Consider the following 144,179-nt stretch of genomic DNA (forward strand, 5'->3'; position numbering starts at 1 on the left):
TTTGAAGATATGAAATTATAATAAATAATTAACAGCAGCAACTCTAATAAAGTAATAATATTTTTCTAAAATCTTTGTTTATATTAAATTTATTAAATACTAAAGCTCTTTATTTATATTAGATTTATTAAAATGTAAAATTTCCTTTTAAGTGTCTATATATATCAACTAAAAAGAAAAGTCTACTACTTCTTTTCTTATTTAGATAAGAAATTAGTAATTTTCAATCTTTTATTATTTAAACTTTATATTCTGACTATTTAATTTAACCTTTTATATTCTGACTATTCAATTAGTAGTTATGGAAAAAGCATAAAAATATGCATATTCTTCCTGTGCACTCACCTATATAAGAGTAATTACAATTGCCCTCCTGATGTTTGATATAATCTATACTTACTTTCTCTAGTTTTTAAACATATGCACTTTCATCTCTCTTTTTTATATATCATTCATCTTAATAGTCCATTCATTAGTAGTCTGTTACCTAACTTAGAATGACATTTTTACTTTATATGAATCTACATTAAATCGAAATTTATTTTAGAATGAAATGTAGATAATTTTTCACTTAATTAGTGTAAAAAGTGCATCACTTTATTTTCTTTTATCTAAAAAAGTAAAGTTTCATATTAAAAAAGTAATAAAAATATAGATTTAGGTATATTTTATTGCTCATTTCAGTAATTTCATATAATACAGAATACTTAAATAGACGGCAGTTAAGACAAGAGAAGAAAGTGCTTATTATCAAAAAATAAAAGATGTAAATGCAGGTTATGCCAACTTTAAGGACGTATTTATAAATTTCCCCACCTATATATATAGTATATTATCAGATAAATAAATAGATTTTAAATATTTATAATATTAAAAAACACCAAAATTTATCATAAAAATATAATAAATTATAATAAATAATAGTAATAGTAATGTAATTATAATATCTGATATATATGAGAAAAAGAAAACTAGCAATGACGAAAAAATACAACAATCTTCCTATGGGTTGATTTTAGCTCGTTATATATATGATACAGATAAATTTTAAATCCTTATAATACTAAAAAAATATAATTATCTTATAAATATCAATAATTGTAACTAATAATAATAATAATAATAATAAGAATAATAAGAATAATAAGAATAATAATAGAAATGTATATATTAAACATGATACATTAAAACTTCGTAATTAATTATTATAAATCAATTTTCTAATTAAAATACTCATTTAATTAAAAAGATTTACCAAAAAATTTATAATACATGTTAACCTAAATCCTTTAATGACTAAAAGTATCTTTAATTTTGATAAATTAAATTGAGTGTTTCTAACTTTGGCCTTTTAAATGCCTTCTATGAAGATTTTAAGCATATCTTAGAAACGCTAAGTTCAACTCTGCCTCATAAATCGTGACTGCCATTAGTTTGTCACGACTGCAATTTTCATATTCAAATGTTGGTTGAACTTAGAGAGAAGATCGCAACAGCGAGCAACAAATAGCACCCATGAAAAAGTGCAAAATAGAGACAAAAGGTATTGCACGCAATGTCGTGATCGCGACCAGTCTCGCAACCTCAAAAGCCTTACCTTTAGTGGATCACAACTGCAGCTATGACCTTGCAACCGCAACATTCATATCCGTTTGGAAGACCATTAACGGTTATTTTGTACTTGGGGAATTATGGAATGTGACGTGAAGTATAGTCGTAATTACTTTAAAAACAACGAGATAAAGAAGTCTCAACCGCAAAACATCAGTTGCAATCGCAAATAAAGTGCAGCGACCGCAACAGTGCTTTAACAGTTTGCACTATCTAGAACTAGAAACAATGGAAAGTCTATGGATCCTAGTGCAACGTTTCTTGGCTTTAAGAGGACATAAATATCACTTTCAAAAGATATTTATGGTTGATTAACAACTTATTTATATTTATTGTTCACTTATTTCACATCTTTCTTATCATATTTTATATGTAATTAACTTTATAGAGGTTGTTGTAAGAGTTTGTATGCTCTTGTAAGGAATTGTAAGGAATTGAGCGTTAGTCTAAACACTTAAAATTCGGTTTGAAAATTAGCCTAAATAAAACTCTTGTAAGAATTACGTGAGCCATCGAAACACAAAATAAAGATTTAGTGTGAGTCTTAAACACTAAATAGGAAGTGAGCTTAGAAAAATTCTATTATAATTGTATTAGATAATAAAATACCTAATTAAAAACTGATGAGTGTATATATAATTAATTAATATCTGAACCACTATAAATTAATTCTATTGACTAACCATATAAATTCGCCAAAGGGTTTTAATTGATAATCATTTATTTTATAGTTAATTTAATTCACAAACTGACAAATTTAATATTATTTATAAGCATAAGTAGTTATATTCTTAACTTAATATTTATTCATAATATTTGTTTATAAGCCTAAATAGTTATATTCTTAACTTGTATAAACCTCTATCTCTTTTTCAAAATAATAGTATAATTTTTCTTTTAATATTTTTTAATATAATAATATAATTTTTCTTTACCTCTATATATTTTTCAATATAATAGTATATTATTTTTGTAATAATTTTCAATATAATAATATAATTTTTCTTTGTGTAAATTTTCTTGTAATAGTAGGAAATCTATTTAATGTTGAATATTAAATCGCAATAATATTAACTAAATAAAATATTAAATTCTAACTATTTAATCACTCTAGTATCTTAACTTTTAATCTAATTTTTAATCTTTAACTCTATTTTTATAAACTCTTAAATATTTTTTATTTTTTTATTTAATTTAATAAATACTTAAATAAATTATATTTTTATAACCTCTTTAATTATCCATTTAAATAGATATCTAAGCTTTATTGTTCAAAACATTTTTAATTATCTATTTAACCAAATAGATATCCAAACTTTATTTGTTAATAAAGTTTAAATATTTGTGATCGCCATAATAAACAATTTTTAAACATTTTTAATTTTTAATTAACATACTAGACAAGTAAGCTTTATTTCTTTATAACATTTAAATATTTATAAACAACATATAAACAACATATTGAATGGAAATCTATATCAAAAAATATTTAAATATTTTAAAAATATAAATTGACTCATCTATTAAAAAATTAAAATATTAAAACAACTAAATAAATAAAATTTAAAAATACAAATATGCATTTGATAGAGAAAATTATAATATAATAATAATTTTCTGTTCCGACAAGGAAAAATGAATACCATTTATCATTAATTAAAAGAAGTTATTTCTAATAATGTATTTGTTCTCTATTCCAAAATTTAGAATTATAACACAGCTATTTTAAAGTTCAGAAATTCAAAGGGCATAGAATGCAAAGCTCCAATAGTACACTGCAACAGATAGCTTGAATAATTATGCGCAAAGCAAAATCCAGTGTTTCTATTGCCATTTTCATTAATCTGAGACACTTGAATCATGTGACTGATGACTCCACTAATCGATCTACCCAGCACCCAAAAGAATAAACAAATAAATAAACTATAATAAGACTTGTTTCTTGGAAAATTATAAGATGGCTGACCGGACAAAAATATGCCACAGCAAGAAGCCCAAATCTAAGCAGGTATTAGGAAAAAAGAAATATTTCTTTTAACTGAGTTTATGTACATTGTAAGAAGTATTGATATTGATCTACCATTTTCTGACTTCAATTGATGATGTGAGATCTCCTGCATCAACCCTGAGTAAAAGAACAAAGCTAAGGCCATGTATTTGATGAAATTATCAGCAGAAGTATAAGCTTAAAGGGGAAGAGAAAAAAAGAAGCAGCAAAAAAAGCCTTAAACAACAAATAGAATAAAAGCAGTCATACATGTGCTGTGATAATGGTACTCGCAAGTTCAGACTTTCCACCACCTTTCCTCTGGTGTGTATCCTTCTGAATTGATTATAACTTCAGTTTGAATCCTACTGATAGGAAATCATCCCTGACAAAAACAACTCAGAATTATGCAGTAATTCTAACAATATTGTACATACATAGGGCAGGCGCAAGTTTGGCATTGCTTATTCCCACCTGCTTTTGATATTTTATTTTTTATCGATTCCGTTTTTTCAAATGCTGGTTACAAAAGCACAAACAATAAAAAAAAATCAAATTTGTGAAACCAATGCCCTCCGGAATGCCAAACTGGCCAATAGCAGATGAAATGATATACTTTCATGCATATACAAGATAAACTATTAAGAGATACCCAGAAAATGCAGTCTCACCTTAGACATTAACTTACAACCCAAATTAAGAATCAAAGATATGCAATTCTATTTCTCAAGCAACAAAGAAATGAGGTATGATAATCACAACATCAACAAGCAATCATAAATGGCTTAAGAAAATGCAATTTTCTCTGATCAAAAGTACTAATGTTAAGTTGATTCTGTTTCACCTCATTTTTGTATTTGTCTTTCTCTTCTCCTTTTTAAGCTTCTGTTCATTTTCACCACCATCATCAAGAGGAACAAGGCTTCCCACGCACATTGCTGCACCAAAAGACCTCGGACCACCCTTCACTTTCACAGTCCTAACACTCGTCTTATTCCAATCATACCAAACAAGCTTATGATCATTCACTTCTAATAGCATATTCTCCCTATCTTTCGAGTAACACAAAGGTCTTAAAAACATTAAATTACTCATTGATTTGGACAGCCGAAACGAAAACAACTTAATCCAAGACTCCTTCACACCATACTCCTCCATCACCCACAAATCAATACATTCATGTCCACAATTACACATCGCACATAACCTCCCTTCCAACACTCCAGCATCAACTTGAAAATTCAACTGATTATCGGACCAATTCGGCTGAGGCACTTGTTGAAACGTCTCGTTCACAATATCAAAAGCAATAATGGAATTATTGACACCCAGTTCAGGCCAATGAGGCATAACCCAATGCAAAGCATTACAAGCAAAAACACCATATCCTCTCCTGTGTAAAACCTGAAAAAAAGGCTTATATAAAAACCGAAGGTAATAAGGCAAACCCTTGATTCTCTTCCAAGAGTCATTTTTCAAGCTATAAACTTGAACTTGATATTCATAATCAAAAGACTCACACCTATCATCTTCCCCAACAAAAGTAGCCATTCTAACAAGTCTATAATCCTCACTAACAGAATCAAAACCAAACCCGTAAAACACATACCCAGTTTTCGAATTCCTATCTGGAGGTTCAATCTCAGAAACTGGCACTCTTTTGTATTTTCTGGTTGCTGGGTTATACAATGCGAGATCTCGCTCCGAGTTTCGCAATGCTAACAACCCATTACACGAACCCACAGCTTCTGTGCCGCCACCTTTCTGTAAAGGATGGATGAGGACATCTGCCGCGGCGGGGGAAACGGAAGAGAGGGAATCGAAATCAAGGGTGTAGAGATTCCAGTCGCGGAGAATTAGGAAGAGATTGGATCTGGTTTTTAAGGAATGAGAGAGGTGGTGGTCGATGAAATCAGGACTGTCGATTAAGGAGCAAAGGGGTTTGGAGAGGCAACGGAAACGGAGAAGAGCTTTGACAGGAAGGAGGAGAAGAACGTCGGAGACAATATCGTCAGGGATTTTTGACATTTTTTGTTTAATTTTTTTCTCTTCTGTGTTATCGGATATGAAATAAGCGTTAATTGTTGGAGCAGTAAATTTGGTTTGTTTTGTTGATTTCTTAGAACAAGAAAACGGAGGATACAGGTGTTCCACTGCATGCGAGGATGATTCCAGAAACTAACATTTGTAGGGATGAGATGGCTACAAAATATATATAGAGCAATTTACACAGGAGAAATCTGGGCCCGGTTATCGCAATGGAAAGGGATCTTTATAAGGGAAAATTACTCTGACATCTCCTGACATTTCCTTAACTACTATTTCTGTTTTTTATTTATATTTTTTAATCACCTGATTAAAAATCTAATTGACTAAGTTTAGTTTAATTATTAAATTTATTATTAACTACAAACATGTATTCTAAAGTTTAATATTTTCAATTGATATAACTCTTTAATAGTTTTTTCAATTACAAATGTTGTTCACATACGTAACATTCTAAATTTTTTTGGATTTAAATAATTTTAGATTTTCATCCATATTTTAATATCTTGATGGAAATTATAATATTTTAATTTAATTTAATAAATAGTATAAATTGAAATTATATATTAAAATTAAAAATTATGATTTGAATAAAATAAAATATTTATCTATTTAATTTAATCATTAAATTTATTTTCAAGCATAAACATCTTCAAAATTAATTAAATTTATTATCAAATATAAATACTTTCAAAATTAATTTACTATCATCTTTTAGTAAATTTTTTTGTCAGAATAATTTTATTTTATTTTTCAAAATTAGTATTTTTAATTGATATAACTCCTTAGTATTTTTTTAAATTATAGATTTTATCCATATATATAACATTCTGAAACTTTTTGAATTTAAATTATCTAATTTTTTTTTACATCTTAAAATTTTGATGAGAGTTGTAATTTTTTAACTTGATTTAATATAATATTAATTAATACATTAGAATTTGATAATTATGAAGAAGAATAAAATAAAGTATTTAATCTTCAAAAAATTTAAAAGTTGCATATTTTTTATTATTTTATACACTTGTTATAAATTCAAAATAAAGTTTCATATATATGCTTAAATTTTCCGACTTGATTATTATTGGTGTTTCCAAGTAGTTAAATTTGAATATAAAAGTGTTCTAAATTATTATATGTCGATTAGAATCTCAAAATAATTTTATTATGTCTATTTGGTTACTTTGTATACTTCAATTACATAGTTTTACATGATCTATTATTCCTAGAGTTAAACCATGTTAACATTTTATATTTTTATCATTTAAAAAAATTATATTAAGAAATTAGAATTATAAATATTATATTAAAAATAAAATTGTGTTATTCTGGATGAGTTTGATATTTACATTATTCTAAAAAAATTAATTTTAAATATTGATTTAATAAAAATTTAATTTTAGATGACTTTGATTGATATTCAATAATAAGTTAAGGACCATATTAAATTTGTATTATCAAATAAGTCCTTTGATCAATTTGACTAATAAAAAAAATAGACAGAGGGTATCAAAAGGTACTAATTCACTTTTGAAAATACAGGATTGAGCTCATAAATTTTGGCAAATCTCAAAAGAGTAAAAGTAATTTTTCTTTCCAAAATACTATTTTTATTATAAAAAATTTTCCTTTCAAAAATAATATATTTTATTAGTAATTTAGTACATATTTTTAAAATTTTATAGTATTAAATTGTTTAGTATATATTTAATATATGTTTATTATCCATTTGATAATACTTGTTACACGTAATTAGTATTTGAAATTGATATTTGTAACTATTTTTTCTCGTATATATTTCATATATATCTTGTACATATTTAATATTTGAAATTAATTTTTAGTTTTTGTTTCATATTTTTAATATCTATTTCACATATTTTAGTATTTAGTTAATATATTTTTAATAATCATTTAATATATTTGATGTACATTTAGTATATAATGAATAAACATTTAGTACATCAATATACATAATACTTTCAAGTAACCTAATCAACTACTTTATGTTCAATCTAAAAGAATGAAGATGGCAGAATTTATTCCGACCTTGGAAATCTAACTCGCCCGAAACCCAATCTGTCTGAACCCGAATTTTAATAAAAATTAAAGACTCGAACTCGAAATGAGCTGAAACTGAAACTGCATGAACCCGAAATGACTCAGACTCGAAGTAACTCGAGACCAAAGTGATATGAAATTTGAGTGACTCGAGACTAAAACAGTAAAGGAATAAAAATAACCCAAACCTGAAATAATTTAAACCCGAGATTGACATAATCCAAAACTTGATAATACTGAAATTTATAATTAACGCAACCCGAATCAAAATTCGAATTGATCCAAATATAACTTTTTATTAAAATAAAAGTTGCATTTTAGTGACATTTAATTATCATACTAATATTTTTAATTTATTTTATTATCAAATAGAATTTTAAGAATATCATTTGTAATATCATCTCTAGATTTTTAATCTTTTATAATTATTAAATTGTTAATTATTAAATAAAATAATTAGCTTGAATTTATGTAATCAAAAAATAAAAACACTAAAAGTAATTAACTAAAATAGTTGAAGTTAAGAATCTTGTTATTTAGTTCAATTTCTATTTAAATTTTTCTTTTAAAAATATGAAATTATTTTATGTTATATTTATGAGAAAAAGAATATTTGAGACTGAAAATACTATACTTTGAGTAAAAAAATTAAATTAATGATTACAAATAGTTTTTCTATAAAAGTCAAGAAACTTAATTAATTATGAAAAGATTAAATAAGATTTCTATATTGACATCATTTTGAATTTAAATTCTTTTAATTTACAACATTCTCGTAAGTAAACTAAATAATTAGGTTAATTATTCTTAAAAGTAATAAAACTTGTATTTTCTTTTTCTTTCTTTAATTCTTAAAGAAAAATTAGAGGTTAATAAAAATGATAGTTCAACAAAGAGGTGGCCATGCAAATATAAGGGAGAAGATGGTTTACCATAATGCAGAAACCTGAACTTTGAATCTTCAACTAAAAAATTTTAAAAAAATTAAATATATAGAATTTTACTGAAAAATTTCATGAGATAAAAAAATAAATCAAATAAATTAATCATAAAATTTATTGTAAACTCGATAGTTTAATCTAAAATCCGATCCGAATTTTGAGTTAACCCGAACTAGAATTTATCTGAATCTGACTTGAACCAAACTCATAAGAATTCGAATTCGAAAAAGAAATAAGGCTAAAAAGACCCAAATTCGAACCAGCCGAAACTCGACCCTATCTAAACTCGAAACTAATAGAACCTAAGAACATTTGAGTCAGAAATTACTTGAACCAAAAAAGACACAAACCCGAGATGGCCAAATGTGAAATGATTTGAAATCCAAAATGATCTTATCCGAACCCAACTCAACCTGCCCATTTGCTATCTCTATAAAAGAATAACCTTCAATTTTTATTTATTATAATAATTAAAACATATGCTAACTGATTATAGATAGAGTACCTTGGAATGTTACTTGCATTAGTATAAGACATTCTCATTATATAACTTTTGGAAGCAATGGAAACTATCCATGTGCTTTTGTCAATTGATTGAACATGTTATATGTTGTAGTTAATAATTATATATATATATCTCTATTAAATATTTTTTAAACAAAATGTGTTTCTTTTCTTGCATAAATAATTATTTAGTGGGGCTACACATAACAAATAAAAATAATTTTTCATCAAGCTGTTATTTTTTTTATCATATAAGACTAAATCTTGAACGATTATAAACTGTAAGATATTTATCGTTACTACATTTATTAATCAACTGCTTTGAAACATAAAAAGTTTGAAATTTTCTTTTCAATTAAGGTCGACTGTATCTAATATCATAAATGCACAAGTATGAAAGGTAAAAAATAGCAAGAAGATTTAAGAACGTTAAGTGGCTTATAACATGGTATTTAATCAACACTAATATATTCTTTATTTTCTAAAGCTACACTATTGAATATGTCTATTGATTCTTGTACTACCTTTTTAACTCTCTCCTAACAATATGCATTTTTCTCATCATTTATGGATAAACCGCCTTAATAAATCATATGCATTTTCTAGTTTATACAATTGTTTAGTTATTGAATGGTTGCTTTGATTTGGTCGTTTATTTTGTTCACTCAACTACTAATTATACTAACAAAATAATGCATCAAAGCTAAACTAACACTATTTATTTAGAACTAAACTCTAAATTCAAAATTAAGGATGTATTAGTGTATGTCTTTATGTGCCAAATAGACACAATTCAAATTTTATTGCGCTTTATAATGATTTGAGAAGGTATACGAGCAATCCATATATTTTTTTGGCTGATATAAGCAAAATGATTAACTGACTATGTCCTTAATGCATGCAATCCTAATTTAGAGACAAAGCTATAACAACATCAAATCATAAATATTATGTGAATTAACATTAATAACTTATCTGTAAATAACATAACTAATTTGCAGAACTAGTCAGAACAAAGACAAATCACATAAATCACCCTTCACAACCACAATATACATTTATTCTAATTTGTTTATGTCTTTAGGTTTGAAGTATATGTGTTCAATGATAATGGCGGTAAAAATAAATTACATTTTGACCGATGAATTGTTGGTAGAAACATCGGATCCCTTGCAAATATGCAATTCAATGTAAGGCAATGTGCAAGCGGCGATGCTTTCTAATTAAAATCTTTATTTTCTTAATTGCTTTTATGCCAATCATCCACCTCATTACATCAAAAATCTTAAAAAGATTCTATTGTCAACTGTTATGTGCACTATCTCTTCTTAATGCCTCATTTTTTTTATATTATTGTTTTTAATTTTCCAATGATTTTCTTCTTTTCCTTGATGAATAATCCATGCATTTCGTTGTAGGTGCCTGCAACAGGTTACTCTTGTGCACATCATACATCCATGAATATAACTTTTACTATATATGCAATCCCATTACCAAGAATTAGGTTGCACCCCCTCCAGCAACTCTAATCTGTAAGGTTATTGCAAAAGGTATTTGGGCGAAGGAGTTGAAGAAGAAGAAAGAACTAATGGAGGAGAGTTTTACTGCATATTGGATAGTATTGGCTCCTAATATGGATTATTATAGTAGTTCTATTACTAGGGTGACTGTTGTTGGGTCAAGGCAGTTGATTAAGGAGATATTATGGTGTGGAGAAGAGAAAGAGGAATGAAAGAGAAGAAAAATGCTTAAGTGAAGTAGAAAAGAAATAAAAAGAGATAGAAAAGTAAAAGACAAATAGAAATATAGTATAAATATATAAAAAAATTGCAGTATGAAATATATAAATTGAAAAAACAGTGATTTATGTAATCTTCTCAAATGAAAATTGTATCTTATGAACCCGAGTTCATGTGGCAATATGGATCTAGATTACTAAACACCAATTCTTATATTATGGATTTAGTCCATGTAGCATTATGGATCAGGATCCATAATATGTAAGGTGTAATTGCATTAAAAGAAAACTCATCATTTTGAAAATTCAAAATTCAAACATATAACTGATCTTCATAATTTCTAAATATTTTTGCCGATTTCTTCATGCCTTAAGGTCATTTTACTCTTTCTCCTCTGGCTTTCTTAAACTTTCTAGAACTATTTTTTGCTTTCTTAAGCTAGAGAGTTGTTGTGCAATCGAGGTAAAAAAACTAACACTTGTTTTTCATAAACATATCATTAGTATTTTTATCCTCATTATTAGTGAGTTATATTTATTTTTTTTGTTGTATGTGTTTCTACAAATTTTATTTTTAGATTTTAAAATGCTCATTCATTTCAAAATTTCATCATTATATAATATTTTCTACTTTATTGTTTGTGGTTTTGTGTGATTTAAAGATTTTTTTCAAATATTTTAAGGTTAGGATTTTAAAAAATAAACTTATTTCAAAAATATGAAGACATCAATAAGAATTTTAGTTAATTTAAAAAAAAATTGATAAATGTATATGTAGATGTGATAAATAAATTATTTATGAAAGATGAATATTTTCTTTTTAAAAATTTATATTTATCAATTTTGTTGCACATATGCTATTTTCGTTTGTCATGACCATAATAAATATTTAAATTTTGTGGTTTATGATTTCGATAAATGTGCTTGAATTTCAATGAATTTGTATGATGAAATTAATAAAAATGTAATGATATTTATTTTCTAAATATTGATTTATTTTTTTATATACATTATATTTATAAAATTATCAACGTAATAATTATTTATTTTATAAAAAATCATGAACATGATGTCCATATTTAATGAGCAATTTAATTATATGGTAGATAAATATTTTGTATATATATTATTATTTATTTTATATATATGAACATCATATCCACATTTGATATATATTTTGATTATTGACGATGAATAATTTATATTTAATTAATGTACATTTTAACCAAAATGCATGTTAGATTATGTACATTTTAATTATGTATGATGAACAATACATTTCTACATGATGTATATTTTCATTTAATGAATATTACACACAACTAATATTTATTTTATCTAAGGAACATTATATCTCTACATGATGAATATTTTATATTTAACCAACGAATAAATTAGTTTTCTTATACAAAAAATATCCTACTAATTATTCTTTGTTCTAAGTGATATCTTGCAGCATTATGGGAAAGAAAATAATTGAAAAATATATTGCTAAGAGAAATAAAAATACTGAAAAAAATAATCTACATCGCGTGATCAAAGGCTTAGAACAACATCGAGTAATACTAGAGCTACATGGAATAAATGGTATGAAATAGAAGAAGGAGAAACCTTATGTAAAACCAAAATTTGGGACCAAACTGTTTCCGATTAGTTTGATGATCAGTAGAAGTAGAGAACTTTTTTTTTATGGTCTGATTTTTAGAAGATTGAAAGAAGAACCAAATTTCTTTTTTGTGTAGTCTCGTCATTTTCTTACTAGTAATTATCATATATTTTCGATTGATTCAATATTTAATTAATAAATGATACTATAAAACTCTTATGCACTTAGGAACAGTACTAAATCAATTAATTTGATGGGTAATTTGGTCATTTCTGCACAAATTTAGTTCCTTATGCATAGACAATAATATTTATTGCACTTCTCTTTTGCATCCTAAAGTTACTACTTTTTACCATTGCATCCTTTTCTCGAGGGCAAAGTGCTCTAAGAAATAATATCGTATTCAATTGATTTTTTGTCTTTCAACAAAATACTATATACACATGTAAATATGCTACAGGTATTATACATATCACTTAAGTCATGTTTACTCTCTCTCTCTATATTATTGTTCACCACTTCTTTTTCTTTCTTCCTTTTGAGATTTTTTGCATTTCTCATTTTCCTTTCAACTCTCTCTCTCTCTCTATACTTTTATGCACCACCTTCTTCTTTTCTCTACACTTTTGCTCTTGAGTTTTGATTTCAGAAACAGTAGATATTTTTTGTATTTTTTATCTGAGAAAATATTGTCTATCTTGCTACCGAAATGAAGAAATTTAATCACAAGGTTCTTTTTTTTTTCTGTAATTTGAAAAATTATAATTTTTTAATTCAAGTGGTTTTGCTTGGTTAGTTTTATTTAAAATTTGTAAAAATGAAAGATGAGTACTTGACTATCTTTTTCAAAAACAATGCAAGTGAAAATCTTAAACTATTTTATATGACATTAATTAACTGAATTAAAAATAGAAAAAAGATCGACAGAGGCTGAAATTTTAAGAGGATTATGATGTGCTAAAAGGAGCAAATTGATAACTTGAAAATGATGATTAAGTTTACTATTTACTTTAATCTAATTTTTTTCTTTTCTTTTTGTAACTTTGAAGTTACTTTCATTATTTTTTTTTTCCTTTTGTAGCTTTAGAATTGTTTTCTTGAGGTTTTGAATTAAAAATAGCTCATCATACTAATATTATGATTATAATAGCATGAGCAGAAATTATTTATTGTTGATATGCTTATAGCTTTCTAACTATAAGCTCATTAATTGCATGGAATTAGAGAGAGCTAAGCATCAAGATGACACTTAATTCTCTAATAGTGGATGTTTAACTACCTCAAAAGACATAAAATATAACTCTGTAAATTAATTATATATTCCACATAATATTTTTCAATGTAGCTGCCATTCTAAATAACTTTTTCTAATTTCTTTTATTCTTTGCAACAATTCATGATTCAGGAGTGATTTATCCCATAACCATTAACTCAAACATATATAAGCTTCTTTTCTATAATTTTGGAGGTGCTAAATTTTTTAAGAAAGATTTTCAATCTTCAAAATTTATTGTAAAAATTATTATAAGAATATATAAAGGAAGAAAAATAACGAGGTTTGTGTTTTTTTTGTTAGATTTTAAAAATCATCAACAATTTTTAGTAAGAAACATGTCTAACATGTATATAGTTCCAAGACGACTAATATATGTGAAGAAGTTTGTGACCACGTAAAATTTTAATTTTTATTGATAATTGATATTCGTTTGGTTTTTGTTTTTATTTTTGGAATGATAGTTATTTACTTTTCTTTTTATAAATGCCGATTGTGAAAATCAAAACGAAAAAACAACAACAAGTAACATGGAGAACACTGTGACGATGTCATTACGAGAAAGTCTTATCACATTGTTTAAACTAACGTTAAAGTTGATCCCATCAAATACTGGATACCCTATTTTATTCTCAATTCTCTAGGTTTAACTGCTATTTATAAATTATTTAAAGTTTTTATAAGTTTCTATTTTCTTTCATATAATTAGTGTAACAATTAAAGATGGCTTTTCTTATAGGATATAATTTGAGGTTGAACTTGACTGATTTTGTTTTTAAATTTGATTTGATAAGAGAATTTTCTATTTTATTTGCTTTCTCTCTCATTTATCTCTTTTAAGAATTTTTAGTTCTGACTGAAATTTCAAGTAAGAGCTAGCAATTTATTTGGTTATGTGTGGTTTAGCTCAAGTATTGCATAGTTTGGGTTTGAATTATTAATGGTTATAGGTATGTGTTTTTCTTATTTGCAAATGTTGGGAACGAGTTGCTTACGACTTAAAACATATAAATTTACATCGTTAAGTAATTTGAACAGGGGAATATTGTGAGTGTTTATGAAAATTAATCATTTGAATTAATTATACCATGTGGTTAGATTCTTCATTGACTTTGTTTAATTACTAATTACTAAAAAAATAATTTTTTTTTTATCTTCTTTTTGGACTAATTGTTTCTCTATATTCCCTTTGCATTGGTATATGGTCCTTGAGAACACTAGTTGATGGATTCACAATTTTTTTTTAATCTTAGGTATGCTTTTGGTTTTTTTTTTTTCAGTATTGTTTTAAACTAGAATTTTTTTATTTCTTAGCTCATGTTTTTGCATCTATCTTAGTTTAAAAATGGGTATATGATCTGCAAATATTTTATCACAGACTTATGGTTTTTTTTTTACTTTCTTTTGATTTCAAGGGCTTGAAAGTCTGTTTTTTCTCTGGATATAAAGCTTTTGCCTTTTAAAAAAGAATTGCCCAACAACTTTTAATTCCTCTTTTGACAAATGTGTTGTTTTCATCTCTTACAAAGTGTTATTTATATAGTTTTTACCTATGTTTTTGGAGGGTCTTAGATTTATTTGCCAAGTTTGCCATTTTTTTTATTTGAACCACCCCCTTTTTCTATATTACTCTTCTATTTTCTTTTTGTTATGACCACCCTAAAGTGAAAAAATTGCCTTACATTTATAAATATCTTTTGTTGGACAACCATTTTATAGTTTACTGCGTATCAGATCTACTAATAGCATCAATAATTTCTTTTACTTTTCAATTATACTAATCCTTTGATTTTATCGGTATTTTCATTTGTGTTGCATGTATTAAAGAGGATTGAGGATGTCTATTTCTCTTGCCACTCATGCTTCATTGTAATTGACTCAAAAAAAAATTTCAGTATAATTATTCATTTATGTTGTTTTTATTCCATAATTTCTATTATTTTGAGATTTTCCTTTTGTGATTGGGTTGTTATTTGCATGTCTTTATATTGTTGGTTTGGCTTGTGCTCTAAGCTTATTATGTTTATGTTCAACCTTATTTCTCCTTCTTTCTTTACAAGTGATCTCTTTCAAGATACTCTAGAGTGTATTTTGGATTGTGCTTTATAGCAGTTAGGCTTGAGTTTTGCTACTTTCTTTTTCAAAGTTTTTAATAATTTACGTCAATTCTTTGTATTATTTGTTAATAGGTTTTACTTATGCCTGCATTCGCTTCGTTTTTTTTTTTTTTGGTACTTTTTGGCTCCTACCTATTTAATATGAGGTATGCTTTTTGTGTAAGAAATGCCAACTATATTTTTAAGTGTTTACATGTATCAAAAGAAAAATTTGATGATTAATGATATTCTATTTTAGTTGCCAATGATATGTCCTCTTTATTAAAATATTTATTTTTTACTATATTTATAATTTTAGTTGTATTTTTACATATATAATTTTATAGATAATATTATGAGCAAAATTAATATGAAAAGATCTCGCAGCATCACGCGAGTAATCTTTCTAGGGAACAAGGTTCTATTTGGCCATCAAACTTTGCAGTCATATTCGATTTGATTCTTTTTAACTTTTACGACTAATTTAACCCCTGAATTTCTCGAATAGATCTGATTTAGCCTTTTTCTAAGCGAATTCGTTGCAAGCACTATAAGAAGAGTGTGAAAAAATAGCCAAACTGAACTTGACTGCAGATTTTGAGGGCCAAATTGAACTCGAGTGACAAGTTGAAGGGCCAAACTCAACTTTATTCTTTTTCTAACTTAAAAATTAAAAAAATAAATATAATTTTTTTAAATTACTCCAAATCGAGAATTACTAACATTATTACTATAAAATAAATTCATATATGACATCTTATAATCTAACACCATCATCATCAACACTTTATTAGCCTCCATATGAATTCTACCAACTATTTTAAAATCTAAAATATATAAATTTAATTATATAGTTAAATCAATTACAATCCAAATTATTTTTGATGGTCAAATTGAGCCGCACAAAAAGTTGAGTGGCCAAATTGGATTCTATAGCACGTGATTTCACTCTCTTAAAAAAGGATTACATTGTACCTATTAAAAAGATTTTAGGGGTTAAATTGGTCGTAAAAATTAAAGATGGCTAAATTGAATATGATTGCGGAGTTCGAGGGCCAAATTGAACTTTTTTTATCTTTCTAGTATCTAATATATTTATTGTTTAAAATTATAGTAATCATTAGTTTATATGATGAAGTTCATCATGACTTATGATTACTAATTTGTGTTTTGCTTTTCATTTTTAAATAAACAACTTTCTTACTTGGATATCATTAAATTTTAAGGAAAAGTTGTTGACAAAATTTTGGTTAGTATTATTGAATTGGGATAAAAAGAAGTTATTTTGCGAAGAGTGAAAAAATGAAAGAAAGTTCTTTAAAAAAGAGAAAGGTTGTAAGAGCTTTCAAAAATGTCTTTTCAACAAGAGAATAAGAAGCCAAAGCAAGCATATAAAGTTATTGGTCTTGAGATCCATGATGTAAAATCACCTGAAATTATAAATGATGTGAGGAAGATTAATGTTCATTTCATTAAATTATAATATTTATCACGGGTTATATATATTTATTCATTATTGTAATATTTAATATTTCATGATTGTAGAAGTTTGTGGATAGAATTGATGCTACCTTGATAAAAATAATAAGTGCAATAGTAGAATTTAGAGAAGCAATAAACAAAAGTTGGGAGGATGAAACTAGGAAATGATATTTTTAAAGAAAGCTTTTAATATTGTTTCTGAAATATATAATAACTTGACAAGCTCTTAAAAAAAATAAAATAATTATTTCGAAAAATATATATCAAGATAATGATTTCTACATGATTCAGAATTTCTTAAAGCAATTGGAGAGCTTGAAAATACAATTCCTCAAATTGTAACTGCACTAAAAAGTGTTAACCTTTCCACATTTTCATTAGGGCTCACGCAAGATAAAAAAAATGATCCAAGAGAAGAAGTTTAAGCTCTTGAAGTTTCATAATCTGAAGTAAATGAGCCTTAAACACTAGTTGTTCAACATCCAAAATCAAGAGCAATGGATCCCAATGACTGTTGTTCAAGTTTCAGAATCAGGAGCAAATGAGTACTAAAAATCAACTGTTGAATTTCCAGAATTAAGAGGGAATGAACCCTACACACGAGATGTTGAAGATCAAGCTAGTGATGGAGATAAAAGAAATGAAAAAAACATATGATGAGAATGCTCAATAACTTTATCTATTTTATGTGAATTTTATGTTCTTTCATGTTGTATATGTTGATCATTTTATATTCATATATTTTTTATTTATATGATGTATGTTATTTAATATTTTCTAAAATATTCATGAGTACTATCTTGCATGTTTATTATATTTCTTTACTATTTCATTAATATTCTCTTATATGTTATTAGTACTTTGTTTAATGTTTACTAGTATTCTTTTTTATGTTTATCATATCTAATTTTTTATTTATTCTAGTATGATTGAAGAGCCAAAATCAAAAGTAGAGGATGTTAACAAAAGAGTAAGACTTGTAAGAAAACACAAGATGCTTCCTTTCTTTCTGAGGTCGTCTTTTTAGATTAAATATAATTAAAAGTTAAAATAAGTTACAATAAATGAGAGGTTTATTTCAGAATATGCATTTATGGAAATTGAATAAAAGTGAGATTAATTTCTAACTATTTTACTTTTTTAAATTATAAACATATTACATAATTTAACTAATTATTTTTCTATTTATAGTGAATGTATGTTCAACTATGGTGATTACTAGATTTACCGTGAAGTTTCCAGAAGCCTTTATGGAGAAAAGAAGTTTTAGTTAGTATCTTGGATATATGGTACTTAGAAATAGACACAAATGAGAAAAGTCATCCAAGCACCAAATTTAAAAGATTCTTCTTCACCACACAACTATACGTGAGTAGTTATTTAATTAGTAATATGTTGAATAGTTACAAATAATGTTTATTACTGTTCAATTTTTATTTTTTCGCTTACAATTAGAAATCCATTATAATACATGTTAAAATATTTTGCGAAAAAATGTCGTTAAGAAATTTCAATAAAATGTTTATTTTGAATCACATAGAATAAACTCACAAGATAGATTCATTTCATATATTTTTTCAAAAAGCATGAGTTTTGGAAAGAGTTTCAAAAAGGATCATTCTTACAACTTAAGCTCAATACATCTTATTATATTTGAGGCAATATATGAGATATTTGGATCTTTAATATTCTTTTTTAAGAATAAGGTGTGGTTCTTAAGTATTATAGATCTAAAGAGTTAAATAGATAATAGAACCATTTTTAAAGAGCCAAGGTTTCATCTGTAATCCATAATATTATATTGAAGTATTACTAGTAGAAAAAAGTTAATCCTCCAACAAAGCCATTTGATCTAGCAAGAACATGATCATCATAAGAAAGAGTTTGGTATTGGATACCATGATGATTGGCTTTGATAGTGCTTTAGTGCAAGTGGAAGATTGTTAGAGTATGCTCTAAAGATAAAGAGTTGTCAGAGAGTTTATGTTAGTTTATACATCATAGTTGATGGTATACAATTAATACTGAAAGTATTATTCGATTCTAATGGTACGAGTAGTCCGGTATTATCAAGGAGTAATCGAAACAGTTAGAGATGAATACCATGGAATGTAAACAAAAATATAAGAAAAGTTATAAAGCGAGTTTATAATAATGAGGTTCTCATTAAATACGTTCCTATACTTTGTTCATAGTCGATGTTTGATCAAGAATTAGATATTGATCGTTGGATATTGATTAAACACTCGAGACTACCATATTGCATTATCACTTACTTATGAAGTACGAAATCTGTCTCAAAAGGTAGAGAAATAAGAATTCCAAGATAAGCATATGGGTGCTTTTTACAAGAACAAGTTCATTGAACACGACCTACTGAGTAGTCCATATGAAATTTACCCTAAGTGTCTATGGACAATACTATTGTGACAGTCATATAAGAAGATATCCTTAGACTCGCGATAACATTATATTATCTTATATGAGGATTACTATTCTTTAATACTATCTTATGTTTTCTTATCCATTGAGTGCTCAAGGGATAGTCATTGAGTATAGTAAGAGTCATGTGAAGATAATAAGTTATCAATAAAGAATCATTGCTCAAGGTAATATATCATGAGACCTTATTCTGATGATTCTTGATATGCTTTAATATGGAAAACCTTGGCTAAGTTTGTACTAATGAAGATTATGAAAAGTATTTCACAAATCTTGTTCAAGATGTTATACGCATTTATCAAGAACAAATATGATTAGTTCAATTATAGAGTTGACACTTGCATCCATACTCTATAAATCAATTAGGATAAAAGTACAATGAAAGAATTGAATTACATTGTAAGATTGTTCACTATAAAGGTTTATTAAAGCACTTTAATCATTTCTAAACTTTTGGGTGGTCATAATGCATTGCTAGATGCCAATCTTAACATATAAACATGAGTTAAGTTACATTAGAGAATTAACAGTGAATCAAAAGAGTTTAATTCATAATCCATACTTATTGCCAACATATTAGGAACCTTCTAGATCACACACAAATAGGCTTTAAGCGATGATTAAAATGAGGCTTTAAGCTTTGGGTTTAAGCTCATATATATTGGGCCTAATTAAAGGTTAATTAATTAAGAGCTAATGAGCCTTGTATAAAAATTGGCAAAAATGGACAACCGGGCGGTGTACAACTGATCAGTTATAAGGCAGAGTGGATAGACTCTATGGTTCCTCAGGCAAGCTTCGACCGATTTTGATAGTTCTGCTCAATTTCAGGTGATTTTGGACTCTTGAAATCCCAAAATTTTATACACATGCATAAAAAATCAAAATTGATTATTAAAATATTAAAATTAAATAAAACAAGGGAGGAAATAGAAGGTTAATTAATTAAGAGCTAATAGGCCTTGTATAAAAACTAGCAAAAATGGACAACCGAGCGGTGTACAACTGATTAGTTGTTGGGCAGAGTGGATAGACTCTATGGTTCCTCAAGCAAGGTTTGACCGATTTTGATAGTTCTGCTCAATTTCAGGTGATTTTAGACTCCCGAAATCCTAAAATTTTATACATATGCATAACAAATTAAAATTGATTATTAAAATATTAAATTAAATAAAACAAGGGAGGAAATAGAAGATACATGCTCTAACATGTGAAAAACAGACAGCTGCAACTTTAATCCAATTGGAAAAGAAACTAGATTAGATCATATATCATGCTAAATTAACTAATATACATTCGAATACTAACGATAAGAAAAATAGCAAACCCTAAAATATATTGATAATTAAATAAACATATTAGAGAAATTAGGCAGATTTTATCAGATGGGAGATACAAATAAGGAAACTATCCTAAAGCATTTTTGAATTACTTTTTCATATTCAAAACAAATAAGCATATCCTAAGAAGGCATTAAATCTAATTATGGAAAAAAAATCCTATCATAATTTACAGATCCTAAATATGCAAATCTAATAAATCATAACAAATCTATACCCAAATCAAACAAAGCTATCAAATTATATCAAATAACAAAAGCAGTCATCAGAATAACATGGGAAAAATAAACATGACAAGATGATTGTGAATGAAAACCTCAAGTTGTCACCATTTTGAGCAATCTCTCGTGATAAGATGATTGTGAATGAAAACCTCAAGTTGTTGCCATTTTGAGCAGTCTCTCGAATCTGAGGAGCAAGATAAGATATAGATTCAAAGGCAGGGTAGGGATTAGTATGATTTAGAGTGTTTAGGTTTTTCCAAAATCACAGTACGTTCTATGTAATACCCGAAATTTTTTCTTTAATAATAATAATATTAATAATAATTAATAAATGAGTTTTTATTAAATTAACTTTTTTTATTTTTATTTGATTTAATTGGGATGATTAAAATAGAATTTTAATGCTAGACAAATAAGAGAGTTATTTTCTATATCCAATTAGTTTGATTTTTAAGAAATTAATTAAGTAAATTCTTTGGGAAATAAATTATATTTTTTGTCATTCAATTTTTCTCCAAAATGAATATATGAATTAAAATTCTATATTTGAGAGTTATGAATGAATTAGTAAATAATATTTTATAAAAGAATTATCGGGGAATGATAAATTTTAATTAGCAAATGGTGTTAATTTTAATTGGAAAATATTTAGCAACTTGATTAATTAAATTGTCGGCAAGGACTTTTTGGCAATCTTATATTTAAAAGCAAGGGTAAATAATTAATTATATATTTTTAATAAAATTCTAATTTGACCCAAATTAAATAGTTAGGGACTTAATTGAAAAACTAAAGAAAAGTTTAAGGGTTAATCATAAATTTTATAGGACGAAATTGTTGTAAATAAAAAAAGTTGAGAGACTAAATAGTAAAGAAGAAAAGTTCAGGGACTAAAGAATGATATAAAGAAAAGAAAGAAAAGAAGGAGGAGAGGATCAACGTGTGACGAGGGGAGAGGGAGAAGAAGCTCGCTGTCGTCCATGGCAGGCGGAGGAAGAGTCTGTCTGGGGCGTCGTGGAGCCAGCTGGCCGAAGAGCTGATGTCAACGAGTCCAGCAGCAGAGGCGGCAACGATAGTTAGCAGCGGAAAAAAAAACTAAGCGTGAGGTCGGTCTTGCTCGGGCGTTCGCGCCAATGGTCATGAGGTCGATCTTGAAATGACCGGTGAGTTGAGGGCTTCCTTTTAGGAGTAGCGGCGTCAGCTTTGGTGGCCGGAGGAGGGAGTTTCAGCGAGGTGTTGGTAGCCGCATTTTCTGGCTTTTCTGGCAAACTTCGACGAGCTTTAGCTGATCGGAGGGCATATCCGGACTCTCCTCAGCTCAAGCTTTCCAATGGCACCGATTTCGTGGCAATCAGACTCTGTTTAAAAATCGACGGTCGAGATCATCTGTAAATCTTTCCGGAGGATCGGGGGTCGGATCGAAAGATCGGAAGTTGGGATCATCATCAGCGCGTCGTTTCGAGTCCGTTGGTGCATTCGGATTGTCGATTGGACTCCGGCAGCTGAAGGCGAGTCGACTGAGCGATCAAGCGTCTCGGTAATTCTCTGGCCTGTTGATTTTAGAATTCATTGGTAAAATTTATGTGTTTATTGAATTGTGTTGAGCATTAGAAAAATATTGTGAGTTAAAATAATTAATTGTCGGACTGTCTGCCGTTAGTCGTGATTTGTGATGTGTGGCGGAGTCGGAAAAAATAATAAAGTCTTGGGGACCCGATTCCTGTTAAAATAAATTGTTGAAATTTTTGAAGTATTTTCTGGCAGGTCCTAGACCCATTTTACGGGGGGTAAACGTCTGTGTTTAGGAGAGGTTCTGCCGAATTTTCGGTAGAATTTACCCGAGTCGAATTTTTAGACAGTCAATCCTAGGAATCTAGACCTAGGGTTAATTGTCAAATATTTCAATGTTATTGATTAAATTATTTTCCGTGATTAGATAATCCGTCAGTTCGGCTAGCTCCATCCGAGACATCGGAGGACAGCTAGGAGATCGTCATATCTGTGAGTTAAAGTCATATATATATTATGCATGTGTCATGCGCAGATTTTAAATAGCAATTGTGATTAATTGATTATAGGTTTAAATTATTCATTTAATTACTATTCATATATATCATTTTCTTCATCATTGATTTTATTATTGCATGATGACTCGGGATGGGATGTCAGTAGAACATGCTATTGATGAGTTACACCGGTATGAATCAGAGACAGAAAATAAAGGAGTAAAGGTTTGTAAATTTTCTTTAAAAGGTAAATTTAGGACTTGCGATGGTTGAGCATCGCTCTCTGAGCTGAGTAGAGTGAGTTTGCCACAGTAAAGGTCCCTGGTCGGGCATTGCTCTCTAGGCGCCGGCTTATTTAGAAACCTAAGTGACCAGACTGGAGTTAAGGACCCTGGTCGAGCTTTGCTCTCTGGGTCCTAGTCTTATTGGAGTAAGAGAGCCTAAAGGCTAAAACTGATAGTGATAATTAAGTGACTAGACTGGAGTTAAAGACTTCGGTTGAGCTTCGCTCTCTGAGCTCTAGTTTTGTTGGAATGAGAGAGTCGAGATGTTAGTGTTGGGATTAGGGTTCTACTGAAGTACTCCATCCCATAGTATATGAAAGTTATTTTTATTTAAGCATGGAATGACACGTATATTTTTGCATGACTTAATGTTTATTTCAAATTAAATAAATGTGTTATTGAAGTGTTTAAAATCGTTTTTGGATATATAATTTTAACTCACTCTCGAGACTGACAGTCTCATTTTCAGTGTTTTTCAGGTGATTGTTAGTCTTCCTGCAGTTCTTATCTAGCAACCTGACTCATTCATCATCGGGTTGATGTATTTGATTTTGGTATATTTGACTTGTAAAATTTAGATTCTCCGTAGTAGAAATTTTTAGACTTATCAGTTTGTAATCTTATATAAGTTCAGATCTCGCCTAACTATGCTGGCGGACTGAATTTAATTTATAGTACTCGTTGATTTAAGATTAATTATGGAAATAGTGGAAGACTCTTGTATGTACGGTACTCCTTTCTTCTGCTATTGGTTAGTCAATACTCGAACCTTCCAAGCACCTTCTTCCTTAATTAAAACCCAGGCGACCAGTCGAATACATTGTCAGTAGATATTCATCCGGAGGTCTCATAAGGAATGCTTAATACAAAACAACTAACTATAAGTCAGCAGACCAGTAAGAAAGGCCATTGATGAAGCTAACCTAGATTCCTTATTATGTAGAAATTTATTACTGAATATGGGTAAGAAGCTTCATCACTGTCTGAGAAAAGAAGGTAAATCTCTCTCGATTAAATATTTAATTACAAAAATACCAAACATACAAATTTTCATTAAAACTCCATATTAATAAAATTATATTTTAAATCCTTATTCTAAAATAAATTTCTAATTTAATCCTAACACACAATTAAATTAACTTCTTGTGATGCAGCAAAACTATGGCAATTAGGATCCCAAGACGCAGCAAGCCCTATGATGCAAGGAATAATGGACTTACATCATGATATATTTTTCTTTCTCATTCTGCTCCTCTCAATGCTCTAATGCCTATACCGGATATGGATCGAACTGTCTCATAACGTTTTGAACCCAGCTCACATACCGCTTTAATGGGCGAACAGCCCAACCCTTGGAACATACTACAGCCTCATGAGGCAAAAAGCCGACATCGAGGTGCCAAACCTTCCCGTAGATGTGAAATCTTGGGGAAGATCAGCCTGTTATCCCTAAAGTAACTTTTATCCGTTGAGCGACGACCCTTCCACTCGGCGCCGTCGAATCAGTAAGGCCGACTTTCGTCTCTGCTCGACGGGTGGGTCTTACAGTCAAGCTCCCTTTTGCCTTTGCACTCGAGGGCCAATCTCCGTTCAGCCCGAGGAAACCTTTGCACGCCTCTGTTACCTTTTGGGAGGCCTAAGCCCCATAGAAACTATCTACCTGAGACTGTCCCTTGGCCCGTAGGTTCTAACACAAGGTCAGAATTCTAGCTCTTCCAGAGTAGTATCTTACTGATGGCTCAGACCCCCCCCCCCCCGCGGGAGGGGGCCTTTTTCGCCTTCCACCTAAGCTGTGCAGGAAAGGCCTAAAGCCAATCCCAGGGAACAGTGAAGCTTCATAGGGTCTTTCTGTCCAAGTGCAGGTAGTCCGCATCTTCACAGACATGTCCTTTGGATTGAGTTTGGATTTTAATTTGTTTGAGTTAGTGAATAGTCAAGCTTACTACGGGATTTGGTGGCCTTAAGCTTACCTATTCCCTAGTGCCGGTCACGGGCCCATAGATCGGGTCGTGACATTCTATATCTTTTGCCAAAAGCTTATTAATAATTGTCAACCCCTTAGGCTTAGGGTTTATCTTCTATTTATAGGAAAGATGAGGAAGCCTTAAGAGCTAAGATAAAGGCTAGTTTGATTACCAACAATTAAAATAATTAAATATAACCACCAACTTATCAAATTTGCTTCTCAAGTGATAAATATATGATTTTTCTTTAAAAATTGAGATAACATCCAATAATTCTTATATGATAATTGATAGAATTAAAAACGTTTAAAAACTCAAATATTATCAATAAAAATCAAGAAAATCTCTTTAAAATCAAATATGACAATTATGGGTGTTTAAAATTCTAAAACAATAGATAAGTACCTGTGAAAAAGTAGTTTACAGCCAATCAGCTGAGTGCAGAGCCGATTAGCTCTGTATAGAGCCCATTGGCTCTATGTATAGCCGAACAACTGTATATAGAGCCAATTGGGTATACAGGCAGGCATAATCTAAAAAAACCCATTTGTCTATGATGTTTTGACCATTCAACTAATTTTGATCCAATCTTGACTATTTCAATCAATTTTTCAGAAAAAATTCTTAAAATAATATTTTTGGCTCGATGAAACATAATCCTTACTGAGAGTTTGACCTTCCAGACCTTTGCGAGACTCGAGAATAATATCGATTTTAAACATTGGAATTTCTGTAATTCCCTCGATATCTAAATTCAAATATCTTGTGCTTACAATATGTTAGCTATATATTGAAGAAAAAAAAATTATATGTTTACTTTGTGTGTGTATATATATATATATATATATATATATAGTTAATCTAGACCGTGCTGTGTAGGACCCATACGAGTAACAAAGCACTACCTCAAGATTTTTAAGGCAGCATCATACCCAAGATCCAAACTCGAGATCTTAGTTAAGTTAGAAGAATCCTACCATCTCATTTACATGCTCTTAGGTATGTCTGGTTATTTTTAACATAAACTAAATAAAGTATATGTTGATTTTAAATCATGTACGTATGTAAATACTAATGATATGAAATACCTCTCTTTCAATATTAAAATTTAAATGAATAATTTAGTCAATATTTACAGTATTGTAGTGAAACATTATAAAATTAAAAAAAAGTAACAGCAAAATGTATATATTTAACAAAAGATAGTAAACATAAGTATGGTTAGGTATCTCAACATTTTTCAAATAAAAAGAATGCAGACTCAAAAAAGTTGATCAACAAAAGGTATATGTTTGTGAAGTAATAATATATCTTAGGTATTTGAAATTTTTAAAATAAAACATAGTACAACTTAGAAAATATGCAACAACAAAAGGTATATGTTTACTAAAATATGGTATACGTAAGGTATATGTTAAGTATCTAAAACTAATTTTCGCTTTATTAAAAAAAATCCATTTTGACCCATGTATACAACTCTCTCTTTCATAGTTTTCTCTCTCCTATGATCATTTTTCTCTCTCCTTTAGCCATCTTAACCTCCCAAACTTTGACCATACGATCTTTCCAACATTGCCAACTCCTTTTCACCTTTTGTTTCGCCGGAAACGGCCTAGATCAAATGAATCGGCGGTGCAAGAATTTAGGTCTTATTCCTCTCTCACTGTCATTATTTATTTAACTACCTATTGACATTCTTTCCCAAATCGGATGCCAAAAATGAACTCCCCAACTCAAAAACCCTTGCGTGAGTCATAACAATATTTGGTGTCGCCATTTGACCATATAACCAATGATGAAGATGAAGAAATGGTACTTTTGAAAACAACAACGGGTAATTTTGAAAAATAAAAAAATGGTAGTATTATTGTAAATATTTTAAGAAAATGGGTAACCAGTGAAATTTTCTCTTTATTTTATCACCTTCTAGAAGTAAATCGGATACATGAGTCATCAAATAGCGTGATATTGGGCTTTTTTCAATGGGCTAGAAGCCCATTCTCTCATACTCATAAATAATGGAGTGAATAAAAGTTTGATTGTAATAAAAAAAGGAAAAACCCATATTTGGCCCCTTGTACTTTTACATTTTTTTTGGATTAAGCCTTTGCACTTATGATTGGTGACGTTGAACCCTTGTACTTTTTATTTGGTTTTAAAAGTTAGTCCTTCTAATTAAGGCACGTGCAAATAACTAGGACTTCCATTACCAAAAATCTACGTCAGATTTCCACATCAGTTATAAACGTAATGTCATATATCCATGTAAAAAAAGTAGATATGTTAGCTACTCCATGTCAGCTTTTTAATCATTGAACGGGTTATCGAAACCCTTCAAAATAAATTACTGATTTTTCTAAACTAACTTGTAGAAATAGTGAAACCAGGTCGAATCCCAAGGGAACCAATGTGGATAGCTTCTCAAAGTAAAATAAAAAGGGGAAATTTTGAATGTTTGAATCAAAATTACAAATAAGCAGAAAATAATGAAGGTTGAATATTAAAGTAAATAAAAATCAATCTTAACAAATTTTCAATTCAAGAGTGCTAATTCCATCCAATTGTAATCATGATCATAGGCTAAAATATCAATTCTTCTATTCAAGTACTTAGTCTACTTATTCGAAAAAGTCGCAACAAGTATAATTCTCCTAATACAATTGACTCAAACCCAACATCCAAATCAAAACTTACCATTAGTCAACTCGGTATGATAGCGTTCCATATCAACTTAATGATAGCATTAAGAACAATGAGAATGATTAAACCAACATTAATTAATTGAGATAACTGCAATTGAATTAACCCTATTCCTTTATTTCCCTAGAGCCTATCATGCAATATTTTTTCACGAAAAGCAAACATGAGATAACAAATCCAGTCTTTCACTAAGATTTCGAATAGCTGTCCCGAATTCAAGTTGATTATGTTTCGCCCCTTCCTCGGAGAAAGACGATCAAACAATTCCTAATCATGGTCCTTGCGGATCGGATCATCCATATAATATACAAAAAGAAACTCCAGATATTTGATATCTTTTTCTTTGAATGAGATCTCAATTCCAGCGACGGTTTCATTAGATATCTTACAACTAGCATCCCTCTTTTTTCCGATCCAGTTCCTCCACCACCGCGAACCCCAGTTAGATTCAAACATGATACACTTTTTAGTTAATGGGAGAACCCAAGTACTCTCTTTCGGATACAGGAAAGAGCTCTTAGAGATCTTTTTTCCTTTTAGAAGATACATGAGCGAAACAATCAACCTATTGATATTGGAAGACCAAAAGGATTCTTCCAATGTGTCATTTCTAGGTCCAATAGAATTCATAGGTATAGGAAGAAGCCCTATCAAATAGAGATTTTTTCTTTCGACCATTTTTCGATTGTTAATACGATATATAAGGACCACTACTACAAATAGTACTACACCCTTGATCGTGAAATATCGATTGCTTGTTGAACCCTGTGAATTGCGTGAAAGTAAGATACTCCAAATTCGGGAGTCCAAGAGTTTTATAAAATGTTCTTGATGGAAAAAATGTGAATGAAAGATCCCACGGAATTGAATTGGGTCCATGAATCTAAGAAATAATGAGAATTCTTGATCTCTCTCAATATCTCTCTCAATTCGAAAATCCATGATTTGAATCAAGCTATGTAATTCGAATAATCCGTAATCACACACACATGAGCCAACTCCTTGCTACTTGTGTCAATCGTTCATGACAATTACGGATCACAAACTCAAAGTTTAGCAATAGAAAAATCAATATCAAAGTTGAGTCGTCAGTTCAATCAATATCAATAATTCATAAATAATAAGAACAAGAAATAAAGAAGACTTGAATTAAAGAAGAATTCTATTAAGCATAAAGCCTCACAAAATTACAATTGAAATTTATTCACTCTTGGATTAGAAACTAAAAACTTAGCCACTCATAGTGGAGTAAGAATTCACAAGAATTGTAGAGAATAGGAGAAGAATAAGAATATGAATTGAATAAAAGTACTTCCAACTATCCTTATATAGTAAGTAAAACCCTAAGCCCTAATAATAGAATCCTTATCAAAAGGAAATAAGGTTCCTATTTAATCTTATCCCTATAAGGAAGGATAAGATTAAGAGTGATCTAAATAAATTAAAATTCCAAATACATGGAGGAAAGTTCTCTTAATCCAACAGTTCCAAAAATAAAGGAAATCAACTAGGGATAGGTCCATCACAAATTAATCTTTAAAAATTTTGAAGCTCTCTTTCGCATCTTTCAGCAGCTCATGCGACGCAAGGCGTGGTCACGCCTTTGTTGACACTAGTCTTCTGCACAGATTTCTGCGGAGCTCATGGGCTGTAAGGCGTGGTCACGCCTTGTCGACAGTGATCTTCTGTGCAAATTTTTGCATCTTCTTCAAAAGACTTGGTTTTTGACAAATGATGACTTAAAACATGTCTTTAGGCTAAATTTTGCTCCATCCTTAATATTTCATCACCTAAGTTAGAATAAACAGAATTTCCATAATTAAGTGCATTATTCAACCAAATTGCAAGGGAATTAAACACAATAAATATAACTATTTGTGACCTATCAATCATTTTATTATTTCTTTCCTTGTCTAGGGTTTACTATTTCCATTTTTTTCTCTAAGTTGTGGAAGTATATGCAAATGGTAGGGAACCTACTCAGGGGTATGGAAATTGAGTAATATTGCTAACGTCTAATATTGATCAACCTAATAAGGAGATTCTACCAGTCTTCTTGCTCAAACGCTAGTGTGATTCATAGTTTTGGTTCTTCAAGTAAGTATATGTGAAGCTTTATTGAGCTAAAAACGAGTTATGTTTCTTATATTATGAGATGTAGGGTCAAGAATGCAACTTCTTTCGATGGTATGATAAGGAGTACACTGATTACCAATTGATTTATGTCAATGGATAAAGGCAACAGTTAATGAACTAAGGAGTGAAAGAAATGGAGCTTTGATTCAAACTGGTAAAGACCATGCTATTAATGCCACTAACTTAGAGGAGGTTGTGGCTCTTAGAATAGAGCTGAAGGTAATGACAGAATTAAATATTGGTTTGAGGGTTGAGAATTAAGTGCTAAAAGAAGATGCGGGGCTTCCATATATGGAGATTGACTTATTTCAAGAGAAACTCAATGGGAGTAATAGCAAATTTAAGCAGCTGGAGCAATCAAAAAAATGTTACATGCTAGGCTGTAGGGCTGTTGTTGTTAGCATTACTAGTCTAGCTTTGCACCGTTAGGTAGTTGTGGCCTTGTTGTTGCTTAGTATGAAGTTATAAAACTATGGGTTTGTCTTTATTTTGGCTATTTCATATCTCAGTTAATATAGCTACTTTACAATCTAATTTACCTTATTTTGCCTATTTTCTATCTCAATTATTTGTTGTTTGTGTGAAATTATTATGTAAGTAACTAAATAAAATGTGTCACCCAAAATAACTACATATTAACTGACACAAAAGCTAATGCACTCGATAAAGTTGGATCAAAAGAAGACTTTGCCATTAATAAAAAAAAAAGCTTAGGACATGACTCTCAAGTTTGACAAATTTGAGATGCAGTATCTGCAAACTCTAACAAAAATAACTAAATTTATATAAAATAGTTCTAAAATGTATCTTATAAAAGTAATTGGAAATAAAATCACCATTCACAAAATAATCATTAACTTCAAGGTTTTCAAATGGGCTTGTCTGTTGGATTTGATATATTATTTCTTTCAGTTCGCAACTGACTAAGAGAGACTGTATGTGTGCCATTCCAATGAAGTCCTCTAGCTTTAAAAGTAGCATCTAAGTAATCCCTAGTCAAGATTAGTGAAGCAGCAATACTCATCCATATTTTTAAAGTTCATATATAAAAAAAAAACATGAATTCTATAAGATGGATCAAACCTAACTTTGGTCTTAGAATTTCTTAAGGCATCATCACCACCTCCTTTATATATTTTTGTATGATAATTATGACATCAAAGCTACTATAGTAAACACTTCCATTTCCATCACTGCCTTCACTTCCCTCATCTACCTCATAATCATCATCTACTTTTTCCTCATACCTCAAAAGTCATATCAACATGCACACTCTCACTCCCAACACCACCATTTTCTTTTTCTTTCATTGTATCTCTCTTTAATTTGTTCCTATATCAAGACTCTTTAACCTTATTCTTAGTTTCCTGTAACTCATCATCATCATCATAATCATCATCTGTGAGACAAGCTACATTAACACAAATTTTATCAAAGGTTTGGTGTTTGACAAATTCTGTTAAACCTTTTTCTTCATCTGAAATTTTCTCTTCAACCCCTCACTTGACTCATGCAGAATGATATTGTTAAGTGCACTAAACACTGTCCCTATGGTACTATTCGAAACATGGACAAATGGTTGGGCATTAAAACCCTTGGCATTTTTATTACTACTGTACTCAATAAAGAATTCCAGTTTGTTCCTATCCCTAAGCTAGCTAACAATCTCCATCATACTTTTGTCATTATTAATAATAATAAAGTCCCCACCGATTCTTTTCCTATAATACACTCTATTAATGCTACTATACCTTAACTCATTGACATAGGAAGTCACATTTGAAAATGAAAGCAAATCAATATCCTAGCATACTCCATTGTCTGATTCTTACTTCCAACATATTTGCTTGATTTTTCCTTAATTATCGAACCACCATGATGAATAACCAAATCAACTTTAATATCTACCATATCTATACAAAGTAATAAATTTACATGAGATATAGTTATATGGAAATCCAACTAAAAACAAAAACCACAAACAAAATTGCACATATTTTTCAAAGTTTAAGTGCATTTAAAATACCTAACCACAAAAAACAATCATGAATGGAGGACCATAAAGCACGAATTTCAATAACAGAAAGACAATGGAATATCTCAAAATAAAGAATCACCGCGTACTTGAAACAAAGCTCGAAGGTACATCACTAACCCGGAACTTCTTTTTTAAACTATTCTAACTATGCTCAACGTGTCTTCCAGAAACTCAACTAAAGGACATTGCTAAAGACAAACATAACATTTTTGAGTTGGGATTTTAGTGTGAATCTATTTTTGATAAATGAAGATTATGTCTTTTACTTTCACAGATTAAAGATCTGCACATAACAAAGAACAAAATGAGAATTAAGGATTCTATTTGGAGTATATTGAATATCCATTTTACTATGAATCTTTTTATTTTATTACTTTTTAATAAAAAATATGAATTTGTTAAATAGTTTCAATTAACACAGCGTACAGTCCAAACTCGATAGTGCCTTAACAAAAGGACTAATTTATAACGAATAGAAAGTACCACGGTCCAATATCACCAATTAGAAGTGCAAGGGCTTAATTAAAAAAATGTAAAAGTATAGACGCCAAATATGGGTTTTTTTCTAAAAAAATCAATTCTACTGGCTTCGTCTATAAGTAAGCTAGACTCGGCCAACAATATGAACAGCTTATGCTGCTGAACTAGTGGAAAATAAAAAATAAATAAAAAAACCATGGTCTAAACTAAACTATCACATATTTCTATAATCATTTAATCATGGTGCATATGATTACATGATTTGGTTCCTTCCTCAAAACGCTACCGTAACAAATCGTAACCGTTCATAATTTTCGCATGATGCCATCACTACACAAGAAACACATGAACAAGTCCACACCTAACAGAACCTCAGTACATTTTTATTTCCTTTTGGGCAAAAGATTATAAATAAAAGAAAAAAAATAGCGTAAGATGACAGTCTTAGGTGATGACGGCTCTGCAACGAAGAGACAAAAGGAAACGAAGAAACAAAGAGCGTTCTTTTCTGTTTAAAACTCATCACCAAACAATAAACAGCGTGTTAGGGTTTTTGTTTATCTGATCGTTTTTGGCTTCGATTCCATGCTTTCACCCCCACCGTAGCGGGCGGGGGGTTTCCCAGGCCACCGTCAAATGTCTCTAGTTCAATCCCCAACCGTTGATTGCACCACCACGGCTGTCAACGGCCACGATCACCACCGTGTCTCGACCAAACGCAAATTTGACGATTACGCTCCGAGTTTGGACGACGATGACGACTTCAATTTCAACGACTTAGTCTCCGTCAGGATGCGAAAAGACGAGTCTCTCGCCGTCGATTCATCTTCCGCCGGAAAGAATCAATCTTCTTCGCCTTCTCCGTCTGCTCATCTCGATACACGTGTCTCAGATGCGAAATCTGCACATTTCTCGTGCTCCACCTCTCCCCCAGGTCCCACTAGGTCAGCCTCTAGGGTTCAGTTTTTTATAAGAATGATTTCCGATGGTAATCATATTGTTATACATGCGAATTCAGATGATACAGTGAAATCAATTCACGAGCGGATTAAGATAATAACTGGAATTCCAGTTATGGAACAGAGGTTAATTTATAAAGGGAAGCAACTTCAGTGGGAGCAGTCCCTCGCTCAGTGTTCGATTCAAAATGACGCTGGTCTTCATTTAGTTGGCCGGATGAGAAGTACTAAGCATCCCCAGACTTGCCAGTTGATTGATGATATGGTCTCGTTCATTTCTCGGCTTTGCAAAGCTGGATTACCTTGTTATCCTTATGCATCCAAACACATTAAAAGTCTGATGAATGAATTCTTTAGTTTAACGCCTAAAGATGATAATGAGTCTGCGATTGGTCATCTTCAGATTTTTATGTTATCGTCCGCTCCAGCTGCTTTAGTTATGCTTTATGTTTCAAACATTAAAGGGAATAAGGAGTGCGCTGAGAGTTCAATCAGGCATTTTCTGAGTTCGTGTAGGAGTTCCTTGCCCAAATCTTTGCATACGCAATGTGCACCTATAGTTTTAGAGTTTTGTAAGTTGCTTAGGAATGTTGCTTATAATGACCCCTTGTATCTCTGCTGTCGGAGTAGTCTCGGATCTTTGTTGGAGAGCATGGGGGTTTCGCGAGGGTTGGTGAAGTATGGTTGTGGTGCAGAGGATGTAAAGGGATTGATAATACAAGATATTTTCCCATTTGTCAGTGAATTAGCTGGTAGGTTGTCTGCAGAGCTGGAGTCAACTGTGAAGTCTGAAACTAGTTTGGGGCCGTTGGCAAGTGATGTTCGGGACTTTTCGGCTTTCTTACTACCTTTGCATACTACTATTAGAGAGCAAGTTGGTTTTAGAGGTCCTATTTCCATGCCTTTGGACAAGAGTGGTTTTAGTCATCCATTATATGCAGAAGAAATTGAGAATCTTTATGATATTTTTGTTGATTTAATGATGAAGATGGACTGGTGTCTTACTAAAATGGAGGATTTCTTGCCTATGAAACCAAATGGAGAAGGCGAGTCTGCTTGCACAAGATGGTCTCAGTATCTTGCCATTTTGAAGGAATTGAATAACATTGCCAAACATTATAAAAAAGCTGAAGAAGAGTTTTGGTCAGTTTTAAAGCGTACTAAGGCTTCCTTATGTGTTCTCATTGTTAAATATGCAAAACGAAATGATGATAATCAATGGCTTCTTCAGCATAAAGATGTGACTGATTTTGAGTCCAGAAGACATCTGGCCATGATGATGTTCCCTGAGGTGAAAGAAGATTATGAGGAGCTGCATGAGATGCTGATTGACCGATCACAATTGTTGGCAGAGTCATTTGAGTACATTGCACGTGCAGAACCTGAATTACTTCATGGAGGTCTATTTATGGAATTCAAAAATGAGGAAGCTACTGGTCCAGGTGTATTGCGCGAGTGGTTTTTCTTGGTTGTCCAAGCTTTATTTAATCAACAAAATGCCCTCTTTGTTGCATGTCCAAATGATCGCAGAAGATTCTTTCCTAATCCTGGTAAGTATCTTCTAGCTTTTCGATACGTGCTTTCTTAAACCTGTGCTTTAGTCTTCTTCACGGTTGTACTTATTTATGAGCCATAATATTTGTTGAACTGAATATAGCATAACCTAGTGTTTAAATATGTTCCACGGATAACTGGAATAGAATGAAAAACACTAGTTTGCTAAACATTCACTGGAAAAAGAAAATGTTATGGAGCTCAGAGTTCCCATCAAATATTTATGCGAGATTTATTTAGTATGTTTAAGGTCATATTTTTGGCACAAAAGTTTTAACTGGATTCATTGCTACACCAATATCTTAAACATAAAACTGGAAATTTAATGTTATGTTCATTTAAATATCTAATCATTTTAGACCAAAATCACAAAATATATATATTCGTATTTATTCATTATGCTGGTTTTCCTCTGATCAAATAGTAGATGGCTTGAGTTGAGGGTGGACTTCAGGGTGATTCTAGTAACTTTGTATTTTGTTGCTACTACTTTGTAATTTAACTATGAGGCTCATTGAAGGGCGAAAGCCATGCTTTAGTCCTTAGTGCTTTGGTTGTAGATTTAAGTCTAAAGTAAGGAAATTAGTTAAATAGTGAGGATTGATTACCATTGGGGAATTTGCTACTCTCTTATTTTACAGTTCTATATTTTAGTTGTTTCACTATATAGCAGTGATGTAGTGCAAATGCTGTTCTATTTTATTTTCCCTTTTTCTTATTATTGAATAATTACAAAATGTCGTAAATTTATCGTGCTTCTTTGCCTTTGGTCAAAGAGTAGATGGCTTATGGGGCTCATCGAAGGGTGAAAGCCCTGTTTTAGTCCTTAGTTCTAGTGCTCTGGTTGTAGGCTTGTCTAAAGTGACGAAATTAGTTAGTGAGGGTTGATTATCATTGCCGAATTTGCTAGTTTCTGATTTTACATTAGTATATGTTAGCTGTTTCACTGTGTAGCAGTAATGTGATGCAAGTGCTGTTCTATCCTTTTGTGGTTTACTATATTTTGTTGATACTACTTTGTGATTAACTATGGGGCTCATTGAAGGGTGAAAGCCCTGTTCTATATATTCTTTTGGTATTGAATGATAACAAAATGTAGAAAATTTAGCTTTACTTGCTCGTGAGCCTCATGGAATAGATAGCATGACTGCCCTACTCCTTGGCAAGGTCATTTTCTTTTACCAATGGGTAATAGTAGAAAGTTTACCTTTCCCTTTATTGAATCAAAATAGCATCTTTTTTAAAATGATTGTAAAACTATTTTATCCCTAATTCTAGGCAACGAGCAGGTAGCTTATAAACTTCAGTTTTCCTCATGGTAAAAATAATCAAGAGGGAGGACAAGGAATTATCCTCTAAATTTGAGAAAAGGAAGGTAAATGTACTTCTTACTAAGTGGCGTCCTACAGTCTGCCAAACACAATGCTTTGAGAATCCCTTTGAAGCAGAAACCAGAATGAAGATTGGATTCAAATTTACTTGATAATAAATTAATAATTATTCACCCAGATAATTCAAATGCAAAAGTTGATCTTTATAAGCCTTAGCATTACTACAGAGGTAAAAATTTATCTATCCTAGCATGCATATATATTGGAGAGAACAAATTATCGCAATTTATGCTTGATAAGGGATCAGGTCAAAGTTTCTAAGGCCACATTTGGTATGCCTTGGAAATGGAAATGAATTTCTATATCCAAGGAATCCTATTTGAAGCTTATTTTGAGAAGACTAAAAAAACCTGACAAGATCCTAAAGGAAATACATATATTCAAAACTTTTCCAAATATAAGAATATCATCAAAGAAACTTGGAATCCTATCTGTCAAACTAGAAACTGGAATCATACTCCAGGTTTAGCAACCTCAAGGTTTGATTTGGGGTTGATTATGACGTGAAATGCCTACTGAAGTTGAATTAAGTAATGTTGTTCTAGGTCCCTATTACATCAATATAGCATGGGTGTTTTTTTTTTTTTTTTAACTGTAGTGGAATGGGGTCAGTCTCAATGCTTTTGGGGTTGCAGTTTCAGAATCATTGAAACCCTAACTAGTTTAGGATTCATAGTTTTTTGCTGTTATTCTCGAAGTCCTAGCGTCCCATGCTTTTGGGAAATTAAATTCTTGCAAGCTTAAAATTTTTTCTATGAGATAAATCGCAGTAGCTGCAATCCATTATTCAATTAAAAAAAAAAAAGAAAAAAAAATCAATAATTGGGCTTCTTTGTTTGGGAGGTTTGTTCCTTTCTCGATAGACCAAGGCTAATGCCTTACAGTGTTAGGCTAGCATTATTCTAATTCACCTGGCTTATGTACATAATCTTTATATTAAATCTGTTCTGTCATTGTTCTTTGAGCCCTTAATCTTCTAAACTCTCTATCATACCCTTATTTTAACCTCCATCAGATTATTTTACCCCTAATTTCAAAAAATAGACTTACTCTTGGCATCCTATTTTAAAGCTACAACCCATTTATAGGAAATAACCTTAGTCTCACTAAAACTGTAGTATGTGGCTTATAGGAGATAACCTTGTTACTGTGTTTGGTTAACATTGAAAGATTTTTAAGATAGGTAAATTTTGACTATGCTTGGCTAGCAGTTAAATGGAGGAGAAGGTGAATAAATGGGAAAATCCCCATAGTGTATTTGGTGTTCAAATTTTTCTCAGGAGGGCAAAAGAGAAAGAAGGCTGACCATGTCCTTCATTTCCCTCCTTAAAGGTGATATTCGGTGCACCCCAATTTGGGGCATTAAAAATTTCTCACTTTACGAGAAACTCCTTTGTTTTTTCTTCTCATTTTTCATTTTTACCTTCATTTTAACTTCCCTCTCCTTTCTCTTCTCTTGACATTCTTAATTTAATTTTGTAATATTAAATATTTTCAGATACAAATTCTATTTTACCCTTGTATATAGATGATTATTTTGCAATCATATATCATCTCATGTTAATATGCGTTAATCCCAAATTGGTTGGGTTTTGGTTGTTTATTCTTGTTTCCTCGTTCCTCTTGGTTTATGGCTATATAATTTAGAATTAGAAAAAGATCTAGTTAGGTTGGTTGAGAGCTACAATTTTATATATGATTTTGCATCATATGAAAGTATTTCATGCTTAGACATGACTATAATTGGTTAAGAAAGAAATGGTTTTAATTGGTTATTAGTACTTATTGATGATTTTGGGGCATTTTCATCTTAATTGTTGTGATAAAATAGAACAATTTTTCATATAATTTATCTCATGTCTTAAACCTCTGACAATATGAGATTCTTTTCTTTTAAAGTACATTTTTCATGGATAGAACAATGTAGGATTAATAGGTTTCGTGATTAGTGGAAGTTTAAGCCACAAGGATCTATTGTTCCTGCCTTAGATCCTTCTAATCTTTTTCAGGAATATCTCCTAGGTGTAACTTATCAACATATTAATTGCAATTTCTGAACAAAAAGATTAAATGAATGATTTTTAGAAAGAGTCAATCCCCTAAAGAAATAAAAGATCCTAGGCTCACACCATATTTGAAGTGAGTAAAAAATAGACCTCATTCTAGGGATTTCCAATATATCTTGAAGTAAGGTTTAGTTCATGTTTATGAATCTAACCTCTATTCATGGAGATAATAAAGTAAAAAAGGAGAAATTTATTATCGAATCCAAATGAATTTCAAATTCCTCCATCCAGATGCAACATTAGTTCCATTTAGACGAGGAGGGTTGAAATTGAAGAATTTGATCAGGTTTTTATTGGAACTTGTATAGGTCAAAGCCTGCTTTTAGAAAGTGCACGTAAAACTAATTCTTGGCATTAGTTGTTGCAAATTCACATAGACTATCTAAATTTATATTAATTGACTTGATTATCTTTTAAAGACTTTGCCCTACCAAAAAAAAAAAAAGGAAGCCTGTACTTTGTGAAGCACGAAACTAATAAGTCAAATTGAAGTGTGTGTATAAATATATATCTATCAAAATTAAGTGATTAACTTGCATCCTAAACTACTCTTAAAGCCTGTTTGAAATAAGATAAAAGAAACTATGCTTACTCTTTGGACAAGACCTTGGTAGAAATTAGGTCTAAAGCCTTTTTACCCTGAATAATTCCTGTTTTGCATGTGAAACAAATAAAAAAATTGAGGGGATTGCAACTGTTACCCAAAGACATGTTTTTGGTACTATTTGTTTGACATTAAACTTCACTGCTATCATTGCTTCAGTCACAGGAGCATTATGTGCTAACACTTTTTCACACTACAGATTGTATGGGAATATTTTTATGGTGTTGTATTGCTTTTCCTGCATTAACACTAGCATTTAAAAGAATCCTCTACCTTCCTTTTCTACAAAGAACCATCACGTTAGTAGCATGGTAACTGCCAACTCTAAATTCCTTTTACCGAGCGTGAGAACGTTTGGCTCAGACCACATTATTTTATGAACCTCCAAAAACGTTTTGTAGTTTACAGTTTTTACTTTATGCTGCAGCATCTAAGGTGGAGCCTTTGCACCTTGATTATTTTACCTTCTGTGGTCGAGTGATTGCGTTAGCATTGATGCATAAAGTGCAAGTGGGAATTGTCTTTGATCATGTGTTCTTCTTGCAATTGGCCGGAAGGCATATTTCTTTGGAAGACATACGTGATGCAGATCCATGCTTATACACTAGCTGCAAGCAGGTTCTTGAGATGGATGCTAATTTTATTGATTCAGATGCTTTAGGATTAACATTTGTTAGAGAAGTTGAGGAATTGGGATCCAGGAGAATTGTGGAACTTTGTCCTGATGGGAAGAGCATTTCTGTAACTAGCAAGAACAGAGAGGAATATGTTAATCTTCTCATCCGACACCGCTTTGTCATATCTATCTCTGACCAGGTATCTCGTTTTGCACGTGGTTTTGCTGATATTTGTAATTCAGGGCTCCAGACATTCTTTTTCCAAAGTTTAGAGCTTGAAGATCTTGATTGGATGCTATATGGAAGTGAAAGTGCAATCAGCATTGAAGATTGGAAGGCGCATACCGAGTACAATGGCTACAAAGAAACCGATCCTCAGATATCTTGGTTTTGGAAGGTGTGCGCTTTCAGCATTTTGTATTAATTTGTTTTGAAGCATACTTTGCGCCTCTCCATATTTCTGCATTCTCTTTGTGCTTTATGTTGTTCTATGGTACGGATGATAAATGTATTTACAGGAATAAGAGCAAAGTATTAAAAATAGCGTATTTATGTGTGGAACAGTTTGGGGTTTTGTTCACTATGTGGTATCTTTAGCATTGAAGCTAACCTAGAGCTTTAGAGCTAATTATATGAATTTTTGAATGTGGAACTGCTTAAGCAAACAGTTATCAGAATTAATTTCTTGTGAATTCTTAGCTTCATCACTGTTCTCCCACCTCTCTCACTCTGGTATTCTGAGGTATGATTAGTTTAATAGCAAAATTGTGGGTGAAGTACTATTTAGGCTCTAAAGGATATCCAATGGGAGTTTTCAGGTTGGATTGAGATGATCCCTTATGGATTTTTGAAGGTTCCATAAGATTGCTTATTGAATTAACAGTAAATTTTATGATTGAATGACGAGATAAGCAGTATGTTCTTGTCATAGTTTCAGGTTTTAAGACCGATTAGCCACTGCATCAGCAATCAACTATTGGAGAAATTGCAACTGTTTGTTTGACACAGCAGTTAGGTTAAGGCTATCTATGAGTGGTTTGAATATCACTGGCAATAATTAACCCTCCTCAATTGTCATGTGTTGAAGAAAACAATTCAAAGTTGGATCTCCTTCTATTATCTTGCCAAATACCAAAAACCTTACCCTGTCTTTACTGACTGTCAAATTGTGCAAATTTACGCACCATGAGTCTATGTTTTGAGATCATTTATACTAAGAAGAGAATATCAACTTCTAGTTTCCTAAGAAAATATCAAACTGGAAAAATTCTTTAATTACTTGGGAGAAGCATGAAGTTTCAGGCCCATGTAAATATGATGGGGCTTGAGTGTAGAGAAGCAGTGGAAAACATAAGGGTGTAATATTGTTTTTTAATGACTAAAAAACAAGAGGACTGAATAAGCAAATGAAAGGGACTTGTTAGTCCATAAGCAGCTCGAGAAGCTAGAGGACTATGCAGCTATTGTCCTTTCATGCTGCTATTAGCTGCCTGAGAAGCTAGAGAACTATGCAGATGTTATCCTTTCATGCTTATCATGTTGATGAAAATGAAAGGTAGAAGATTTACCAGAGTTTATTTGGCATGTAGAAAGTCCAGATACAAATTTATGTTTAAAGTTTAGTGCTTCTAGTAGGTACATATGAATATAGAATAGTTTGATTGAAGGTTTTGCGATGACTTGTCATCATGTTTTACATAGGTGAACGGTATTTCAGTTATAAATATGTTGCATAGTTACTGTTGGATGCCAGCTTTTGGGTCTGGATGATGCGGAAAAAAAAATAAAAATCAAGAAAACAAAATTCAAAGAACCAAGAGTTTGGTATGATATTAACAATTTCAATATCCAAGGGTATTCTTGTAATTTCTAGCTTTGCTTATTTTAAGTCTGATTTAGGTATTTAATTGGTTTATTATTAGTTTGTAATTTTTCTAGTTTAGGATATATGATCCAAGTAGTGTTAGGATTATAACTAGGCTTGTAATAGTTGAGAGTTCAGATTTCAGCTTAATAAAAGTTACAGCAATGATAATATTTTGAATTGTGCAATTTATTCTTCCCTAAGTGTGATCAAAATTCAGCTTGTAACTAGGCTTGGTTTTGATTTTCAAGAGCTTCTAGGTGCGACCCTCGTAAATTTTCTAGTTTCTCTTTGCTCATCAAAGTAGTAGATCTCAAGTCATGTCATAAATATCAGATTTTCAGCTTTTAACTTCTCTATTTTCTGCAAATTTACCTGTAGAACAGTTTACCTTAAGTCTCTCCTAAGTCACTGGATGTAATATTGAAAGAAAATATAAGGTAGGATTATGATTCTTAAATGTTCCCCCTACTTGTAATTGCAGAAAACCTTATTAGACGGGTATGTAAAAGCTCTGGGTTGCATTGTGTGGTTATATCATAATTATTTAGTACTTGAATTTGTTGCAGATTGTTGGGGAAATGTCAGCAGAGCAGAGAAAGGTTCTTCTGTTCTTTTGGACTTCCGTGAAGTATCTACCTATCGAAGGCTTCCGTGGTTTGGCATCTCGACTATATATTTACAAGTCCCCGGAGCCGCATGATCGCCTTCCTTCATCTCATACATGTTTTTATCGGCTGTGTTTCCCACCTTACTCCTCCATGGCTGCAATGCAAGACCGTCTCAATGTCATTACACAAGAGCATGTTGGCTGCAGTTTTGGTACTTGGTGAAGTGGTAGTTTCTGGGGGTTACATCTGCCTGTGGCATGAAAAGTGGGGTTTTTCTTAACTGCACATAGATTTGTACTCAGCTTTGTACAGATAGGATCTTTGTCATCGATTTTCATTAGACTTATATTATATGTAAGGAGGTGCTTTTAGTTTATTTATGTGTCCGTCTCTGTCAAAAAGGTCGTGATGTCATTGCTCTTTTTGCCCAACTGTTCATATAGGTATAGCGTAAATAATGTTGGAGGCCAGAAGGAATAAGATTTCTCTGCTTCCATCGTCTTTCCTTCTCTAGCCTTCTCTTTATGACCTGTAAGTACACAGATTATGCAATGACATCCAAATTAATAGAAAGATTAATTGATCTCTCACACATTATTATTATTATTATTATTATTATTTATCATTGTCATTATTCCTATTATTATTATTATTATTATTATTATAAGTGTTAGTTGATGCTAACATAATTTCTGCTTCTGTGCCTGTCTCTGAGCTCCAAATCGGATTTGAATCATTTGGAGCTGCCTCTTCACCAACAATCTCTTTTAGGTTCCTTGGGATCTTTTCAAAAAAAAAAAACGAGCAGGAGAATAATCATTTCGTATTAGCTTTGTTATTTCATCGAAATAACATGTTTATTTCGGCCTACACTTCTAAGTGTATATACCGTCGGGAATTACCGTTACCAATTACTAGAAGTTGAAAAACAGCTCAAAGTTTATTCTCTCTTTTTTATTCTTTTATATGAGCTGGTAAGTTTAGGGCCTCAATCAACATTACAAGATCATTATGTTTCAACAAAACTAATAACCAAGATATGGAATCAAAAGGAGGCTAGAGTTTATTATTTAATGCTTATAAAGAAGATAAACGAGCTTATATAGACTTGCAGATTGTAGGAGAACTATAGATCCTTTTGAAATTATAGAGTCCATTGATACGGTTATACGAAGAATTATTCGGATGCCCTAATGCTACTTAGAGTTAGAATAAGGAAGGGTTTTTTATTTTTTTCATTTACCTTTCATCTGTTCCTATTTATATGGAGACATTAGAGTTTTTGGAAATTTTTTCTAGTTTTTAGCTGTTTGTTACATCTACTTACTTAAATACTCGAGAAATCTTCAAATTTTGCAATTTATTCTATGCCATTGTTACCATAGCCAACATACTCATTTGCAGAAAACTTCTACCAAGCAAGAAAAGATTAATAATTAAAAGAGGAGAAAGAAGCAGAACAAATTATAATATTATTAAGAGAGACAAAACAGAAAAAAACTAGATCGCAACATAGAAGGCGATTGACCCTAATGGAACCCATGCTGGAAAGTATGCTGACTGAAGAGCATCTTTACTTCAAAACCATCCAAATCCATCATTTCTTTGATAATAATATGCTAAATTAATGAACATTAAATTAACAGAAACTCGCCAGCTTTGACATGCACACATCGGCACCTTTGTCTAGTAACCCTTGTTCACTTATATAATGGGAGTCCCACTAATTTACTCCTCAGTCTTCTCCACAGGAACCTCAGTGCTGCCTTCCTTCTCTTCTTCATCATTTTTCTCTTCCACAGCAGGAGCTGCTGGTGCTTCGTCTGCCACACTCTCTTTGGTTTCATCCTTACCATCACTCTCTTCTGTCTTCGCCTCGGGAGTCTCTTCTGACGCCGCTGGTGTGGCCTTCTCTGTCTCCACCTTTGCTTCTTCTGCCACGTCATTGCTTTCATCCTCGGCAGGAGCTTCTGATTCCGCTGGAGCCACCGCAGGTTCATCTGCAGCTGGAGCATCAGCGGATACTTCCTCTGATTGCTTATCAGCTACTGGCTCAGGGGCAGCTGGTGCAGATTCTTGGGTTACCTCCTCCTCTGTCTTGATCACCTCTGGTGTCTCATTCTCTGGCAATGTTATTGGAGCGGATTGAACCTGCAACAAACCATTGTATATATTTTTTAAAAAAAAAAAATGAAAATAGAAGATACATATTGCAGATTTATTTTTATTTGAATCATCATTTGAAGCACATTACCAAATACCTAAACAATAATATGCAGGCAAACATTTATATCTGAAAAAAAATCTTTACACAGTAAAAAGATGACATGACCATTAGAGCTTCTGTAAAGACCATAAAGGGTATTGTCAGAAGCATAATGATCTCAACTAGGTTTCATTTGCTGATTCAGCAAGAACAGTGCCCTTCCGAATTTGACGAAACAAAACAAACTCTGCTAATGGATCGGAATCATCTCCATCAAATATACTTCATAAGTAACACAAATATTAAGCATGGAACCACCCATGACTTGTACTAGAGCTAAGTACAAACAGGTTGTTAGCGAAATACAACAAATTGCTAAATAATCATTAGTTTTCCTTTTCAGAACACTTGAAACATGGTATCTACTCCTACTCACGTGGCATCTTATCAAATATGCGAAAATGAAGGGATAAATATCTTTTCTGAATAATAAAACTGCCTTTCACAGTGTTTGAGAAATGTTAATATAAAAAAGAAGTAAGAATTAAAACACAATTCATCACATTCTTATAAAAAGAAGGTATCCAAACACAAGATGAGAGAATGATCTACTCATCTGGAGCTAGACTCAGACGGTTTCTGATAAAATAAAGCATAACATAAGTGGAAAATGCAGGAATTGTTCCAGCTGAGTTACCTGAACGCTGGCCATCTGGACAGATATATTCAATAAGGTTGAAGAGTTGCTACTAGGAAAAAGAAGAAAGTGATTTTTAAGGTGAGAGTGTTTGGGAGTGAAGTGAAGAGAAGATCAGAATGAGAGGTATTTATAGAGATGTGGAATCCATAGGTTAATTAGAGAAATGCATCATGAAGAATCTTTCATGTGTCACTCAGTAATTATTTTTGTTGTATTTTAAAAGCAAAAGTACTAAGGACCCATTTGTTTGAAGGCATTGAATATCGAGAGAAATAAAAATGAAAGCCATCATCTTTTATATATTGTTTTGTTGAATATGAAATGCGGATTGAATTTCATTTAAAAATAATTTTAAATTCTTAATATTTTTAATTTATGATTATCGTATGCAGTGAATATATAAAAGTATCGTAAGTATAAATCATAAATTATTATTTTATTTATCTAATAATTTATAATTAATTTGATTTAATTTATTAAATTCATTAATCTTCTGACAAAAAGAAAAAAGAATGAGTGGTTTCTATCTCAATTTTAAAGTGATTTTTTATAAACCAAACGTTAATCATTAAGATCACATTTGCCATTCGATTGCTATTAATCACTCCGAAATTCTTTATAGGAATTATACATTTCTTAAGGTTCTCAATAAACAAGAAACTTTAGTGTTAATCTTACTGAATCCATAATATATCAGTACAATTACACCCAACAAAAGAAAAATTAATTTCTGAAACAAACGCAACAAATTGGCAATGTCAACTGTGCGGTGCAGTCCAACAATCCTTACATAAGCATCGTATCTTTCTTTAGTTTCGGGTTTTCTATGTGCTGTTTGCTGACTAATTAAGTTTGCATCATGTCGGATTTCTATTTGATGAACTGTTTCACAATATAATTTATTAAGATTGAATACCTTGGCATTTTGTGTAATGAAATATATTTGAAAAAAATGAAATAACCTTAATACATGGTAAGCACACATGCATTATGAGAACTATATATATATATTAATATGTGTATATAATTGTGATATATATGCATAGTGATTAACATGTATCAATAATTTTGACATATAAGTATAGTGATGATTTTTGATATATATGTCTATAACTTTGACACATAGGCACAAAGACTGGGATATATTTTAGTAATTTTAAGATATAATCATACTGATGTTTAATTTTTATATTTATTATATAATTAATTTATTAACTAATATATTACTTTTCCAATTAAACTAGAAAATAATATGTTTAATTATATTTTTATATTATGTTAACTAAATAATTTGTTTAAAATATTAAAATATTTAGATGAGCTTATTTTATATTATATTTATATTTATGATTATAATAAACTGTACAATATATAGATAAAAAAACCACTCATATGTAATGTGAATAGCAAATATATTTTAACATGTCTTTCTAAAAAAAAAAATAGAGAAGTTCACATGGCAAGCAATACCTATGGATTTCTCTGGTACAAGAAAAAAAAAAAAAAACATCTATGAAAAACCTAGATTGTACCTCTATTTATATGGATTTTGTCATTTGAGAAATTCCAAGAACACGCAAGTTAATAATGAGAAAACCCTAGCTACAATTATACCTCTCTCTATATTTTGTTTTCTTTATTTTCAGCCGCTGCTAATTAATATAGGTACATGCATTTTAGCTATTCCTTTCAACCGTGAATTTGCACTTTTTATTTCTTTAAATCGATAATATTTAGATTTTTACTTTTTTTTTTATTCTTTGCTAAAACTTTATAAGATCTAAATTTAACGCCTACTATTAAAATATTTTTTTGCTATCTTATTATTAAATTAAAAAGTAAAATTTAATAAATTACTGTGTAATTTGACGCCAGAACAAATATATTATTTATATCAAATGAGTAATATGTGTTTTAATATATTAGCATTTTCAGATACATTCAATTTATTTTCAATTTGTTAGATTGTAACTACATAACATTTTTTATGTATTTTTAAACAATTTAGCATTAAATTAGATATTTTTTTATCATACCAAATTGTTAAAAGCATAAATTTTTTAATTACATTTAAGAAATAATTTTTTTAATATAAATTTTTAATATATTTATGAATCCTATGATGCATTATTAGATGCTACTTTACTTATAAAATCATAATCTAGTAATGGTTCTTATTAAATATATGTAAACTAGGTAAAAAAAATATTGTATCTAAAAAATACTAAGAAAATAAAATACGTGATATTCTTTTGATACAAAAAATTTCTCGATTTCTCAACAAAATCCCTTTTGGGACTTTATGTTATTTCAAAGTATTTTCTAATTATGAGTTTAAAACTCACATTTGAATGCTTTCATAATATTAACGTTTTATAACTAATTATTTACCTCTTTTTAGAAAATAAAAGTCAAACCAATTCATGCCCTACTTAAAACTTAACTTCATATATATTTAAAATAGGTTAGTGAGCTGAGCATAAATAATATAAGATTAACTGAAAAAGCTTGCAAGTGTAATTCTTTTTAATTTCTTAGAGTTTAATATGTTTACTGGCAGAGCTTAATTATATAATTATTTCAGTTCCAATCTAAGATTGTTAAAGATTATCATGTAAGTAAATAAAATTTAATTTGGATTTTGATGTTTATTAATATATTCAAATTCTAAGAATAAAGTCTGCACCTAATATCATCATTTGTTTACTTCGGGTGAAAGACGTAATATCATCATTTGTTTCTTCTTGGGTAGATAACAATTATTTATTTATTTCATTCTACTAATCAAATCTTTTTTTAATAAGATATCTTTAGCTTTGAAATAATAATAAAAGTAGTTATTAAACTTTCATAATTAAATATTTAAAATTTTAAAAGTTATAAATTTAATGTATATAATTAAAAAATATTATTAAATACAAAAATATAATCATCTGTATAAAAAAATTGAATAATTATAAAATAATATATAAATTTATTAAAATTTAATCATTAAGTGTTTAAATATTTAAAAATTATAATTAAATATATCTAATTGGTATTGCAATCTTAAAACCTTAAAACATGTCATTGGGTTAGATAAAATAAAAAATAATATCCTCCTTAAAATGTATTTACTTTTAATACTCTGCCTCTGCTATAACTATTATTATAATGTTATTATTTTATTTTTATCAATTTTTAAAAAAATTTACATCCTAACATTGGATAATATTTTATCTTTCACAACAAATAAAACTAATTATTATTTAGAATAATAATTTTAATTATAATTCTAATTACTAGTATGTGTATTTATGAACTATATAGTATTATTTATATTTATTATTATCTATTTTTGTGATTTTTAATGTTTAGATGAAAAATTTATTTTCATAATATATAGATTATTTTTATTATAAAAATATAATAAAATTTAATTTATTCGCATAAATTTCTTTTATAAAATAAGTGGTTTTATATATTTAAATATTAATAATTTTTATTTTATATGCTAAAATATAATTTTTAAAAATTTAAAAATTTATTATAATTTTAATAGATTTATACTTTTAATAAATATCTTTAAAAAGGTCAATGAAATAATTTTTAATATGTTCATAATTTATTACATTTAATTATAAAATATTTATTAAATTTATAGAATGAATTATAATAATTGAAATATTTAATTATTAAATTTTAATAAACTTATATACCATTATTTTATAATTTGTTTTAAAAAATATTATAGTTGCAGGGAGTGATGATGGTCTCGCCCTTTGGAGGTGTGGAGGCAAACAAAAGCCAACAAGGAGTTGAGGCCGGTGGTCGAAGTGGGGCCTCAAAGGACCAACTATGCATGATCATTTCATTAACATAAAGAATGGCCCCACGCCTATTTGAAAATCTGATGCTATCTTTTGCCCTTTTGCCTCTGGTTAACCGTCCATTTTTAAAGATGAACCTATTGTAGGCCCCGTTAGTACATGCTATCCAGGTAGGTATCTCGTGAAATGGGACCTGCTTTAGCAGCCCACCTGATACTGTCACCACTTACCACTCTTCCTGTCCGCATAATGCCACACCATCCTTCCATCATTTTCATTTTCCAAAATCCGTATGACATATATATATATATATATATATATATATATATATATATATATATATATATATATATATATATATATATATATATATATATAAAATAATTATTATTTGGCTTTTATATTTTTTTATATTATATTAATTATTTCTAACATTTAAAAAATATATATTTTTATCTTTTTATTTTATAATTTTATACTAAAAATTCTTTCTGTTAAAATTTCTATTAAGAAATTATTAATTATGATTTTTATATAATATATAAATTTCTTTTATATTTTATTTATTGCACTAAATTTTTTTGCATTTTGAAAGTTAATATAAATAAGGATCTAAATTAATAACATAAATATAATTTAATCTTCAAACTTCTTATTAAAGTTACAATTTTACTATAATAAAATTAATAATAATAATATTATCTATTTATATTAACAATATAAAGTTAAATTATATAAATTCTTAATATTTTGATTAATATAACTACTTTTAAAATATTTATATTTTACTAGAATTTGATTATGCTAAACATTAAAGTAATTAAAGAATACTAATTAATTATTTTTGTACAAACACTAATATTGGTTTTTGTATAAAAATTAGACAATAGGAGTTTTAGTATAATAAATAAACTATAAGGGACAATTTTATATTATACCACAGATCAAAGGTAAATAGTATAAAACCAAATCTAATTAATGATTATTTAACGAAAAGTTCGACGAACGGATGGGGGTTTTTAGTATAAAATTATAAAAAAGAAGGATAAAAAATATTTTTTTAAATGTCAGGGGTAACTAGTATAATATGGACAAATACAGGGGGTAAATAGTAATTACCCCTATATATACATATAAATTTCTCTCTAACGATTCTATATAAAAATAATTTCTATATTGAAATTACTGGAAAAATAAAAGATAAATAATTACAATTTTAATTTGAGCCAGTTATAAATAATTTTTTTTATCGTAATAAATTATAAATTATTTTAAATTCCATCTTAAGAAGTTTCTCTATATAATAATATTTGTATATATAATTAATGTATTGTATTATATTATATTTTACTGTAGTATTGTTTTATCTCACTAATCTTATTTGTATAATATGATAAAATATTTATATATCTTATATCTAGTTTCTATCATTTTACAAATAAAATTAAGTATTAAGTCCAAAAAAAAATATTAGTACTTAAACCTCTATTAAGTTATAACATTTTTATGATCATAAATTTTATTTGGTCTAAATTGTACGACTATAGAGAAATTTTACTGTATATTAAATATATATATATCAAATGATGATGTTTCATGATTTAATGATATAACAGAAATATTTATGTTGGTATGGAATTTGGACATTTCAAATTTGTCCCATCTATTAATGTGATTCTTTCTAAATATAGAATATAATATTAATTATAGTCTTTTGTATCTTTTGGCTGGAATGCATAAGCCTATCTAATAACTAATGATATCTGAAAATAAAACACAAAATATAATATTTATTCTCTTTTATTGATATTTTAGTTTATGTTAGAAAATTTTATAAAAATTTCTTAAGTGGAGAAAAAATCACATTAGATAATCCCTATGTTTAAAACTAGTATTTGAACCAGTTTTGTATTGTCTTAAAAACCTTTAATTGTATAAATCAAGTGTAAGAATATTTATTATTTTGATAATATAACACTCGGTTCCATATTTTTATATAATCATGGTAAGTGTATATTGGAGATATATTTATATTTTAAAAGATTTTAGTTTATGCAGATTCATATACAATCTCTACAAAAGATAATATTTAATATAGTTAATTTAGAAATCATAACCATAATTTCTAGAATCTTTAAAATTATGCATTATAAGTATAAAGTTTATTTCTATAAGTATGGCTCCGTAATATTCTCTTATTTTTTTAGAAAGTATTCTTATAGATGCATGTGATTTATAATGTATTTTCTTGCTATATGAGTAGGATTTTTGGCTAAGTATTTGATTTCTATTGTTACTATATTTTTATTAGATAATTCTATAAATAGAAATTTTTTATTATTTAGAATAAAAAGAGGTCTATAAGATCGTACTGGATGTGGGATAATATATGATGTTATAATGTTGTGCTGAGGATACAATATTATAGGATGAAATAAATTGTATGGTATTATATTGTAAAGTGATTACTAAAAAGTTGATGATGATAGTGCGATTAACCTTGGATTATATGTCGATCTCATTTCTTTTCTTCAAAAATTCTCTAGTTAGAAAATCAAGCAATGAATTACTTCACTCTTTATATATTCTATAATAAAACTAAGGCCGACAATATAGCTTGCTTACGAGCAATTTGTTTAGAAGCTAAATATCTACAAATAGAGATTTTTTTTTTCTTTTTTTATTTTAAGAAAAATAATAACTTTTCATTTTCATAAAAAATTTGTAAAACATGTTTACTTGCTATTATATAAAAAATATTTTATTTTCTATTTGAGCAATAATTTAAATATAAAGGGTAAATTTGGTATAAATGAAGTGAAAGCTCCTTATTTTAATTTAAAAACAAGTGACTTCTTATATAAAGAAAATATGGTAACTTGTTTTCCAAAGTTTAGTTATAATTTTAAAAATATAAAAAAATATTTTCTATTTTTATTTTTAAAAAATAATACAAGTAAACACAAAATATATTTTCTATTTTCGTTTGAAATTTTTTTTAGAAAACTGATATAGTTTTCTATAAGTAAACATTGCCCTAAGATTATCACATATTTTTTATAAAACTTCTTTAGCTGCTTTATAATCGATTCTTAATACGAATTCTTGATTAATCAAATCTCCTTCAAATCCTTTTATTAATATAACTAGAGCTATGATTTTTCTTTTTGTATTAGAATTTTTTTCTGAGCATCACTCCATATCCTAGAAATATATCTAACTAGTTGATCTATTTTTTTATTCTTTGTTTTAATATACCATCATATCATAATTCAAATGCATATGTCTCAACTATTTTATATGAAGAATGATTAACTATATTTACACATGATATTTTCTTAACTTTCCTTTTTATAATCTTCTACACCCTGAGTATGAACATTTGTCCAATCTAGAGGATTGTTCTTTAATCTGTTATATAAGTGTTTACAATCATTTCCTACATTCTTATAAAAATCTGATATATTATTTAAGCTTCCTAAACTTCTTTGTCATTGTCTTTTATCAATAATGCTATCAGTAAAACGAATTAACCTTTCTATTGGTATTATTATGCCTTTATATAAATTATGACCAGAAAATTTAACTCTATTAGCGAATAGTTTCATTTTCTGAACTAATCCAATTTTTATAATAATTTTTCTAAATATATTCAAATGTCTCCAATGTTGTTCTATAAAGGGTGAGTATACAAGTACATAATATTTTAAAATTTAGATGGTGCACTCTTTAATTAAAAAGGCATCACATTTAATTCATAATGTTAAATGGGACATTCAAAGTAGTTTTATATTTATTATTCTTAGCTATTTGTATTTGCCAATATCCATACTCCATATCAGATTTGAAAAATATTGATGCTTTATATAAGCGATCTATAAGGTACTTTTGATTAAGAATAAGATATTCGATCCATCTCAAATCTTTATTTAATCGTTTATAATTTATAATGAGTCGATGAACTCCTCTTTATATTTCTATCTTTTTTATTTACATAGAAAGCAAAACAACTCCAACGAGAATAATTTTTCTTATTAATTTTTATTTTCTAAATTTGAAATTTCTTTTTTACAATGTTCAATTAATTCTTTTTTTTTCTTTCATTTGAATAGGTCTGACTATTATAAAAATCAGCTTTATAAAGGAGTCATATAATTTCTTTTTCCAAAGGGCATTAGAAATATCAGCATATACTTCTTTTAAAAAAAAAATATGAATGATTTATGTCCTTCTGTAAATAGGAATCTTTTAATTCTTTTCTCTATTAATTTATGATGTACTTCTGTTTTAAATGTCATTAATTTTTTTTTATTGGAAGTTGAGTTTACAATTGATTTATTAAGTTTTTTGTGATTTATTTATAAAGTTAAAAATAACAGGTATTCCAAACTTGTTTGTACTTATACATTTTTCATCTAACCTTTCTATCAGATAAAGGCTACATAGAAAAATAGTTCCTAATATGACTACTTTACCAATATCTTTTATTATTATAAAATATATACATATATTATTATTAATATATTGCAACATTAGGTAATTTATATTTGAAGACTAATTTGTTGATTAGTCATTCTAATAATTTGGGTAGCTTTCTCAAAATATTTGGAAGGCACTAATTTATTTTATATGCAATTAAAGCCAGCTCCTGAATCTATAAGGCTACACATGAAAATATATGCCCCTATGAGCTTTTGCAATGTTGTTGATTAATTCTATAATAAAAACTGTTTTACCCACTCTAGATCCCTCGAATAGTCTGATTTTTTCTCCACGACGATAAGGGGCTAACAGATCTACTACTTTAATTCATGTCTCAAAAATAGTTAATTTTGTATCTAACTGTATAAAGGCAGGTGCAGATCTATGAATAGGGGATGTTGCGCGAGTTTCTACAGGACCTAAATCATCAACAGGTTCTCCAAGTACGTTAAAAATAAATGACATATAAAGGAGTTCAGTGGAAGAAAATACCTCGTCAATGGCCGAAAATGACCTACGGTTGGCTAAAATGGGGATTTCCTCCCCTTTCACAAGCCCAATGTCATTTTGACATGAAATCGGTGGTGAAAAGTCCCAATCTTGTGGGACTGGGGTGCGCCCTGCAAATCTCGAAGAAGAATTGGCCATTTCAGGACAAGTTTTGCAAAATTTAGCTAAGAATTGAAGAAGAAATCAAAGAAAGGGTGTAGATAGTTTAGAGAAGAAGTAGGAAAGAATGAATAAAGAGAATGGATAAGGGGATATATATGTATGTCCTAAGGATGGCAAAAGTGTCATTTTGTCCTTAAGCTCAAAAATTATATTTTGGACCTAAACGAGAAAATTATTGGTTTATGGAACAACCCAAAACCACATCGGCCTCACGGTTTTGTCCCTTTGGCGGGTTCGAGAATTTCCTAGGAGGTCACCCATCCTGAAATTTCTCTGAACCAAGTACGTTTAACTTTGGAGTTTCTAACTTCACAGCCAAACAACCAAAAGGCACCTTATGTGATTAGTTTCAACTCTTTACATATATGTTATCAACTATTTCTCGCCTAATTTCGATGTGCAATTTGATTCATTCATGTACCCCCGTACTTTAGACTGCTGCCATCCTAGAAGCCTGCCAGAAGTCGCTCCTTGTCCAGGCATCCTATCCTTGCCTAAGTGTCCACTTTCAGCCCTCATCGGACCGCTTTCTAGGCCAAATTGTCACAATTTAGTCCTTGGAGGACAAAGATCAATCAAATTATATCTTGAAGTGGAATTTATAAATCCAAAATGGAATTCAAGACCCGAAAGTGGAAATCAATCAAGCGAGCGTAGTCCTTTAATCAAGCAGGCGTAGTCCTTTAATCAAGTAGGCGTAGTCCTTTAAGCAAGCAGGCGTAGTCCTTTAATCAAGTAGGTGTAGTCCTTTAATCAAGCAAGAGTGGTCCTTCAATGAAACAAGTATGGTCCTTTAATGAAGTAGGTGTAGTCGTTCATTCAAACAAGTGTAGTCCTTCAAATCTCCGAATGGGTATAATCCTAAAAATTCAACGAGAGTGGTCCCTAAATCAAAGTTGGATAGAAATTTTGCACTAGTTTGGGCCTACAAAGCGTGATTTTTGTAGCTCAACATCATATCCTTTTCTTAGTATCCTTAATATTTATGATTTATCTCGATTTATTTAAATATATTTGTATTTATAAATCTTGACAAACTGGGGGCAAACTGTCAACACCTGGGTTTCGAATCTAGATATCAAGAGAGTTACGAAAAATTTGATAAGGAAAGTTACTTTCTTTCTCGAGCCTCAAAAGGTTGAGGGTAGTCGAATTCTAATTAGGGTTGTGAGTAATTTAACTAAAATCATTTTTCTAAAATCAATTTATACTAAATTGACGGGAAAATTTGAGGGGTCAATTTATAGATTTTAAAAATGCAAGGACTAAAATATAAAAAAATTTAGAACTTCTTGGCTCTTGAGCTAATCGGCTCCATGTATAGTCAAATCGGCTGTATATAAAGCCGATTGGTTTAGCATAAAGCCGATGGGCTCTGTGTAAAATCAATTGGCTCTACACAGTTTCGATTGTTCCTCATTTTGATTCTTGATGTCGTTTTACATGTTTACTCGATTTAAAATGCCAAAATATATCTTCTAGAATCTTTTATCGATAATATTTATCAAAAGAACATCTCGATAAATAAAAAAAGAATTCTTTTTAATTTTTAATATTATTATATTCCTTAGGGTTTCTTATATCCTTCTGCTATAAATAAAAACTGAGGCTCTAAGTTTAGAGTTAGTACTTATTAGCAATTATTAGCACTTATTGGTATTTATTAGCAATTATTAGCATCGATATATAGTAACTCAAAACTCCATTTTTGGCAACTTTTGGAGAATGACAATAAAGCTTTTCAAAAGCAGTACTTATTTTTAAAGATCGAACACTAAAAAAACCCCCAAAACTCTAGGTTCTAATCCCATATTACCTCTTCCTTCTCACCTAGGACTCGAGGATCTGCACAATATGGTGACAACTTGAGAGTTTCTGAATCCAGCATCGTCAACAACCTCTTTACTCATTTCTTCTAATTTTATGTTATTAGTAACATGTTAGGGCTAATCTATGTTGTACATGTTATGTATGTTTAGATCTGGGATTTTAGCAATCTTTTATTGTTTTATGATACATATGCTTGTTGGATTTTAAATATGATAACTTTTTTTTTTTCTGGATTTTAAATATGATAATATATTTTTTTTTTCTCTAGAATTCAGGTTTATGATCAAATGAGTAGATTAACATTTAGAAGTATTTTGCCTTGATTTAGGTTTACTAACTTTCCTTTATTTTTTGTTTTATTTTTGCTGTATTATGTAAATGTATGTCAAAATATCTTATGGTTGATTGAAAGTAAACTTGGACACCTAGACCTAGATTAAAATTGAACTTTGCATGTAAAATATAGTCCATTAGGTTAAATATTGATATTTTGGGCCTAAATTAAAATCTGTATAGATTTAATGGACTTTTATCATGTTTAAAATCAATTAATGGACTCACTTATAATAGAAAAACCTAATCCGGCCTTAGCACGTAAAAATGGTCAATTTAGATTAAGAACTTGGCAATTAAAAAGCATAATATGTAATTGGGCTAGATTATGTGGACTTCATTTATAACTAAGTAGTAAGAAATAGACTAACAAAATAATTTGGGCCTAACCAAAATGAGCTAAACTTAGATAGATCTCAGATGCTGTAATGATTATTTATAGAGTTATAATTGTTGCGTTTATTAGGAAATAGCCCGTTAAATAATAAAACTTAAAATATAGATAGTCATTATTACATCAACCATTTTTAACCTATTAATTTAAAAAATAACATTAATAATTTATAAAATTAATTTATCGTATTCTTATAAATAATTCATTTATGAATTCTAATAGTAAATTAATTTTATAATTAAAAATTAATGTTTAACAATAATACAAAATAAAAAAATTAATATTAAAGGTAAAATAATAATTTGAATTTAAAAACTTTCCCATCATTTACTTTATATAATTTCCAAATAAAAAAAAGGGATTCTTTTCGTTTTTTCTTTCCTTCACTTTTACATCTTTTTAAATAAAAGTGGAGAAAATAACTTTTTTATTTATTTTTACTCAGTTATCTTTTTCCATCCTGTTGTAAAATGAAGAATAAGAATAAAAAGTATTGTAAGATAAAGAACAAAAATAAAAAAAAATAAAGAAAGAAGAAAGTAATTTTTCTATATGTGTATATGTATGTATATGTGGTTATGTGTTTTATTCCATTGATTGTAACACCTATTTATAGGTATAAAGGGTTACAGAGATAGAGTTCTATTTACATTAAGAAAATCTATCCATAATGATAAACATCCAATATAACCCAAATACTTTAATATTATCATAGCATTCCCCCTTGGATGTCTATTATAATAAATATGTCTCATTAAAATCTTATAAAAAAAATCTTGTGGAATAAATCTCAATGAAAGAAAAATAGTACATTATTCATGTAGAAGCTTACGTCATAATACTTTCTCGTTAAAAATCTTACTAGGAAAATCCAATGGGACAAAACTTAAGCTAAGAAGAAAAAGAATACAATGCTTCAAAACCTCTCCCTTATGAAAACATGGCTTCTAATAAAGATCTCTTAGTCAACATATGCCAATTTTGTTCACTAACTTCTCAAATATTGTTGTAGGGAGTATTTTATAAATAAATCTGTCAAATTATCAATAGATTGAATTTCATGAACATTTAAAACTTCTTGTGTTTGAAGCTCATATATGAAAAATAACTTTGGTGAAATGTGTTTGATTCTATCTCCTTTAATATATCCTCCTTTGAGTTGTATAATATAAATAATATTATCTTCATATAACACTGTTGGGCTTCTTTTATCAAATGAGAGATCATATATTTCTTTGATATATTTGATTATAGATCTCAACCATATGGATTCTCTACTAGCTTCATGCATTGTCAATATTTTAGCATGATTAGATGATGTGATAGTTAGAGTTTACTTAGTATAATGCCAAGATATAGCAATGCCACCATATGTAAACAAGTAACCCATTTGCGATAGAGTTTTATATGGATCATATAAATATCCAGCATCTGCATATCCAATTAATTCCGACTTCAAGTGTTGTGGATAAGATAAGCTCATATATGATGTACCACATAGATAATAATCAGTTTTCCTTGAGAGCAAGCTGAACATGAGAATTCATTAGATTGAAGGATCTTCTGATTCTTCAATGGATGGACATAAGAGTTTTCAATAATTTTTGGCATCATTGTTGATCCAAGATGACCTAATCGTTCATGCCAAATAAGAAAAATATTTGGGTCAATAAACTTCTGGTTTATTATTATATTTGTTTCAATAGTACACATATATATGAAATATAAGCGAGAAGAGAAAATATGTAATTTCTCTAATACATATTGCCTTTCCATTGTGAGGGTTGTAATATAAAGATATTCAATATTTTTCACATTTGTAGTTTCAATATGATATCCATTTCGGCGAATATCTTTAAAGCTTAATAAATATCTATTAGATTCTGGAGAGAATAATACATTTTAATAAAAAAATATGTACTTCCAAATAGTAATATATTTGCTCTACCGGAACCTTCAATTATTCTTTTACTACCAGATATTGTATTGATATAAGTTTCTCTTATTGTTATGTGAGAAAAATATTTATTATCTCTTAATATGGTGTGCGTGGTAGCACTGTCTGCAAGATATAATTTGCATAACTTGTTCTTAATCCTAGTAATAACTGAGTAGAATCCATAATATTTTACCTTTCTATATAAAAAAAGATAACACGTCAAGCCTAATATATTTAGTTCTTCAAGAACATAAAATATTAGTTCCTTAATAAATTTGGATACTAAATTTCAAGGTACTTAGTTCTTTAGGAATTTATATCTTTAGTTATTTATTTGATTAGTTCTTCAAGAACTAAAACTAATATTAGTTCTTTAGGAACTAAAATTTATAATAAAAATTCTTCAGAAACTAAAATTTATAATACATATTCTTTATGAACTAAAATTTATAATATAAGTTCTTCATAAACTACTAGTTCTCCAAGAACTAAAAATTAATTAATATTAACTAGTATCAAATAGTATATATAAAATAAATAGATTAAAGTAAGATAGAAATAAAATAAAACAATGATCCTACAAAGTATGCAGATAAAATTATAATTGCAATATAAACTAGTATTTGGCTAAAATAAAAGAATTTAGTAGAGTTTCAAAAATTACAAAACTAAAATAAAAATAGGTATTATATATTTAATAGGACTACCAAAATAGATCCTTGTGAATTCAATAATGAATTCAATACAAATAGAGTATAGTCTCGTGTAATTTTTTTTTAAAAATAAATATAAAAAAATTAGCTCTGTTTTAAATTTTATTTTAAGCAATTGTGCTAATAACGTGTTATAAAATAAAGAATAAGAATAAAAAGTGTTGTAAAATAAAAAATAAAAACAAAAAAAAATAAAGAGAGAAAAAAGAATAATTTTTCTATACCGTATATGTATACATATATGTTTACATGTTTTATTCCATTAATTGTAACATTAACTTATAGGTATAAAGAGATGGAGAAATAAAATACAGAAATCTATTTATAATGATACACGTTGAATATAACAAATATTTTGATATTATCACGATACATCTTACTTTTTCTCCAAACAAAGTGTTAAAGAAAATAGTCTACTTTTATCTTTTGAAAAGATTCAAAGTTTGAAAAAGAAAATATAGGAAAGAAATGAAAAAGTCAAAAGCAGAATAACCAATATCAAACTCGCTATTGAAATACTGGTCATACCTAATGTGACCCCATCAATTAGCTTCCGGTCAAAATGATACAATAGGTGGGCCAGAACAAGCTCTACACTTGTCATACTTAATGTGATACCAGGACACATTCTTTTTCCTGCACCTAATGGAATCAGTTCGAAATTAGTTTTTAATCAATCCAACTATTGAGAAATCTTTCCGGGCAGAACTTTTCAGCTTCAATCCAAATATTAGGATCCCCTCCAATTGCCCATACATTTACAAGTGCTTTAATTTTGGGATATATATCATATCCATCAATCTTGGTTCTTTCCCTGCATTCTCTTGGAATCAATGCTCCCGACGGATGTAATCTCAAGGTTTCTTTGATAACTAGCTTCAGGAATTTTAAGTCATGAAGGCGTGCTTCATCAACCTTTCCCGCTTCCCCAAACCTTACCTCTTGTTGTGCTTTCTTCATTGCTTTTGGATTCCTCATCAACTCTGATATTGCCCATTCCTTGGTACTTGAGGATGTGTCGCTCCCAGCTGCAAACATTTCCTGAAATATAACAATGATTAGTTGTAGAGAAAAGAAGAACAATTAATTTTGAAATATATACTAAGCGTACTTATGTATACTGACCAGAATAGCTGCTTTGATGCTGTCGTTTTGTCAATGGGACTTGAAGGTTTCCATGTTCTTGAAGATCCAAAAGAACATCTAGAAGATTATGGGCTTTGCTCTGATCATCATCGTCATCGCCACCATTAATCTTGGTGACTGCTTTGGCTGCTTTGTGTTCAGTTATGACGCCTTTAAGTATCCGATCTGTTAATTGATGTAACCTCTCCAGTCTAAATTTCATGCCGGTGATGACATGAAGGATTTTCAAGGAAGGAAACACATCGAGGACACTGAAACCTCCACCTATCTCAATTATTTCGTCAATAATACTTAAGAGGGCTTCTTGGTTTCTGCATTTCTCACCTATGGACGTTATTGCCATGATAGAATTTGTTAAAGCGAAGAGCGTCTTGGTAAGGTTAACTGGCGTTCCAGCTCTGCAATGAAGGAACCTGACGAAATCGGAAAGCTCTTCTTTCCTGACCTATCTGAAGGATTGAACGCGTTTGGCACTAAGAAGCTCTAAGGTGCATATTTTTCTCATTTGTCTCCAATGGTCACCGTATGGCCCAAAAATAATGTCCATAGGACTGTAAAGTACAATTTTTGCTGCGAGTACAAGGGGTCTGTCGGCGAACTGGACATCCTGAGTTTTCAGCGCTTCTTTGGCTCCTTCCGCTGAAGAAATGATGACAGCTGAAACTTGGCCGAGTTTAATACTCATCACTGATCCATAACTTTTAGCGAATTCTCTTAAGCGGTGATGAGGAAGAGCATTGACTAGCTAGTGAATGTTGCCAACGAGAGGTAGCTTCCATGGTCCTGGAGGTGGAATGGAGCTGTCCGTTTTCTTCCATATCTTCAATACCAAGAAGATTAAAAGAAGAAAGCTTAAAAGGACCCGGAATGGTAGAATGTGCTTCTCCATAGGGATGAATGTTTTGGTTCAATTCTCAATATTGGCAGCCGAAGTTATAACATCAATAAACTCAACTTTCCATCCTTTTATTATTATTTTTTTGTGTTCTATATATTAAATTAATAGATAATAAAAAAAAATATTAGATAATAAAAGTTCCGAATTCTAACTTTAATTATACAGCTACTTTAAAATTCTTAAAGTAGTGTTTTGCCATCTATAACGATCATATCCGGTACGCTCCAAATTCATTCAAAATACATATCCACTAGTCTAACTGTCAATGTAGTTGCCACAGTATGGTTTATTTCTTTAAGAGAAAAAAAAAAATTGCTACTATAAGTAGCCACTTGTTGTTTTTTATTTTTTTTAAATGATATAGTGATAGATAAAAATAATATTTTTTAAAAAATAATATAACGATAAATTTAGAACAATAATTTATTTTGATAAACTTTTTCATTAAAAGTTATATATGAAATAAATTTTAAATTTTTTAATTGAGAATTGATAAAAAAAAGTAAGTAGTTTATATGTTAGTGTCCTCTAACGTGTCCTCATGTACCACAAGCCGGTTGTCTTTCTTTACATCTCGGTCATTGCCTTCTAAATACTGTTTCGATTAATCTGCTAGGCTTAACCTCCTTATCTATGTTGTTTCCTTCTTCTTCATTAGGACCCTCAAACGATGCACGGCTAAATGCTGGACTTGTCATATGTGACGATGTCATACATGGAGAAGGGGAGTGAAACCATTGTCTAAAAGGTCTAGCTAAAGCCTGGTTAGATCCAAAGAAAGGGTTTGCTTGTGATAGATTAGAGTATTGCTGGATGTGTGAAGAGTGCCCGTGGGATCTAAGTCATGTGCGAAGAATATGGAGAGTATGATGTCCTACCCTGGGATGGCCCAAGAGTGTCAGATGTACATGTATGCGATGGCCCAGGACGGATGACTATTAACCATGATATGCAACAAGTAGTGGAACCGGCACACATGTAGTGGAAGGGGGAATAAAAGGAACTTCGTGTCAGCGCTCGAGAAAATCCCTTGCTCGAGTCCAGGCCATGGTGAATTAATGTCTACTTCTTCACTGATTGTAGCATTTGAAAATGGTGGTTGAGGTTGTGAAGGTTGGAAATGATATTAATAAAATAATTAAAAAGTATTTTTCATGATCCTCGTACGGTTGAAAATGAATTAAAAAAAAGTTGACCAGTGCTCCATATACTGCGAATAGTAGTGGAGGTTGTCTTCTACTGCTCCAATAGAACAAATACGTTATAATTGTGTATTCCACATGTCAACCCATCTAGAATGCATCCCCAGATCGCAAATCAGTAAAATGAAATTCATCGAAAGCGTTAAATTATTTATAAAATTTACTATATTTAAAAATAAGAAAATATTAAAAAAGTTTAGACATAAAAATGCAATAAATTATTTACATCTAAAATAATTATTAAGTTTTTTTATAAAATCATGTAATAAATATAAAAAAATCTAATTGAAATAAATTTTACATATAAAATGAAATATACACATAATGATATATTTATTACGAGGAAATATACATTTCAAGGCATACCTCACATATTTCAGTTTATGCATCTAAATGAAATATCCCATATAACAAGTACATCTATAATGAATACTACATATAAACATCACAGAAAAAACAAACCTACATATACACATATAATATACAACATATTAAATTTCATGTAATAAAAATTTACATAGCTCACGTACCCCTTTGCTTTCTTTTTTTTATTTTTTTTATTTTACAATAATCAACATCCAAATAAATATAAAGAATCAAAAGATTAAAATATATTATATATATATATATAATATACAAACCTCACTTACGCAGTTTGTTTCTTTCTAACTCCACAAATTTTCCTTTTTTCTCTTTCTTTTTCCTCCCTTCTTTCTCTCCTTTTTCTTCTTTCTTCAAAATTGTAAGGGAATTTGGAGAAGTTGGAAGCCAATACATATAGGAGTAATGTTCAGTTGTTGGGAGCATTTAATAAACATTTATCGCTAGTCACAGCAGCGATCAATTTGTCATAGGCTTGTCCCATCCTTGCAATCCTTTGCAGAACCCCTGAGATTCTTCTCTGCATGCGTGGTTCTCACCGTATGATCGACACTATACACAATCACACTGGTCGAAATATCAGCCAGTGAAGGTCTGACTTCAACCCTCTCCACCTCACAAAAATCAGCATGTGGGAGGAAATAACCCATCTATTTATTTATTTATATTTACTTACTTAAATAAAAAAATCCAATAATTAATACATATTTAATTTAATTTATTTTAATAATAATGAGAGTCTCTGTAAAATATTCAATTTATTATTTAATTAAATAAGATTATTTCATTAATTTTTATTGTTTTTTTAAAATACTGTAAAAAAAAGAGTTTAAACTGTGAATCTAATATTTTCCATTAATATATTTGAGATTATTATTTATAATTATAAGATTATAATAATAGAATATGTAATATGCTAATAAATAATCAATAATCCATTGCGAAAAAAAGCTAGTCATTTTAGTTATTTAGTTGGAGTGATTCTGCTTTCTCCATTCACTTGTTAATAACAATTGTTTTTTGAAATATCTTTTTTTTCTTATAAAGAAAAGGTATGGAAGGATAATTACAAAAATAATATTTAAATTTGTTAATATTTGATAATTAAATATTTATTTAAAAATTATAATTTGATGTATAAACCTATTAAATATTTATGATTAAGTATATATAGCAGGTCAATAACAATTTTATAAGTTATCTATATCGGCTAATTACAAAATGGTGTGTCAACTTATTAAAATTTAATAATCAAGTATTTAAACTTTTAAAAGTTATAATTTAATGTATAAAGCTATAAGTTATTAATATTTGAGTATATAAACCAGTCATTATATATATAAAAAATTTAATATGAACAAATAATTCTATTATATTTTCATAGTGAAATATAATATTTATGTGAGAGATTACATAAAAGAGGGTAAATCTTTCATATAAACAATAAAAATTGTAAAAATACATAAAAATATATAAATAAATATTATACATGTCATAAGAAGATGTATTAACATTATAATTAAAGTTATCATCCTCAATAGTGATTGATTTGTTTTATATGTTTACAGTAATGGAGCTGAAGAAGATAATTTATAGCTCAAAGTTGGATAAAGATTTTTTTAAAAGAATTGATGAAAATATAGTGAGAACTGTGTAATGATGGTGGTAGTAAAAATAATGTATTAATTTATTAAAAGTATATACTATTTAAAGATTTTTTTGACATTTTGTTCTTTTTAGTCTACTAAGTGGATAATATGTATTTTAAAATTACAAGTTGTTATTGACATGCTATATATACTCAATTGTAAGTGTTACTAAATACATACTAAATTGTAACTTTTAAAACTTTAAATACTTGATTGTCAAATTTTAATAAGTACACATGTAATTTTTAAAATTATCTACTTTTTTTTTTTATATAGGCGACTGATTTCATACACTTAAATATTAATATTTTTCAGTTTCACACGCTAAATTATAATTTTTAAAAATTTAAATACTTAATTTTCAAGTTTTTATAAATTTACACATCATTATTGTAATTATTCCTTCTTTTTTTGACTCTTAATATGTTTGCCTCCTGTCAAACTAACGATGAAAAGGAAATTAATGGATAATCATGCGGAAACAGAAAAATGAACTTAGATGATTTTGTTAGCCGCATATGCTTGACTAATTTCAAATAAATAAATTAATAACTTCGGCAGCTTATTTTCACTTTGAATATCGAGAATATACTTTGTTAAACTCTTTAACTTATAGCTTTATTTTATAAAGTTCTTTAATATTTATTTTATTTTATTAAACTCTTATATTTATATTTATATTTTTATTAAAAATCTAATAGTATTTAATTAAAACAAAAATAATAATACAAAGGTCCAATAGAACAAATAAAAATCTCATAAAATATATATAAAAAATTTTAATAAAGTCAAAAATAAAAATACAAGAATTTAATATAAAAGCTAAAAGGTTTAATAGAATAAAAAAAAAAAGTTTGAGGACTTAATAATGGGTTTTGCCTTGAATATTTACAGTAATCCCACTAATAGGATAGGGTAACTGACTAGGATAAACTGTTGGGTGTTTGACTTACAGTTCAGTATTACACATCACCTGGAACGGCTAAAACCCTAGGATCGAGCACTAATACTTCAGGTATCAACAAAGATCAGCTTAAACTCCAAACGACTCGAAAAGCTAAGGAAGTAATGTAAAATCTTATCATGACGTCACCAAAACGTAGACTATCCATGCATCCGTACCCCTAGGCAGTTACAACATAATTGCGGGGTTAGAAATACCTTTATTCCCTTTTCAAGTGACCACGCCCAACAGTCAGGTACATATATCCATATCCTGTATGCATAATCTATGTTTTTTTAGATATTCAATATAGTTACTCTGCTAAAATCACCTTAGATCACTAATTTAACCATCAAAGAGCCATTCTGGACATAAGGTCCAATAGCCTATTGACCTCTTCTTCCCGTGATTTAACAGGGAGCCCAAGAGATACATCCAATAGGTTATAAATGATTCCATCAATTGGCACTGTCTATGGAAATAATTTTGTGTTCTTGCTATACTTTGAAAATTTCTATTATTTGGTTTCGTGTGGAGCAACAACAAACCTAGGAGACAGTTCTGGCCAATACCTACCATCTTCAAGTACTCAAATCACGACTGGGTATTTAACCCCACCCGCATTATCTTTCCTACCCTCAGGCTCAATCATAAACCCTTTCACTATTAATTCCATGACTACAATCATCCTTACTGTACCCAAATTCCCTAGCCTCTCTAACGTGGGTGCATCACCTTCCTATGTTGGAACCTCTATCACAGCTGCAGATACTGTTATCCCATTCAGAGTATTAATCCTGCCACTAAATTCATCCATCCTCTCTACTTCCCATAATCCTCAGGACATGATTTTATGAGCGTCGCAGGCAATGCTAAGCCAGTTCTAATCGCAGCTCACTCAACTCTTGGCAACCTACATATGGCCCCTACCAACAAATCAAATTCCTACCTTAAACCCAAACATCAACTAGAACCAAACACATGTAAACAAAGTTGTTTCACAAAACCTGAATAATTAGAATCCAAATGGGCTAGAATGCTCAAGAAGAAGCGCGAGTCCTGCCTTGAAAAGATCACAAGCGATCCCCATTAGGACCAAGACGAAGAGGTAGCAAAATCTCATGCTACTCTAAAGTTTAAGGAAGAACAAAACCAAACTAGCGAGATCTACAAGCAAGTACAAAAAGCTTTAAGGAGAAGAGAAGCGGAGGAAGTAGTGGAGTAATACATGGACTTAGGATCCCCTTTGGTTAGCTCCATACTAGCAGAGAAGTTCCCCATCAAATTGTATCCATCGCAGTAGGATACGTTCGATAGAATGGGAGATCCTAGGGTCCACATGTCTAAGTTCAAGATAACGATGTAGTTATTGGACATGCCCGATGTAATTTTATACTGGATCTTCCCGAGCACGCTCATGGGCTCAGCTCAAAGGTGGTACAGGAAGCTAGGCAAAGGCATAAATCTATCATTTAATGAAATACAAAGGTCATTCATCTTGAAATTTATCATAAACATCCCTAGGCAGCATATGATGTTAGAGCTTTACTCTTGCCGACAAGGGGAAGATGAGACTCTGAGGTCCTATATAGAGAGATTCAATGTTGAAGCAATCCAAATAGAGAATAATAGCATACAGACCACCGCCATGGCCCTAAAAGAGAGAACCTGGTTCGAGAAGCTCATAGACAAACTTAGAATAAAAATCCTATAATCAATTTTTGAGCTAATGGCTTTAAGTCGGAAGTATGTTGATGTGGATGAAAGAAGAAGAAATGATAGGAAAATAGAGTAGGAGGAGAGGGCCCGGAAGCTGGCCAACATGGAAAGGCAAGACAATCGACCCACCCAAGGCTCTAAATCCTCAAGAGACCAAGACCACCACCGATCGTAGAGATATTCTAGTTTCATTAATGACACTCCTCTCAGTAAGTCATGAGCCAAAGTCTTAAATGTGGATCTAAGAGAATAAAAAAGAAGTAAAATGGCCCCACCAGATTAACACCTACAGTATGGCAAGTCGAGACAAGTCAAAATACTGCAATTTTTATAAAGATTTTGGCCATGACACGAGAGCTGTTGGGATATCAATAGAAATATTGAACACTTGATATAAATGAGTGCCCTTAAGCACTTTGTTGCAAGAAAAGATGAAGAGAAAGCATCAGAAGGAAAATAGACTCAAGATTTTGTGCCCAGTTGATTAATAGTAAGTTTGGTTTGGATGTTGGGTTTGAGTCAATTATATTAGGAGAATTTACACTTGTTTCATCCTTTTTCGAATATGTAGACTAAGTATTTGAATAGAAAAATTGATGTTTTAAGCCTATGATCAGAATTACAATTGGATGAAATTTGCACTTTTAAATTAGAAGTTTGGTAAGATTGATTTTATTTACTTTAATATTCAGCTTTTATTATTTTCTTATTTATTTATAATTTTAGTTCAATAATTCAAGATCTCTTATTTTTATTATTTAACTTTGAGAAGCTATTCACATTGATTCCCTTGGGATTTGACCTAGTTTCACTATTTTCATAAGTTAGTTTAGAAAAATCAGTAATTTATTTTGAAGGGCTTCGATAACCCGTTCAACAAAGCGGAGCTAAGCGCTAGAGGTGAAGTCATCAAAAGTCATGAGAATATGAGAACAAGAACAATCATAGGCAAAGAGAATAATAACAAGAAAATAGGAAAGCAAAACACGCAGCACAATCTCACAAGGAATATTTAAAAACGAAGACGGGAAACTTAAAAGCCAGGTGAAAGGTGAAAGGACTTCCAAATAACCAATTAATGCAGACGGTGATAGGTCACTTAAGAGAAGGTAATATTAATGAAAAGTACTAGTACATTAGGAAAAGAAAAGTAAACAAAAAGGATATCTTTTGTGGATCGGTGGATTAGCTCAGCCTCGTGATCATCCAGGTAGTCTCCCACATTCAAAGGAGGATCCTGCCCTGAGGATTGGCATCCCCAGATAGGTCCTGAGGTGTCAACCCCCTTAAAGGCTCATTGGGGAGTGGTCGAATCAATGATGTTAAGATAAGGACAAGAGTCCACAAACTTCTTAAGTCGGACCTCATGGGGAAGAGGTCATTGAGATGCCTCATCCTCAGCAGCTACATGGGAACATAACTCGATTAGATCAATAGCATCTAGGAAGGAAAGGATTGTGCTAGGGAAATTGGCAACAACAACGACACCAATTGCTTAAACATAGGCAGTCAGAAGCTTGCTAAACAGTTGTTGCATCCAAGCCTTTTCGCATACAGCCCGATCCTGCAGCGATTAATTTTCTAACTCCAAGCCTTAGCATTGCTCAGAAAGAAGCGAAACCATCTTATTCTCCTTGAGCCTGGCTTAAGATCAACCTTCATTTTTGCCCAGGACTCATGCATCTCCTCAAGCCTCTTATACATCTCGGCATTAGTCTTGTGAGACTTTCAATAAGTAGCCTCAACCTCACACCGATCTTTCTCGATCATAGCAAAGCCTTATAAGGCTTGCATATAATACATGATGGACTTGCAATACTACTCTTGGCCCATCTCCTTCCAGTTGGTGACATCTGCCTCCAACTCGAAACAAGACATAAGGTGACCGCATACCTCAGGATTTTGGAGTGCAAGGCTTTAGATTATCGGTCATCCACTTAATAATATTGCAAAATCCTGGCTTCATCTTCTTCGGCATACCCCCCTTCGGTGCCCTCTATAACAACCTTCCCCTTCTCAGTCTGGATCGACTGAGTTGTGCGATTATTCTTAGGTGGAAGGGGAGGGGATAAGTCCTCCTAGTGGATTCCTAAATGTTTGGAGTAGCTATAGTCACAAAAGAGCCAGCACTAGCAACTCTGCCAACTTTGATTGCTTAGAAGAAATCCATTTTTTAAAAAAGAAATAAATGATGGTAAGTCGAATACAATAATAAACATGTATACCTAGAGAAAAAGTGCAAGAAAAGTTAGCATTGTTAGCGAGGCCAGGTCAAATGGAACATCCAACCCGGTTAGTAGCAACACTAATAGGAGAAATTTCAATGCTCGCACAACAAAGGCGCCCCAAACCTTTGAAAGCCTGACCGCTAAAGAAGGCTCATCCCTAACCTTAGCCTCTCTACCTAAGAAGAATCCCCCTCATGTACCTCGGTTGGAGCATCGTCCTCTGGGTCCTCAACATAATTTTGGTAATTTTCCTCCAACTAGGAAAATGATGAAGACAAAACTCGAGATATAATGGGACCCTCAACACAACACTCATCCATAAATGCATCTAGCATACACATGTTCTCATGGGATAAATGGACCTAGTTTAGACCAAAAGGATTTGCCCACAAGAACATCAGCCCCTCAAAAGCAGTCTCGAGTGCAATGCAAGAAAATCTGTCTTTCCACTTCTTAACGGGGTAAGCAAGCTAAACACCACGGTTTGCCTAAAATTACAAGTTAAAGATCTTAATAACTTGCCCCTATGGTGTACAAGAAGTGCAAGCGGGGAAGAGATAATAATTCCCCTTTTATTCTAAAAAGCTCTATCAAACTAAAGAAGACCCTTAGGTTGTTCGGGTGGAATTGAGCTAGGGGAATCTGATGATGTCTCATAAACTTAACAAGCAAAGGATGCAAGGGAAAGCGGAACCCAGCGTCTAGTTGCTCCTAAAACACCACTTATATATTAGGACCGGGGTCCTTACAAGCCCTAAACTCCACAACGTTGCTCCTTAGAATATAGTCTTTAGGAATTCTATGACTTCTTTGAATAATGAGAAGGTCATCATCATCAATTAGGGAACTCAACTCACAAGGACAGAGTCAGCCATTAAAGTTAAAAAGCAAAAAGGGGAGAGTTTACCTTAAGAAAAAATTTGGTAAGTGGTTGTAATGAAGGAAGCGAGATTGATAGAGCACAAGTGATGAAAGTAAGCAAAGTAAGAAACGTCCAAAGCAAGAAGCACTGAGACCTTATATAAGGAAGTCAAAAGACACCATAGGGCTTAAAGGGAAGAAACCAATGCTAACAAGCTTTAAGGACAAAAAGGTAACTACGAGTTAAGGCAAACTATCCCTGCATGAACTCCTAAAAATAGGAAAGTACTGGGAAAGTTGATACAGATGAGGTCCTCTCAAAAAAAGGTGAAATTTTTTCCTTTTCCCACTTTTAAGCATTAGAGATAACCGACATAAATGTCAGATTCAAGTACATTTATAGAAAGGGGGACTACTGATAGAATAGGGTAACCGATGAGATCAACTATCGAGTCTTTGACTTATAGTTAGTATTACACATCAGTTGGAATGCCAAAAACCCTACGACCGAGCAATTATACTCAAGGTATCAACAAAGGATGGTTTAAATCCCAAATGGCTGAGAAAGCTAAAGAAGTAATGTAAAACCCTATCATGACATCACCAAGACATAGACTATCAATGCATCCCTATCCTCTAGGCGGGTATAATAGAATTTTTAAGCTGAAAATACCTTTGTCTTCTTTCCCGAGTCACCAATCCTGATGGTCATGTATATATACCCTTATCCTGTATGTATAATTTAAGTTCTTTTATATATTCAATACCATTTCTCTATCAATATCACTTTAGATAACTAATTTGACCATCAGAGAGCCATTCTGAATATAAGGTTCAATGACCTGCTGACCTCTTCTTCCTGTGATTTTACAAGGAACCCAAGAGATACATCCAATAGGCTTTAGACAACATTAGAAATGAAGACAATGAACTGAGAAAGAACCATGAGAAAGAGAAACACAAAATAAAAGAGAAAGGTTGAAAATGAATTTCTAAAAGAAAAGAAATGAAATAGTAAAGAAAAAGAAAGTTGATAGATGTAGATATTTTATTTGGTATGTTTGAAAAGTCAATAAATATATTATAAGTAATTTTTTGAAAAGGTTATATCCTGTCCACATTATCAATTAAATAAGTGGTGTTTATTTTTAGAAACAATGTAATCAAAAAACACATTATTTTTTTGCAATAAATATTATATTTGATAAAAAAATATAGAGGTATAATTTTGATAAAATGAATAAACATTAAAATTATATTTGAGCATTTTCCTTAAAAGAATTCTTTTAAGTTTAGCAATCATTCAAACATATTGTAAATTTAACAATTTTATGATAGTAATACAATTTCAAAAGTAAAATATAAGTTAAATTTTGAAAATATAACAAATTAATATTTGTTAATTTTAAAAAGGATGGAAAAATATTTCAACATAATTCAAATTCAATAAGGATAATCTAAAAGAAGATATTCAATTTATAGCATGTTAGAAAGATTTCATCTTGATGTCGTCAATTATATTTTTATTAGTTTACTATTATATGTACATTTAATTTATTGTTAGTCATATATTATATATTTAAGTTTTTATAAATAAAGAAATGCGATTCTAAAAAAGAATATTATTATCAAAATAATAGCAATAACTCGTATAATATATGTATTGATAACTAGTTAATATTAGATAATTCAATACATTACAATTAAAAAATAACAAATTATGAAATACTCATACCTAAAGGTGGCAAAGTTTGATTCGTAAAATCATCTTATCCAATCTGTTTGAATCCGAACTTTAATAAAAAATTAAATATATGAACTCGAAATGACCCAAGAGTGAAATTTTTCTAAACTCAAAATGATTCAGATTTGAAGTAATCCAAGAGCGGAATGATCTAAAACCCAATTGACCTGGGAACAAAACTATTAGAGCTCGGACCAGTCAAAAATGAAAATAACTCAAACTCAATACCAACATAATCAGAGACTTGATAATACCCAATTTTATAACCGGAACAAACCGATTCAAAATCTAAAATGACCCAACATGTAATTTTTATTTAAATAAAAATAACATTTTTGTGATATTTAATTATCACATATAATTACTTTTCATACTAGTTTTCTTAATATATCTTTTTCAATTAAAAATTTAAAAAATATCTTTTGTAATATTATCTCCAATTTTCTGACCTTTTAAAACTTTTGCTTCATAAATTAGTTTAATATATATAAGATCAACAAATAAAAATATTAACAAGTGATCAAATAAAATAATTTGAGTTAAAGAAATATATCTTTACATTTGTAATCTTATAATTTAATTAGTTTAAGTTTTATTTTAATTTTTCTTTAAGAAAAGAAGAAATTTGAAATCTTTTATAGTATATTCATGAGAGAAAAATTTTGAGACTAAAAATAAAATTATATTTTGAACAAAAAAATTAAATTAGTAATTTAAGAAAAATTAAATTAGTAATTTTAAACATTTTCTTTTAATAAAAGTAAGAAACTGATAATGAAAGATTAATTTAGTAGATTTTTGACGCCGACACCATTTTAAATTTAAAGTTTTTTAATTTATTGATAGAAATACTTTTATAAGTAACTAAATAATTAACTAGCTATTCTTAAAATTAATAAAAGCTTTTCATTTGTTTTATTTAATTTAAAAAAATGGTAAACAAAATAATAGTTCATTAAAAAGGTAGCCATGCATATATGAGGTAAAAGATGGTCCACCACTAGTATAGTAAATCTAAACTTAGGATCTTCAACTATAAAATTTGAAGAAATTTAAATATATAAAGTTTTACTAGATAAAATTCATGAGATTAAAAAATAAAATTAGATAAGTAAATCTGAAAATTCAACTCGAATCCGATAAATTAATCCAAAACCCGACCTGAAATCAAAGGCAACCCGAACTAAATCTTGTCTAAACCCAAAGAGGAGCTAGGCCATAAAGACTTGAATCTTGTCCAGCCCAAACCTGAAACAAATAGAACCTGACATTTGTCCAAACCCGAAATTACCCAAACCCAAAAGAGTTCAAACTCGAAATGACCAAATCCAACATAATCCAAAATCCAAAACGATCAATATCCTAATCCGACTCGACCCATCCATTTACCATTTGTACTCAGACCCTATGTCATCCACCTAAATTTAAAAGGATTATATCCTAATCCGACTCGACCCATCCATTTGCCATTTGTACTCAGACCCTATGTTATCTACCTAAATTTTAATATGCATACTTACAATTGATAGTTTAAATTGTCAACAACTTAATTAAGGTTTAAAATAGGAAAGAAAATCTCATATTATATATATTTAGAGTAGGTATATCTTATTTCATAAATTAAATGGTAAAGTAATTACATTAGGATTTTAAAATAGGAAAGCAAATCACATATTACTATAACTTACCAAGTAAGACAAAAGAATATCATGTTTTTTCAACCACCAAATATGCTCATATCTATGTAAAATTCACAAGAGGTACAATTCATGAAAGCTTTAACCTTATTAACTTTTGAGCTACTTACGTTCAATGTATTAAACGAGTAGTGACAATGAATATATATACATGTCAAAAGAACCCTATAAATAGAGCAACTGGCCTAATGGTAGATGCACCAAACAACAAAACTCAAAAGTATAGAGTGCTAACTTAATTATCATTTGATTATTATTTATTTTGTCTAAAGAGAATAAAGAAATGGAGAAGAAGGTGATGATGAAAATGAATATGGAGGCAGTCCTTTTGCTATTTCTTGTAAGCAATACAATTCAGAGTGTGCATGGTGTCACATGCACAGAAGCCATATCAACATTGGACCCATGTCTTCCTTTCTTGATTGGGACTGAACCAGCACCTACTGAGCCTTGTTGTTTGGGCGTAGAAAGACTAAGCAATGAGGCTTACACCAAGGAAATTCGAAGGGAGATCTGTGAATGTTTCAAGAAATATGGTCCTCCATTACGTGTTGAACCTGAAAAGGCTAAGCAACTTCCTGGCCTATGCCATGTTGAAAACCCAGTGCCTATCGACCCATCTATGGACTGTAGCACGTACAAAAACTACACCCTTTTCTCCTTTTCTCCTCAACTTTGAACTTCTTGCTTGTTCATTACATAATTGTTCTTGTAATTTGTGTTGTGCAGGGTTACGAAGAATTAAAATATTTTCTGCAGACTCTACATTTGGCAGCTAAATGATCTCAACAGAAGGCATTGCTTCGATACTTTTATGGCTGGAAACTATTGTGAAGTCTCGCAAATATCTTTATGCGTGCATGTGCCAGGATTATTTATAATAATGAAATATATATGTCCGTTTTGTTAATCCACAATTTTTGTGCATCTCTCATCTCTATATTTTTCTCCAAACAGTGAGAGCTCATAAAGCTAATTGGTATATGGTTATATTAGTAAAATTTCTAACTACCAAATAGCCTAACTATATCTAACTGTATCTATGAGTGATAATAGGAAACTAAATGAGAAATAAATTATTAAAAAATGAGTAATATTACATAGTCCATTATTTTTTATCACACTTGTTGCTTATATAATATGACATTTATTACTTTTATAAAACTATCTCTTAATATTTTAAAATTAAAAGATAGTTTTATAAAAGTAGTGTATGCTATATCAAACGAACAAGAGATGAGATAAAAAATAATAAAATATTTAGTATTTTGTTTAAACTAATGATGCCACACGCACGATTTGGTGCATTATTATGTTCCGAATCAATGGGAACTACTTGACCACATTCCTTTTAGGACCTTTTTCTTTCAACTTCTTTGTCCTTTATTTTGGTCCTTAAAAAGAAAATTTTTCTTTTCTAGATTAGTCCTTCAAGTTTTGAATTTATTTAGAAAGTCTTCCAAACAGAAAATATTTTCTACGTAGCCTTAACCAAAGGCTATGACCATTTAGAGAGTCTGCTCTTAGTACTATAGCGGACTCAAAGAGCTACTTAGAAATCATCATGCCTAATAAATTAGTTTATAAATCTTCTAGGCTCTTTCAGCTTCTTCCACTTATTGAAGTATCTAGAGCCAGTAAATAATCTAACAGTTCTATAATCTTAAGAAAATAATTGTTAAACACGCTCTGCCTGGAAGCCATTTTTTCTAAATGATTAGCAAAATTACTTACTCAACTATTTCAGATTTTCTAAGATGTATGCAAGGAATTAAGTCGATCAATGATAGATTTTAACAATCGCATCCTTGGATTCTTGCCTACTCCATAAACTAAGTAAAAGCAATCAAGATGATAACAATAATTGGCAATTAATCAATCATGCAAATGATCCAAGCTTTTCAAATCTTCCAATATTAGCTCTTGTCTATCATTTCTTTTGTTCAAACAACATAAGATCTTGATCATGTAGTCTTAAATCTCAACTAAATTTTTCTCTTCTAGCTAATCCTTATATTCATGTTACTAGAAGATATAAATAAAATTCATTCGTAGAGAATATATTCAAAAAAGAAATTCTGTATATAGAGACACACCCTTTACTGAAGACAAGCGCTGCCTACCATTTTCCAGTTGTATACTAATATAATAATTTAAAACTTTCATTTTTTCTTTATCTAAAGAGATAATATTCTTATCCTTAGTAGGGCTAATGATACAAATATTTACTAAATTTTGCATTTAATTTTGCTTTAGTCATAAAATTTTTTTATTTTATTTTAATCATTTAGCTTTAATTGTATTCCAATTTAATCACTTTATAATTAAAAAATTGACCACTATTTTCCTCTTTTGCCTCTTAATACAAAACCAACAAAAACTCTCCCTCTATATATTTTTTTTACTTTAACACCTTATTACCTTAGGTTACTTGCCTCTTTTTCTTTTCTTATTGTTGCCACATTTTCTTTGTCTTTTACTTTTACTAATAATAATTTTAATTGAAGCCTAAAGAGTCTATATAGTCCCTTAAGTTTCAATTTCATGATAGACTTAATTTCGACTTTTTTTATAAAGACTCATAACTCATGCATTGCTCGTTCTATATGATATGCATGTTGTACAATTAAATATAAATGAATAGGTAAGTGTTACCTCAGTAACCATTTATATTATTATTTTTCTTTAGCATGATAAACATAAGATACATATGAGTCTTACGGTAGTGATGTTGAAGGTCACTCCATCTGATAGTAGGTAACAAGCATTGCCCAATTCTATGATATCTTTATTGTTTTGTTCTTAGGTTGCTTCTCTCTTTCCGTCTCAAGGAGCTTGTCTTTGTGTTCAGCTAACTTCTTCCAAATCTCAAAAGTTTCAAATTTGAAATTCAGACTAGGATCTTTATCAACTAGTCTAATAAACAATTTCTTTGATTTTTCTCATCCATTGATAAACTTCTTACATTCACTGATTATGAGATTTTTTAGTCAGATGTTTACAAGCATTCTACCTAAGGCTGAGCACGGATCGGTCCAATTCGGTTATTTATAAATCACCAGTACCACAACAAACCTCGGTTATTTTAAAATTGAAGGTACCAGTACTGTACAAAACATAAAAGGATCCAATACCGTATTGTACCAATTTTACGGTTCAATACAGTTCGGTTCGGTGCTATTTTTGGTTCTAAGAAATTTAAAAAACACAACTTTAATCTCATCTTTAATCAAATACATTTAGAGAAAATATGATTACCAACCTAAAAAAAGTAGCATGAAAATCTGAATTAAAATTGCAATCACATTCTTGAACAACCTGTTTCGCAATTCAGTCACTTGCAAATATAATAATTCATTCAATATTCAAATACAAACCATTAAAATATATATTACTGCTAGCATAAAGATATTTTACAGATGGCAATCATTAAAATAAATAAATTTATAAATTTTATGTAGTACTAAAATACATGTCCAAAATTAGCAAAGGAATGTTATTACCTCCCCTTAAAATTAGCACTCCACATTTAATCTTGGCATAAGGGACTTACCAATCTCAGGATCTTGAATAATTTCTACAATAAAAGTAAAAAATTACGTCAATAAGACTTAGCAGCATCAATAATAAACAAATATATGTAAGAAGTAAAGAAGTGTTACCTAACTCTATGCTTTCAATATCCTCTATTGATTCTTCTAGTTGGATAGGTTTATTTGAACTTCTAAGCCAATATTGACAACAAATAAGGACCTCCGCTATTGTAGGAAGTAAAGAACTTCTATATTGATCTAGAGTTCGTCCTCCAGTACTAAATGCAGATTTAGAGGCTACTGTTGAAGCTTGAATAGCCAATACATCGCATGCAACCTTGGACAAGATAGGATACCTTACTGAATTCACCTTCCACCATGCTAAGATATCGAAATCAATGGTGAATTTTTCTGCAAATTCTTCAAAGTACCTATCTAACTCGGATATCTTAGACAAATTCTGCTGCGCTTCTTTCTCTAAAAAGAACTCATCAATCTCTTTTTCTGTTTCCGTATCACTTGGCCCACTATCATATGCAGATTTCTTTGAGCTCCCTACAACCCCACCCATATATAATTGATGCTCAATTATCTTGTATTCATCCACCATCAACTCTAAAGCTGTTTTCACCTATTTTTCTAAATTTTTTGCCTCATCTTCACCATAATAAATGGTGTACTTAGCTTTCAAGTACTTTAATTTGCACCTAGGATCCAAAACAACAGCCACAAATAACATAACATTCATTTTATCTAAAGAACCCCAATATTTGTCAAATTTAGCTCGCATTTCAATGGTCATTTCAATTAGCTCACTATCCTTGCTAATTTTAGAAACATCTAGTTCTTTTAAAATCTTTATCACCTTCGAAAAATAAAGATTTGAAGTAGAGTACAATGTGCCAGATAGTTTACAAGTAGCATCGTAGAATTTCTTTAGAAACTTTATTAGCACCTTAGCTTTAGTCTAATCTACTTCACTAGGTAAATCATCACCAAAATCAGCCAGGAATTTAGAGTCTATGTCCTCTAACATATCAAAAGCCTTTTGATAGCCCAAAGCACAATCTAACATCAAATGAGTTGAATTCCACCTAGTTAGGGGATCTAACTGTAAAGAGGACTTATTCTTTAAATTTGCTAACTCGCAAGCCTTCTTAAATAGATCCATTCTTTGAGGACTACTTCTAATGTACTTCACAACATCTCTAATTTTTTTAATGGAAACTTGAGATATTTGAAGTCCATCTTTCACAATTAATTGAAGAATATGAGCAAAATACCTCATATGAAATGCATCTTCACCCAAAATAAATGCATTTTTCTTTAATAATCTTTTCTTCAACTATTGAATAGCAGTGTCATTACTAGATGCATTATCAACAGTTATGCACATGACCTTTTCTATACACCACTCCTCCATACAAGCATGTACTGCATTACCTAGATCTATACCTCTATGACTCTTAACAACACAAAAATTCAATATCCTCTTATGCATATTCCAATCAGCATCTATAAAATGAGCAGTCAAACAAAGATAGCTTAAATTTTTCACACTTGTCCAAGTATCAGTGGTCAAAGAGACTCTTTGACATTGTGTTGCAATAATGGCTTTTAATTTTTTTTCTCTTCAGCAAACAAAGTGAAACAATCCCTCACAATGGTGAATCTAGAAGGAATACAGGTACAGCAACTTGAATAAATTCTCTAAACCCTTCCCTTTCCAAAAATCTAAAGGGTAATTCATCTTTAATTATCATTCGAACTAATGCTTTCCTACAAGCTTCTTAATCAAAACACCAAGTTCCAATCTTAGGACTTTATGTATTTATGGACTTTAAGAATGTTAAGATCTTTTGCGATTTGTCCTTCTTAATTTCTACATCAATCAACTGTTGTTTTTGAGGAAATCTTTTACAGGTTACTCGCAAGTGTTTTCTAAGACCCGAAGTTCCCATGACACTACCACCTTGGTAATTCTTACCACACCATAAACACCTAACTCTACTCGTCTCTTTACCATCAAAGTTCTTAATTTTTTCAAAATGCAACCAAACAAATGACCTAGTTTTACTAGGAGGGGAAGTTGGTGGATTAGCGGTGTTAGTGCCTTCATTAGTGTCAACAGTCTACATTTCTTTTTCTGTTGGTGATAGACATGGATGTTTACTTGAACAGGCAGCGGTACTATTATTGCCAGCAGATGAAGCATTATTTTCCGATGGAGGTGAAATTAAAGCTAAGCAAAAGCCATCAATGTTTGAAGAAGTAGAATCAATTGTTTTCCTCTTCTTAGTGTTGGATAGTTGGCTAACTCTATGTTTTACAATCTTTATAAATTGTAAAATATAAGATAAAATTAAATTAAAGCTTAATTGCTATAGATAAGTTTGGCTCTCTATAAATAGACATATCTATCATATTATATAAATTATTATACTTTTGTTACTTATCACGTATAGCTACATTTAACATTTTGGACCTCATTGCACTTTCCTGCTCACTCAATGTCTAGCATTTTAAAGGAACAAATCTTTATTTATTGACAAAACATGTTAATAATCCCTTAAGCATGCAAAAAAACAAAATAAAGATTATGTACATAGTTTTAAAACATAAGTAATTAATGCCTCTAATCCAATCGATAAATTAAGTTTGGCTGATCCTAGTCCTTTTAATATCCATCTTATAATGATTTAAATATAATTTAAATTCTTAGTTCAAATATATTAACATAAAACAAAAGCTTTTCTCATTATTTTATATAATGCATGAGGGAGTTGGATGGTAAATTATATTTTGCCAACTGCAAATCAAATTCTTGTAATGAGTACAACCCCCCGACAAGCATATCAATAGAATTGGCAATATCTCAATTCTTTATGGGCGTAGGCAAGCATAAGTTATAATTTAAAAATGGTAGCACTCAAAGAGTATTTCATCATTAACATTTTTAATTGATTATATTCTGGTAAAGAGGAATGATTACTTGACAACTTAAAGACAACAAAAGAAAAAGTCAGGTTGCATAATTGAAGAGTTTTTCACCATACAAACAAGCATAATAAGATCAATAACAAATGCACTTTACATACTAGAGTTCCTATACTACAACAAGAACCCGTCCACATTTGACACAGCATAGCAGCATTCCGAAATACATAGGTCTATGGAGTTCTAGTACTCTTTTAAAAGAAAAGGCTCTAAAAGAGCTCAGAAAACACTAATTTCCTTAGAATGAAAGGGAACAAATTCCAGGGCTGCTACCCTTTTTCTTTATTGGCTGTCACTATTTTTTTTCATTAATCTGCTATCAGATTGAAACAAAGTCTTTCATTACAAATAAAAAGGAACAACAACAATACACGAGAGAAGATTGGATCGTGGAGGCGCATTGAACCAAGAAGCAAAGCAAACAAAAGGTAACGGCAGTAGGAAAAGGGAACAACAGCAGCAATAATGGGCGACGCAACGATGGGTGACGGAATAGCGACGATGGGAAGCGGGAACGAGGCGGCAATGATGGGTGATGGGAATGGCGTGAACGATAAAATCCCTAACTTTGTCAAAAGATGTTTTGACAATTTTTTCTCAAGTTTTGTTTGATCCTTTTCAAAAAAAATTAAATTTATAAATATAATTTAATATATTTTTATATATTTTAATATTAATTTATAATATTTTAAAAGTTAATAAATTAATTATTTCTAAATATTTAATTTGTTGAGTTTTATTATTATAATAATATAAAAATTATTTTTAAAATATTTATTTATTAATTTTAATATTTATATAAATTAATACTTTTAGTATAATTAATATTATTATTTTTAAAATAAAAATATTATATAATTAAAAATTAATTTATTAATAAATATAGTGTAAATAATATTATACCTTATATAATAATATCTTTTTATAATTTTTACTAATTTATATAATTTTTTATTAAATTAAGTAATATTTCAATTAACTTGTCAAAAATTTCTAGATAGTAGATAAATTTTAAATCTAGTATTATAGTATGTATACTAGATTACTAGTATCAGTATACTATGTGACATATTAATATATATAACTTATATTTTTTATAGAGTATAAAATATATTATAATATTATAGTTATTTTTAATATGTATTATATTTTGTATTTCAATAACAATTGCTTGAATTATATAAATGATAAATATAAAATAATTTTTTATAGAGTATATGTATTATTTTTTTTAATATGTATTATTTATATAATATAAATAATTATTTATAAATATATGTAAAAAATTCGGTTTACGGTTTGGTCCGGATCAGTACAAGACGGATCGGTTCTAGTACGGTTATGGTACGATTTTTACTAAAGAACCAGTACCATACCATAATAGTAAAAGAATTCGGATCAGTTCAATTCGGTTATAAAAACTTTCGGTTTTTTTCGGTTCTAGTACTTTTCGGTACGGTTATTCGGTTTAGGCGGGAATCACCGAGATCCATGCTCAACCCTAATTCTACCGTCTCCAAGAATATAATAATCTTCATTATTTGCCACTTTCTCCAAAATAACTTTAATTTAAGAAACTTTATATGAAGTGCTTTACTAACAAGGATAATTTCTTCATAATTTTCCATCTTAATTTCTGATTTTGACCATTAGTTTTGTGTGCTTCCACATGTTTTCTATTGGTTACAGTTGTAGATCCTAACTTTGATATGGATAATGGACTTTGCCATCTCCCTCACATTCTATTATTTTGGTAGCAATTTGAAATGTAACTGTAACACCCGAAATTTTTTTATATATTTAATAATGAGTTTTTATTTAAGTTAATTTTAGCTTCATTATTATTGGGTTTAATTTGAAATGATTTAATGAAAAATTTAATATTAATCAAGTAAATAAGTTATTTTCTATACCCAATTAGTTTGAAATTTTAAGAAATTATTCAAGTAAATTATTTGAGAAATGATTATATTTTGGTTATTCAAATTTTCCCAAGAGCATATTTATATAAGTAAAATTATATATCGGAAAATTTTGGAAGAAATTATAAAGGATGTGTTTATAAAAGAATTTTGGGAAAATTGGTATTATAATTGATTAGTAGTATTAAATTTTGAGTTGGAAATTGATTATTTAATTTAATTGTGTGTTAGGACTAAATTGGAAATTTATTTTGGAATAAGGATTGAAAGTATAATGTTATTTTTATGGGGTTTTAATGGAAATTTGTGAGTTTGGTATTTTCGTAAATAAATATGTCAGTCAGGGGTATTTTTGTAATTGTGTATTTCGAATTGGATTTGGCCCAAATTAAATAGTTAGGGGCTTAATTGAAAGGCTAAAAAGAAGTTTGGGGGTCAAATTGGAATTCGCAGGATAAAATTGTAAGTAATTAAGGAAGTTGAGGGACCAAATTGTAATAAGGAAAAGTTCGGGGGCCTAATGTCGATATTGAAAGGAAAGAAAATCGGGGAAGAGGAAGAGGAAGAAAGGGAGGAGAGAGAGGCGTCGGCATCCATGGTGGACTGGAGGCCGAGGGCTGGCGTCGGAAGGAGCGCACGTCAGCGAGCCCGATGGTGGCGGTGAGGCGGTGGAATCGCGCGGTGGCAGCTTCTAGCGTCGTTCGGCCTTCCCCGATCTCGGTGGCGATCAACTCCCTTGGAGAGCTTCCTTTGGCGGCCGGTTTGGTGGGAGGAGAGTTCCTGGAGGCAGCCGCGTTTTGGGCTTTTCCGTGAGCTCCGGCCGGAGGATGGATGATCGGAGGATGTATCCCGACTCTCCTCGGCTCAAGCTTCGCGATGGCACTGGTTTCGTGGCGATCGGGCAAATCGACGGTCGAGATCGTCCGCAAATCTCTCCCGGATGATCGGGTGTCGGATCGGAAAATCGGGCGGGATCGTCATCGGTAGCGTCGTTGTGAGTCCAATGGTGTGTTCGGATCGTCGATCGGACTCGGAGTCGGCCGAGCGATCGGCGTCTCGATAATTTTCTTTGGCCCGTTAATTTTAGAAATTCTTGGTTTAATTGTGTATATTGGATTATATTGAGTATTTGATGATTTTTGTGAGTAAAAAATAATTGTCTGTCGGTTTACGCCTCGTATTTTGTCTTTGTGGGAAATAGTGAAGTTTGGGGACCCAACTCCGTTGTTTAAATTGTTGGATATTGGAAGTGTTCTTGGCAGTCCTGGACCTGTTTACGGGGGGTAATGTTCGTGTTGTAGGGGAGGTTCTGGGATTTCGGTAGAATTCTCCGAGTCGAGATTCTTAGGTAGGAGTCTAGACCTAGGATTAATGATCGATTGTCTCAGTATTGATAAATTGTTTTCCGTGACTAGATTGTCGGTTTATTCGGCTCCTACCGAGGCACCGGAGGCGAGCTAGGAGGTCGCCAATCCCTGTGAGTTAAAGTCATTTAATCATTGCACTATTGCTAAGTCCGATTTAATATGCTATTTTGAAAGTTCATGCATAATATGATTATTAGTATCGCAAGATAAATGATTTCACTTGATTATTAATATTTGAAATAATATAAATATTATTATTAGTATGTTATAATAAGATAAGTGTTATTATTTTTCCCTCACAAATTGCACGTTGTTTTACCTTAAATCTTTAATCTTTATTTCCGATATGTGTTGGTTGAGTTCATCGGATAATGATATTTATTATATGTGATGATTGCGATTTGGGAAATGTGGCTTGTAGAACATGCCACTTTGATGGGTTACATCAAGTAATGATCCTGGATATAAGGTTATTATGGATTTGTTTGCCCCGATCGAGCATTGCTCTGGCCGAGTTCGATTGATCACGGAGTTAAGGTCCCCGATCGAGCTTGCTCTCCGGCTTATTTGGAATTCAAGTGTTCAGGCCGGAGGTAAGGACCTGATCGAGCTTGCTCTCTGGGGCGACTGTTGGATTAAGAGAGCCGAAAGGCTATTAGAATTGGGGTTAGGGTTCTCTTGAGCCACTCGTCCCGTAAAAGTAAAAATATATTTTTATTTATTCATTTATTTATTTATTATGGTATGATTATAATATGGATTGTATTTACGTGCATGGTTGATATTTTGATTCGAATGATTAATATTTTATGTGAAGGAAATAGTAGGGTATGATTATAGTATGGTTTGATATACTGATTTGAATAATCTATGTTTTCTGAGAAGAAGCAATAGTCTCTAGATTATTTGATTTTAACTCACTCTAGACCGATGTCCTCATTTTACCGCTTTGATTCGTGATCGTTAGTTCTCCTGCGACTCTTATTCAAGAACTCCTTCATCATCGGGTGATGTATTTGATTTGGTATGTAAATTGGTAAATCTTAGATTCTCCGCAGTAATAGTAAAGGTATAAGTTGTAAATTTTCCGAGCCCGAGGTCTCGCCTAGTTTTTCTGGCAAACCGAAGTATTTATGTAGAGTGTAACTATTAAGATAATTTGTGGTTTTAATAATATTAATTTGAGATGAGATTTGTTTAAATCAGTGAGTGTCAGGCTTACTACGGGTTTCGGTGGCCTTAAGCCTACCCATTCCCTAGTGCCGGTCACGGGCCCACGGGTGGGGTCGTGACAGTAACAAACTTAGAAGCTTTCTTAACATAATTAATAGCATTCTGCATAATTTTAGGGAATAATTAACATGCTATGTCCAATTCTTTATCGATGTTAGACTTCCATGAACTTCATACTTTTTATTGCGATGTCTGATTCAACTTGCAGACAATGGCATCCGTAAGACGAACAATAGATATAAGGATATAACATAGAATACTCCTGAAAGGCAATTTATTGAATTAACTATCTTCTTTTTGATTGTATATTTTACATCGGGAAGTGGTTATGGGTTCATATTTTCAAGAAGCTTTTTCCTCAAAGATATGCTAGGAAATATTCTTCTTCTCTAAGCAAAAATAAGATTCTAGACTCTGAGTATAGGTGATAGCTTTATTTGTAAAGTTGGTCGATTTTTGAATGTCCTCCTTTTTTGAAGTCCTCCCCATAAATCAGCACCGCCGATATAGATCCATATTTTGAAAGACCAACACTATGATTGTCATTGCAATAATGTCAGGTTTGCTAGACCTTAATATTTTCTAGACTTTCTAGAAATTCCCTAAGATTCACCTCTATATTCTTTATCATAAGCTTTCATTTCAGACGATGCTTGTTTTGGTTTTCAATACTTAACCTTGAATTCTTATTTTCTAAAGGGCTCTCTTTGGATATCACAATTGGTTCCTGTGAACGATCGTGCTCACTACATCCAGGTACCACAGAGTCTGTTGGAAAAACACATACAGTGACGCAGCAGAAGCTCTAAACATTTCACATCTCATGGAAATTAAGGTTACAAGTTATAATTGAGGATATAAGTTTAGAAAAGGAAATAATTTTTCTTTTATGAATATTTTTTCACACAAAGAAAAAGACTACAACCTTTGAAGAGTAGAATTCGATCTTGATTGTTGATGATGGTTCTATTAGAGAATCAAATACATATTCGTAATTGCAAATCCTCTAGATTATCTCACACAACCAACCTCAAGCAACGATATCCAATCCTTGAAGATGAAGAACTCCTTCTCCAGTCTCAAGTTTCCTACTATTATAACCTTGTTATGATAGTAAGTATGTCGATTATCTCTATTTTTCTCCTGATAATAGGAGTAAGAAACTCTCTTATATAGTGTTAAGAATTCATAATCCTTAACAGAGTTGTACAAACACATGTCATTACAAAACTCTTTTGTGATGACATGTGTCAAGCAGTATTGAAACATCATAAAACTCTTTTGTGATGACACATGGCAAGCTATATTGACACCATGTGTCAAGCTACTTTCTTATTACATGTCATCATAAAACCCTTTTGGTGATGATACATGTCAAGCTGCTTTCTTAACACATATCATTATAAAACCATTTTGTGATGACACATGTCAGAATGTTTTCTCTATACATGTCATCATAAAATCCTTTTATGATGACACGTGTCAAACTGCTGTATAAATACATGTCATTACAAACTCTTTTATGATGATATGTGTCAAGCTCCTTCAATATATAACACTTATATATTATACATTATCATTAGTTAGACATTTACAGACTTTAATTTTGAGAGATACTAGTGTTCCTATTAAAGGTACAAGTCAAGTCCATCGCCGTGCTTGAGTTGATCTTAAAGTGTGTGACTTTCTAGGTTCATTATTAATTGGCAATAAAAATTTAATATTAAACTCTTTAATATTAATTATAACACTTTATTCAACTAAGAAAACAATTAAATAATTGTCTCTCAATCGTTCCCATAAATTATAAGTGATATCTAGCAATATTTTATAATTATCCAATTAATAATATAGGCATTGATTGTCCACGAACCCTTTATTTATGATTACCATATAATTAAATCCTTCCATTGAACAATATCTCGATCAAGTGAGGATCGTGGAATAGTCAAATCCACTAGCTTGATTCTATGACCAAATCCATGGATACATCTTGACTAAATATGATTAATGCGAAAACCACTTTTCTATTAATCATAATTAACTCGGCTAAGAATTTCTTAGTCAAGATGTTATCAAATCGCATAGGATATTCTCCTTATTTACTCAAGACAATGGATTTCTTGTTGATGAACACCTGCTTCCATGCATATGCAACTGGAGCCACTATCTGCAAGTACCCATTTTAGGTATGAACGGATACCTAAAGCATAAGCAAATTCCAATTACATATTCATGAGACAACTCTGTCACCTCAAGTTTGAGAATTAGTTACACCATCATAACTTAATAATGAATCAGTAACTTAAGTAAATCATCCATGTGATTCATTATTTCTTCAAGTCATGTTCAGTCCACTCGTCTCACAAGTGACCCATAATGATTAACTTAGTAACTCATACTAAATGACATGAGACTTGCCATCCTATATATATTAGTATCTCATACTAATTATAGAGTTAAATGCATTATGCTGGTCTTTCGGATTAAAGATGTCTAATATTTAATTCTACAATCAAGAACTATTTTATAATATTTATTCTAAAAATAATCCATTACTCGTATTCTCGACTCTTGAAAATGGAGTCTTTAATAAAGATTATTGGACTCATTCAATACTTATATTACTATAAAAATGAATGATAGACAACTGCCATTAATAAAATGGTATTCATTACATAATAATATCATAATGTATGAACCAAAAAGTAAAAGATCCAATTGGCTTTTAGGACATACATCTAACAATCTCCCGCTTGTACTAAAGCTAATTGGAACAATATCTGAAACCCATCTTCTTAAGATGGCGATCCAATTGTATTTGCATCATAGCTTTGGTGAAGGGATCAGCTACGTCCTGTTCCGATTCTATTCTTTGCATTGTTATATCGCCTCTACCAATAATTTCATGTATGATATGGAAGTGTCTTTTGATATTTTTGGATTTTTGATGAGACTTAGGTTCCTTAGCTTGTACAAGAGTCCTACTGTTATCACATAAGAGAGGTACTACTAACTCGATTGTTGGAACCACTCCAAGTTCTATCACGAACTTTTTAATCTAAACTGCTTCCTTTGCTGCATTAGATGCAACAACATACTCGGCCTCTGTAGTAGAGTTTGCAGTAGTATCCTGTTTGGAACTTTTCCAACTTACTTCTCCTCCATTACATATAAATACAAACCCTGAGATAGACTTTATATCATCCACATCTAATTAAAAATCAGCGTATAACCATGTAAATTCAATTATCTTGTACCATATGTCAAGAATACCTTTTTAGTCCTTCGCAAGTACTTAAAGATATTCTTCACCTGCTTAGTGCTCCTCGCCTAGGTTAGACTAAAACCTGCTAGTCACAATAACAACATAGGCAATGTCTGGCCTAATACATAATATAGCATACATTAAACTTCCAATTGCTGAAGTATATGGAATCTTGGCCATCTGTTCTCTTTCCCCAGATGTCTTTGGACACATGTTCTTTGAAAGATGAATACCATGCTTAAAAGGTAACAATCCTCTCAGGATGTTGAATTTCTTCAACACCTTGTCTAAGTAAAGACCTTGAGAAAGGCCTATCGTCCTTTTCGATCTATCTCTATAGATACGAATTCCTAAAATATAGGTTGCTTCCCCTAAGTCTTTCATGGAGAAAATCTTTGACAACCATACTTTTGTGGAAGTCAATATGCTTATATTATTTCTGAACAATAATATGTCATCTACATAAAATACAAGAAAAGTGATAGCATTTTCACTAACCTTCTTGTACACACATGGTTCATCCATATTTTTTATGAAACTAAACAATTTGATTGCATCATTAAAACAGATGTTCCAACCCCTTGAAGCTTGCTTAAGACCATAAATGGATCTCTTAAGCTTGCATACTTGATTATGAGTATTGGATTCAAAACCCTTAGGTTGGTCCATACAGATATCCTCCTCAATGTATTCATTAAGAAAGGCTATTTTGACATCCATCTGCCAAATCTCATACTCATAGTGTGCAGCAATGGCTAAGAAAATCCTAATGGATTTAAACATGGCCACGAGCGAGAAAGTTTCCTCATAGTCAATTCCTTGCCTTTAGCAATACCCTTTCGCCACGAGCCTAGCTTTAAAGGTTTCAACCTTCCCATCAAAGCCAATCTTTCTCTTATAAACTCATTTATTCCCTATAGGTACAATACCTTTAGGAGGGTCTACAAGATCCTAGATTTCATTTTTATACATGGAATCCATTTCTGATCTCATCGCCTCATGCCATTTACTAGAATCAATATTTGATATTGCTTCTTTGTAACTAGTAGGATCATCTATATGATCTGTATCTCCATAAATGAATAACTCTTTTACATTCCCATGGAGCATGTCATATCTCTATGGTGGATGAGAAATTCTACTAGATCTTCGAGGTAATTTAATGACAGGGTTGATAGGCACTGGTTCATTGATTGGTTCTTAACTAATTCGTCATTTAGATGACACTTCATCGAGTTTTATCTTCCTTTTGCTCCCACTATCTTGAATAAACTGTTTTTCAAGAAAGAGAGCATCTATCTAATAACGATGGTCATATCAATAGGAAAATAGAAATAATATCCTTTTGTTTCTTTAGGATATCCAATAAATCTCCCTTTAACAGATCAGGCTTGCAATTTATCCACTTTTAGCTTTTTCACAAAGCTAGACAACCCTAAATCTTAACATGTTTAAGATTGGGTTCCCTGCCACTCCATATCTCATATGGAGGTTTAGGAACAAACTTGGAAGGCACTCTATTCAAAAGGTGTAACGTTGTAAGGAGGGCATATCCTCAAAAGGAAGTGTGTAAATCAATAAAGTCCATCATCGATCGTACCATGTCTAACAAGGTAGGATTCCTCCTCTTAGATACACCATTCAATTGTGGTGTTCCAAGTGGAGTTAACTGTGAAACAATGCCATGTTCCTTTAGGAACTGATCAAACTCACTGCTCAAATATTCACCACCTCGATCAGATCGAAGGGCTTTAATACTTAGGCCTATCCGATTCTCCACTTCAGCTTTAAATTCTTTGAACCTTCTAAAGGATTCAGACTTATATCTAATAAGATACAAATACCCATACAGTGATAAATCATCAGTAAAGGTAATGAAGTAATTGTAATCACCACGAGCCATAATGTTAAAAGGTCCACATACATCACTATGCATCAGTCCTAAAATATTTGCGGCTCGTTCCCCTATCCTATGAGGGTGATCCTATCATTTTTCCTTGAAGACAAGATTTACATGTCGGATATAGTTTAGGACTAATGGAATTTACTAATCCCATTTTAGCCAACTCAGTGATTCTTTCTTCTAAAATATAGCCTAATGTAAGATGCCACAAGTATCTCAGATTTAGTTCATTAGTTGCTTTGGCATTTATGTTCACATTATGTGTTCCAATTTTATCTGCATATAAATTTTAATAATAGAGACCATTAATTAAAGTACCATATGCAATACATTCATTTCCAAAATGAACTTGATAAACATCATTTGGAAACCTGACTTCATAATTCTTAACTACTAAAGCAGAAAGTGAAATGAAGTTTTTGTATGCATTAGGTACATATCAGCAATCCTCTAATATTAATTTACATCCCATATACAAAATAACATAAGCAGTTCTTATGGAAACTACTACAACAATTGCTTTATTCCCAATTTTTAGAGCTATTTGATCCTTTTTAAGGATCTTATTTCTTACCAGATCCTTCACCTTTCTTGACCTTCAAAGAATTCATATACTCAACTTAGTTGCGTAAAGAATTGAGAACTATTCCTAAATTCCTAAGCTAGTCAATGAAATTCGGTCTAGTCAACCGATTAGCATCAAGTATGCTTGCAAGTGGATTGAGGGGCTCTTTTAACTTTATAAAGAATAGTAGATTATTAGTGACTTTTTATGTAATTTCATTTTGATTTTGGTCTTTAAATCAAAATGATGACTCCCACTAACTTGGCGAATCTCACACTTCCTAGTGAGAAACGGAAATCCTCATTGGTGAATTTCTAGTGGGTGATTGGTTTCTTACCAAATTTTAGTATCCTTCACGTTTCGTCGATTATTGGGTTACTAACATTTTATAAGTAAATATCTCACATTATATGTATCTCATGCATGATCCAATTAGTTCCACTTCGGCTCCTAGTATTTTGAACCTTGCATTTAGTCGATTATTGGTCCATTGTACATAGTTAAGTCAAGCCCAATATCCAATAAATATAATTGCAATATTAGAACCTCATCATGAGTCGACATATTAGCCATTAATAGCAATTATACTTATAACATCAAATGTTTAATAAAATTCAATAGATTTATCATATGATCTTTCATAACCCTCGCAGTTTGTCCATAATCGATTACTAAGACTATAAAAGTCTTTGAATCTTACATAGTGGAGAGTCATGATATCGATTTTCCAAATCATACCATTTATCAACTTAATATTAATTGGAAGATTTTAGTCTTTATTAGATTTCACCATCAAACATCCGTTTTAAAATACATCCCATGCATATTAAAACAGAATTATTTATAGCCATTTAGTAGAGCATTCAAATAAGTTGTGGTTGAAAGGTATTTCTAAATCCACAAACGTTTGGTTAGAAGTCAAAAGCACAAAATCTAAACACGGTTTATGTACCACCACAAGTGACACGCCCTCGAATCCAAATCAGAGCCAACAATTTCATATCATTTTAGATTTTGAATCAAGTTTGCTTTAAGATTTAGATAGTTTTTTATTGAAATTATTATTTTATTATTATTTTAGATTTAGTTTTATTCAGTCATTCGAATTTTAGATCACTTTAATTTCAGATCGCATCGAATCTGAACCATGTAAGTCTTATGCAATGTTAATTTTAAATCATCTTGAATTCATTTTAACCTTTTATTAATTTTAATTTTAGATAAATTGAACTTTCAAAAGAATGAATCGAATTTTCAAATTTAGGTCGGACTCTGAATTCTTGAATTTAAATCCGACTATATCATCTCAAAAAAATAAGGTTTGTTTTATTTTAAGAAACATATTAGCAATCAAAGCAGCCGGGAGAGCCTGTCATCAAACCGTGTGATTACCCCGGCCTAAGCTAGACAGAAGGAATGATCCTTTACAGCCTTTGATGCTTCGGAAGGACCATCCAACCGTTAATCACGCTTTGATCACATAATCATGATTCATCCACCGGAGTTGAGTTCATGATTTCATTATCTATTTAATATTTAAAATTCCAAAAAAGAAGAAAAAGAGTATTATCTTCAAGACTTTTAAGAGAGTTTTTTAAGTAGTCCTAGGTTCAAAAAGGCAACCCTTAAATGAAATGAACGGACATTCATTTAATTGCCTCCAAAAATTATTGTCACCACCATATTTCTTTCTTATTTCATTAAACAATTTACATAAGATTTTATATTTTTCTTTCACTTAATAAATTAGATTGCCTATTCAATCTAAAAATTACAATTCACTTCCATGCTTATCATTTTTCTTTAGTATGGAGTTTAAATAATTTTTTTAATTATTTCTAACATATTATATTTTAATATTGAATGAATAATATATATATATATATATAAAATGATATATTATTTAAAATATTAAAAAAATTATTCTTTTAAATATAAATATTTTAAATATGTATTATTTATTTAATAATTAGATAGAATACAATTAAACTACTGAAAATTTTCTTTTAAGAAATCTCACCATTTAAGGTTTAGAAAAAATATGTCATTTTGGTAATACGGTTCATAGAGAAGTGGTGTGGCATTAAGTGAAGAAATGATCAGAATGATGAGTGTTATCAATCGTGGGAGATCAGATGGGTGCAAGTGGGTCCCGTTTGACGAGATGTCTACCTGGAAAGCAGATAACATGGGGGCTCTCCAGAGTCTCAATCTTTAGAACTGGACGGTTCACAAAGGCCGAAAGAAAGAGGGCTGAATCAAAGGGAAAGAAAAGAAAAAGAATCGGATAGGTCATTTTGGAGGGTAATGATCATGTACAGTTGGTCCTTTTTGGGTCCCACTTCGACCACCGGCCTCCACTCCTTGTTGGCCTTTTCGTTGCCTCCTCAGCCCCACGCCCATACCTTCAATTCTGAAATAGTTTTTAAAGTTCAGATACCTTAAACAGAAATCTAGCAAATCAATTGACTTCAACAGTAACACAAAAAAAAAAAAAAAAGGAAAATAAAAGAAGAAGAAGAAAGTTTTTGAACTATGAAATCAGACATTTATACTTAATTTTTGCCCGTTCTGTGAACTATGTAATGCAGACACATTGGTGCTAGTTCTGAATTTTATATAGTTACATTATTCAATAAGCTTAATTATCATACTTAAGCATGAAAATAAACCAATCTCTTGCGACATTTTTTATAATATTTGTTTGTTTTATAAATATATAAATGCACTCACACACTTAACTTGATAATAAACAGATATTTAAATTAAGTTAAATTTCAAAATTGAGTCTCTCTTCTCTCATTTGTAACTCAAAATAGAAACATACAAATGGATACTATTTTAAAAAGTATTTTTGATAAAAATAGCTTATAAACAATAATAAAAAAAAAGAATTCAATCTCTCAAAAGTAATTTTAAATTTATTTTCGGACACTCAATAGTAATCCAGCACATACTCAAAAATTTTAAAATATCTAATGAAAAAAATTTTAAAAATTCATAATTTATAATTCTAATTATACAGTGAGATTTTGTGGTTAGATTTTTTTTTTTAGTAAATAAGTATACAAGCATATTACCAATTTGGGCTAGATTGGTAAGGAACTTTTTTTAAAAAAATTAGAGGTCTCAGTTTTAAAATTTTTCTTTATTTTCTTTAAGATTAATTTTTATGAAATAAATTTAGACATTATCACCGAAAACTAAATACATACAAAGGATTAATATATATATAAAGAATGGTGAATTCAATTAAGACTTTTAAAAATTATATTTCTTAACTAAAAAAAAGAAAAGAACGACTATACTAATAAAAAATAGGAATAGAGGTATAATCTAGGGTTTGAATATTGTGAAATTGCGTGGTTGGCTCTTGATGTTCTCAAATGACAAAGTATTTATTGTACCCAAAAACTACAGACATTTAAATTAATATAATTTTAATTAATTAGTTAATTATATATATATATATATATATATATATATATATATATATATATATATATATATATATGTCACAATGCATGCTTATATGTATTGAGGTTAGGACCTGTGGTTTTGGTTGCCTATAGTACAAGGCTGTAATTCAAATTTTAAAAACTTGTAAAAGCAAAATAGAAATTTTGGAACATGAATGCATCATCATATTCAGGCAAAACACAATCACAATGAGTTATGGTGCTGATTTCAAAATTTATAGTGTTTCTTTTCTTTTAGAGTTTGTTTTTGGCTATTTTCCAATATATTTTATTGAATGGTTGAATAAATTACTGTAAAATAGTTATAAGATTTATTATATATATTACTCTTTTATATATATTGTTTATCCAATATATTTTTAGTTTTAATTATTACTTATCAATTTTTTTTGGAAAAAACTTTTTCCTGACTATTCTTATATATAATGATAAATGAGTGAAAAGTATATATTAATTTTAAAATTTAAAATATGTATCATTTTTTATTATCTCGTTATAAAACACTAAAGTTAAATAAATCATAAATGATTCAGATGAAAGTTAATTAACATTTTGACTAAATTACTTAAGATAGAGGTAAAATATTAATTCATTAAGTCTCATCTGAAATTACAATTCGTAAATTATTATAAAAAAAAATCTTTAAATTCTTAAGATTTTAAAAATTAGCAGGTAGATTAATTTTTTTAAAATAAGTTAAATAAAATAACTTAATAAAAAATTAAAAAAATTTAATTTTGTAAATATAGGACTTGAAATCTCTTTTTAATATCCAACAATAATTCCAATTTTGCTGGCTTTGCCGTCTCCTGTACTGTATCCAAAAAAAAAAAATCAATCTACTGATCAAAATAACTATATAATCTATTAAATTATTTTCTTATAGAAAGAAATAAAAAGGTTTTATCGTCCATGGTAATTAACTCAACTCTTCACTTTTTATACTTTTATCTAATAATCTTTTTCACTCATAATAAAATTTCAAATTATATTCTCTTTCTATTTGTATGAGTTTATCAGAACTGATAAATTTTGATAATAAAATTTATTATATTTTTTAACAATAAATTTGAAAAAACAAATGACTCCTATAATTGACCGCGCATTTTAGTATAATATTTAAAAGATGAGACTTATTTAAAAACTTGTAAAATGATTATGACTCCAATTTGTAGGTCGATATAGTTACTGAATAAAATATATTTCTTAACGATGTGTCAAACACACTCGAGATTCTGTATATAATTCCTTCATTAATATAATCAATAAAGTTTAAAGTAAAAATTTATTTTTATAACAAACTTAAATATAGTCAAATTTACTTGCATGTTATAAATTGTAATTATTATTAACGGAAGAATCAGTTTTATTTTTTTTTAAATAATTCCAAATAATTCCTATGTCTCTTGCTAAAATATCACAAAATAAAAATATATAAAATATAGAATTTTTCTTGGGTGTTACATCCTATAAATGGATAAATAAGGAGTATAGAATAAATATAAAATTTAAATATGCATAAGTCCCTCAAGTGCAATAAACCGGAATTTCTGAGACAAATTTTTCTTCATTTTCAGTTTTAGGAAAATAGAGTTGCACTACTTTTTTTCTCAGAGGAAGTTGCACTTATTTCTTTGATATAAGCTTTCAGTTTGTGTCTGAAAGAAAATTAAAACCAATTTAAGAAAAGAAAAAAAAAAAAGATAAAATGGTAAGAACAAATTTTTTAAAAAAGAAAATCAAAATTACAGATGTACAAGTAGACAGAAAGTCCATTGTCAGTGGCACATGCAAGATTCCTCATAATGTCATTCTTTAATTAAGCTTTGCATTTCACATCCCTATAAATACCCCTTCACTTTGGTCATCTCTTCACTCCACTCTCAATTCCAGATAGATTTTCACCTTAAACCCATCTTGCTTTCCTTCAATCTCCATCGATCTTAAAGATCTATTTTTTCTCCAGATGGCCAGTGTTGAGGTAACTCAGCTGGTGTTTCGATCTTTCTTAAGCTTCTTGGTTTCCTGAATCTCTTGCCTTCATATTGATTTCCCACTTCCCTTTTCCTTATTAGACCGAAACCATGTGGATCTTGCTCCAAATGATGAGTTTTATATCATTCGGTTATTTTGAATTAGCAAACACTCTTGTCATGCCTGTTGTAGTTGAATTCTTTTAATATATAATTGCTGAAACCTTATTGTTACGCTTAAAGATCAATCTTATTGAATTTTTAATGAGATACATACCATAATAATTCGACTGTGATTGTGTAGCAATTTCTTGTATTTTGGTGTTTAGCAACTTGGTTTTACCTCCAGCGCAAGTAATGAATGGATCTAAACGGTTCTTGCTCATGGGGATCATTATGCTTTTGATAATCCCCTTTATGATATTTAATGCAGAAACCCTATTGATCATTTCATCTTCTTTCTATTCAAGTTATGATATTGTTTTTACTATATAGTCATGTTTCTCTTGATGATTCAAGAACAGATTAATCTGCTCTACATTTTCTGCATGTCTTTGTACAACTTTTTTTTGGAGTATTTGACAGGAAAAAACACAATTGAATATGGTGTTCTTTCAGGTTCAGTCAGCTCCAACAACTTTGCCAGAGAATGAGACACCTGAGGTGATCAAGACTGAAGAGGAGGAAACCCAAGAAGCCGCACCAGCAACCCCTGAGCCAGTAACCGACCAAAAATCAGAGGAAGTAGCAGCCGACGCTCCAGCAGCAGAGGAACCTGCAGCTCCTGCTGAGGATGAAACCAAAAAGCTAGAAGAAGAAAAAGAAAAAGAAGAAGAAGCAAAAGTTGAGGCTGACAAGGCCGCACCAGAAGCAGAAGACACTGCAGAGGTGAAGACAGAAGAGACCGACGCTAAGGAGGAGACCAAAGAGACTGTAGCAGAGGCACCGGAAGCTCCTGCGGTGGAAGAGAAAAAAGATGGAGAAGAGGAGACAGTTGAGAAAGAAGAAGATAAGGCAGGCAGCACAGATGTTCCAGTGGAGAAGACTGAGGAGTAAAATAATAGACAAATTATATAAGTGAAAGGGATACTTTTTTTTCGGGTTTGCGCATGTCAAAGTTGGGGAGTTTCTGTTTATTTATGTCCATTAATTGATTGCTATCACCATGGATATGATTAAAGCAATGAATGATGGATTTGGATGGGTTTTTTTCTTGGACTAAAGATGCAATACAGTCAGTAAAAGTGAGGTGACACATTGGATCCATGTTAGGGCACTTGCCAGCATTGGGTTCTATTATGGTCGCTTGCCTTTTCTTATTTATGGTGTGAAATGTGATTGATCTTTATTATTTTCTTCTTTTACTTATTACATAAATATAATGATATTATTCTTTTTCTTTTATTATTTTTTTATCTCGCATTTAAAATTAGTTATTTGATTTAGAGTTAGTTTTAACACAGCTATACATTAATGTTCGAATTTAAAATCTTAATTAAATTAAAAAATATTATTCTCATATTATCTATTTGTTGTTTTAATTTTTCTTTTATTTCATCTCTTGTATGCATACAAACATATGCAAGCGTGCACTCTAACATTCATATGTATGTATATGTATGTGTTGATGTGAGTGAAATTACTTTCACAACATAAAGTAGTAAGGGCACAAATCTATCTTCACAAAAAAAGTTATTTATATTAAAAAATAATAAGTTTAATAATTTATATTGTAAAAATAGCATTTACCATATGTAATATAATATTAAAGAACCTCCAAGAATAGACTCTTTCTTCTTCAATGATGGACTTCCAAAATACTGACTTGAAATTCCAAGAATCAATTCGGTTTCCACCCTTAAGAAAGTTAAAATCAAATAACTTATATTTGAATAAGAGAATTGGAATCCTAAAAAGCTAAGTACTTAAAACACCAATCCTTCGAAATACTCCACGAAGAAGTTTAATCTTCTCCTTTGAATATTCTTAAAGCATGTATTTTTTTAAGAACACAAAAATAAAGCATAAAATAAAATATCAAATATCATTTAATTCATAATCTAAAAATACATTGAAATTTGTTCCAGACTTATATAGTCCTAGAAAATCCTAATTCTAAACTAATAAGAAATTACATTTTAAATAGGATAAAGATAACATTCCTAATTAAAAGACATAAGTAAAATAAATTTATAATTAGGGTAAAATATATATATGGCCACCCATCTTAAATAAGCAAACTATAATTTACTTAAGTCATGTACATAGGCCTCAAAACATAATCCAAGTTCTGCATAAAATCTTCATAAGCTCAAATTCAGCTTCTTTGGTCTTTCAAGCCCATAATAGAATCATTCAAGTCTAATAAACTGAATTAGATTAATGAACCTTGAATTTAAATCTAATTCTTCTAGTCTTGATGTGTTCTTATTCCAAATATCTTGAATATGCCCATTGACTTATAATTTAAATCAAACTATGACTCCTAGTTGAATTAGAATTTTTAGTTGCATTAGATTTCCTTTCATTACTTGAACTCCTAATAGCATTAGGATTCGTTGCTGGATTAGGATTCGAAATTGAATTATGATTCCTTATTGGATTTAGATTCCTTTAGCTATTAGAATTTGTATTATTAGGATTTTTTCTTGGAGTATGATTCCTTATGCTAGCTGGGTTCTTATCATTGCCTCTTTCTTTAAAAAGACTCATCCTCAATGTTGCTCGAGATTGTAAAAGAAACAAACATACAATCTCAAAGAACAATAAAAGCTCATTATCAACCTGCAATTCTTTTACAAAATTGGTTAGAGAAATTTTAGAGCAAATATTATCTTTAATGTTAAAAAAATCAACAAGTTCAATAGATTCCATGGCATTAAGTAAAATATCTTCACTAGCTCAAATTTTGTCTCAACTTCAACAACGCTCTCTTCAATTTTGGATTTACTCAAATGTAGCAATTTGTTTTCTTTTTTACCATTTTCAATCATCACGTCTTTAAAATCTTAATTGACTTTAGTAAACGAATTTGCCTTCTCTATATCATCAATATTAGTTTCCAAAAATGACTTAGTTTCGGGTTTATCTTTAAGCTACTTATATTGACTTTCAACCAACCTTTTTAATTCTTCAAAACCATGTCATTCAAAAGTGCTTCTCATAGATTTTAGCTTTGTTGAAAATTTATCACTCTTAACTTGACACAGCTGTCTTGCTTACCTCTTTGGCTTAGGTTTAGTATTATAAAAATTTCGTAGACACTTTGATAATGATCATCATTCTTTTGTACCCATAATTTATTATAAGATTGATAAAAAATATCTCAACATTGTCTAGCAAACTCCTCCTGATGAAACATCTTACAACACAAAACTAACATTTTAATACTCAATCTCTAAAGGTTAAAACAACTAATTACCAAAAAATCAAAGTTGTAACAGCTCAATAACCAATAAATCAAATTTAGAACACACAAGAACACAAACTAAGAGAATGAGACAAGACTTGATGTACAAGATTAAACCTAAATACAATAAAATACATAAGAACAAATGATAAAAGATCTAGGTTTAATGAGTGAATTAAACGAAAAGGATAAAATTAGAACACCAAATTTATTTTTTATAATATATGAATAATAATCAATAAGGCCAAATCTGATTTGATGGAAAACATATTCAAAACACAAGACTTAAACAAGAAACTAAAAAAACAAAGATTAAAGAAAATAAGAAGAAAACATACAGATAGGTGTTAGCACTCGTATTTTGAATCTAGATATCAAAGAAATCACAAAAAATCCGATGATGAAAGTCGTTACTTCTCTCGAGTCTCACGAAATTTAGGAAGGTTAAAAATCCAGTTAGGGTTATGGGTAATTGAGAAAAATATTACTTTTTGAAATCAAATTTGGTCAAATTGATAAAAATATTAAGTTTTAGGGTCAAAATTGGTCAAATGGCCAGGGTCGGGCCAAATTGTAAATTTTTGCTAATCTGCGAACCTTTAGAGCTGGTCGGCTCTACATATTGTCGGTTAGCTTAAAACTCGATTTTTGTGATCATTTCGATGTTTTCTTGATTTTAAACACTTGTAACCGTCAAAATATACTTTCTATAAAGGATTTTAACGATAATTATTTTAATTTTTTTATTCTTCTTATGATTAAATGGGTAGTTATCAATATTATCCTAAGTTATTAAAAAGTCAGTATCTATCATAAAAGAATTTTGATAAATCAGTTTAATTATCTTTAATTCTTGAAATTATCGATAATTATATAGAGAGTATATCATGCCCTTTAGGGTTTTTTCTACTCCTCTATAAATAGAAAAGGAAATCTTAAGCTGGGGGTTGGCAACTAAGTACAAAACGATTAGTAAGATTTTGGTATACATATTGTGATTTCCAAAAGCAAACACAAAAGCCACTAAACACTCTAGATTCCTACTCCATCTTTGAATCAAGTTCATCTTCTACTCCTGAGACTCAAGGATCTGCTCAATTGGTGATAACATGAGGGATTCTAAATCTCATACATCTCATCTTCTTTTCTTCTTTTTTTCTCTTTATGATTATTTTTGTATTCTAGTAGCATGACTAAGATCTATTCATGTGATTTGTGATGTTAGATCTAGATTTGATGTAAATCTAATAACTTCCCATGAATTGGCAATGTTAGGATTTTGAATCTGATAACTTATGATAAGCATGATAGGTTCCAAAATCTGATAACTTCATGAGCTTGCATAAAAGATCTAGGTTTTGGTGTGATTCTATCAAGATTGCATGATTTGGGTATTGAGTTGATATTTTGTTATCTGTTTTGAGTTGTTATCATATTTGATTAGGTTTATTTATTATAAGTGTATTATTTTTATTCAATCATATCATTTTTTCTTAAAAGATGGTTCAATTATGCGTTTTGGTGTGTTTCTTATATGTATTAATCATGTTCTTTTTATATTTCTGTGCATGTTCTATGGAATTCGAAGCATCTGATGTCAAAATTGGCCTAGGAACCTCCCTAGAGCCGATCAACTCTATGCATAGTCGATCGGCTCTGTGAGACAACCAATCGGATGTTCGTTCGACAATCGCCCATTTTGCTGATTTCTACAGATTTTTTATGATTTCAGCCTTTAATATATATTTTAGTCAATTTTGAATTATTTAAGTTGTAGGAGGGTTGTAATACCTTAGTAATTTTTCTATTTTCTTTTATTTTACTCTATTTTTGTAATATGTGATGACAAATGCCTGCTTAACTTATTGATAATTAAAATTGATCACCTAGAGTTAGGTTTCTAATTTAGATTTTAGCATGAAAATTATAGTCCATTAGGTTAAGAAGATGGTAATTGCGCCTAAAAGTAAAATTAATTAGACTTAGGTAAGCTTTGCCATCCTAATAAGTAATTAAGTGAACTAAAAGAGGCTTTGACATGTAAAATATAGCCCATCTAGGATAAAAGACTTAGAATGAAACCATAATTTGTAAATAGGCTAGACTAGGTGAGCCTAGACCTATTCATGGGCTTGGGTACCCGCCCGGCCGGCACTCTTCGGGCCGGGCTTGGACAACAATTTTTGTGTACAAGCCGGCCCGGCGTTTAGTTTAGTTAGAAAAAAAAGAAATGTCATACCTAGCACTTGAACCTATGACCTTCAACTTATAGTTAAGTGTTATATACCACTTAGTTACCTATTGTTATTAATAATAAATTGGGTTTAAATTTTGAATATTTGTGTTGAAATTGAGTTTAAATTTGAATATTTTTGTTGAATTATCGGTCCCCGACCTCTATTTACAGGTTTAATAATTGGTCGGGCCGGGCTTTTTAAAAACTTTCAGGCTCGGGCTTGGGCTCAAAGATATTAAAAGATTATCGGACATGGGCGGGCCCGGGCTTGTCCAAAATCAAATCAGGCCCGGCCCATGAACAGATTTAGGTGAGCCTCCTTTTATATAATTAAATAGTTAATTTAGGCTAATCATATAAAATGAGAATTGGAGTAAATCTAAAATGGGCTAAACTTAGGTGGACCTCACATTACTTGGTGTATAAAATTTTTTTTATACTGCATATATAAGAAAGAAATAGACTATTAATTAATAAAATTAAAAGTAAAAATACACAAAAAATATTTTAAAAAAATTTATAATTATCTGCCAATTAAATTATTACACAAACATATTTTTATTATCCGCCATTTGATGGATAAAATTTTTTAAAAATTATTTTTTTTAATATTTTCTTTTCCCCGGTCTTATCCACCAGGTCTTATATTTATTTTTTTTTCCATCCGCCGGTTGAACCAGTGCAGTGGACTGCACCTGTCCGCTGGTTGAACTAGAGGACAGCCCCATTCGCCAGTCCAATTGATGGACAGTGTTCCCGTATTTATTAAAAAAAATCCTAAATTAGAAATTACTTCTCAAACTATCCAAAAACAGAATTTTTTTTATTTATACCCTAAATTCAGAATTTCTTTTCTTAAATACCTTAATTAAAGAAAAACCCCATTCCAACATAGAATAGTACCTTTTGGGCTTCAATTGCGCAACAGTAGGTCCAAATATGTAAAAGAATATACACAAAGTACAACTTAAAAGAAAGCATGCCTTGAAACAACCAAAATCTGTCAAATAACACAGTACAATAGCTGTTCTCACTCCATGAACTTTATTTCTAAAAAAACCTGAAATTTCTATATCTAAATGTTTAACCACACAGTACAAAAGTATTGTCCAGTCTGGTTGAAAACACCAGATTGCTGCCAGTTTCTAGGGTTGAAGATTCAGTTAAGATTAAATGTCAGCATAAATTTAGGAAGGAAAAAATGTTACCACAACCTGCAAAATGCAAAATATTTCTTCAATGGTTACAGCGAACTTGAGGACAATCTCAATACTACAATGGCAGATTTTCCAGTTCTTAAACTTGTTACAACTGCAGTCTGTCTTCAAGCTGCAGCAGACCACCAATTGATAATGCCAGACCTAGAAATACAGTGCAATAACCTATATAAATGTCAGTTGCTATTGCCGGTGTTCAACTCACAAGTTTTCTCAATACTGCTTCGGCACGCTGCTCAAATTTGGGTAGAGCCCATTCATGCTGAACTATATCAAGACCATCTTTCTCAGCGCTCAAGCTCTGAAAATATTGGACAATAAGAACATAGGTCAATAATGTTGCAAAATCCTTTGAAGGCATTTTACATATGAGAACCATATATCATGCTAATAACAGGTTAAAGCCATTTATGCTTCTGAGCATGCTTAACGAGATCTTACATGTGTAAAATCCAAAACTAAAATATTTCTTTCACAATATAATCTGAAATTCAATATGATTTAAACTGGGATCTGAAGTTAACAATTGTAAGCAAGAGTATTTTCAAAAGTCCCATCAGCAATATTCTAGACAAGTATCAAATATTCAATTATTTACGGGGACAGGTCTAAAGTTAAAGAATAAAAGTAAGCCATCCTGTTCATGAAAGTTGATACTCTTTATGGCAACATGGTTAACAGCTTAAAAACAAATAAGAGCAGACATGATGAGGAAGCCCCACATGATGCATGATAACATGGACCTATGATGGGAGTAGCATGCTGGCACCACAAGACAAATGGAAGAATGAGTAAGGTATCATGGAGAACCTACCAAAGGAGGTGGTGGCAATACCGTTTGGAGAGAAGGGGCATCAGGGGAGAGAGAGAGAGAGAGAGAGAGAGAGGGAGGTAGAGAGGAAGACAGCTGAACTGGTGGGACCAATCATTCATAAAATGCAGTAGGTTGTTCATTTATTAATATTGGTGAATTAAATATCAATGTCAAAACCATTACCAACTAAACTAGGAAGTGGGTACTATTGTTTCACTCAACAGCCATTACTCTATATGTAGTTGTTGAAATACAGTACCCACTAGCAGAGATAAATGGATGGGTACATTCATAGTTGTTCCTATATCTGCATATGAGGAGAGCAACCAATTCAGTGACAAGTGATTAGAGGCAGAGGTGCATATCATATTAGGAAATTTACTACTACATTGTCTTCTTGATTACTAAATTACTATTAACCTTTTAATAAATGGACTTGAACTATTAATACCAAGAGCTGCTGATACAGTCTCATGCTTATTAAAAAGAAAAAAAAAAAAAAAAAAAAATTTCCGATCAGCCTACCATTGCAAATGCAGGCCACAACATGAATGAATCAACAGGACCTTTTGGGACTCCTATGATGTCATCTCCTTTTTTCAATGCCCTTAAGATTCTCAGAACACAATAGTCTTTACACAGGTAAAGATGGCATGGGGCTGCCTGGCTCAAAGTTTAGGCCTGATGGGACTAGGCCTAAAGATTCTGACATGATCAAGAATCCAGGCTGGACTTGCTCCAGTGAAAATTGAGCAAGGACTTAAAATAAATTTAACACTAAATTTTGTGAACTCTGCAAAATTGCATATCTCAATATATAAAATCTGAGTTATTTTTATAGATATATATATATACTACACTAATAATCAAGCAGCCTGCCCATGCAGGCATCATAAAATATATTTATCTGTATGCTACGCCATGAAAAATCAACATGTATGTTGCCCAAAAACAAAGCTATTAGTTGGACCAAAACGTCAACATGTAAATCATGTCCAGAGAAAAAGCCAAGAAAAGGAAACAAATGGGCGAGAAAACACAAATAAGAGAGAGATTTAACCAAAACCTATAAAGATGAAAAACTTTGAGAGGAGGGTAAAAGGGAGAAGAGGGACGAAGGAGCTGCTGATGATATGCCTCTAACATTGGTTGTCAATAATGCTTTCCAACATTGAAAACAACAATAGTAGCATGCAGGAGCAAAGAAGTGTAAAGACTCAAAAAAGTCTGCACCTTCCAAAATGTGAATGGCCCAGTATAGTTATATTCCAATTCCTTAGAATTGTAACAGAGAAACTTCTGTCTTTTTTCAAGCATGCAACCAAACTGCAGAACTTAGAATTAATCACCCCAGTTGCAATTCAACGCCAGCCAGCTATTCCCTAAGAGAATTATGAGTTCAAAAAGGGACCATTAAAAGGCTGATAGTCTCTTTCAACTATATGGTAAATTTAGTTTAAATCAAAAAAGCATTTTCAAAATTTACAGCAAACCAATGTGATATCTTTCTCTATCTTGTGCTCAATATATGTCTACAGGACAGCAAGGATATAGAACATAAAGAATCAAAGTGTCCACAAACAGATGCAGGCTTTAATAAAGAATTTAAATGGGTTAGAAACATGAAAAAGTTCAACTATTTAACTTTCAAAAATAAGCTTCAAAATATTCAGAAAGACAAATGGCCAAATAGGATTAAAGAGAAAGAATCCTGTCTGCAATATCTTGTTCCACTCAAACACGATCACCACAAAATCTTGCCAATGATTTGATAGATAAGAAGCTCACACACAGCAGTTAAGCTGTCAATACTCCACCAGTGTTTTAATCAGAGGAGAGACTGAGATCAAGTTAGCATTGAATTGTAAGACCAAGTTCAATTCTCAAAGACTATCTATAGTTTTCTTTTTTTTTTTTTTAATTGTCTTAACATCTCCAACCTACTGGTTAAGTTAAATGTTTCAGCATATATTTTTGCTCTCTTTTTAGCTTCTAGAGCCCATCTTAAAGGATAAGAAAATAAGGATACAGATAAAAAATAAACTTCAAAATAGGAAAATATAATCAAACTATCTTAAATATCATTTTTTAAACAATTTTAACGATTCTTAATCACAGTTTTATGGTGATTCCCATGATCACCTGATTTCATAAAAACAATTTGTTTTTTAGGGGTCTTGACCTCGTAAAAATAAAGTTGACTTGCAAATTTTACAACCAAGTTGAGAAGTAGATCTTTATACAAATCCTTATAATATACATAGCATTAATAAACTTTTGAATTCCATTCATACCTGTAACATAACAATAGACCTTGTTTTTTTTACAGACCATTCTACTTTAATTGGTTTACCTGCAAGAACTCCAAAAGTAAATAGAAAAGCTAATTGGGTGCAAAACAAACCTCCTGTTAGGGGATACATCATAAAATGCTGCCCATGGTCCAGAAAGGGTACTTGACAAAAGGAGGGCCATAGTCAAAGTATCCGCACCAGGATCTCAATAGGCCAACACGAATTCATGCTCATAACAGACTATACGTACACGCTATCAGTTCATCCTCAAACTCATTAAAAGCTTTGTTGATCTTGGCACCATTAGCATATCAGTTACCGGAGACCATGCTCACTCAGAGCATGAGGGCAAGCACCTCTAGGGCGCTAGGAGGGACTCCATCCCTCCAATGTGCCTCTATGCACCGAGGCACATGCCTTAGGCGCATGGTTAGAGACTAAAGAAAAAGGAGGAATATTTATTAGTTGATTTAACATGCAATGTTAGATGTTTTATTGTATAGCTTAATGATTTATGTTAGCCTTCGGATGGTACTCTCTATGCTGATAAATAAGCACCTGGTTTTCCAATCGCAAACTGGAATTGCCACTTTCCCTTCAAAAGAAAGGAAGGGGCTAAATTTAAAGGGGAGTGAATGAAGAGAGGAAGACAGAAAGAGGGAGAGTTTGAACAAAAACAGCACTTAGAAATATGTTTTGTGATATATGCTTAGTGGTAGTTGCTATTCGTTTGCATTCTTGCTCGCACATGGCCTTTGTAGAACTTATCTAGCATGTAGTTAACTTATACATATGACCAAAATCCACCTAGTTTAAGTAGTTTTGCTTCTTTATAATATTCATGTGTTATTATGATTTTGGAATGTTACTAAAACGTAATAAAAGCATGTTATAAACATTCTTCTAAATGTGCAACTATACTTTATTTACACCTAGGCCCCAGATACGTCCCGGGGCTTTGATGCCTTTTATACCTGACACCTATGCTTTTAGCCAGGCGTGAGTTGCCTGCCCAAAACTTCTCTAAGCACACCATTTTAGCTAAAGCAAAGGTATCTAACACTGCCCATGGAGAAATACAGTTCTGGCATACCATGTAGCTAGTTTTATCATTAATCAACACAACCAAGGTTTGACTGAAGAAGGAATCAGTTCTAATTGAGAGCAGATAAGGAAGTGGTTCACAAGAAACCCCAGTCAATAGCTAATCCTATGAAACAATAGCTATAATCAATACGCCTAGGGTGATAAAATATTTGTTGACAGAAAAAATTGAAGCAGGCAAAGCATTATGAAAAAAATACTCAAAGAGGAAAACAGCACAATGAACAGTTATAACTTGAAACAATCAATGCATTTGAAGTCCAAAATGATCAATATAGAAGCACTTAAATCCATACCTTTGATGGATCAAAGCCAAAACCACTCATTTGCATCATGCGCTGTGTGTCATCGACAGCTGCATCAAAAATATTATACTTTAGGCTTTAGCATGCAGATCTAAGTTAAAATATATAGCACAAGTGCAGTGCATAAGTGACACTAACCATTTTCTTCACCAAGAATTAGACTAAATAAGCCCCTTAATCCAAATAAATTAAGGAAATACCTGAGGAAACAAATAAAGTTGAGTATAATAAGAGAGAGTTTACTAACTCGATACGCAAAATTTCAAGGACAATACTTATTCAATGGTTATTGCAAAACATAGCTTCTTGCTCAGTAAATTAGATAAGTACCATGAACGACTACTGACATAACTAACATCAACAGTGCTCAAATCAATCCCATTTTGCAACATTGACCTAAACCGCTGAGTTAGTGGAAAAGGTATCTTGGCTGGAAGGAACAACAAAAGAAGGAGCCAAAATAAGAAAACAAAGCTGTGAAGCCAATTAGATAAAAGTTTAAATTAGCAAGCTAATAGCATAACAAAGAAAAAGAAACAAACCGGCAACAAATCCAGAGAAGAAAAAGTTGACCCAGGCAAACGTCAGAGTCTGGCCAGCAGGGAAAATAATACATAAATCACTCACAATGGGAAACACATAATGCACCCAAAAAGAACAATCAGCATGCCATTGATTGATTTAGTGATACCTGGGGGATAATCATAGAAAGGTTTTTCTTCATCATATCCATTGCCATATTTGGGTCAGAAAACATTTGTGCTTGTGCATTTTGCGCCTGTCCCTTAGGAACGTGTAACAATCCATCTTCCTACCCAAATCCAATAAATAAACAGTTACACTCGTACGCAAATCTACTCAATTTCAAGTCTTAATTTAATCAAATTTATATTCTGTTAATTTCAAGTCTTAATTCACATGACTAACAATTAATTGAACTATTAAAAGAAAAATCCAAAAACCAAAAAATTGGCAAACCTCGTTGCTGAAATAAGCCCTTCTAGCACGAAACGACTTAGGAGGTATAAAATTAGCCCCAGACCGCAAATACCGAGCCCTCAAAATTACTTGTCTGAGAAAAATGTTAAGATATTAATATATAAACATATTAATCAAGATAAAGAGATTGGGGCTTAGGTTTAGAAATTGACCCCTCCTTGACGATCTTGGCATCGGGGGTCTGATAGGAACGCATGAGCTTAGAGACGAAGTAGCGGAGGACTCCAATGAGAACCATAACTACGGATAGTGGAATCAGTACCCAATCTCTAATCGCCGTGTCTAGCACCAAATCTTCCGCCATCACTTCTCTTTCTCTAGCAGAGGGTCGGAGTGTATTGGTTCTTTTGAAATCGCGTGGTCTTGATAAAACTGGCCGACTGTTGTGTTGTTATGAATTGAGATAAATGGGCTTTTGGGTGGATTCAGCTCTTCAGTTTGTGGCTCAATGCCATATCGGTCTAAAATTAAGGTTTTAGCAGTTTTTTTTTTTTTTTGAAATAAAGGTTTTAATAATTTTCCTAAAAAAATAAAGGTTTTAATAATTTAAACACAACATTTTATTTAACAGCTCAAACAAGTCCACGTTATAAGATGTTGATTTATATAATTTCTAAAAGTAGAATTTTGATTTTTGACCAAAGAAAATTTAGAATTTCATTCTAAAAAGAAAATGCTTCAACGTCTCACATCTCTAAATCATAAACTCAGAATTTGTATCTCTAATAGATATTAATCAATTATATCATTTCAATTTTTTTTAAATATATTGTTCTAACTATTTTTTTAAATTTTTCTAATGAGCAGTCTGATGTGGCATATCCACTAACACAAAAAAAAAAAATTTAAGAGTGAGTCAGCAAAGAGCTACGGACTCACCTTTTTCCAATAAACACTCCATTTTATTAAATAGAGAAATGGGGAAAACATAAAGAAAAATCCTCCTCCTTTAAATTGATATCTAGGAGTTTTAGAAGAAAAAAAGAAAAAAAGGAGATCAAATACATTGAATTTCTGAACCATACAATGTCGAAAGGAAGCAACACAAACCCTAGCTTTTCTTCCATTTCGCCATTACCCAGGGCTCTTTGCAAACATGGTCCATGTGTTTTGCTTATATCATGGACCAATAGAAAACTGAGGTCGCAAGTTTCTTTGATGTCCTAAATGGCAACCGGTGAGTTTCTTACATAGTTATTAAGCTGAGAGGGTGAGAGAAGCATTAGTTGAGATGGTGAGTAAGAAGCTTATTTTCTTATGAGAAGTTAGAGGTTAAGGAAGCTAAGAATAACGTGTTAAAAGAGAAACTAGATAAATTTAAAGTTGAAAGTCAAAGATTACTATGTGAAATCTATGTTGCAAATGAAGCTAAATCTGTGATAGAGATTGTGACAGCTTGACCTGGAGAAGCAATCCGACGAGGGCGAAAAGTGAACGCAGGGGGAAAAATAGGATGCCTGGACAAGGAGTGCCTTCTGGCAGGCTTCTAGAATGACAACACTCTAAGGTACAATGGTACATGAATGAATCAAATTGCACATTGAAATGGGGCAGGGAATGGTTGATAACATATATATAAAGAGTTGAAACTAATCACATGAGGTGCCTTTTAGTTGTTTGGCTTTGGAGTTGTAAGAACTCTAAAGTTAAACGTGCTTGGTTTCCTAGGAAGTTCTCGAACCCACCAATGGGACAAAACCGTGAGGCCAGTGGGGGCCAAAGCGGACAATATCTCATGTGATCTGGTTCCGGGTCGTTACAAATAGTATCAAAGCAGGACCCCTCTAGTAGATGTGTGGTTCGAGGATGAACCAGGTGGAAGCTAGTGGGCATGTGACAGCCTGACCTAAAGAAGCGGTCCGACAAGGGCGGAAAGTGGACGCCGGAGCAAAAATAGGATGCTTGGACAAGGAGCGGCTTCTAGCAAGCTTCTAAGATGGCAGCACTCTAAGGTACGGGGATAAATAAATGAATTGAATTACACATTGAAATAGGGCGGGGAATGGTTGATAATACATATGTAAAGAGTTGGAACTAATCACATGAGGCGCCTTTTAGTTGTTTGGCTATGGAGTTATAGGAACTCCAACGTTGAACATGCTTAGTTCAGAGCAATTCCAGGATGGGGAACCTCTTGGAAAATTCTCGAATCCGCCAAAGGGACAAAACCGTGAGGCCAGTGGAGGCCAAAGCGGACAATATCTCATTTGAAATGGTTCTGGGTCATTACAGAGATTGAGTAAAACGAATTAATAATTGAAATGATGAATCTAAGGTATCATATGGAGAAACTGAGGATATTAGGTATAGCTAAAATAATAATTATTAGGTTAGTAATAGTTGTTATTGGTTTCTTAATTAGTAGGCTAGAGAGAGCAAATCACAATGTACTATTTTTGCCATTAGCAAATGATAATGTAAATCTACCATGAGCATATGAATCTTGTTTATGAATATGCACATTTTACAATTAATGTTTGGTTGTGTACCTATGATTAGAACAATCATGAATACAAAATAACATACTTTATATAACTCCTATCATAATGCCTTAAAATGTTAGACTTACAAGTGACATGAAAGTTGTACCAAAATAATACCTAAAAAATGTTTAGCATGAAAGTTATACCAAAATAATGCCTCAAAAGGCAAACATGCTTCAAAATAACTGTATGGTTAAGTACAAAATGTTGTTAACAAGATCTATAGATATCGAGTTGACTCATTCAATATTAGCAGGTTCAGCTTCATCATTCTTTATCACTATTGATCGCTGACTACTTTATAAAGTTGTCAACCAGAACTTAATATGAAGAAGATGCTCCATCTGTTGCCTGAGTTAGAAATAACTATCTAGCCGGTTGTCTTGGTGGTTGGAAGCTTGATTGCCTTGAACCTTTTTGAGGTGGTGGGACTGCTATAGAAGTAGCAACTGATACTATTGCTCTAGTACCACTCATAATATTTGCCCTAATTTAATTAGGCATATACAAGGCAATGTAAATAAGCATATTGAATAACACATATATGTATCAAATGACAACCATATTAGGTTAATAAAAAAAATCCTTACTCCTATGTATACATTACTAGAATCAGTAAAAATTCTCACACCATATCCCTGCCTAGTTAGCATTTTTTTCTCTAAACTCTGCTGCCACTTCAGGATCAACTAGCCTCCTAGGTTTTCTTATTCTTGGTTGGGCCTTAAGGTTGCTCTTTTGGTCTTTTTGATATTGGTTGTCCCTTCCTTTTTTGGCCTTCCTCGTTTACCCTAGGAAAACAAGTAAAAGGACATTTTTAAAACCTTATCAAATGGAAAGCACTGGAAACTAATATATGTTTACACCTACTATGAATAAAGAAAGTGATCACCTTTAGTTTTTCTATTCCAACAGCTTATTGTGTTAAAACAACCTTGCAACTTCTCTTATTATGACCAAATTAAAATCATTTTTAGATTTCATCTTTATCTAATTTCTTAGTATCGTGTGTGAATTTCTTTTCCTTTTTCAGATCCTTTTTCCTATTTTTATTTGGCCTACCAAGTGCTTAACAAACACTAGTGGCAAAATAGAGATTTTAAGAACTTTATACCACTCCTTTTAACTATTAAGAGGGGCTAAGGCAAAGTTGTAAGGCTACATCTATGGTTATTTGAAATAGAATCCATTACATTCTCTCCAGGCTACATGTATGCAAGCTTCAAAATCTTTCCATACCTTATATTTTCTTATCATATTAGTAATGTCAAAATACCTTTATCTGTTTGGGTCACGGTTGTCATAAAACTCTACATCCACTCCTTCATATGCATGACCTATTTTATTATCTATAAATATGTCCTCCATGATATAGTTATATAGAAAACCAATACATATTGCATATTTAAACCAAAATCAGTTTTGCCATGACCTCATATTCTCTATTATTCTAAAATTTCTTACTTATTAAATTTAGTTAACGAAAGTTTAATGTTACTATTTCACTAGAATATTAAAATCCTAGAGTTGAAAATCCTAACTACTTTGTATTGTATACAACAAAATTAGAAACATACCTATCCAAAGTAGTTGAACATGTGCTTTGAATGTTAGGAGATTTATTTTTCTCACAACAAACAATGATGGTTCACTCCTTCTTCAAATCTAACGATTAGTATTAGCAATATCAGGGGACCAAAAACCCTAATTTTGACAACGGACTCCACCTTCCTTAAAGAACTCCTTTTTTTTTGTCTTCTTGTCTGTGATATACTGAAGTTAGGGTTAGAATCGATTTCTTTAAATAAGCAAAAGTTAGATTTTAATTTTGGTTTTTCTTTTTTCTTTTAATAAAATTGAGCGTTATATGGGAAAGGATGAGTCAACAGCTCTTTGCTGACTCACCTTTTTTTTCTGTGTTGGTGGATATGTACGTTAGACTACTCATTAAAAAAATTCAAAAAAAGTCATCGAAACATATATTTGAAAAAAATTGAAACGATGTGTAGTGTTTTAGAAAAAACTGAAACAAATTGGTCTAAATTGTTAAAAATTGTAAAGTTAAAGATTTATTTAGTAATCGAGCTTAAAATAAATTTAGATGAATCTTTCAAATAGTCTAGCATTATTTTAATTTTATCATGCATTATGTGTATGAATTATAATTGTTGCATGTATGTATTATTAATTGTGATTTTTTAAAACTCAATTTTACGAAAATTATTTGCATAAAAACGTAACATTGAGTGAGTATTCTTGTTCATAAGTATATATATCAATGATAAAACATCAAAGAACAAGTATCCTTTGATGCTCTTACACTTGTAACGTATCATAAAATATTATTGGATCAACATAACATTCCTGCTTTATATGCGGTTAAGTATATTATATTTCTGATTAGACAATTTTTTTGGACCTAGCCACCTTGATTCTATATACACGTAATAACCATATGACTAATATAATTTTTACGCACTAATTTATCGAAATTAGTTTATTTTTATTATCTTAAACATTTATTAATTAGTGAACTTTTTTATAGACTTACTTTAGATACATGTTTTGAGTTTGAAAAATCAAAAGATAATTAATATATTCAATTTTAAAGTAAGAATATAACCTTGGAGCGAAGTAAGAAACCAATAGGTGATGTATGCAATAAGGTGCTTGAAAATGATATTTTAAAATCTCATCACCTGGTATTGATGGATTTAAGGTATTTCTATTATGGTTAAATTTTTAGTAAACCTCTCCTTTCCATAATGCATCACGACTCGCCATAAACTATATTTGGATGTTATTGCAAGTCATGTCGAGAAAATTCTATCTATTACAGTGGATCACGACAAAATTACGTTTATTAGTCTACAATGTGAATTTGACACTTATCTTAACTAGATCTTTTAGGGCTATTTTTGAAAAGGATTATATAAAGAACAAAAAAAAATAGTGAGAAATGATCTTTTACTTGGTGGCTACTAGACTATTAACTATTCATTTTTCTAAAATATCCAAATTAAAAAAATAATTTTATTTTTTATTTTTCTTTTCTTAAAGATTCGGATTTCGTTTATTGTTAGCATAAAACTACTTTTGAGTGATAATTCTTATTAAAGGTCTTAAATTTAAATATCATCAATTTTCAAGAACCTTTATAGAGATAACATCCAGTAGAGAGTAACTTTAGTTTTATTATTTAATTTTTGTCATATTTTTGCTTAGTATATATATATATATATATATATATATATATATATATATATAGTCATCAATAGGCTAAGCATTTTATGGGTATTTAGTTAGCTCGCTATTCCGGTATAAATTGTACTCTATCCTGTTTGAAAGTAAGAGACTTTTACACTTTTCAATGTTATTATTTTAATTTCAAGCATTGATTATTATTTGGCTATCAATGGCTATTTTTGAAGTGAAGATCTTTAGAATTAAGTTAATTGTCACAACTTAAATCCAGGGCCATGATCGACATTAGGACTTTAGAATATCTCAACTACCAAAGCTCATAGTAAATCTATTTTTAAAATTTTATCCACAATTTGGAATTCTAAATTTCACTTCTACTTTTAGATTAGCCATTTATCCTCCATCTAATAAAAAAATTACATTTATATTGAAATATGACCAATAAAAGGTACATTTTATTCATATAATAATCAAAATATTTAATCTTAGTTTAAAATATACAGTTATCCATTAGTATCAATTCTACAATAAGCATACAAAGAATTCTAGAGTCAATATAATATATTCATACAGTAAAGAGACCGTATGGAGTAGAAAGGCAGAGCGGATACCAAGAATGAAATTCAAAATCGGTAAGCTAGCCCACACAACATTCAACCTAAGAAAAATATTAAGGTAGTAGTGAACGCTGCAACTTAGTGAGCAAATACCATTAAACATATTCTATACCTATTGTATCATGCCATAGCTATATACAACATGCGTGTGTGTGTGTGTGCGTGTGTGTGTATATAGATTAACAGTCTCAACTTATTTTTTCCGATGATAGATAGGATTTACAACTTGTAATTCTTGTGTCACGACCCCACCCGTGGGCCCGTGACCGGCACTAGGGAATGGGTAGGCGTAAGGCCACTGAAACCCGTAGTAAGCCTGACACTCACTAACTTAAACAAATCTCATCTCAAATTAATATTATTAAAGCCACAATTTATCTTAACAGCTACATTCTACATAAATACTTCGGTCTGCCAGAAAAACTAGGCGTGACCTGAAACTCAGAAAATTTACAACTGATACATCTACTATTACTACTGCGGAGAATCTAAGATTTACCAATTTACATACCAAATCAAATACATCACCCGATGATGAAGGAGTCAGTTCTTGAATAAGAGTCGCGGGAGAACTAACAGATCACGAATCAAAACATTAATGGAGATCATGAGTCTCGAGTGAGTTAAAATCAAATAATCTAGGACTATTGCTTCTTCTCGGAAAACATAAATTATTCAAATCAAGATATCAAACCATACTATAATCATACCCTACTATTTCCTTCACATAAAATATTAATCATTCGAATCAAAATATCAACCATGCACGTAAATACAATCCATATTATAATCATACCACAATAAATTAATAAATGAATAAATAAAAATATATTTTTACTTTTACGGGACGAGTGGCTCGGTAGAACCCTAAACCCCAAAATCTAGTAGCCATTCGGCTCTCTTAATCCAATAAGATCGGGCGCCCCCGAGAGCAATGCTCGACCAGGGACCTTACCTCCACCGGTCACTTAAGTATCCAAATAAGAAATCTAGTAGCCATTCGGCTCTCTTAATCCAATAAGATCGGGCGCCCCCGAGAGCAATGCTCGACCAGGGACCTTACCTCCAGTCTGGTCACTTAAGTATCCAAATAAGCCGGCGCCCCGAGAGCAATGCTCGACCAGGGACCTTACCTCCGGCAATCAACTGAACTCAGCCCAGAGAGCAATGCTCAATCAGGGCAAATAAATCCATAACCTTATGTCCATAATCATTACCGGTGCGCACGCGGTCCTGATGCAACCCACCAGGTGGCATGTTCTACGAAAGCCACATTTCCCAAAACGCAATCATCACATTTAATAAATATCATTGTATAATGAAATCATTCAACCATATCAAAATAACAATTAACAATTAAGAGTAAGACATCATGTAACTCGTGAGAAAAAATAATAACGTTTGTATTATTATAACATTACTATAATAATACTTATATTATCTTCAATAATTAATAATCCAGTAAAATTATTTATGTTGAGATATTAATAACCATGTTAAACATAAACTTCTAAAATAGCATATTAAAATCAGACTTAGCAATAGTGCAATGATTAAATGACTTTAACTCACAAGATTGGGCGACCTCCTAGCTCTGCTCCGGTGCCTCAATAGGAGCGAGCCGAACGAACTAACAATCTAGTCACGGAAAACAATTTATGAAAACGAAGAAACAATCGATATTTAATCCTAGGTCTAGACTCCTAGGACTGACTGTCTAAGAATCTCGACTCGAACTACCAAAATTCAGTGAACCTCCCTACAACACGAACATTACCCCGTAAAAAGCGGGTCCAGGGACCCCGCCAGGAAAAACACTTTAAATATCCAATAATTTAAACAACGGAGTCGGGTCCCCAAACTTCACTATTTCCGACCTCGCCACACAAAGACAAAATACGAGGCGTGCAACCGATGACAACTATTTATGACTCACAAAAATCATCAAATACTCAATATAATCCAATAGACACAATTAAACCAAGAATTCCAAAATTAACGGGCCAAAGAAAATTACCGAGACGCTCGATCGCTCGGTCGACTCGCCTCCGGCCGCCGGAGTCCGATCGACGATCCGAACACACCATCGGACTCACAACGACGCGCTGATGACGATCCCCGCTTCCGACTTTCCGATCTGACACCCGATCATCCGGAGAAATTTACGGACGATCTCGGCCATCGATTTGCAAACGAAACCCGATCGCCACAAAATCGGTGCCATCGCGAAGCTTGGTGAGAGTCGGGATCGCCCTCCGATCGTCCATCCTCCGGCCGGATCTCACTGGAAAAGCCCAAAACCTCTACCTCCACTTACCGGAACTCTCCTCCTCCGGCCACCAAAACCGACGCCGCTAACGCCCAAAAGGAAGCTCTTCAAGGGGAGCCGATCGCCACAAAGATCGGCCGGAAGGCCGAACGGCCGGAATGGCGCCTAAGCGCGCCTGCACGCCCGCCGCCACCGCCTCCACCGCCACCATCGAGCTCGGCCGTTGATGTGCGCTCCTTCCGACGCCAGCGCCGCCCTTGCCTGCCTCAGGCCCACCATGGACGTCGACGCCCCTCTCTCTCCTCCCTTTCTTCCTCTTCCTTCTTTCTTCTTCCCCGATTTTCTTTCCTTTCAATATCGACATTAGGCCCCCGAACTTTTCCTTATTGCAACTTGGTCCCTCAACTTTCTTAATTACTTACAATTTCATCCTGCAGAATTCCAATTTGACCCCCAAACTTCTTTTTAGCCTTTCAATTAAGCCCCTAACTATTTAATTTGGGCCAAATCCGAATTATTGAAAGTACACAATTACAAAAATACCCCTGACCGACATATTTATTTACAAAAATACCAAGCTCACAAATTTCCATTAAAACCCCATAAAAATAACATTATACTTTCAATCCTTATTCCAAAATAAATTTTCAATTTAGTCCTAACACACAATTAAATTAAATAATCAATTTCCAACTTAAAATTTAATACTACTAATCAATTATAATACCAATTTTCCCAAAATTCTTTTATAAACATCCCTTACAATTTCTATCATAATTTTCCAATATATAATTTTGCTTATATAAATATGCATTTGGAAAAAAAAAAAATTTTGAATAACCAAAATATAATCATTTCTCAAATAGTTTACTTAATTACTCCTTAAAAATCAAACTAATTGGATATGGAAAATAACTCATTTATTTGATTAATATTAAATTTTTCATTAAATCATTTTAAATTAAACCCAATAATAATGAAGCTAAAATTAACTTAAATAAAAACTCATTATTAAATATATAAAAATTCCGGGTGTTACATCTTGTCAGTCCTTCTCTATAGGGCTTTGATGTAAACTCTCTTACTCATATTTATTTTGTATTTAAAATCTAAACACTTTGCAACTAGCGTTAGATGTCTAGCGAACAACATTATATATGTATGTATTAAAATGATTTGGGATATTGATAATTGTGGTGCAACTGTGGATATTGGGAGTTAATACTTAATTACATACTATTTATGAGGTTAGTGCTATGAATTTCTATGGAAAATTTATAAACACCTCCTTGAGGTTTGGCATAACCTGCACTTACATTCCTTATTTTTTTGATAATATGTACTTTCATCCTTTGTGTTAACTACCGTCTATTTAGGTGTTAGTATTATGTGAAATTATTGAAAAGGCTATAAAGTTTACTCAATTCTGCATTTTTATTACTTTTTTAAATATAAAATTTTATTTTTCGATAGAAAAAAGTAAAATGCCGAATTTTTCTCTAATTTAAATGAAAAATGTCTTTATTTTATTCAAAAATAAATTTCAGTTTGATATAGACTCACATAAGGGTAAAAATATCCTTCTAAGTTAGTAAAATATGACATTGTCGAAATAAAAATATTATATGTATCGATATGAAAATATTTGGTATAGGAAGCCATGATCTGGTAGATATATCAATCTTATTATATATAAATATTATATACGTATAAATAGCAATATAAATTGATTTTGTGTCCTGGAATCAAAGAAAGATATTTAAAAAGTATCTTCTATGTCTTTTCTTATAACTTCGAATAAACTTTTCTATGGAGGATGGACACTTCAGTACTTTGACCAACTTAAAATTCATTAAACTAACAGACTACTAATGGAAGGACTATTAAGATGAACAACATAGAAAAAGAAGGGATGAAAGTGTATATTTTTAAAAACAATAGCACGTAAATGTAAATTACGTTGAACCTCAAAGGATATTTGTAATTACCCCTTGAGGATAATTATGCAAGGTCAAACTAATTTTGAGTAAGGTTTGCTACGAGTTTTGGTGGTGTTGGCAGTGGTTTCGGTTGCATACCCAAGTGTCTTTAGCGATTACAACACTACAAGGGTTTTCCATATAATCATAAACATGCTAACTAGTCATGGAGACTAGCGCAAAGTTGGGAGTCGCCACTCGGGTAATTCACCAGGATACTTTTACTAATGAATGACGTTTCTCAATTCCATAAGAAAACTTATGTCACAAATTTAGAGATGGATCCGGAAGCCAACTTCCTTATTTGTGTATCTTTGTCTTTAATTTTATTATTTAACGGGTTATTCCTTATAAATGCAAAAATTATATTTTTACACATCAAGCACTATAACATGTGAGGTCCACTTGAGTCTATCAATCTTCCCCATTGGTATAAGATCCCCAAATTGCAAAAGTTTAATGGGAAGGGAGACCCTCAGCATCATTTGAGGCTCTTGATACTATCCCAATTCGAGAAAATAATGACAACAAAATCTTTCTATTCTAGAAGAGTCTAGAAGGAGATGTCGCAATGTGGTTTGGGAGCCCATCCATTGGAAGCTTCACCACATTTGAAATTAACTTAATTTACTAATCAATTATATACAAGGCTTTACCTAATCTAGCCCAAAGGTTTATTAAGGCTTGAATAGGTGGAAGGGTGGCCTAAAGTCGAATAATGGGCTTGAACATATGTGAGTTATGCACAAGTTTGTTTTGTGCTTCCCATGAAGAATGTTGGAGCTCTTAGGAAACCAGTTAGTTTGGCCTCTTAGTATAAGTTATCTTCAATGCATGTCTGTTGGGTGGTTGAATACGAACTTTTATTGTTCTAGGTACAATGTTCTATTTTTGTACCCATGGCAATGAATGATTTTAAGCCTCGGATATATTGGGTAATCAACATGTCTTGTATGCAGGCAATAAATTCTTTACGACTATATCAACTTGCTCTTATAAGTTAGGACAATTTATCATTTGGGCAACCTTGTTCCCCCATTTTGCACTAAAAGTGGAAAAGGACTTTTCCATAAACTGTTTGGTTGTTTCTAATTTTCACGCTTGGTGATATCAACCTCTGTATTATAATGATATTGCTTGTTGAACTCATTACAGATATTATCTCATGTTTGCGTTTGCTTTTCTTATAGAGACTAAAACCATTTTATGGCTGCCCCTTTGAGTGTTCTTTGGAATACTTGAGCGTGGAGCTCGTTGTCTATAACTTAAGATTTCATTACCCTCACGTAGGTCTTTAAGTGGGTTTTCGGGCAACTAATACCACCAAATCTATCTAAATCTAGGATCTTGAATTTGGGAATTGTCCTTGCATTTGGGAAGAGGATGAGTGACTCCACATTAATAAAGTTCTTGTCTCCTATTAAGGCTTTGAAATTTTTCTCTAGAGCCTCAATGCGCTTTATGAATTTTACCCCCTTATTCAGTTTGGGTAGGTTGTGCTTCTTCTTGGATAGGATCGAAGTCGAGGAGGGCTGCAGAAATGGTATTTGGTGAAGAGTTTATTGCAGAAAGATGATTGTTGGTCTATTCAACATCAAGTGTAGTATTGGAGAAATTTAGGGTAATAATGTTTGGTGGATTTTCAGTAATAGAAGCATTATTCATATCAACAATCAGTGTAGAATTTGAGGAGTTTGGGGTATTGTTGGCATTTTGAATATCATTGTGGCTTTGGAACAGTAAAGCTTTCACTTCATCCATGATAACTTGTTTCTATTGATGGGGTGCTCCTTTCAGCATTTTAGATATTATAGCTTATAGAGTAGACATGTCAATTACTTTAGGAGCTATTTTCCTCTTTGATGCAAAAAAGATATAAGGGTTAAGGGTTTATTTCCTTAGTAAAAGTGTTTAAGTCATGGTAATCCTTAAAGTTAAATATTTTGAGCTTTTGACAAGGTTAAAGTGTAGGGGTAATGGCATGTATGCATGGAATGCATGAATGCAAAAAACAAATTTATGCGTATAGTCACACACAATGACATGATGGAGATTCAACATTATTATGGAGCATATACTCTAAAGGCCATGATCTAAGGTAAATTACTTACTTTTGGTGAAGGTGGTTTAGTCACGACCGTGCCGTCAGCTAAGGCATGATATACCTACCACATGTGATACTAAGAGCATCGCTTAAGTCCAGTAGTACGATAGCTCGTTATACCTCGAGAGTATCGAGGATGCATTGTGAGTTAGGTGCTTTCACAATCGGCAGGAATACCTTAGAAAGCCCCTAGGGATGGCAGTTGGGTGGTTATTTTTAGGTACTGACCAGACCGAACCTTAATAGGATGGATTCGGGTAATAATAAACAAGTTTGAAACGAGTTTGAGATTTAATTTATTAATTCATGTTGGGTTTGGATTTGAACCCTTAGGTATCCATTACTCGAATCCGATTATGTTAAATTTTATTCCATTTTATTTTATTTTTATTATTTAGAACATTATACTAAATTTTAAAAAATGTATGCTTGGATTATATTAATATATTGAATATTTAATGTGAATATTTAGATTTGATTAGTTTATATTTTGTATTTTCTTGTTTATATTAATTTTTGTTAATATATTTTAAAATTTAATTATTGTATACGGATTTTGTAAACGGGCACCGTTAATTACCCAATTGCTTATATAAGTGGGTACGGTGCTTGCTACCCATTTAATAATTTAAATGGCTATTAATTGAGTTCGGGTAGTATGCGGGTATTTCTATTCGGATTTTGGAACAGGTTCGAGTAACAAAGATAATTTTTTAAACAGATTTGGAACGAGTTTAAGTACTTGTCTTTTAATCAAGTTTGGGTTCGGGTACCCTACTTGCCATTCCTAACGGTCCCCACTCGATACTACATATCACAACCCACTAGTTTCCTAGAACTAAGCTTTAAGCATCCACATAAAGCAATAATATAAACACATGACAGTTTAGATACAAAATGATGCATGCTAAAATGAAAATTATAATTTTAGCAATCATATTAGAAACCATTAATTTTTAAAAATCATTTAGTAGCCTTTTATTGGCTTTCTTTATAAAAGAAAAATTGGTTATATCCCTAATGGAGTTCCCAATTATGAGACGTTGCTCGAGCGATGCCCAAAATGCTTGACTTAGGCTGCAGCCTCACCAAGGAGATGACCTACCATTTCGTGCCTTGGTGTAGCAGTTAGTTCATTTTAGGTTTTAGAGTCGCAACCTTTCATTTTTTTAGGAAAATTAAGGAAAACCCCAATTTTGACTCCATTTATATATTAGTGCTTAGATAAAAGCACTAGCTTCAAATCTGAGGGAGTTCAGAGGATAGGTTTAGATTTTTGAAATAAAAACATAAATGATCTAAAATAAGATTGTCAAAATGTAATCCTATTGGTCATTTGCATTATGAGATATACAGTTTTGCATGAATGCTATAAGACATTAATGAAACAAATGATATGCTTTATTAAAGAAACGGTGAATTACAAGTATAAGGCAATATTATATACCTTCTTTGGTGGAACAAAAGGGATGATGCATCCTGACCTAGTCTTCATTATTGTAGTATTTAAAGAAAAGAAAAGAGTGTGTTGATGCCCTCCAAAATTATACTTTAGAGAAGCTAGAATTTTTGATGCAGAAGATCCAAACTATTGGCAAGTGCAGAGCATACTCTTCCTAAATTCCCAAAATATAAGCTTCTTGAGCTTACATAAGAAAGAAAGAACAACTATAAAACACCAAATTTGCTTTGCTTGACACAGTCTGATGAGAAATTAAGTGATGATTAATTATTATTGGTGATCATTGATGTTCTTTCTGATGGTTTGGAAGCTCCTCCACTCATCCTTTTATAGCATTGGAAAATGTGCCAAACCCCACAAGTTTTCATAGTGGGATAAAATAATTTTTTTGTGAAATTTCCATCCAAGCTGCATAACAGTCTTGCGGTGCTACAAGGCCTCTATGCATCTTTACAAGGCTAGTGCACTACTAGCTTGTGTAGCTGCATAGTCCATGCGGCTCTGCAAGCCAACCGCGTACTGACCTTGTGGAGCTGCATAGGGAGCTTGTCGTTTTGCATAGGAAATATGCAATTTGTCCCATAATTTTTTATCCGAAAGGAGTTACCGGGCCTATAAGTACATTTTGAAAAGCTCTTTTAGTGATCTTCCTAATAGACCCATTCTTGAATTCATATGAGATCATTTAGTCTTCCAAAATGGTCCATCTTTCCAAGTGGTTTTTAAGGGTATAAAGTTCAGGTGTTTGCACACAGATATTAAGAAATCGAACATAATATCTTTTCTAGTCCAATTTCTCCAAAACGTATCATAAAGAATTTTAGAACATTTATGAATGCATGATAAATATGAAGCATTTCATACCATCCATTATACAAGTTCAAAATACTATTGCATACCTCAAATTAGACTTAAAGGCAAAAAGCTTTACTATGTATTCAAAATTTTCTACATTAAAGTTAGAAAAGCAACATTTCGAAATCAAACTTAGGCATCAATTTGACTAACACCCATACTTACATTCCTAAATGCATATTTATTTATAAAACTAACATATTCATGAAAGAAAAGATAAAGCAAGTTTAAGAAAAAGAAACTTCAACAAAGCATTCATATAAGAAAAGCTAGACTTGAGAGCCAATATTAAGTAGACCTCAATCAGACAGAAAATCAATTAACCAATGGAAAGTTAGATAATCAATCAGGCAGAATAAAAAAATGTTATAAATCTAATTAACTCTTGTAAATAAAGTACAAAATTTTATTTCTTACTAGTGCACTCTGGTGGTTGATGGCCGACCTCAATCTAGTAGTGTAACGAGCAAGGCTTATTCTCGGGCTAACAACCTCGCTGAGATGGTTCTTGCTATGGGTCTCGGTAGTTGCCTTCCCCTCGGGCATCTTCCAGTAGTCTGTCTAGTAAGCCTAGGCGTCCTTTGCGATACATCGAGGCCGCTTCCCGCTCTTCTTCCAGCTGGTTACCAGGTCGTAGTATCTCTCGACTACCTGCCTATCCCATGCAAGTCGAAGCTGGTCCTTGTACCTCGAGTCCCAAGTAAAAAATTTCTGCAAGAACAAATAAAATAAAAAAATTTTAATATTAATCACTTGTAAATAAAAAATACTGAATAATCATAATATTTATTACCTTCCAGTCCGTGAAGTACAAGTCCTTCGTCTCCTTAGGCACGAACCGCCACTCATACCCCTCGCACTCTATGGTGTTCTTAAAGATCTGCGTGGCCCTCACTAAGCAGAGATGAGAAGGTACCAGCCTGTTGATAAGAAATTTAATATAGTTAATTTAGACAAGAAAATTGAATGTAGTTATAATAATTATCGATATCAAAACAATAATAAGTTTTATTACCTATCATTCTCAATCCATATATGGGGCTTCAAACTCCCCGATGATGATCTGACAAGTAGGGTCCCCTCAGGTGTTGGCATGGGTGAAGTGGGAGGTGGAGCAGCAGTGGGTGGTGAACTGGTGGTAGGTGATGGAATAGTAGTAAAAGGTGAAAAATCTATGGGTGCAGTGGAGGGTGGTAAAGGCAAAAGTGGCCTCGATGAGGGTGTAGAGGTAGGTGTAGAAGAATATGTCTAAGATGTCTCCATGATAAGGGGTAATGGTGGTGGAGTGGGCCGTCCACAATGGTCCTTACAAGGACGTTTGGCTGCTATCTGAATTAATTTATATAGATGAAACTATTTACAAGAAAATATTATTTTATAAAATAAAAAAACTATTTAGTATTACTTTTATTTCCTCAAATATAAAATAAAATATTAATTTGACTTTTTATATTTACTGGTCCGATCTTTTTTTTTCTATTCTAATTTTGATTAATATGTTTAAGATTATTAATTTGTAGTTCTATTGAATTAAATTTTACAAATTAAAATAATTAAAATTTAAAATAAAATTAGAATAAAAAGAAAAAATACAACAAATTTAGTTAAATTTAGGTATTTTTTTAATATTTTAATTTTAATTAAAAAGATATTTAAGCCGATTCAACTCTACACAAGCACTATGTACATCAAATTCGGCTGTACACAAGCTAATTGGTTCAGGGGTCAAAAAGTTCTAATTTTTCTTATGATTTAGTCCCTGAACGTTTAAAAATTATCGTTCAATTCCTCAAACTTAATTTTTTCTAGTAATTAGGTCTAAATTGATTTTAGAAAAATAATTTTATTTCAATTACTCAACTCTAATTAGAATTTGCCCATCCTTAACCTCTCAAGACTCGAGAAAGGCAATAACTTTCATCATCGGATTTCTCGTAATTCCTCAATTTTTAAATCCAAAAAATGAGTGCTGACAGCTGCCCCTAGTTTGTCGAGATTTATAAATACAAATATGATTAAATAAATTAAGATAAATCATAAATATCAAGGATAAAATAAAAGGATATGATAACAAGATGTAGAAGACATGCTTTATGAGCTTGAACTAGTGCAAAGTATTTTACTTCGATTTAGGAAACACTCTCGCTTGATTAAAGAACTACACCTCTTTGATTGAAGGACTACGCCTGATTGATTTAAGGACTATGCATGATTGATTTAAGTATTATGCCTAATTTGATTTGAGGACTACGCTTACTTGATTGAAGGGCTACGCCTGCTTCCTTGAAGAACTACGCCTGATTTGATTTTAAGGACTACACATGCTTGCTTGAAGTACTATGCCTAATTTGATTTTAAGGACTACGATTGCTTGATTGAAGGACTACACCTTATTTGAAATGAGGACTACGCCTACTTAATTAAATAATTACGCCTGATTTGATTTTGAGGACTATGCATGCTTGCTTGATTTCCTATTTCAAGTGCTGGATTTGATTTTAGGTTGACAAATTCCATTTTGGAATAAAATTGAATTGATCAATATTTTCAAGGGACTATACTAATAATTTGCCCGTCTGGGACTAAAATGTAATTTTGACAGGTCATATACTAAAATAACATTTTGGCCTTCTTTAGAACATATATACATCCCTTTATCCATTCTCATATCCATTCTTCCCTCTCTTTCTCTTTGAACTCCCTTTTACTCTTTCTTTGATTTCTTAACCAAATTCTGTGAATTTTATCTTGAAATGGCTAGCTCCTCTTTGAGATTCGTTGGATGTACCCTAGCCGCACCAGATTGGGACTTCTCACCGCCAATTTTACTGCCAGAATGACCTTGGGCTAGTTAAAGGAGAGGAAATCCCCATTTTGGCTAAATTAAGCATGTATTGAGCATTTTTTGCCATCGATGAGGTATTTTTCCTTCATTAAATACTCTTTCATGTCATTTAGACACTCAATACACACGTAATTTTGTTTGACAACTGTAAGAATTGACAAAAACTAATGAAAATCTGTGTGTCTTAGCCTATAGAGTCGATTGGCTTTATGCTAAGCCGATCAACTATGTGCTAAGCTGATAAGCTCTACACAACCTGATCAAGCGTGCGCAAGGCAAAAATCGATGTTGTAGGCATTTTTTGGTGAAAAAAATTTATATATAATTACATGTTTTATGCCTCAATAAATGTGCATTGCATTTTTATACCTTTTTTCTTCATTTCCAAAGCTCGGTCTACGTGTTCATATAGAGGTGGATGGACACCACCCACACCTTCTACACACTAGTCGAGGAGCTGATGTTGTCTCTGCCATATTTCACTGCTATCACCGGTATTGACTTCACATGTATGCATGTATATCTTAATGACGCCATCCACGACCAGCGTTCCGATGCTCGGGACTAGTTCATCATCAATTTGTTAGGTTTCTTGCCTACGTGCAAGAACACTGGTGTTTGGCCTATCAAAGCATTCCCCTTCACTACAGGGGATTCACACCTCGAACTACTCAAGAGGTAGATTAGATGGCCCGAGCCTTTCTCGTTTATCTTTTCAGGACCATGTTGTTCAGCAATCCGGGGAACTCGCTAAACCTTCACTACATGGCTCCCTTAAGGGACTTAGATCGAGTATCCTCCTTTAATTGGGGGTTAAAAACTCTCACTTATCAATACCAGCAGATGGACATCATAGTCTGCGGAAGCAAAAGGCTCTACAACTTCTAGCACACCGTGCACATAAGTTATTTTTACTACTTTACCTTTTCGCTTCTTTATAGTTGTATATAAGTTGCTAACTTATCTTAAATGCAAGTATGGGCTTTGGAGATTGGATTCTAGTAGGCTCTCAGCCTATTAGCACATCTTGAGCCTTCCCTCGCTTAAGCCATTGGGGTTCGAGCATGAGTGTCCTATTGGAGTGGGCAAAGGCCCACATGCACCGTATGCGGATCAACTCTATATCCTAGGACTAGGTAAGAGAAAAAAATTTAATAATTACGTTTGTAATTTAAAAGTTTGATTACTTACCTTTCCATTTTTACAGATTTGTAGCGATTGGCTTGGGGAGCATTCACTAGGACTCTTATATGCCATTTGCTGCGGATTTGGAGCAAAAGAGGTTCTTAAGGATGGCCCCGCCTATCGAGCGTGGTATTTGAAAGAGAGGATCTACGATTGGGAGAGAAGGCATAGCAGGTGTCGAGTGCTTCTTTCTCCTCCTTTGTCTATATTCTAGACAACCAATATTGCTGATGAGGAGCTAGTAATGAGCCTGGAGGGGTTTAACGAAGTCGAGGATCTCACCATCCAATCCTGGAGGACATAATACACCTCATTCATATCCCAACTACTAGGGCCTGTTCCACTAGATCAAGAGACTATTCCCTATGTATTTTCTCACTCTAGTTAATTCATTGAATTACTTGCTACTTGTTTGGTCCTCATTTATTTATTTTAGTTTTCATACCTTGGACCCCAAGCTTCCGAGTTACAGGGCGGTCTGCTCGTCGTCTCAAGCCCACTCGTATCACTAGCTCATCGACAGTTTTTGCCTCTAAAGGCACCACCTACGGCGATATCCGATGTGATCTCAAGGAGTTATCTTGTTCCATCCAGACCCTACATTGTCCTTTAGAGTCGTTCTAACACCATTGATCATCAACTGGCTTTAGAGTCGAGCCTCCCTTCGAAGTCCACTCTGGATGATTATACACATTTGAGTTACCTCCTTAGCGCTTTACTCATTTTTTTTCTTTTCCAAAATGTTGGTAACATATATACATGTAATTATACAAATTCAGAGAGATCAGTTCGAGCATGTACGTTTGGCTCGTCGCGGAAACGAGGAGGCAGTTCTTCATTATCGGCGAATATTAGAGGGAAAGAATAATACAAGACAAATAAAAAAATGCCAAATTTATGTATATATGTTATGAAAAGCAATAACTAACTCCTTCAGGTTTTATATATTGCTAAGGGATCATGAGGGCTTGCAAGGGCAAGTGGACGATCGTCAGCATTAGATTGAGGCTCACCAGTGTCGGATCGAGACCTTGACCCTTCAGTTGTCCACTCTTTAGACTCAAGGCATGGAGGCAGACTCAGACGAGAGGATAGAGGACTCAAAAGAGAGCCATGATGACTTCTAATTATATTAGCTACTCTTTTTTATATCCCTTTTCCCTTTTCTCTCTGTATGACATTACATTACTTTTCTCGATATAAAATTTCACATTTTGACCACTTGAAATAATGTTTAATGTCTATTTCATTATCGGATACCATGCACACGACTTCCACAAATAGCCGAGACCCAAAATGCTCGAAAAAACATTAAAAATACTAAAAAGTCTGCCTGATGACATCAGCCGTCCAACTCGATTGATTACATCTCTTCTACATACCATGTCTGGCGTCTCAATACTTCTAAGCCAAAAACTATGACTTAAAGAAGCGCCAAAGCCCTGCACACACTTCTCAAAACCCTAACTCGCGATGAGTGGATTAAACTTGGGAAATTATATCAAAGCAATGCAGCATACCAAGCTTGATTTTGGTTTTTTTCACTCGAATATTAACCTCTAGCGCCCACAGGATCATATTTGATGCTTCAATAGATAAGAGTTATGCCCCATGATTTAAAAGTTCATTACCATTGTTGGAGGCCCTAAGGATTCTACTCATCCTATTGCTTTGCCAAAGTTAGATGACCCTTTCCCTAGCAAATTAGTAGAGCTATTCAATATGCCCTCAACTGAGATACTTTTCCATTTTGTTGGTGAATAACTTACACTTACTGCATTGATCTCTTGTTGTGAGAAGAAGGAGAGAGGTACACTTGCTTAAGTTAGGATGTTGAGCTTTTGCCTTTATGCCCAATTTCTACTGATTTCTCCTTAGGGAGAGGGAGATATCAGAATTGCTGCCATCATTGATCAAGTAGAGCGCCAAGCTAATCTAATTTTGGTCATCTTGGCTGAAACCATTATTGAATTAGACATGTACCAAACCCATATGAAGGGCCATGGCGACCTTCGTCTCTCAAGTCTGCAAGCAAGTACAACCAATCTCTTTTTTATTCATTTTTTTTGCCTTAGTTTTTGCCTAAGCCACCCTTTCGGATTTTGGACTTAGAAGATTATATCTTTGCCTAAGCCATCCTTTTGAATTTCAACTTAGCTTTTACTTTTATTTCTTTTATTTATTTTCTTTTTCCTGTTTCTCCTTTTTTATATTTAGTTGCGCAAGAAGCTTTAGATATTGACCAATCCAAAGGACATTGACAAGTATGAGCTAAAGCACATGCAAGTTTGCTCTATTGCTACCCTATGAGGATATAAGGGCTAGATTTCTTGGATGAAAGGCATTCCGGGCACAATTATCCGTTGGACTCGCCCTTAGTGAAGAATCAAGCATGTCACACTCTTGGTGTATGGCAATTGTGTTCCCTTACTCTATTTATGCACATCCACTTTCTACACACTTGTGAAGCTCTGTCGCTGGTATGGGCAAAAGCAACTGATTTTGGAATTCGCTCCTGAATTCGAAGGTTTCTCGCTGAGGTAAGACTTCTTGGACAAAATTTTGAGACTCTAGGCCCGCCGTACTCTAGAGCACAATCTTGATGCTGAAGGCGACCTGACCATAGATGACAACTTTAAAGCTTGGGTCTAGCTTTAGACTACTAATGCACCTAAATTTGCAAGGTTTAAGAGGATCTGAGAGCTAGTTGCTGAATCTAGAGATGCATATGCTAAAAGACGAAAATGAAGAATGCTTCTTTTTAGATCTCATTTATTTTGCTTCGGACATAGTTTAGTGCTTCTTTTTAGATCTCATTTATTTTGCTTAGGACATAGTTTTGCCTTTTTTAGTAGTACATAAAGTAATAAACATGCATATATTTGTTTGATAAAAATTCTAAACTATTTATTGATTTAGTAAAAGCCTAAATGGATACATTTTGATTTCTTATGATACAATTCTTGTTATCAGCTAGTCCTTTCGAATTTTCAAGCTAAATAGTTTCTCTCTTTATGCCTTAATTTTTCCATGACTAGTCTTTTTTTATGTTTTCTGATCAATAGGCCATTTTTTCTAGTTTATCTAGTTTATTTTATTTTTTACTATTTCTATACATAGTATTTCTCGAGATAATCCAAGTTAATAGGCTCAGAGAATTTATTCCCTTTTAGGTTTGAAATCTTAGCAGCACCTTTGGGCAGAATCTTCTTAACCAAATATGGACCTTCCTAATTAAGCTTGAACTTTCCTCATAGATCGAATGCAGTTGGTCTTGTTTGTTTCAATATCAAGTCACCAACTCTAATTTTTCTCGGTTTGACCTTCTTATTGAATGCCCTGGTTATTCACTTTTGGTACAATTGCATGTGATATAAGGCTTTCATCTTCTTTTCATAAATCAAAGCCAACTGGTGGTATCTCTATTCGATTCCATTAGTACTCTGGTATTTTAACCTTTAGTATAACCCTCAAAGACTTCAATGCTAACTCGACTGGCAAGACTCCCTTAATCCTATAAACTATAGAGTATGGAGTCTGGTTCATGGACTTCCACTCGGTCGTTCGATATCCCCAAAGTGCAAAGCATAACCAAAATGACTAATATTTATGATCCCAGATCATCTTTAAGAGTATCATCTTCATATTCTTATTAGCTGCTTCTATCGTACCATTTGCCTAAGGTCTGTATGGAGAAGACCTATGATATTTGATCTTGTACTCTGCTAGCAGGTCTGCTGTCTCACCTATAAATTGCGCCTCATTATCTATCATAATATGATGCAGGACCTCGTACCTATAGATCAAGTTCCTCCTTATAAATCTAGTCATTTTCCCTACCCCCACAATAGTGAATGACTCAGACTCAACCCCCTTAGAGAAATAGTTGATTACTACGATTATAAACTTGTGAGCATTTGAAGGAGTTTTTATCTCTTTGATAATGTCAATTCCCCAAACTGCAAAAGGCCAAGGGGACGTTAGATTATGTAGTTCAATTAGAGGTAAATAACTCAGGTCACTCTATAGTTGGTACTCATGACATTTCCTTACTAAAGCTATGCACTCCTTCTCCATTGTTAACCAGTAGTAACCTTAATGCATAATCTTTCTCGTTAACACTATGTAGTTCATATGAGGCCTGCATATACCCTTTTATGCATTTCTTCCATCACCACTTGTGCTTCCCTCATGGTTAGACATCTAAGTTGGACATCCGAAGCTATCCTTCTGTAGAACACCTAGTCGTGGCTGATGTAGTTCTTGGCTTAGATTCCCAATGCATACTTATCCCTCACATATGCATCATTATCCACTCTTCACAATAGCAAGGCACTCTAGACTTTACGATTAGTAATGGTTTTATCAATAATTGATCGGGATTGTCCCATATAGACGAAAGGGTAGCCAACGCATATGCTATCTAGTGCTCATCTCGAGGCAAGTGTACGAACAAACACTTAGAGAAGTTACAAACCAAAGTCTTAAGATAGTTGACGTATGGTCTTAACCTTTCCTCTTTTACTTCTCATCCTTGATAACTTATTAAATGATTAGCATAAAGTCCCCGTAGACCATCAGTTGCTTCGCTCCTGCTACCATGGCTACTTCTAATCCATACAAACATGCCTCATACTCTGCCATGTTATTTGTTATTTTAAAGTCCAATCACTTTGCCATTGGCAGCATTTCTCCCTTAAGCGTGATCAAAACTACTCCTAACCCTACACCTCTTGCATTCATTGCTCCATCGAAGTACATCTTCCATTCTTGGATCTCAATTGCCTTAGATTTTCATCAAGAAATTACAAGTCTCAAGGGTCGTCTCCTTCAATCGCATTCTGAGCCAACAATTCTACTACAGCTCTTCCCTTGACCACTTCATGACATATTTGATGTCAAATTCTGTTAGGAGCACTAACCATATAGCTAGCTTTCTTATGAGAGACGAAGCTTTGAACAGATACCTTAATAGGTCTATATCTCAAATCGCCTGAACCCTATAAGACTAGAAATAGTGTCTCAATTTTCTGATGGCACATATCATAGCCAAACATGTCTTCTCTACGAGATTATACTTTATTTGATAGGGCAAAAACTTCTTACTAAGATAATAGACCGTGTATTCTATGTCGTTAGGCCCGCACTGCGCCACTATTGCTCTCACAAGAATCAACAGCGTACAATCCCTAGGCGACTTCAATACCAGCAGTTTCATCAGGTACTCTTTGGTCCTATTGAAGGCTTTCTAACAATGCTCATCCCAAACAATGGGTTAGTATTTCCTCAAAAGTTTGAAGATAGGATTACAAGCCATCATGTGCTTGAAAATGAACCTATTGATGTACTGCAGACGTCCTAAAAACCTTTTGGCCTCTTTTTCTATCTTTCAGTGCTGGCATTTCCTAAATAGCCTTTACCTTATCCAAATCAATCTTTGTACCCTACTGAATCACTATATGCTACAGCAGCTTTCCTGATGTTACTCTGAATATGCTTTTCTTTGGATTGAGCCTTAGGTTATACCTTTTCATTCGTCCTAAAAACCTATATAGAGCTTGAAAGTGTCCTTCCCTTATTTCAGACTTTACTATCATATCGTCCATATACACCTCCACTTCCTTGTGCATCATATCATGAAACAAGGTAGTGGCTGCTCTCTAATAAATTGCTCCTTCATTCTTTAGTCCAAAAGGCATAATCTTAAAGTAGTATGTTCCTCAATCGGTGATGAACATTGTCTTCAACTTATTAACTACTACTATTGTAACGATCCGGCACCAGTTCACATGAGATATTGTCCGCTTTGGCCCTCGTTAGCCTCACAGTTTTGTCCTTTGGCGGGTTTGAGAACTTCTCAAGAGGTCCCCCATCCTGGAATTTCTCTGAACCAAGCACGTTTAACTTTGGAGTTCCTACAACTCCAAGACCAAACAACCAAAAGGTGCCTCATGTGATTAGTTTCAACTCTTTACATATATGTTATCAACCATTCCCTACCCCATTTCAATGTGCAATTCGATTCATTCATATACCCCCATACCTTAGGGTGTTGCCATCCTAAAAGCCTGCCAGAAGCCGCTCCTTATCCAGGCATCCTATCTTTTCTTTGCCCCGGCGTTCACTTCCCACCCTCATCGAATCGCTCTCTAAGTCAGGCTGTCACATGCCCACCAGCTTCCGCCTGGTTCATTTTGGAACCACACATCTACTAGAGGGGTCCTGATGTGATACCATTTGTAACGACCCGTTCTATGGGCCCGTGACCGACACCTAGGGAATAGGTAGGCTTAAGGCCACTGAATCCCGTAGTAAGCCTTACCGATCAATAATTCAAATAAAAAGCTAATAAAATATCATAATTCATGCCTGACATGCCATAATTGAATCTATCTAATCTTAAAACATCCTACGTTCATCATAGACCAGAAAAGTCACAACAATTTGAAAGTACTATACTCCGGAAGGTCTAGAGTATATAATAATAAAAATATAGAAGTACAGGTTATTTACAAAAAGTCCGGAGGAGAAGAAGTCGGGCTATCACAATGCAGGACGGCGAAGAACTCTAACTGTCACCTAAAAAATAAAATTGAGACTGTCAGTCTCGGGAGTGAGTTAAAATCAAATAATCTTATGACTATAGTAGTCTTGGTCACCCATCTTAGTACTGCTTTCGCCAACTGCGCTCTAAGGTTATTGTAATGGTTAAGGTGTTGTGGCAGAATCATTTGTCTGAAGAGTGTACCTGGGAGACCGAGTAGAAAATGAAGAGCCTCTACCCTTATTTGTTTCAGTCCTAAGGTAAACCGTGTTTCTTTTAAAATTCGAGGTCGAAGTTTTTTTAAAGGGGGTATGATGCAACCAAAGATGCATCTAAGTAAACTAGCATGGATCCACTAGCCTATGGAGGACCGATGACACGAGCAAGGAGTAAAAGGTTCAAGCAAGCCTTAAATTCTTACTTGGAGCATGTTTTGAAGATGGCTAATGATGGTGCTTTTAATGAAGATAACAACGCCTTGAAGATAGTGACATTAATTGCTATTAATGAAGCTTAAACTTTTGGTCATGGAACAAGGTCAAGGTCAAAGATCAGGGATCAAAGTCAACAGGCTTTCCTAGGGTTTCTAGAAGCATGGGCCGCACCCTACAAGCATCGGGCCGCATATTAGGGTTTCTCAAGCATCGAGGTCTCACTCTAACCCTTGTAAGGCACCACCACTTATGCTTAGAGTAAGGCAGGCCGACATTAGAAGTCTTTTAGGGTTTGATTCTTTATTGCTTATCTCTTAGTCCTTTTTAGGGTTAGAATCATTTCAAAACTCTATAAATAGAGCTATGTATTTCTAGGGCTAAAGGACATAAGATCAATATACATTTCCGAATGAAGTTTTATTTGAGTTGTTAACTCTTATTCCTTAAGGTGTTCCTTATTGAATTTCTTGAGATTAAATTAACTTGTTTGATTTAGTTTCACATCTACATGTTTGATCAATCAATTAACTTTTTATTAGTTTCTTGAGTTGTTTGAACATTCTTCATCTATTTATAACTAAAGGGCTTAGTAGTTCTATTGCTAAGTTTGTTAGTTCCATAATCAATTGCAAACTTTCAAGTTAGATCTTGGGGGCGACAAATTCGAACTTATTAGTAAGGGTGCTTCCTCTTAAATAGGGAGAGCGTTTATCAGTTTGATTTTCTCACCATTACTTATCTTGGTGTTTGAACGATCCCGCAGGTCGAGTTCGAGTATATCATTTGGTATCGAGCCAAACTTGTTAGTTGGTTCATTTTTTTCAATTAAAGAGTCCGCTCTATTTCATCTCAATTTCGCCTGCATCATTATAAATAAAAAAAGAAAGTATACTATTTTCATTCTCACGTCCGCATACCAAGGCGATTTTCAAAAAAAAAAAGGGAAGGAAGAAACTAACCCTAACCATTTGTGTTGGGTAGTTCTCGAAGAATTGACTCTTGATTGATTCATTCCGCAATTCCTTTTAATTAATTGGAGCTGTTCTTCATTCTTATAATTATGATTTGGGTAATTTTGTTTGCTTTCTCTTAAAAAGCTTTTCTTTTGGGTTAATTGAGTCTTGTTCGATTAGTTGCAAGCTTGTTTTGTTCACACGCTTATAATTCATTTTATTGATTCACGAGTGTTCTATTGAACTTCAGAATTAATAAACGTTAAGAGGTTGTGAAAAACTTGTTCTTGTGATTACTAGAACAATTTGATTCAATTTCTATAAGGAATTCAATTCTTTGTGAGTGAAACACGTGAGGGAGTGATCTTTTCTTGTTTTGCCTTTAACTATAAGAAGCCTCCAGAGTATAACACTTGATCACGTCCTTTTTTTTTTGTTTTCTTTCTTAGTCTTTTGGTTTAACCATGTCATCTGAACCATCATTGACTTTGGAAAATTTAGCCTATACATTAAGAGATGTAGTAGAACATATGACAAAACAATTTCAAAAACAAGATGACAAATTAACTAGGTTATTGAATGATATGCCTAAAACGTCTAAAGGGGATGGTTCTGATAATGACCAAGAAAGTGAGTCTAAAGGGTCTAGACATAATCTCCAACCCAAAATTGACACTAATTTGGGTAGCATTAAGATGAAAATACCATCTTTTCATGGTAAGAGTGACCCTCAAGTTTATTTGGAGTGGGAAAAGAAGGTTGAAAGGGTTTTTGAATGTCATAACTATAGTGAGTCTAAAAAGGTTAAACTTGCTTTGTTGAATTTTGTGATTATGCCGCCATTTGGTGGGATCAATTGGTGAGTGGTCGAGCGCCATGGGAACACGAAGTTGGTTCATGGGATGAGGTTAAACGCATTATGCGTAAAAGGTTTGTGCCATCGCACTACCAAAGGGATTTGTACAACAAGTTACAAAATCTAGTACAAGGTAGTAAGAGTGTTGAGGAGTATTGGCAATCTATGGAGATAGCTATGATTAGAGCCAATATAGATGAGGATAGGGAAGCCACAATGGCAAGATTTTTGCATGGTTTGAATCGTGATATTGCTAACATAATTGAATTGCAGCATTATGTAGAAATGGAAGATATGTTGCACATGGCCATAAAGGTGGAAAAGCAATTAAAAACCAAGAGCGTCGCCTCTAGCTCAAAATGGAGTAACGCATGGAAAGGGAGCAACCAGCCCCCTAACAAGGGTCGTGAGGCATCAAAGGACATCAAGCCAGCCCCTAAATTTGATATTAACACTAAACCAACGACGCAAAGTGACCTCAAATCAAAGAAAGTGCAATGCTTCAAGTGTTTGGGGTATGGACATATATCTTCCCAATGTCCAAACAAGCGAACCATGGCAATTCGAGGTGGTGAAGTGGTCTTTGAGAGTGATAAAGAATCCGAACCAGTGAGGAGGATTACCTATACATGCCCCGAGTTGGAAGAATGTGATGATGTGCAATTGGGTGAGGTTAGTAATGTACTTATAACTTTTAGAGCTCTTAATTTACAACCTATTGATGATGACGCTCAAAGGGAAAACATATTCCATACTACATGTAAAGTACAAAACCATGATGCTAATTGTAGTTTAATCATTGATGGGGGGTAGTTGTACTAATGTAGCCAGTGCTATGATGGTTGATAAACTTAGACTTCCAACTATTAAGCATCCTAAGCCATACACCTTGCAATGGCTTAATGATCAAAGTGGGATTAGAGTTACTAAGAAAGTATGGATTGCATTTAGTGTAAAGAAGTATAATGATGAGGTATTATGTGATGTTATTCCCATGCAAGCATGTCATATGTTGCTAGGTATACCATGGTTATATGATAGATTTGTAATTCATAATGGTCGAACCAATGCATATTCTCTTGTAATGGATGGAAAACCGTATGTTTTGGCACCATTAAGTCCTAAAGAAGTTTGTGAATTATAAAAAGTTGTAAAGGACCGAATGGAAGCATATGAGAAAGAAAAAAGAAAGTGTGAGAGTGCATATGAAAAACAAAAGGTGCACAAGCAAAAGGGAGTCAGTGTGGAAAATAATGAGGGGGAGAGCAACGAGTGGTAAAAGGAGAGTTTAGCGAGGGTTTGCGTAAGAATGTGAGCAAAAGAACGAAGTAGCGCAAGAAAAGGGGAGGCAAGCGAGAAAAAAGTGAGTTTCTTAGTTAGAGAGCGAGACAAGAGAAAGGCTTTGAGTGAAAATAGGCAAGTACTTGTACTTATGTACAAGGAGACTTTATTTAACACTAATAATCTTAACTCTTCTCTTCCTAGTGTGTTTGTAAGTGTTTTGCAGGAATATGACGATGTGTTTCCCGAGGGAGTTACCTAGCCGGGTTGCCACCACTAAGGGGGATAGAGCACCAAATTGACTTTGTGCCGGGGTCATCCATTCCAAATAGACCAGCCCTATAGAGTCAATCCGAGGAGACCAAAGAACTGCAACGCCAAGTTGAGGAACTACTAAGTAAAGGTTATGTTAGGGAAAGTCTTAGCCCATGTGTTGTTCCTGTTTTGTTAGTCCCTAAGAAAGATGGGTCTTGGCGTATGTGTGTTGATTATCGTGCAATTAACAAGATTACCATTAAATATCGTCATCCTATTCCTAAGTTAGATGATATGTTAGATGAATTGTATGGAAGTGTTATCTTTACTAAAATTGATTTGAGAAGTGGCTATCACCAAATTAGAATGAATATAGGTGATGAGTGGAAAACAGCATTCAAAACTAAATTTGGTTTGTATGAGTGGTTGGTCATGCCTTTTGGCTTAACTAACGCACCAAGTACTTTTATGAGACTAATGAACCATGTTTTGCGTGCGTATATTGGTAAATTTGTGGTAGTATACTTTGATGATATTTTGATTTATAGTAAGAGCTTTAGTGAGCATGTTGAACATGTTCGGATGGTGTTGATGGTTTTGCATGAGAATTCTTTATATGCTAACCTTGCTAAGTGTGATTTTTGCACAAACAAACTTATGTTTCTTGGTTTTGTTGTTAGTGAAAATGGAATTCAGGTCGATGAAGATAAGGTAAAAGCAATTAAGGAGTGGCCAACACCAAAGAATGTTAGTGATGTGAGGAGCTTTCATGGGCTTGCAAGCTTCTATAGGAGGTTTGTCAAGGACTTCGGTACCGCCGCACCACTTAATGAGCTTGTAAAGAAGAACATGAAGTTTCATTGGGGAGAACAACAAGAAAACGCATTTAATATGCTAAAGGACAAACTTACTTCATCTCCCATTCTTTCACTTCCCGGATTTTTCCAAAACTTTTGAAATTGATCGTGATGCTTCCGGTGTAGGTATTGAGCTGTTTAATGCAAGATGGGAAGCCAATAGCCTATTTTAGTGAAAAGTTGAATGGAGCTAGCTTGAAATATCCAACTTATGACAAGGAATTGTATGCTCGTATGCACTCAATGTTTAGCAAAAGCATTATTTGCTACTAAGGAGTTTGTGATTCACACGGATCATGAAGCATTAAAGCACTCAAGGGATGTAATAAGTTGAATAAGCGCCATGCTAAATGGAGTGAATTCATCAAGCATTTCCATATGTCATTAAGTACAAGCAAGGTAAAGAAAATGTAGTTCTGCCGATGCACTATCTAGAAGGTATGCTTTACTTGCTTCTCTAGAAACAAAATTGCTTGGTTTTGAGTATATCAAAGATTTGTATGTTGATGACCACGATTTTGGTTCTATTTTCTATGCTTGTGAACATGGTGCTATTGATAAATTTTATAGACATGATGGATTTTTGTTCAAAGAAAAAACGTCTATGCATTCCTATGTGTTCTACGTGAATTGCTTGTGAGAGAATCACATGAAGGTGGTTCAATGGGACACTTTGGTGTTCAAAAGACTTTAGATGTTTTGCATGATCATTTCTATTGGCCTAAAATGAAATCCGATGTGAATAGATTATGTGCTAATCAGATTGTATGCAGCAGGCTAAGTCTAAATCACAACCTAATGGGTTGTACATGCCTTCGCCCATACCTAATTCTCCTCGGATTGACATATCTATAGATTTTGTGCTTGGATTACCTAGGTCTAAGCATGGGCATGATAGTATTTTGTTGTGGTGGATAGGTTTTCAAAGATGTCACACTTTATTGCATGTAGGAAAACCGATGATGCACAACATGTCACGAATTGTTCTTTAGAGAAATTGTACGTTTACATGGTATGCCTAGAACTATTGTCACGTTGATAGGGACACCAAGTTTTGAGCTATTTTGGAAGACCTTATGGGGTAAATTGGGAACTAAATTACTTTTTTCTACTACATGTCATCCCCAAACCGATGGTCAAACTGAGGTAGTAAATAGAACTTTGTCACAATTACTTAGGACCATGGTTAAACGAAACTTGAGAACATGGGAAGATTGTTTGCCGCATGTTGAATTTGCATATAATCGTGTAGTATGCATTCTTCTACTCAATTTTGCCCATTTGAGATTGTTTATGGCTTTATTCCTTTGAGTCCTTTAGATTTGATTGCTTTACCTTTGAGTGAACAAGTGAATTTAGATAGTGCAAAGAAGGCTGAATTTGTGTTGAAGTTGCATGAGCAAGTGCGTGCAAATTTGGAAAGACGCAATGAACAAATCACCAAACAACGCAATAAGGGCTGCAAAAGGATGGTATTTGAAGTTGGTGATTGGGTTTGGGTGCACTTCAGGAGGAAAGGTTTCCTAATCAAAGAAAATCAAAGTTGATGCCACGTGGTGATGGTCCATTTGAAGTAATAGAGCGCATCAACGATAATGCATACAAAGTTGACTTACCTAGTGAGTATAATGTTAGTGCTACTTTTAATGTTGTTGATTTGTCTCCTTTTGATTTTGATGAAGGCGTTGATTCGAGGTCGAATCCTTTCAAAGAGGGGGGGAATGATGCAACCAAAGATGCATCTAAGTCAACTAGCATGGATCCACTAGCCTATGGAGGACCGATGACACAAGCAAGGAGTAAAAGGTTCAAGCAAGCCTTAAATTCTTACTTGGAGCATGTTTTGAAGATGGCTAATGATGGTGCTTTTAATGAAGATAACAACGCCTTGAAGATAGTGACATTAATTGCTATTAATGAAGCTTAAACTTCTGGTCATGGAACAAGGTCAAGGTCAAAGATCAGGGATCAAAGTCAACAGGCTTTCCTAGGGTTTCTAGAAGCATTGGGCCGCACCCTAAGCATCTGGGCCGCACATTAGGGTTTCTAGAAGCATTGGAGGTCTCACTTTAACCCTAGGGCAGCCCACCACTTATGCTTAGAGAAGGAGGCGGAGCCCGACATTAGAAGTCTTTTAGGGTTTGATTCTTTATTGCTTATCTCTTAGTCCTTTTTAGGGTTAGAATCATTTCAAAACTCTATAAATAGAGCTATGTATTTCAGGCTAAAGGACATAAGATCAATATACATTTCCGAATGAAGTTTTATTTGAGTTGTTAACTCTTATTCCTTAAGGTGTTCCTTATTGAATTTCTTGAGATTAAATTAACTTGTTTGATTTAGTTTCACATCTACATGTTTGATCAATCAATTAACTTTTTATTAGTTTCTTGAGTTGTTTGAACATTCTTCATCTATTTATAACTAAAGGGCTTAGTAGTTCTATTGCTAAGTTTGTTAGTTCCATAATCAATTGCAAACTTTCAAGTTAGATCTTGGGGCGACAAATTCGAACTTATTAGTAAGGGTGCTTCCCTCTTAAATAGGGAGAGCGTTTATCAGTTTGATTTTCTCACCATTACTTATCTTGGTGTTTGAACGATCCGCTCGAGTTCGTATCGTAAGTAGTAGAATGTAATACCCAGTTTTTTTCTAAAAAAGAAAATAATATATATATATATATATTTGTGTGTGTGTGTGTATGCATATATATATATATACACATATTTAAAGGGGGTAGAATGTAATACCCAGTTTTTTCTAAAAAAAGAAAATAATAATAATAATAGTTATATATATATATATATATATATATATGTGTGTGTGTGTGTGTGTGTGTATATATGTATATATATATATATATATATATATATTTATATATGTATAAGAATATTTCTTTTTCTTTTCTTCCTTTTCCCTTCCCTCTCTCCCTCTTTCCCTTCCTTCTCTTTCTTTTTCCTTCCTCTCTCTTCCTTTCTCCTTCCCCCCTTTTTTTTTCTCTCCTTCCTGCTAGCTGCCCACCTTCCCCACCCGAGACTGACAATCTCAGTTTTATTTTTCAGGTGACAGTTAGAGTTCTTCGTCGTCCTACATTATGACAGTCCGACTTCTTCTCTTTCAGACTTTTTGTAAATAAACTGTACTTCCATATTTTTGTTGTTATATACTTTAGACCTTCTGCAGTAGACTACTTTCAAATTGTTGTGACTTTTCTGGTCTATAATGAACGTGGGATGTTTTAAGATCAGATAGATTTAATTATGGCATGTCAGTCATGAATTATGATATTTTATTAGCTTTTTATTTGAATTATTGATCGGTAAGGCTTACTACAGGATTCGGTGGCCTTAAGCCTACCCATTCTCTAGGTGTTAGTCACGGGCCCACAGAACGGTCGTGACAGCTATCATGGTCTAGTTATATCTTAAGAACCATAAGTGAAGGAATAGATTGCACTTGAGGTGGCACTGTCAATTATCACATCTATGTGAGGAAGGGGAAAGTTGTTTTTAGGGCACACTTTACTCAGGTCCCTATAATCCATACACATCCTTACTTTTCTATCCTTTTTCAAGACGGGAACAATATTCGCCAACCATTCAGAATAATCAAGTACATCAAGGCAGTTAGTTTTACCTGTATAGCGACCTCTTCTCGGATCTTCTCTGCGCGTTCTGGCCTCAACCTTCTCATTTTCTACTTAATAGGCTTGATGTGCGAATAGGTCAGAATATGATGCTCTACTATCTTTCTGTCTAACCCTGGCAATATCGTCATATGACTAAGCAAATACCAATTTTATCTTTTCTATTATGTTTTCTAATTCTCTCCTTTCCTTAACAGTTATATCATAAGCAATCGAGATATGCCTTAGATTTTCATATATGCCTAAATTAAATGAATCAATTTATATGGAAATTTATGTCAAATATGCACTTATCATGATTATTAAAATGCATGCTACCATCAGAAAATATATTACACAAGTAAGCAAAATTGAAGTTCATATCATTGATCTTAGAAGCGAAATAAACATTATCCTCATAAAGATCAGATATTATTACAGCAGTTTCCTCACAAAATAAATCAATAATATTTTCTTCTATTAGAGCAACTAACCCTTGCGGACTCAGATTCTCTAGCAGTGGATGAACTCTTCGACGGCCTTTCTTCGGCCTTGGCTACATTATGACCTTCTTTAGACATCCGCTGCCTTACCTCCTATCGATGATTAGATTCTTGAAAATCTCAAACCGCAACACCTTAGTCCCTACTATAGAAACAAGTTTGAGCTCTCCAAAGTAAGGCTTGTACTCCTAGATAAAAATATCTTTTAAAGTCTTATCCTTTGGTTTGCCCTAATCTTTATCCTTGTTGTATCTCATGCCATGTCGAGTTTTCTGCCCCTTAAAGTCTGGTAGCTTCACAATCCTTTATTGATTCTTCTCTAGCCCCATTTCAGGCATGAAGTTCATCTTCTTGAACATACTTGCCACTTTAGGATAAATATAGTCCTCGTAGAGGACAACAACCTGAAATCCAATTGGGGCCTCAAGCTCATTAGCAGCTTCCTAAATAATCGAGATGACCTTACCACCTTCAACATTGATGGTGATTATCTCTCCTTCATGAGGGAATTTGACTTTTTGGTGCATAGTGGATAAGACTCCTCCTAAGGCATGAAATTATGGCATACTTAATAACAGAGCAAAGGCTACTAAGATATCCAGGACAGTGGATTCAACCTAGAATTTTATAGGATCCGTCTTTACTAATGCTAAAAATGTCCCTTCTACATCCCTTATGGTCTCATCATAGGCTCTTATGACCATGTTTAGTAGCTTTATGTCTTTGTAATCATACCTAGTTTATGTAAGAAGGACATACATCGATGGCCAACCCACCGGCTACCATCATATATAGGGTCCTCTTCCCCTTCTGATGGCTCGCTAACACGACTAGCAATCTATAGGCAAGTGTACCTATCAAATGTAATCTAGCTATGACAAGTATAAATGTCGTATCCCATGAAAATTGAGAAACTACTGCTACTAAGCTATTCCTATTATCTAACCGATCAAAAGGTGGTAAAGATTATTAATTAAAAATGATTAAGAATGCAACTGAAAGCTAAATTTTAATAAAGAGAATGAAAGTTGAAAAAAGGATAATAAGATGAGTTAACCCAATTAGGGATCACTTTAGTT

At 31.8% G+C, this 144,179-nt stretch overlaps 6 protein-coding genes and 1 pseudogene across 7 annotated transcripts; 3 read left to right on the forward strand and 4 right to left on the reverse strand.

Moving 5' to 3' along the window:
* Positions 1–3,382: 3,382 nt before the first annotated feature.
* LOC8279023 (F-box protein CPR1) lies at positions 3,383–5,830 on the reverse strand. Its single transcript, XM_002532669.4, has 3 exons — positions 4,443–5,830; positions 3,869–3,983; positions 3,383–3,736 (listed from the first exon to the last, which is right to left on the reverse strand). Exons 1-2 carry the CDS (start codon positions 5,624–5,626, stop codon positions 3,944–3,946), a joined length of 1,224 nt encoding a protein of 407 aa, XP_002532715.3. The 5' UTR covers positions 5,627–5,830; the 3' UTR covers positions 3,383–3,736; positions 3,869–3,943.
* Positions 5,831–33,370: 27,540 nt separating this feature from the next.
* On the forward strand, positions 33,371–43,215 carry LOC8279024 (E3 ubiquitin-protein ligase UPL5). 2 transcript variants are annotated; one of them, XM_048370293.1, is made up of 4 exons: positions 33,644–33,903; positions 33,978–35,468; positions 39,961–40,547; positions 42,584–43,215. In XM_048370293.1, the coding sequence occupies exons 1-4, from the start codon at positions 33,852–33,854 to the stop codon at positions 42,845–42,847; spliced, it is 2,394 nt and encodes a 797-aa protein (XP_048226250.1). In that variant the 5' UTR covers positions 33,644–33,851; the 3' UTR covers positions 42,848–43,215. The 2 variants fall into 2 exon arrangements, with proteins under 2 accessions (XP_002532714.3, XP_048226250.1); XM_002532668.4 differs by having other exon boundaries at positions 33,371–35,468.
* An 861-nt stretch (positions 43,216–44,076) lies between these two features.
* On the reverse strand, positions 44,077–45,684 carry LOC107262323 (major latex allergen Hev b 5-like). The gene is made up of 2 exons (XM_048370294.1): positions 45,529–45,684; positions 44,077–44,776 (listed from the first exon to the last, which is right to left on the reverse strand). The coding sequence occupies exons 1-2, from the start codon at positions 45,541–45,543 to the stop codon at positions 44,354–44,356; spliced, it is 438 nt and encodes a 145-aa protein (XP_048226251.1). The 5' UTR covers positions 45,544–45,684; the 3' UTR covers positions 44,077–44,353.
* Positions 45,685–59,612: 13,928 nt separating this feature from the next.
* Positions 59,613–61,806, reverse strand: LOC8270542 (annotated as a pseudogene).
* A 12,543-nt stretch (positions 61,807–74,349) lies between these two features.
* On the forward strand, positions 74,350–75,081 carry LOC8284153 (non-specific lipid-transfer protein AP10). The gene is made up of 2 exons (XM_002520508.3): positions 74,350–74,807; positions 74,901–75,081. Exons 1-2 carry the CDS (start codon positions 74,455–74,457, stop codon positions 74,914–74,916), a joined length of 369 nt encoding a protein of 122 aa, XP_002520554.2. The 5' UTR covers positions 74,350–74,454; the 3' UTR covers positions 74,917–75,081.
* A 21,191-nt stretch (positions 75,082–96,272) lies between these two features.
* LOC8284155 (major latex allergen Hev b 5) lies at positions 96,273–97,815 on the forward strand. Its single transcript, XM_002520510.4, has 2 exons — positions 96,273–96,419; positions 97,030–97,815. Exons 1-2 carry the CDS (start codon positions 96,405–96,407, stop codon positions 97,465–97,467), a joined length of 453 nt encoding a protein of 150 aa, XP_002520556.1. The 5' UTR covers positions 96,273–96,404; the 3' UTR covers positions 97,468–97,815.
* A 5,202-nt stretch (positions 97,816–103,017) lies between these two features.
* On the reverse strand, positions 103,018–109,221 carry LOC8284156 (ER membrane protein complex subunit 3). The gene is made up of 9 exons (XM_025157604.2): positions 108,942–109,221; positions 108,769–108,862; positions 108,482–108,601; positions 108,333–108,381; positions 108,121–108,220; positions 107,929–107,990; positions 107,782–107,840; positions 103,479–103,574; positions 103,018–103,270 (listed from the first exon to the last, which is right to left on the reverse strand). Exons 1-9 carry the CDS (start codon positions 109,091–109,093, stop codon positions 103,244–103,246), a joined length of 759 nt encoding a protein of 252 aa, XP_025013372.1. The 5' UTR covers positions 109,094–109,221; the 3' UTR covers positions 103,018–103,243.
* Positions 109,222–144,179: the final 34,958 nt, after the last annotated feature.

Source organism: Ricinus communis, chromosome 10, assembly GCF_019578655.1.
Source record: "Ricinus communis isolate WT05 ecotype wild-type chromosome 10, ASM1957865v1, whole genome shotgun sequence".
NCBI classification, from domain to species: Eukaryota; Viridiplantae; Streptophyta; class Magnoliopsida; order Malpighiales; family Euphorbiaceae; genus Ricinus; species Ricinus communis.

Excerpts from the sequence above, each read along its gene's own strand:
- LOC8279023 (XM_002532669.4), bottom strand. The coding sequence starts at position 5,626 with ATGTCAAAAATCCCTGACGATATTGTCTCCGACGTTCTTCTCCTCCTT. Across the intron at positions 3,984-4,442 it reads AAGACAAATACAAAAATGAG|GGATGATTTCCTATCAGTAG; the intron begins GTGAAACAGAAT and ends TGTTTTTGTCAG.
- LOC8279024 (XM_002532668.4), top strand. The coding sequence starts at position 33,596 with ATGTCTCTAGTTCAATCCCCAACCGTTGATTGCACCACCACGGCTGTC. Across the intron at positions 35,469-39,960 it reads AAGATTCTTTCCTAATCCTG|CATCTAAGGTGGAGCCTTTG; the intron begins GTAAGTATCTTC and ends TTTATGCTGCAG. Across the intron at positions 40,548-42,583 it reads AGATATCTTGGTTTTGGAAG|ATTGTTGGGGAAATGTCAGC; the intron begins GTGTGCGCTTTC and ends AATTTGTTGCAG.
- LOC8284153 (XM_002520508.3), top strand. The coding sequence starts at position 74,455 with ATGGAGAAGAAGGTGATGATGAAAATGAATATGGAGGCAGTCCTTTTG.
- LOC8284156 (XM_025157604.2), bottom strand. The coding sequence starts at position 109,093 with ATGGCGGAAGATTTGGTGCTAGACACGGCGATTAGAGATTGGGTACTG. Across the intron at positions 108,602-108,768 it reads GGGCTTATTTCAGCAACGAG|GAAGATGGATTGTTACACGT; the intron begins GTTTGCCAATTT and ends GGATTTGGGTAG. Across the intron at positions 108,382-108,481 it reads TTTCTATGATTATCCCCCAG|ACTCTGACGTTTGCCTGGGT; the intron begins GTATCACTAAAT and ends CCTGCTGGCCAG.